Source organism: Lycium ferocissimum, chromosome 9 (assembly GCF_029784015.1).
Source record: "Lycium ferocissimum isolate CSIRO_LF1 chromosome 9, AGI_CSIRO_Lferr_CH_V1, whole genome shotgun sequence".
Taxonomy (NCBI): domain Eukaryota; kingdom Viridiplantae; phylum Streptophyta; class Magnoliopsida; order Solanales; family Solanaceae; genus Lycium; species Lycium ferocissimum.
In genome coordinates this window covers 42337822-42482000 of record NC_081350.1, presented here as the reverse complement: position 1 = coordinate 42482000, position 144179 = coordinate 42337822, and the positions used below count along the sequence as shown (strand labels likewise).

General features: G+C 33.4%; 9 protein-coding genes across 13 annotated transcripts; 5 read left to right on the top strand and 4 right to left on the bottom strand.

Annotated features, from left to right (window-relative positions):
• Window positions 1-6365: 6365 nt before the first annotated feature.
• On the bottom strand, window positions 6366-10041 carry LOC132030918 (cytokinin dehydrogenase 3-like). The gene is made up of 5 exons (XM_059420714.1): window positions 9395-10041; window positions 8520-8647; window positions 7884-8141; window positions 7319-7587; window positions 6366-6704 (listed from the first exon to the last, which is right to left on the bottom strand). Exons 1-5 carry the CDS (start codon window positions 10029-10031, stop codon window positions 6413-6415), a joined length of 1584 nt encoding a protein of 527 aa, XP_059276697.1. The 5' UTR covers window positions 10032-10041; the 3' UTR covers window positions 6366-6412.
• A 23667-nt stretch (window positions 10042-33708) lies between these two features.
• LOC132030917 (translation machinery-associated protein 22-like) lies at window positions 33709-136027 on the top strand. Of its 4 annotated transcripts, none has more exons than XM_059420711.1 (8): window positions 33709-33818; window positions 33856-34023; window positions 34617-34679; window positions 44231-44292; window positions 48009-48090; window positions 48199-48266; window positions 48340-48423; window positions 49422-49748. In XM_059420711.1, exons 2-8 carry the CDS (start codon window positions 33876-33878, stop codon window positions 49476-49478), a joined length of 564 nt encoding a protein of 187 aa, XP_059276694.1. In that variant the 5' UTR covers window positions 33709-33818; window positions 33856-33875; the 3' UTR covers window positions 49479-49748. The 4 variants fall into 4 exon arrangements, with proteins under 4 accessions (XP_059276694.1, XP_059276696.1, XP_059276695.1 ...); XM_059420713.1 differs by adding an exon at window positions 136018-136027 and having other exon boundaries at window positions 33738-34023; window positions 49422-49487; XM_059420712.1 differs by adding an exon at window positions 50116-50271 and having other exon boundaries at window positions 33738-34023; window positions 49422-49487.
• Window positions 61674-65597, top strand: LOC132030916 (cytokinin dehydrogenase 3-like). Its single transcript, XM_059420709.1, has 5 exons — window positions 61674-62401; window positions 63099-63226; window positions 63400-63657; window positions 64118-64386; window positions 65054-65597. Exons 1-5 carry the CDS (start codon window positions 61750-61752, stop codon window positions 65343-65345), a joined length of 1599 nt encoding a protein of 532 aa, XP_059276692.1. The 5' UTR covers window positions 61674-61749; the 3' UTR covers window positions 65346-65597.
• Window positions 72316-74876, top strand: LOC132029235 (putative transcription factor bHLH041). The gene is made up of 3 exons (XM_059418551.1): window positions 72316-72985; window positions 73500-73859; window positions 74514-74876. The coding sequence occupies exons 1-3, from the start codon at window positions 72377-72379 to the stop codon at window positions 74577-74579; spliced, it is 1035 nt and encodes a 344-aa protein (XP_059274534.1). The 5' UTR covers window positions 72316-72376; the 3' UTR covers window positions 74580-74876.
• On the bottom strand, window positions 78034-85070 carry LOC132030915 (nucleosome assembly protein 1;2-like). Of its 2 annotated transcripts, XM_059420706.1 has the most exons (12): window positions 84883-85068; window positions 82935-82978; window positions 82761-82856; window positions 82044-82136; window positions 81682-81766; window positions 81546-81607; window positions 80062-80246; window positions 79793-79970; window positions 79630-79673; window positions 78830-79031; window positions 78716-78736; window positions 78034-78377 (listed from the first exon to the last, which is right to left on the bottom strand). In XM_059420706.1, exons 1-12 carry the CDS (start codon window positions 84926-84928, stop codon window positions 78309-78311), a joined length of 1125 nt encoding a protein of 374 aa, XP_059276689.1. In that variant the 5' UTR covers window positions 84929-85068; the 3' UTR covers window positions 78034-78308. The 2 variants fall into 2 exon arrangements, with proteins under 2 accessions (XP_059276689.1, XP_059276691.1); XM_059420708.1 differs by lacking the exon at window positions 78716-78736 and having other exon boundaries at window positions 78034-78398; window positions 84883-85070.
• LOC132030914 (uncharacterized) lies at window positions 87184-92548 on the bottom strand. The gene is made up of 4 exons (XM_059420705.1): window positions 92306-92548; window positions 90218-90479; window positions 90070-90122; window positions 87184-87734 (listed from the first exon to the last, which is right to left on the bottom strand). The coding sequence occupies exons 1-4, from the start codon at window positions 92346-92348 to the stop codon at window positions 87511-87513; spliced, it is 582 nt and encodes a 193-aa protein (XP_059276688.1). The 5' UTR covers window positions 92349-92548; the 3' UTR covers window positions 87184-87510.
• Window positions 102446-106392, top strand: LOC132030913 (IQ domain-containing protein IQM1-like). The gene is made up of 8 exons (XM_059420704.1): window positions 102446-102866; window positions 103601-103992; window positions 104102-104282; window positions 104394-104482; window positions 104603-104690; window positions 104799-105029; window positions 105126-105227; window positions 105675-106392. Exons 2-8 carry the CDS (start codon window positions 103640-103642, stop codon window positions 106128-106130), a joined length of 1500 nt encoding a protein of 499 aa, XP_059276687.1. The 5' UTR covers window positions 102446-102866; window positions 103601-103639; the 3' UTR covers window positions 106131-106392.
• On the bottom strand, window positions 109656-120924 carry LOC132030911 (diacylglycerol O-acyltransferase 1). Its single transcript, XM_059420703.1, has 16 exons — window positions 120478-120924; window positions 117841-117921; window positions 116972-117045; window positions 116811-116886; window positions 116511-116578; window positions 115614-115737; window positions 115357-115443; window positions 114417-114518; window positions 114197-114333; window positions 112935-113016; window positions 112796-112816; window positions 111412-111474; window positions 110849-110896; window positions 110653-110715; window positions 110434-110487; window positions 109656-110317 (listed from the first exon to the last, which is right to left on the bottom strand). The coding sequence occupies exons 1-16, from the start codon at window positions 120778-120780 to the stop codon at window positions 110213-110215; spliced, it is 1488 nt and encodes a 495-aa protein (XP_059276686.1). The 5' UTR covers window positions 120781-120924; the 3' UTR covers window positions 109656-110212.
• LOC132030910 (lycopene epsilon cyclase, chloroplastic) lies at window positions 128692-134829 on the top strand. The gene is made up of 11 exons (XM_059420702.1): window positions 128692-129178; window positions 130739-130910; window positions 131738-131873; window positions 131970-132080; window positions 132173-132275; window positions 132682-132825; window positions 132898-133005; window positions 133092-133188; window positions 133275-133400; window positions 133491-133623; window positions 134422-134829. Exons 1-11 carry the CDS (start codon window positions 128903-128905, stop codon window positions 134585-134587), a joined length of 1572 nt encoding a protein of 523 aa, XP_059276685.1. The 5' UTR covers window positions 128692-128902; the 3' UTR covers window positions 134588-134829.
• Window positions 136028-144179: the final 8152 nt, after the last annotated feature.

The window sequence follows — 144179 nt, the reverse complement described above, 5'->3', positions numbered from 1 at the left end:
TTGATATTATTGTTTTTAAAAGTGGTAAAATTTTAGCTGAGGCATAAATAATAGTAGGTGATTTCTTCTTATCTATCAAATTTTGGTGAACATAATTAGTCGATATCTCTGCTGGTGCGAGGTAACAGATATCCTGTAAAATTAATCAAAATACGCAAGCTGCCCGGACACACAATTATTAACAAAAGAGCTGAAACTTGCACTTTCTATTTTCTTAGATTTTTACTTGTAACTTAAACAAATGTTTTAAAATTATGTATTGTGTTAAAAGTTTATTCCCTTTGTATATAAATTTTATACTAATTGTAGGAGTTACACGTGCGAGAAAATATAAGACATAAAATAAAAAGAGCGTGAATTCTATTAAGATAAGAGTACGAGCATTTATATTGTTGTTTCACTTGGTTAAGTGGGATAGGAAAACTTTGAGTTCTCACCTGTGATGAGTGAAACTTTTGATCCATATAATTCGCGTGAAATATTTATGGACGAACATGCTACCACATATAGTTTTTCTCAGGGTCTATTTGATTTCTTCGGCAAACAAATGATTGATATTTTTTAATTTTGCGTAATAGCAATTTTGAGCATAATGAAAATAAATAAAATATATGGTCACGAGCTCAATTCCTATTATATTGTTGAGTTATTTTAGTCATAACATGTTTTTCCACATAGGTAAAAACATAAAGGATATATACCAAAAATAATATTTTAATGAGAATTATTAAGTGGTTACGAACAAATACTATTTTAGAATCTTATAAAATAAATAATATGTAATTTCAAATAACGTCACCTAACTTTTGAGAGATCGACAGGGGATAACATGTGGGGCACGTGCATAGAGACTAGTCTATCTATTAAAAGCACGAAGGGACTTAGAAATGTCGATTGAATTTTTTGCCCTTCATTAAAAGACTTCGCGATAGACAAAACAGTAATTTAATAATTTTCTTATTAAATATATGTATAATTATGCATAAACATCAATAATATATATTTTTGAAAAAATAGAAAACAAGGCTGTAAAGGATTCTAACTTAAAAGTCCAGGTCCAATATTAGAAGTTGAATACCACCCTGCATATTCAAGAACCGCTCTTGAAGTTTATTATATCCACCACGTTCAGTTTTTCTATTTAGTTTTATTGTATAATGTTAAATTTTGTGCAACGATTTTCAATATTGAACGATTTAGTTTATTGCATCCGCCAACCTCAGTTTTTCTTATACCTTGGGATGCTTATTGAAGTGTGTTGCCTAGGTTTGTTGATTTCAAATAACTTTCACGTTGGATAAAATTATAATTTTCAGTAAATAAAATATTGGTTATTAAATATTTCCTTATTCGAATTATGTAAGAATTTCTAATATTTAAAACTTTAAATCAATTAGAATCTATCTAATATAAATAATAAATAATCAACACCGAATCATTTAATGATTAATATTTTAGTATAGGCTTTTCAATTATGTCCCTAAAATTTAGTACTTCTTTCCGTATCGTTTAGGTTTAGGAGTCCTTTTTTCTGTGACCATACCAAAAAAATTTGTTCCACTTTCAATTTCTTTTGAAACGTAGGAGTCCTTTTTATTCTTCCGAGTGGCTTTTGAAATTGTTAGAAAACAATCGAAGAGTCCTTTCTTAGGAATAAATAGTTATCCTAAAATTTTGGACTTTTTTCTATACCTTTTAGGTTTAAAAGTCCTACCACCGAGATACACAAAAATTTATAGACTTATGTGAGGACCCACCATGTCATCATGCCACATAGGTGCCACTTGGCACATATATTTGCCATGTGGAATGATTACATAAGAGGAAGAGTAGATATTATGGGAAGATTCTAGAGATATAGGAGGTTTCCTGGAAGACTAGAATTTCATGAATTTGCGTGGAAAGTTCTTAAAATTTCAGTTGTGTAGAGATTTCTAGAATAGGAGCTTATTAGTAAATATGTAGGGACTTATATAATAATTATTATTTACATATTAGTCCCTAGGTGAGTAGTATAAATAGAAAGGTCATTCATTTGTAAAATCATCAAGCAAAATCAATCAAGTCTTCTATAATAAAAAGTTTTCTTAGCAAATTTCTCTTGTCTTTCTCAATTACTATTCCCTTAGCGATCTTGAGTGTAATAAAGTAGGCTGACTTGGCATGGCAAGATTGTGAGCAAGTTGTGCAAGAACGTGAGCGAGTTGTCAAGTGCCGCATGTTCGCTTAGTTGAAGACTAAGGACGTGACAACGTGGCATCAGAGCGAAGGTTACGACTAAGGGAATTACAAACGACGGAGAAATCAACGCTGCTAAAACCCAAGCCAACGTCATCCAGGATACTGCTGGCAAGAAAGGCCATAACAAAAAGAGGATTGCTACCAACCAGAGCCAAGAGGTGCCACCAGAGGTTGTGTCAAATAAAGGGCTTACATCCCAAGAACCATCTACCACTAAGGTGAGCGAGGATGACGTGGAGGTCCTGTCTGAGGACGCCTCGCTAGGTAAAGAGTGGGTTAGAAAGGTTAATGTGGGGATGGACGCCATCGACATATTTGGCCAACGTTTGGGCAAGGTGGAGGGCACTCTTAGCGTTCTTGAGGGGCATACTCTTGAAGAAATTGAAAGCATCCGAAATGACTTGGAGGGCGTATGCGGCCGAGATGAGGTAAAGCAAACTATCACTGCCTTAGAGTGCAGACTCATGGAGGCGTTGAGTACTATCGATGCCATGAAGGCAAAGATAGTGGCACTTAAAGAGCAGGTCAACGTTGGTGTGACCGAGGCAGCCAACAATGTTGTCGTGACGAGGGAGGCTAAGATCGAGACTCCTAAGCCACCAGTGTTCAAAGGGGTTCGTGATGCACAAAAGGTGGAGAACTTTTTTTGGCACTTGGAGAACTATTTTAGGCATGGAAAAGTGAGGGACGATGAGGCCAAGATCAACATCGCTGTGTTGTACCTGACAGAGACTGCCATGCTATGGTGGAGAAGAAAGGTTGCCGATGCTGACACAGTTCTATGCACTCAGTTTAAGAACGACTTCAAGCGACAGTTCTTACCAAGTAATATCTTGTACTAGGCAAGGCGCAAACTTAGGGAGTTGAAGCAAACGGGGAGCACACGAGACTATGTCAAGGAGTTCACCACCCTTAGGCTTCAAATTCCCAACCTCACCGATGATGACTTATTGCTTCACTTTATAGACGGGTTGCAAAATTGGGCTAAGCAGGAGTTGCAACGCTGTCAAGTCGCAGACATAGACCAAGCCATAGTGGAGGCCGAGTCTTTGATGGACTTCAGGCATGACAAGCACGACAAAGTCCAAGGCAATAAGTCAAGGGGTAGCGATGCCAATGGTGGGGGAGACCATGGCGAGAGCAAGGAGTCGCAACAGCCATACTCTAAGACTCAAAATGCTAACAAGTTCGACAGTAAGAAGTCAAGTGGTCGTCAGGGCTATGCCGAAAAGAAGGCACAGAATGAGAAGAAGGGATGCTACTTATGCAGAGGACCGCACGGCTTCAAAAATTGCCCTGACCTGAAGAGCCTTAGCACTATGGTGCGTGACAGTCACGAGCAGATGCAAGAACAGAGTACGGGAATCGCACAATTGGGGACGATTAGACTATGTGGCGCTGTCACAAAGCAAGATAGTCAAACCACCAATAATAAAAACCAGTACGTGAATCTCACCATCAATAACAAGCCCGCTCGTGCACTAGTAGACACTGGGGTGACTCATAATTTTATGACCGAGGCCGTAGCAAAGAGACTAGAGTTGAAGCTCGCTCCAATTAACGCCCTCGTCAAGACTGTGAATGTTAAGCCGTAAAAATGCTCGTGGTGTAGCCAATGGAGTTGGTATCAAATTGGGCGATTGGAAAGGTACGACAAACTTTACCGCCACTACTATGGATATCTTTGACATTGTTTTGGGGCAAGAATTCTTTAGACATTGCCATGCGATGATCGATCCCTACCTCTAATGTCTCTTGGTCATGGAGCGAGAAGGCGCTTGCATGGTGCCTACAGTAACTATGTCGTATGGACAGGACCATGCATAACTTTTAGCTATGCAGCTTGTCAAGGGGCTCAAGAAAGAGGAGTCAACACTTATGGCAACCATTACAAGTTTGGAGGAAGATAATTTGCTCGAAGAAAACAAAGATGGTATTTCCAAAGAGCTACCTAAACGCTTGCGTCTTAGGCGTGAGCTGAATCACAGGATTGAGTTGGAGCATGAACCGGGAAAGGGTCAAGTCATGTACCGATTACCATCACTGCCTCACACAATAGGGTGATTGAGGCTATCATTGACTACTAAGCCAAGCGGAAACAAGGGCAAAAAGGCACTGCCATGTTACTCATCTATGGGAAGGGGAAATCACTGGAGGAGGCCACATGGGAGCGATACGAAGACTTGTGGCAGTTTAAAGACAAGATTCAAGAGTTTACACGGCGGTGCGCCGGATGTTGCACCATCGGGTGGGGGAGAGTGTGAGGACCCACCATGTCATCATGCCACATAGGTGCCACTTGGCACATATATTTGCCATGTGGAATGATTACATAAGAGGAAGAGTAGATATTATGGGAAGATTCTAGAGATATAGGGAGGTTTCCCTTGGAAGACCCTAGAATTTCATGGATTTGCAAGAAAAGTCCTTGAAATACTCTAGTTGTGTAGGGATTTCTAGAATAGGGGCATATTAGTAAATATGTAGGGACTTGTATAATAATTATTATTTACATATTAGTCCCTAGGTGAGTAGTATAAATAGGAGGGTCATTCATTTGTAAAATTATCAAGCAAAATCAATCAAGTCTTCTATAATAAAAAGTTTCCTTAGCAAATTTTTCTTGTCTTTCTCAATTACTATTCCCTTAGCGATCTTGAGTGTAGTAAAGTAGGCTGACCTAGCATAGCAAGATCGTGTGCAAGTTGTGCAAGAACGAGAGCGAGTTGTCAAGTGCCGCATGTGCGCTTAGTTGAAGACTAAGGACGTGACACACACTTCTTTTTACAATTAGGATTCCTTTCCCCGCTATATTTTGCCAAGTTTACAAATTCTTTTCTGCTATTAAATTTGGAGATATTACAAAAGCAGACCCATGTTCCAGAATTAAGTACGAAAAGAATTTGGAAGTATTGATTCATAAAAAATAGAAAAAGGTTTTACATTGTAATTTGTTCAATGAAATACTTTTAATGTTTTGTAATTAAAGGAGTGGTTATAACAAGATAATTTAGTCCGATCGTATTCTTTTTTTATTAATGTAAATAGATTAAAAGAATTATGATAAGAAAATAAAAATAAAGGAGGTCATTCGAGGGTATTTAGGTTCTTGTATTTTACACCTTATATACTTTGTAAATATATGCAAAAAATAATTAAATGACAATTTCAAAGGTTAAGAAAACTGATTAATACTTTGTACACATAAAGATAAGAAATAAGAAAATAAGGCATTTATGTAATTGGTTTGCGTGTAAATAAAGTACTTTCGGTAGGAAAAATAAGATAATAATCGAGCTCAGAATTTATAAGGATGGTTAACAATTATCGACTTCTGACGCCTATGTGATTACTAAGGCATTAAATTTCTTGTTATATGTTATTATCATTAGTGATAATATTTTAAAATTTATTGTAATATTACGTGACACAAAAAAAAAACACACAAAAGATTGATAATCTGCATTTTTTGAAAGAAGAAAATTTATTTGGAACTTTAGTATGTGAGAAAAATTGAGGAGAGATTTAATGGTAGGTGATTTTATAGTTTTGATAAGTTTAATCAAATGTTAGAAGTTTCAAATTTTTAGTAAGATTGATTGATTTTAACTAAATACATCATCTTTATGTGTTCAGAAAATAGTGAATCCATCTAATGTGTCATTGTAATAATATTCATTTTCATCATATAAATAAATGTTTATGGTGGCTTACTACTATCATCATTGTCGATTTAAATTTTCTCACAGAGTTATGATATTTCGATACACCCCACGAGTGGGTTTGAGTGGTTCTTAATTGATGACAGTAAAATGATTGTGAAGAAGATATGAGAATTTAAATAATTAGGATAAAAGGCGTTTTTATCTTGAATGGGAAAGAATAAGACTCATCTTCAAAAAGAGGACTTGAGTTCGACAACGGGATTTACTTGAGTCTGGTATAGATTATGGCGGCGTCATCATTCAGATAAGGTGAATCATTAAGTATGTTTGAAGAGGGAGGTCTACGGAATCTGACTAATGGGGCTTTGCGGTTGGTTATTGATGAGTACTACTTTATAATAATTTATTCTTCTTATATATATATTTTTATTCATTGACGCTATGCAAACATGCAATCGCATTGCCCACCACACCTATGCTTATCCTACTACATTATTGCTAAAGAACTAATTAAAAATTCTTTGTCCAGGTGATAGAATCATCTTTGGATCAAACTGATTTTTTCTTTGTTGAAAAGTGTTCCACTTTTTCCCAAAATGTTTTATCCAATCTTCCTTTGTTTTGTAATGTGGAAGATACTGCTTAATGTTGAGGCCTGCTTTGTCACAGAAGTTCAATATTTCATCATTTTGATCATCCAAAATCTTGCAGTCATCATATCCAGTAGAAGAATGCAATAGCCCCACACAGTAAAATGTCTCCTCCTCTGGTATCACTGCTGACATTCTCTCATCCCATCTGCATTTGAAGTTATACACACTGTTAGTGTAAAATAAAATAAAAATTATAAAAAGAAAAGGCGAAGCTAGAATTTGAAGCTTACTTTTAAGTTATTAGATTCTAAAGTTAGTAGATGATATATATATATAATGAATTTTTTAAGACAAACACAAGATTTTAACCATATCTCTTTTGAATTTTGCCGAACTCATAAGCTATATTCTACCTCACCCCTTCTTGAAAATAAGACCGCTAACCTGCAACAATAGGTAAACCTGACCTGATTGTGTAAATTATTTTAACTGACATGTATATAACTTAAAATCTGTAGAAAAAATTATTAATATAAGTTTTTAATTTATACATCAATAACGTAAAGCAATTTTGTATTATTAGGTCACACGAGAGATTTTACAAAACAATCTTTCATAAAGAGCGGAATTTGTAATCTTGAAAATAAGAGATAAATAAATATAATTTGATAGTGTAACTTTTATTTTATACTATATGTGTATATAAACTAAACTCTATATTTAACTCATTATCTCTATATAATAAGAGAAAGGGAGGGGTGTTAGTTGTGGTTTGTGGGGTGGGGTGGGGGGGGTGGGGAAGAAAGTTTTTAGGAGTACTTTTTCCTGCTTGTTGGGTAGACAAGGATGGGTCCAGTTGGCCTGTTTTGTCTGAGTATAATGTCCACAAAAACAGCAGCATTGAAATCCATGATAGATGACTTTGGCACAAACAGATTGAGCCATGGATGAGGAACATCCCACATTCCTTTTGATTGCAGCTCTAGTTCCCCTCTTCTTACTCTATTCAGAAAATCCACATAAGTGGCATCTTTCTTGAACATAAATCCAGGCAAATAGTTTAACCCTTTTACCAACTTCTTCAATTCCTGCACAAAAAGAGAAAATAAGAGTAAATCTAGTGTTTTAACATAGTAATATATATATATATAGTAAATAACATGTTATAATCAGTTAATATACATTGATAGTGTCAAAATCAATACATACTGATACTACTCCCCGACTTGTGATCTCAAACAAGACATAGATATTTGTGTGGCGATATAACATCTCATTAAGGGTAAACATAGGTGAAGAGGCACAATATAATGGTCAAAATCACATTGAAGTTTAAGACTTTCTTTGTTAAGTACAATTCCAATAGTAAATGCATGGTACATACCTCATCAATAGTATTAGCAGTGTGATCATCATAGTACTTGACCATTTCTAAGCAATAGATAATTCCATTTTGGGATAACAAGCTACTAATTTTGGTCTGATTGGAAGGTGAGAAAAATGAAGATCTCCAGTTATTTACAGGGCTTTGTTTCATCATTAGTGAGCCTTCAACATAGTCCAATCCATCTGTTGAAATAAGATGTTCTTGATCTTTTGTGAATTTTGAGAAATCATCGTACAACATTCTCACCCATTTCACCTACAAGAAAATAAAACAAAAACCATTATGGATCTGCAAAGAAATCAGATCACTTATAAAGTAATTACAGGCAAATCACTACAATAAACATAAATTCGGAAAAATAGTAATCCACTAGGGGCTGTTTAGTTACGGGGAATGCGGGTTATCCCAATAAAAATTTTGGGATTAAACTTGCTTGGTATTTGGTTGTGGGTATTAGCTAAAACTTGGATAAAATTTATACCAAAATCATAAGATTATCTATATCCCATATAGAAAGTGAATTATCTTTCCTGGGTATAATCATGGGAGAGCCTTTTTTCGAACCAAACAATCGCTTACTGTGCTATCACAAATTAAACTATATATATATATTAATTAAGAGTATATACTTACTCTTGTCGGTGCTTTATCCAAAACAATTCTTGCCCTGGTTATTATTCCAAACTGTCCCAAACCTCCTAAAACTGCAAAAAACAGTTCCGAATTCATGTGTTTGGAGCAAGTCACAAATTCCCCTTTACCTGAAACCAAACATGAGTTAGGTACAATCATTTAATTATGTTATCATGCAACAACAATACTATATCTCTAATTGTGTGAATATTTAAGGAATTTATAAACTACTGTAGTATGTTGGTCATGCACTGATATATATCAAATATAGTAACAAGTACCAACCTACCACTTCCAAATAATAAGTAAAGTTTTTTCTGACACATCTAGTAATATATGGTGAAATCTTACCTACAAGATCTTCCAGGTGGAAAAGGAGACATCACAACCTATCAAGGGATACTAGGCATATCCTTTTACATGTTAAAAGAATAAATCTACGAGTAGATCAGTATAAACTTTTTTCTAAAAGAATATTACATGGTTAGGCCCCAAACATGCATGTTTCTAGCCTTAACTAAATGTTGATAGTGACTATCTCCCCATCTTTTCTTTTGTACTTACAATACTTTTCATTAAAATACCCAAAAGATTAAATAAAAATAGAAAGACCTTTTATGTTTATGAGACCTTTATGAAATTAAAATATATGAAAAGTATATGGATAATGCTGGAAAAAAGAATATTGCTTAAAATAACTCATTTATGTACTTGTATAGATTTTTTTTAATTATATTGTAAGATCAGGATAGGAGAATGAAGGATGCATGGAAGTGAGAATTGAGACTTCCACTAGTACCACTAAGTTGTAAGCTTTGATATTCATCGTATAATTTGTATAGAGGACAATAATGTACGTACTTAGTAAAATTTACCTGTAATAACATCCATTTCATGAATATTATTGATTTGAGGACCATGTCGGAAAGTTTGGCCACTAATTCCGGCATTAGAGAGAGTACCACCAACGGTGAGGTACAAATAATCCGTCCAAGAGACGGGGGCTAGGCCATGCTCGAGGGTGGCATGAAGAACATCAATCCATAACTGCTCACCTCCAACGTCCGCATAAAACCCCAAAGAAGAATCCCTAGAAACCCTAATTCCATTATTTAAATTATTATTATTATTATTATTAGTTAAAGAATTCATTTCCATAACAACCCCATTTTGTGCCGTGGCTTGTCCCCTAATGGAATGGCCATGACCTCTGGCTGCTACATGAAAAGGGACAGAAAGTCCATAGGAAAATTGAATGAGGTCAATTATGTCATTAACACAAGAAGGATAAAGAACTGCAGCTGGGAATATTTCTTGAACAATTTTTCCAAAATCTTTGGAAGATGCTCTAATGGCATCTGAATTTGTACTAAGTTTAGATGAAATATTAAAGGATAGAATTTCATAAGGATTTGAAGGATTCCAAGGCCTTAACTTTCCTGTGATGGACATTAAACGACTGATAATGAAGAAAATAATGAGATTATAACCATGGGACAAAAGCGTAGTCATTTTAAAATATGAGGAAGTTAGAAGTAGGTGATTTTTGGTGAAGAGAAGAGAGAGTGATATGAGGGTATATATAGAGGGGAAATAATAATATTTGCATGCAAAAGAGTGAATAAAAAATTCTTGGATATAGTAGCAGTACAAGATTAGAAGATCTTGAAAAAAATAGATTACATATCAGACCCCGTACCTTTAATCTTTTCTTTGAGGGTGATCCGTACTTAGAAAACCCGATAAAGAATGTGGGAATTGAAAATTTCCTCTTCGGTTGTAAGATGGTGGTTTACGCCCATAAACAGGACCGTATTTCATTATACTTCCCCGTATTTCAAGTCGAAAACTGGTACCAAAGAAGCATTCGCAATTTGACACTTAGAGGTTACATCGTTACGGATATTTCAAAATATATATTTAAACGTATTTGGAATTTGGGAAAACTTCCTTATAGCTTTGAAATACCTTTCCAACGGTATATGGGGTCAAACGGACATCCGTACAAAGAGTTATGGCCATTTCCGAAGAGACGGTGCGAGTCCATACGGAATACGGACCGTATTTCAAAATACAGCCCGTCTTTCAAAATACGGCCAGTATTTTGCTGGACGTAAAGTTCAATTTTCCAGAACAGTATATATTGGTCCATATCAGTTCAAATCATTATTTTTCATTCCTTCAAGCCCTAGAACGACCTCCTACCCTCCTCCATCATCAAGAACACCAAGGTAAGCCTACTCTAATTATTCCAACTCAATTCTAACATATACTCTAATAATCTAAACAAGAAATCATCATTCTTAAACTAGGGTTTTCAAGAAAACCCATCTCAAGGTTCAAGATTCAAGATTTTGGAAATCTTCTTCAAAGTTCAAGTCTTTAATTCAAGTTTTGGAGCATTACCAAGTATGTAGAGTTATTATCTACGTATGCGAACATCATTGTTCTTCCCCAAGCCTCCTAATCCATAAAGTATGAAACTTTACAAAACTAGGGTTTCTATTCTATACTATGCTCACGATAACCCTGGTCCGTGTCTATGACTATATTATGTTTGAATTGCTATTATTCTATCATTGTGTTCTTGATACTCATTATGATTATTGAGAATCTGTCCGTAATCCATGAAAACCCATATTTTGTATTCCATGGGTTCTTGCATGCATGTTTTTGACTAAGAATGATTATTTCATGAATATCCTATATGTCTACAAGTTTTCATGCAATTAAATCATATAATTACTTTCATGCCATGATACAAGAAATATACATGCTAAATACAAGTTATGAAACCATTACAAGTTAAAATCATGTTATTTCTATGGCTTCTGAAATCATGATTACAAGTTACAAGTTATTTCACGAAAAATAACCAACTATATTATGTTCATGTTTTTGGGAGTTGCACGAATTACCGAGAAGGCTCAGATAGCCGGAAACTACGTAGCCACCGTAGGACAAGGATCGCTCCGCCCAAATAGGACGATACCTTAATCGAATGGATCCATCGTGCACGTTACCACCTTATACCGGCAAGGTATGATGGGTCCGGCGAGGTACCGGACTCACGTACCCACGTGGTGATATTATATTGTCGGTTATGAAATGCTCTCCCTACCTACCATGTTTTACTCATGCTTTATATTATATATGTATTCATGTTCATGCTGCTCAAGTCATTTCGGTTTCACGTTCGGTTCTTATCTTTGTTACTTTATGTCCCATGTTATTTTATTCGATTGCTTTACATACCAAGACATTCAATGCCGACGTCCCCTTTTATTGCCGGGGGCACTCGCATTTCACGATGCAGTGCTAATATACGGACGACACGTATCGCTCGTAGGACAGCATTCGTATTAGCTTATTGGTGAGCCCCATCTCATTCGGGGTTTAGTCAACTTTTGTTTTATGATTAGTTATGCATCTAAGGTATGCTGGGGGCCTTGTCCCAGTAAGTATGTTTTCCAGTCAGACTCATGATAGAGGTTTCATAGACTAGACAAATCAGTTATGTTATGTCAGACTTTCGGAGTCGTATAGCCATTTTGGCTCATTCATGTTATTTCCGCACTCATGTTTAAACAAGTATTTTTATTAAGTATTATGACTTATTACGTTTTATAAAGGCTCATCATGCATTCACGTTATATTCCGCTCATGTTATGCCTCATGATGATTCAGCAAGCCATGTGGTTCGCTCGGTCACATGCAGTAAGGCACCGAGTGCCGTGTTTCGCCCAGGCCATGGTTCGGGGCGTGACAAAGCTTGGTATCAAAGCCTAGGTTCAAGTGTCTTAGGGAGTCTATGAAATCGTGTCCGTGGGGTCACTTTTATATGTGTGTGTGTGCGCGCCACACATATAAACGATTGACCACCAAGACATTTAAGATTGTCTCACTTCTTTCAACTCTAGATCGTGTGTGCATAGAGCTATGTTCTCGAAATCACTAAAACTAACTCGATGTGTTGCTTTTAAATATATTTTCCCGTTCTACCGAATATGCCTCGTCTCAATGGATGAGAAAGATGTAAATCTAATCATTATCGATGTGTTGCTTTCGGATGGAGTCATCGAAATTATTCTAATTCGTGCCATGAAGCTTAAGCGAGTAAGTAACATTCTTTTCCATCGAATTGCCCCGAAACGTATCAAATGTGTAAGCAGTGTGTAGAAGTGTTAAATTCGAGACCCAAGACTTACCAAATAGTGCGTGGTGTGTTTATCGGTGTGTAATAGTACCTTTTAAAAGACAAGTTTCGATATGGTAGCACACATAGGTTATATAATTAAGTATGATAGTAAGTTTATTTGGACTTTTCCCTGTCACATAGGAGAGTTATAGTATATGTGATGGTTGATAGTTATTTAAGACCCCACGAGGTAACATGTTAGGAAGTTAGCAAACCTCCTAAACTGAGCATAAATTGTCCATGGTAGTTTTAAGCGAAATAGCCTAAGAGCCAACCACACGTAATACTAGAAAGTCTCACCTTTTTTTTTTTTCAATATATATATATATATATATATATATATATATATATATATATGATCTAACGTGACTAGGAAGGACCGATGCGATAAAAAAAATCACGACGAACGATATTGAATTTTTTTTTGTAGTTTTAAATTATTTAAGCTTATTTGACCTAGAGAGTATGATGTTAGTGAGTTACTAAAAGAAGCGGATATTACTATGAGATAAAAGATATGACAATTTCTCTCTTAGGTTATGTGATTAAGTATTTATCCCGATGTGTATAGTATGATATAATTTTGAAAGTGTATAGGGAGTTTGGGGTTAGTTGTTCCAATAGTATGATATAATTTTGAAAGCGTATTGTTTAGGGTTAGTTGTTCCAACTTGTTTAAAGGATGAAATTTCCCTAAGTGTGATCCATGTCTATAGTTCGTAAAGATAGTATACAACCAAGAATAGAGTCAGATAAGGAGGAAAAGTTAGAAATAACCTTATGCTTCACTTTAGTACTCAGAGAAGAATTAGATAATGTGATGCTAGCAAGTGGTTAACAGAAGCATAGTAAGTAAGTTTGAATAGATACAATGAATTAGAAATTTTCAGCAGAGTTAGTAGAAGTACGATTTGAGTACTTAGTCAAGTTAGCACTACTAAGTGGGTAACTGTCTGAATACACCGAAGGCGTGTTAGAACCCAAAGGGTTTAAGTTAAATTTGAGGTATAGAAATTGGTGAAAGAAGAAAACCATCTAAGCAATAAGAGAGCAAGCTACAGAAGAAGAGCCTTTAAGAGTTATCAGAAAAGAGTTTTCCCCAAGATTGACAAAGCTAGTATGCTAGTTATGTACATTAGAAACCCGTTCATTTAAGTAATCTAGTTTTTCCAGTAAGTAAGACTTGCTTGAAGTAAGCAGAAGAAATGAGTCGTCAGTATTTTAGAGAAAATTAGCAGAGCCACTAGATGACCACTTATCGCTAACTCGAGAGATCCACAAAGCTTTAAATGTCGTACGACTTTTGAACTAAAGGGGAGATCGTGCGATAAGGTGCCGATATAAACTATGTGTTTTGTAAGTTGATAGGTGTTAAGGAGATAATGTCAGAGGATCATAGTTTCATGTAGCCAAGATAAGGTGTGTTAGAATGTGATTTTTGTCATCTTTGTTGAGATCAAGTACTAGGTAATTATGTTATAAGATAAAGTTCTAGATCGAATAGCGGGTTTTAAGGGTATAACGGTTCCAATTCCAGAGTAATTCATGTACTATGTGGTACTAATGCCCAGACGTACTCTACTCGTGCCTTTCGTACCCATATCATGCCCATGTTAGAGATTGATACTCCGCGTTTAAGATACAAGAATTAAGACTTCATACGATAGTAAGCTATGCGGGGGAATGTTCTTTCATGTCCGGCATCGTGTGCTCATGTCTAAAGTTAAAAACCGCATTCAGGTCTCACGTATCTATCATGCTTTTATACTCATGTCCATGTTCTAGCATCTAAGTGCTTTTCAAATCTGATGATGATCTTGACCCCTATGATTATGTTATCCATGTTACCACATACTCGTTCCCCTAATTCATTTCGCTATGCATTCCACTTATAGCGGTATCGTAACAATGATTTTGTGAGATAATAATGAAGGTGAACCAAGATGGATGTCCTACCCATGATTCTATGTAATTCGTGCTTATGTTCCTTTAGCTAATGTTTTACGATCATGATGACATGATGCCTTTTTCCTTTTCGCTAAGTATCTAGGCCTCGTTATGTTCAAGGTGACTTTCTACCCATGTCTTAGATGCTCGAGGAACGAGTTATTCATGCCTATAATCCATTCTTTCATGTGCCTTATTTATAACAAGGCGTTTACTCACGGTGATAAGAGTAAGCTATGTTGAACCATGTCCTATTCTTTCGGTATATCTAAATCCTAAAGGTAATGTTTTATCCATGCCTTACGTCTCTGCGAGTATACTACGCAAGTCACACTTATGCCTTATTCTTACTTCAATACTCATGAACTCAAGTCCATACGCCATAGTATGATGTACTCATATAAACGCCATATTTTTCACGGTCCCATGCCCCATGTCATGCTATTCACGTTTCATGCCATATGAATCACGTTCCCATATACATATGAATCACGTTCCACGTTACGTCCTCCATTGTACAATGCACCATGTCATGTACATTCTCTAAAGCAAAGTATCTATATGAATAGTACCAATAATTCCTTTTCTCTCGGTCCTCTATAATGCTCACGAGAATGAGCAAGATGAGCTAAGGTATTCGTAAGCATGATTAACGACTAGCAAGATAATCGAAGTAAGGTGCATTCCTATATTCAAATAGATATCTTTTCATGTACCCTATGGTACTTATCTGGAGCATTCTACTCGGATTCGACGTATTCATGTCATGCCTATGCTAGAGATTTATGAACACCTATGTTAGGATTATATTCTTGCTATACGACTCAAGTTTGTCGCATTCACGTCGAGTTGCGCTTACATTCAAAGCCTAAGTCATACTCTTTTCTATCTCATATTACCATGGTGACATACGAACGTTTGTGATTAAGTCTCTAAGTATCCAAATCCTACCGCGCTTAGTATTCAACCCTCATGTTGTAACAATCATGTTTTCGACATCATCCCGTATGTTACGATATCCATTTTCACACGTATTCGTATCTCGCGAAAACGCTTAGCACTCATGTATTCATGTCATCCGTCTTCGTGTATTTATGTCCCACGTCATGCATCTCACGCCCAGGTAATCATGTCATGTTCATGCCTATAATGTCATTCGTGCCTACGCATTTTCTTCCAAACCCCATGTATAGTAATCATGTAATCATTCGCCAATATCATGTGTTCAAGCCCCACTCGGTATTTATGTTAGATACATTCAAGATTCGGTAATCACGTTATGTCACATCATGCGTATTAAGATGCTATGTGAGTTGTGTGTTGGTACTTTAGTTAGTTGAAGCGCATTTGAGAAATGTCGTGAGGGTCCGAATTATGAAGGAAGTCCGCCATAAATTTTGTAGATTCGAGTTAGTAGCGATTCTTAACCACTAGTCATAAATCGAGGACAAATGTTTCATGATTCTCATTCATGTAGCGCTACTCAATTTCATGTTCCCCATGTACATGTTTCCATGTAATCACGTATTCGATTCGATGATCCATGACCATGTTCCACGTAACCATGTCAAGCTCTTATGTTTTACGCATGTTTCCTTCATGTTCATGTATTCAAGCCATGTCCGACCACGTTCTTAACCATGACTCATCATTCGAGGAGAATGATCCCAAGGGGAGATATTGTAACACCCGTACCTTTAACCTAAGCTTTGACTATGATCCCAAGACTTAGAAAACCCGATAAAGAATGTGGGAATTGAAAATTTCCTCTTGTTGTAAGATGGTGGTTTACGCCCATGAAATGACCGTATTTCAGTATACGGCCGTATTTCAAGTCGTAACCGGTACCAAAGATTTCCGAGCATTACGGAATTTGACACTTAGAGGTTACATCGTTAAATACGACCGTATTTCAAAATACGGCCCGTATTTCAAAAGGTATTTGGAATTTGGGAAAACTTCCTTGATGAAAGTTGTAGAGCTTTGAAATACCTTTCCAACGGTATATTATGGGGTCAAACGGACATCTGTGCAAAGAGTTATGGCCATTTTACCGAAAGAGAAGTGCAGCCCATACGGAATACGGACCGTATTTCAAAATACGGCCGATCTTTCAAAATACGGCCGAATTTTGCTGGACGTAAAATTCAATTTTCCGAACAGTATATATTTGTCCATATCATTCAAATCATTATTTTTCATTCCTTCAAGCCCTAGAACGACCTCCTACCCTTCTCCATCATCAAGAACACCAAGGTAAGCCTACTCTAATTATTCCAACTCAATTCTAACATATACTCTAATAATCTAAACAAGAAATCATCATTCCTAAACTAGGGTTTTCAAGAAAACCCATCTCAAGGTTCAAGATTCAAGATTTTGGAAATCTTCTTCAAAGTTCAAGTCTTTAATTCAAGTTTTGGAGCGACTAAGGTATGTAGAGTTACTATCTACGTGTGGGAACATCATTGTTCTTCCCCAAGCCTCCTAATCCATAAAGTATGAAACTTTACAAAACTAGGGTTTCTATTCTATACTATGCTCATGATAACCCTAGGTCCATGTCTATGACTATATTATGTTTGAATTGCTATTATTCTATCATTGTGTTCTTGATACTCATTATGATTATTGAGAATCAAGTCCGTAATCCATGAAAACCCATATTTTGTATTCCATGGGTTCTTGCATGCATGTTTTTGACTAAGAATGATTATTTCATGAATATCCTATATGTCTACAAGTTTTCATGCAATTAAATCATATAATTACTTTCATGCCATGATACAAGAAATATACATGCTAAATACAAGTTATTTCATGAAAATGCTACAAGTTATCTCATGAAACCATGATATAAGCTATGTTACAAGTTCTTCGTGAAATCATGATTACAAGTTATTTACAAGTTATTTCACGAAAATCATGGGCTTAGCCAACTATATTATGTTCATGTTTTTGGGAGTTGTACGAATTACCGAGAAGGCTCGGATAGTCCGAAACTACGTAGCCACCGTAGGACAAGGATCGCTCCGCCCGAGATGGACGATACCTTAATTTTACATTGAACGGATCCATCGTGCACGTTACCACCTTATACCGGCAAGGTATGGAGACTCTCGCCGGGGTCGGCGAGGTACCAGACTCCACGTAGCCACGTGGTGATATTAAATTGTCGGTTATGAAATGCTCTCCTTACCTACCATGTTTTACTCATGCTTTATATTATATCTGTATTCATGTTCATGCTCATAACCAAGTTTCAGTTTCACGTTCAGTTCTTATCTTTATTACTTTATGTCCCATGTTATTTCATTCAGTTGCTTTACACACCAGTACATTCAATGTGCTGACGTCCTCTTTATTGCCGGGGGCTCGCATTTCACGACGCAGTACTAATATACATGACGATCGCAGGGACGGCATTCGTATCGGCTTATTGGTGAGCCCCATCTCATTCGGGGGTTTGGTCAACTTTTTGTTTTATGGTTAGTTATGCATCTAAGGTATCGGGGGCTTTGTCCCGCAAGTATGTTTTCCGGTCAGACTCATAGTAGAGGTTTCATAGACTAGACAAGTCAGTTATGTTATGTCAGACTTTCGAAGTCGTATAGCTATTTCGGCTCATTCATGTTATTTCCGTACTCATGTTTAAACAAGTATTTTTATTAAGTATTATGACTTATTACGTTTTATAAAGGCTCGTCATGCATTCACGTTATATTTCATCGCATTGATTGAAAGTCAATTTTATTTGCCATGGTTCGGGGCGTATAATAGGTTCAGTTGTCTTAGGGAGTCTATACAACTTTTATATGTGTGTGGCGCCCACACATATAAATAGTTGACCACCGAAGACATTTAAGATTGTCTCACTTATTGATTAGATCGTGCAATAGTAGCTATGTTCTGAAATCATGACTCGTGTGTTGTTTCCCGTTCTAAGAATACGCCTCACACTAATCATTATCGATGTGTTGTTAAGAGTCATCCGGAATTATTCTAATTCGTGCCATGAAGTTTCATAATAACATTCTTTTTCCATCATTGTATTGTATCAAATGTGTAAATGCAAGTTATAGGAAATTCGAGACCCAAGACTTGCCAAATAGTGCGTGGTGTGTTTATTGTGTTAGCACTAGTTGAAAGACACATTTCGGCATGGTAGCACACGTAGGTTATATACTCACATAGAGTAAATTTATTTGGACCCCGAATGTTTGCACGCGCGCAAACACACACGGTAAAGCGCCCCGCCGTAAGTCGGTACACACAAATTTTGTGCCATTAGTATCAACTTATTAATTAGACTAATATATATGTGTTTATTTATGCAAATAGTGTCACTTATTATCACATTTCGACTAGTATATATGCTTAGACATGAGATTCTTCTTCTTCTTCTTTTTTTTTTTTTTTTTTTTTTTGGCTATAGCTAGTTAACCGCGTTTCAGACTTTCAGCATTATACTTATGTTGAATATAAGAGTCTCGAGTTTACTTGGTCTTTGTTTTCAATATTAAGGAACAATATGGTCATAATTAGGTATGCACTTATGAAAAGTAATTTCTAAAACTATCAATTCAATATCTTATGCAATCTTGTCGAATCTTTGATTTAATTGGAGGAGCAATTAAATAGACATTTTACATTTGAAAAAAAAAAAAAAAATCTGCAAATTAACAGTTAAACACAGAGAAGGGAAATGTACTGGAAAGTTGAAGGAAACACATCAACAGGATTTTTCTTCTTCTTTTTCTAAGATCTTGTTGGTAGGTATCTGATTTGAGGTAACATATGAATGTGAAAAGTCAATTCCATGTTTAATGAATACGAATCGTCATGTCCATTTCAATAGAGATTTCATCACTTTCAACTGATCGTATCTTTTACTTTCATTTGAGGTTTTTTTCATGTGCATGCATTAATGTTCAAGATTAACCCTATTTGGGGTCTTTTTGTTTGTGGCAAGTTATGCTGGTATTATTAGCTATACTGGTATTAATTATTCTGATATTATTTTTTATTGACGGTTTGATTTGTTGTATTAAAGTTAACATGCATTACATAATTTCTTAGAAGAAGTTGTTTGTTTTCAAAATACCCTCCATTTTATTTAGTACAAAAATGGTATGAAGGACCTTATGGGTATCTTTGTGATTTTCATTGTCTTATCCAGGGATAACATTTTCTCTCCATTTCCACTCTCTGTTTTAGATATCTGATTTGATGAAACATATGAATTAATAATTAATGGTTAAGATCTAATTCCAAGTTTAACCATAGTTAGAATAACGAATATTTTCTTTATTTAAAAAATTTTGACAATCCCAAAATTCTAACTAAAACATTATCTCACCTATAAATTAATCCTTTTTTTTTTTCCTATTTATTACGTGCTCTTCCTTCTTCTTTTTTTTAATTTTTTTTTTTTGAACTTCTTTTTTTTTCTTGTACAGTTCTTCTTAATTCCCCACCCCCACCCCAACGTCCATCTGGATATATTCCTATATTTTTTGTTTGTATACTTTGTGCTTTAATTTTAATTCAAGAAAAGAAAATTTATAAGTCATTTATATGACATGTAATAAATAGGAAAGAAAGAAAAGTTTAGGATTAATTTATAGGCGAGATAATGTTTTAGCTAGAATTTTGGGATTGTCAAATTTTTTTAGAGTAAATAAAGAAAATATTTGTTATTCTAACTATGGTTAGGACCTTGATTTGGGTAATTAGATCTCAACCATTAATTATTAACTATGACATATGTCTTTCATCCAAATAGTAACTTGGGGAAAATGAAGAGAGTGGAAATGAAGAGGAGCCCCATCTCAGGGATAACTAGTCCTGATACTATTATTCCACCATCTGACAGAGATAACTATTCCCAAGGTTAATTAATAATCAAGCAAGGGATAAGACAATGCTAAATTTTTATCTCAAAACTATTTATACCTGTCCAACATACCAAACGGCCCCTTATAGAACAAATTAAACTCATAGTCCAAACGGCCCCTTATAGAACAAATTAAACTCATAGTAACACCAAATCTAGTCTTGTACAAGAATTGTAGCAAGCAAATAGAAGTGAACCGTTATTCCAATTACTTATTAGGCTGGAATTTTGAAGTGTCGTGTTTAAGATCCCATTAGTAGATCCGGGGGCAAATCCACGGCACTAGTTCATTTAAACGGGAGTATTTTCGGCATGTAACATAAATTTATGTATAGAAAATCACTAAATTTCAACAAATAGTATATTTAATTTCTTAATTTTAAAAGTACAATAAATTCAATGTTATAACCTTGAAAGTTTAATTCCACAGAGGTCATCTAGTTATTAAATTTGGGATTGCATTTATCCACTATTTGGTTATGGATTATAGTTAACACCGGTATAAATTATCTATTCCATTATAGGAGATGGAATTATAATTTCAGGATTATATAATCTTGGGATAACCTATTATTTTGAACCAAACGACCTCATAGAACTTAAATCCTGTATCCGCCTCTGAGTAGATCGAGACCAATAATTCACTGTGTAATTTACTTGTAGTTTTCCCTATATTAGTTCGTATATATATGTAGGAGCCGTTTGGACATGGTTTGAAATCATGGTTTCAAACCATGGTTTGAAATCATGTTTGGACATGCAATTTAGATATCTTAAGTTATATTTTCTTTTATAGACATAAAAACCTCACAAGTTGTGAAAACTATCAAAACATTCTCAATTCTTATACAATCTTACCAAATGAGCCAGTCATAGTTCATAAAAAAATTAATACGCTACTAGAAGGCCTTTCTAAAAAAATACAACACCAATATTTTTTTAGAAACGCTTCTAACATGAATAGTTACGAGGTTTGCATAAATAAATACGACATAAATAAAGGTTGGTGGAAGTTAATGAGGTTGGTAAATGGTTGGTGGGAGTAATTGTTAAAAATATCTACCTATTTATGAGTCTTTTTTTTTACAAAATATAAACTTATGGGTCACATTTTTTATTTAAAATTTTTGAAACCTTTTTGGATGATTTGGGGTTTGAAAACCATGAGATGAAATGCATGTCCAAATACTAATTTCATCTCATGATTTCAAACCGAATGTCCAAACGCCTACGTAGTATTGCCTGTGGTACATGAATAACGAGCAATGCCATAGTACGTAGTTCACACTTGCATGCCTCTCTCTGTCAGAAGTGAATCCAAATAAGATCCTAACATTGCGAATATGGTCTCAAGTTATATAAGTCCAGAGTCATTTAAGACTAGTTAGTCAAGCATCTAAGAATAAAGGTTCAAAATTTATACTCGATGAGTTTAATATTTAAGGTTTTTGACATCGAACTCAACGTATGTTTGGAGTTCCTGATTTCAAATAAACTATTTGTTAAAATTTCAGTAATTTATAAATATATATTTATCTTTGTGTCGAAAATGCTGGAATCAGTTGAACTCGTCGTTCTTGAATTTGGTTGGTTCTGGCATATTTTCACATCCTTGTTCACTGTCTTGGCTGAAAATATGAATTGCGAAGAGTTTCCCAACACGAAGTTAGAGAAAAACTGAAAGAAAAAAATTAAAGAAAAAAAACATAATTCCGTGTGATATATAGAATGGTCCTAAAAATGCTTTGGCGTAATACACAAATAAGACAGAAAAAATGTGAGACATGAGCTAAAACTTATTAAGCGTATGAATGGCGTGATATCCATTTGCTACCACATTACAATTTCACTTAAATATAATTTTTATGACAAATTAGGAGATTCACTCGACCACCTTTGGCCAACATGGCTCCGCCACCGAACGAACGAGGGCGGAGCTAGCTTGAAGGAAGGGGTTCAATTGAAAATTCCATTTGTTGAATAATTATCCCATGTAAATAATAGAGTAAAAATAAGTAGTGAATTGAATTCTCTATATATAAAATGTTGAATTTCCATGACATGAGGAAAATTTCTAGTAAAGTGACAAAAAGGATTCAAAATTGCTTTAGGTCACATATTCAAATTCCATGTATTATATTTTTTAATCCCCTTGTATAAAATTCTGGCTTAGCTACTAGACGAAGATATATGTTTAACACACACTGAGATCTTCATGATCTAGTTAGGAGAAACAAATTGATAAAGACAGAGAGATGTTTCTCGTTGGTCGTTGGGCATGCACTTCAATTCCCCCAATACAATCTGTGAGATTTAGATTTGAATATACTAGCATTATTGTTTTCAAGTGCTACAAGAAAACTATACTACGTATAATCTTTGACTATTTGACGTAAAGATCTAGCAGGTAGGAATCTCATCCAAACACTTATAGCCCCACATACCATACGGTCTATCTTTTCCTATATTTCGTGGTCCAAATATATATTTCAAAAGATACTAAGAATCACATCCATTAATTTTGCAATCTTGTACAAGTTGAATTATTTTGGAACCAATGAATAATGTGTTTCAACAGGAAACTATGAATCAACAGTAACATAACGTCATTTCTTTTCAAATATCAGAAAGGACAGATGTCGGCTAGTAATGTCTTCAATACATACAAAATTTTGGTGTACAACATGTTACCACCATTCCATTGTTCTGCATCTTTAAACAAACACATTCATAGAGTCTCTCTGGCATTTCTCTCTCATGGCGGTGAATCCACATTGTAACCTACGTGCTCATGTAAACTAAATAGCTTTTGCCCAAACCATATGTATGTATTAAATATTTTTTATAAATATTTCATTTGGAACTCAATTATTATTGTATATTAACTTGAGATTACTATAGAAACTCATAAACAGACAAACTATGTTGCTCAAACTTTTCAAAATTGTCATCGGCTGTGTGTCAGATTATTCAAAAATAGTACATCGTTAGAGAATTCGGTACGGATGCGACAAGATTTCTATAGAGTCTGAGCAATATAACAGACAAATCGGCCGTGCAATAGTGAAGTGGTGATGGGGTGGAATAGCCTCAAAGATATTGCATATCTTCATGGGGTTAACATGATCATGAGAGAGTGGTCTTATTTCTCTCTAATGAAAGGAAAAAGAAAAAACATAAGTACTCTGTACCAGCCTGGCTTTGGCCACGACCAAATTCGTCTTACTGTGCAATAATGGCTATGCATATATATATATATTGCATGGGAATTTTAGTGAACCCCAAAAGTACAATCAATCGCTTGCCACTAATTAATGTATAGTATCTATATATGGTCCAATCCCAAGTATATATGTCCATATGCCAGCCAATGCTTGGTACATTCACTAACAAGTACTATTGCTTACAATTATGAGTTATCTATAAATTGTTGAATTCCTGTTAACATAAAGAACTATCCTATTTTAACGATAAAAGGTGGCTCAAAATGTTTTAAATCACATATGCTATTTTAATGATTAAAGGTGGCTCAAAATGTTTTAAATCACATATTTGAACCTCATGAATGACTTTGTTTTAATATATCGTTGTTAGAGTTTCAAATTTCGCCGCTACCTTCTCTAGACCACTGGATCATGTCATTGTTTATAATTAACATTTACCACACTTTTACTAGAAAGAAAATTAAGTAGTATGAGCAAAAGTTTTATACTCAGAATGCTTGACAGTTTCCAAAATTTGGATGAATTAGGGGGCCACCCTCCCAAAAGAGAAAGGAGTTTATCAAAGAGCCAAAAAGGGTAAAGATCTTGCAAGATCGAACAATCAGACAAATCGGTCATTCATTATAATGTACCATGAAGATATACTTGGGTCCTTTAGATTCTTTGGTTCCTTCCTTATCCATAACTCCAACTTGGCTTTAGTACAATATAATTTATATATGTGTGGTGCTCTATTATCTCAGTTTTACTCTTGAAATTTATTATCACTCACCTAAGCATCAATGGTTCATTTTTGCATTTCCATGCCGTCAAAGATATAATTAGGTAAATAGAAGTGTGATTTGTTCAACGGATTAAGTTTTTAAATTGATGAGATCATCACACAATTGCACATGATATCAATCATTAGAACACATAGAAGTCCTAGATTCGAGTCATACCATCACCCATTTGAAGAAAAAAAATCACATGCTTAGTCGAAAAACAAAGAATCTGCCCGCACGGCAGTCGACCGGTGACATGTTAAAGATATTATTAAGTAATAAAAGTATTTTCTCTCTGACAATTTAAAGTATTAAATGTAACGATCAAAACATTTAATACCCTCTTAGATCTAGTTCCAGTACGTAATAGACATGACAATGGGTTCTCCAGTGTCAGAACATATATATGTGTGTGAAAAATAAGTGTATATTGGAGTTAGGTAAATATCTCTGAATCCACGATGTCTAAATTCTAAATATGCTACTATAGTGTCTCAATCATTTTTTTTTTTTCATTTGTTCTTTCTTCCTATTCTATTTTACTTATTATAGAAATTAGAATAGGCCATAGAAGCAAGGGCTGACGGCTACACGTTGTAATTTCCTCTTTTTCTTGAGCTTATTGTCAGTACTCCAAAACGTATTGTTTTTAAAATTTAATAACTGGCAAACATTATCATGATCATATGATGTAGTAGACATTTTGACGACAAAGAGAAAAATAGTCAATATGCACGTAAGAATACTTTAAACAACATGGTTCAGAGTATAAAAGAGGGTCAACTTGATATTACTCATAATATTTATTAAGCAAAAAACAAAAAACAAAAAAACTCCTAATATTTTGTACAGTACTATTTTTTAAAATATTGATGCTATTAGTATAGCTGTGTGACACCAAAAAGGGTGACCTAGTTATGCATAAATTAATAGCATAGCCACAGAAAAATCCTTAGTTATTACGGTATGTCTAGCTCTAATTACAGCCCTTCTCCAATAATGAGGCTATGTAAGAAACATCTTTGTCTGGCAAATTACTGTGCAAATCTCTGCTGATGGCAACACAAAGATTGAGAAATAATTATATCAGACAAAACTGTTCTATATTCTAGGAAGAGAAAAAGTACTATATATATGCACCATTGCAATTATGGGGCTAATTATCAATGATCATGCTGTATAGAGGTTATATATTTAGCCAAAATTATTATGTTCCCATCTCTTTAGTATTTTTTTCTCCGTGTGCACGCGTGCTTGGTTTGAGATCACAATTATCTTGGATTAAGGACTTCAATTATTTGCTTTATCATGGTAATCTCATAATGAAGGTTGAAGATTGCTATCTCAAGGAATTATTGAAGGGATAAAGTTTTATGCATAGGTGGTGTATACAATAGATTGTTTGCATTGATTAACAATCTGATAAAAATGGTGATAAACATACTATCACATGTTAAACAACATTGATTATGTTATATTTTCTTAAACTATGAGGGCGTACAATGGTAGAGCAACCCTTGTTAACTGAAAAATATATTGCAGTTTGTAAATAGGTCAAAAAATTACAGTATGTATATATACTACACGCTGAATTTCTTTGACTTTTTTGTGTATTTACTTTCTTATAATTAAATTAAACACCTCCTAATAAAAATCTTGACTCCGATACTATTAAGCGTATGTAGCTTAAATCCTAAAGTAATGTACTCAACTATTCTATTCTTTTGTCTTGTGGTGGGGTTAAGCATGGGGTGTAATCCTCTAAGTAGTAAAAATGCATTACTTTCTTGGGACAAAAAGGGGCTCCATGAAATATCTTGCTGTAGCATACTAGAAGCTTAATTGGGCAATCTAGAAGGCAGATTCACACTTCGGAATGTAATGAAAATTTTAATTAGGAATGTGAAACATAAAATCGGTGGGACTAAAATCTAAGCCTTTAAAAGCAAAGAGGGCACATATCTGATCTTTCGGTCCATTGGTGATTGGATGTGCTTTGGAATGTTAAACCTTAAGCCATTAGGTCAGATTTTATACTCCCTCCCGGATAAAAATAAAAAAGTGTTCACTTAGCCATTTGCATACCCCTTAAGAAGATACTAACTCCTAGATAAATAGGTAATTTGATTAAATTACCCCTAATTAAATAGGCATTGTGATTTGATCATATAACACTTAATTAATAGGGGCAATCCTGGAAAAATAAGATTAATTCTTGGCAATCCTGGAAAAATAAAATTAATTCTTTCTTGATTTGATAAGAGGGCACTCTTTTTGACTTAAGAAAAAAAGGCTAAGTGGACATTTTTTTTAATCCGGAGGGAGTATGTGTTAACAATTCACATAAGTATAAATAAGAGATTTCAAACTAGGAAATCAAATGGATTGTGGTAAATTCCAAACTCGAATGCCTCAATTTCAAACTCGAACCTATAAAGTGAGAATCTTGAATGCATGTCTCCACTGTTTCATGTCGCTCAATTTAACTCTGCCTATATGAGTGTGCTCGCATTACCAATCTCAATTCGAGATAAAGAAGGATGATTGTAGTACGTAGCTTAATAGTCAACGCAAGATTAGTCAATTTATGATGGATCCTCGTAGTGCTCTGGAATGTTTAACTAACTCTAAAAATTATAACAAGTTATGGATGATATATAAAACCACATCTTACTGCAAAATGCAGCCTTGTTTCTTTGCCTTTTTTTTTTTTTGGTTAGTTGTTGGAGAGCTGCACATCTTCTTTGTATGTATGGTTCTGATTTTTGTTCAAGTGAAGGCTGTGACTTATTTAGTCTAAAGACACATTACGAAGTATTTGGTTTGTGTAATAGTACTCTATGGTCTGGTACCTTGTAATACAGTTGCTTCTGCCTTAAGTAAATATCATGTTGCCTTTTTCACTAGAATCAACGTTCAATGGGTAAGGTTAAGTACTTGGGAAACAAACTAGCTGCTAAAATGTCTCACCTCTATATATTCCCCCATATTACCCTTCCTTTTCTTTAGTTTTCATTCATTTTGTCAAGTTTTATGTTAAAGCTAAGCATTAGAGGTGCAACTCCATTGCACGCGGTGACGAATCAAGAATTTAAAATTTGTATATTCTAGGAATTGAAAGTCTGAATTTCGAACTATATATCTAATGTTTTCTGTATTTGGTTTGACATTTATATATGTGTCTAAAAGTTTAGTCTGATAGTCGTAATTTCTGACAAACCCATAAAACTGACATCGGAGGTGACAAATCCATATATAGGTTTAAGGGTGATCAATTGAATCCTCTTTATTGAAACAATATAAATAAACGTATCAACATTGTAAAAATTAGAAACTGGACCAAGATCGCTATGAACCACATGGTTTAAAGGATAAGTCAAAGGACATAAGTCAAAGATTGAACAACCAATTGCACCAAAGTAGTGGATATATCTCGGAGGAATCCATTTTAAATATATACATTTTTTATGGTGTATATAGCTCAACTATATATAAATCAAGTTGAAACCAATGTTATTAGGCTTAATGGTCCTCTTTGTTGCTCATTATTATTACTCAATTAATACTCATTATGGGCAGGTAACTTAGGGGCAGTATAATATAAGTCATTACAAGGAATTGTAAAGACCGAAATTAAGTAAATATCATAATTGCTCATTTCTTAAATCTTTATTATTTTACAAGTGTTTAGTCACAAGTACTTGGAAAGGAACTAGTTGTAGATCAATGTCTAAGGCTATTCTCAACTTCACTTAGCTTTATTTCGTTACATTCGATTTATTTGCATAATATATTGATTTACTGGTCATTTTGATTCACGTGTTCTTGACCACGAACACAAATTCAACTTAACCGTTTTACCGGTAAACAAACATCTTTAGCGAAATTCTCAACTCCACTAATGAATTTAAAATTTGTATCATTTAGGTACCTTCAAGCCTGTGAGTGAATTTAAGGTAAAGCTTGTGTTTTGGGGGCCCCATTTTTTTTTTCAATAATAAGCTAAATGGTTAATTATTTTAGAGTAACGAGTATCTTTAAGTAGAAAAGTAAATTTTTATATACAATTAATTTTTAGATGTGTGACTAATTGGAGTGATAATGTGAGTAAAAATTTGAGAAATATGAATCTCTCGTTTCCAAATCTTTTACGTGTAAAAATATAGAATAAGAATCTTGACCAAATCTTTTTTGTGTGAATAAAAAATCGACAAGTGAAATTATTTTATATTTTACATTATTCACTCTCTAAAGTTAATCAAGAGTCTATCTCTCACATAACATTTATGCACTTCTATATTCTCTTTCTTGTCTTTTCCGAGTTCAAGTATGATAAGTTATAGTATAATTTTGTGAAAAATCACAAGTTAAGAGTACTATATTGACAAAATATATATATTGCGGTCTTTTTTATATATTTTTTCGCGCGTTTCAAGCATTCCAAAGAGTTATTGAAAAATATTTGGCAATCAACTCATCAATTTTTTGGATCATTCTATTATTCTAATTTTCAAGTTTTATTTTAGTTACATTTTTTTTTTTGTTGTTGTTGTTATTTTTGTTATTTTCACTTTATAATTATATTTTATCTTTTCAATCATTTATAATAATTTAAATATGTCGACAATATGATCCGGTTTTTCAAATGATTTAAAAATTTAAACTATAACACATGTCCTAAAAAGGTTGGAGAAATTGATTATAAAAGGTTGAAATAAATTTGCATTTCAAAACGTTAGGAAATAGATTTCAAATGTTCTAACATTTAGTTGTTTTAAACAAAATCTAAGGCCTCTCATCAATATTGATTTTAGGCTACAAATATTCTTGAGCCGCCCCTGAGTACCTTAAGATGCCAAGACTCCTGTTAAATGTTTGTACCAAATTTTCCTAGAAATTAAGCAAGCAAGAATATTGAGTGACATAAAGAGGCAAATGGGCTCCCCCTTTAGGACTTACTGGGTGAATTGTGTCTGAGAATATTCTATAATTAACTTTAAATAAGGTTTATATACAACTATTTCAATATTGTAAAGTAATATTAACACATTATCTATCCTAGGTCCTATTGATGCCAGAAAATTAAGTAAAAATTGTTGTATCTCACTAAGTATGTCTTTATGTTCTGAAGACGATGTAATTTTTTTTTTTTTTTGACATCTTTAATTAATTTGACCTATAATAACAAGTAACTATTCGTATCAAACCTGCTATATATGATAACTCAAAAAATGCAATAATAATCTGCAATAACCGACTGAATTGAATGTTAATAGTTTTTTTTTTTACACTATCAGTTGCTTATAACTTAAAACCATTATACTTATATATGCTCTTATTCTAGAACATGATCTAAAATGACTTACTACAAAACACCCGTAAAAAGTTGAAAAATTCTTAAACATATACTACTAAAATTCGAAAGAGGCACTATTAAATTCATATTAGTATTTGTTAATATCCTTTCAACTCGCTCTTTTTGAGATGCTTAAATTTCTATATTGATAAATCATATTTTCTCTCTCCCAATTTACATGAAAGTGTTCAATACAAGAGTTACAACACATAAATTTCAGCATAAATTCTTCAAATTTTCAAAAACAAAATTTGCATAATTAACAATTACATGAAAAATATTACTTGTAATTCTATGTAGTAGTTAATAGCTCAAAAAATTTAAAAGACTTGAGAAAATACTGTTAAAAAAAAAAAAACTATTTGAGTCTTCAAATAATCAAACTTCACGTAAAATACAACAAAGGGAATAAATTATTTAAAACATATTCCTTTATTCTTTCTTTTAAAGCTTTCGGGGGTCGTTTTGGTTGGTGTGATAAGAATAATAATTCTGGAATAAGATGCAAATTATTTATCCCACGTTTGGTAAAGGGAATTAATTAATTCTAGGATTATTTTGTCCCATCATTTGTACTAAAATAGTGGGATAACTATCCATATAGAAGGTGGGATAAAATAATCTCATGAATATCCCCATGAGAATTTTGATCTATCTCCATTGAAACTAACTAGGCAAAGTTGAGTGACTTTTGAAAAAGAAAATAAAGTTGAGTGACTATGATGGTCAATTACCAAAGTTGAGTGACTATGGTGGCCAATTACCCAAAGTATAGTGACCATCCAAGATTCTAACTCAACGTTGAATGACTTTTGAAAGATAAACCAAAGTTGAGTGACTATGGTGGTCAATTACCCAAAGTCGAGTGATGATCCAAGCTTTTAAGTTCTAACTCGATTATATATTTACCTTTTCATTTTTTACGGAAAAGGGCCTAAAATGCCCTCGAACTATGAGATTTGGTACACAAATGCCCTCCGTTTACCTTTACGCTTTAAAATGCCCCTATCGTCAACCTATTGGGCCTAAATTGCCCTTAATGAGGGGCATTTTTGGCCCAATAGATGGACGGAGACAATATTGTACTAAATCCCAAGGGGGGCATTTTAGGCCCTTTTTTCGAAAAATATTAATTTTTTTATTTATTACGTGGCAAGTTTTAATTGGTTCTTTTAAAATTAATCTAAACTAATTATATATTTGATCCACCTAACTTTTTGACTTAAAATGGTGATTGTAAAGTGAGCCACCATTAATCTCCAGCGTCCTTTCCTCTATTGAAACAACCCAAAACTTGCATTGGAACCACCATATTAATTGGTTAGTTTTAAAATTTAAAAAAATATTACACTTATTACGTGGCACGTTTTAATTGGTTAGTTTTAGAATTAACCTAGACTAATTATATCCCAACACAAACTTCTGATCTACCTAACTCGCCCCGAGTTAAAATGGTGACTGTAGCAACAACCGTTCCCACCGATGGGCCACCATTAATCTCCATCGCCCTTTCTCTATCAAATTACCGTAACCGGATAATAGTCAAAATACCCCCCAACGTTTGACCAAAATGCCAACCACACACCTAATGGTCCTATTACCCCCGGGCAATTTTTTAGATTAAAATGCCAGCGAATAATACGACAACCCCCAATTATTAAAGTCTTGTCCATTTTCCCGGCCCACGTGCCACATCTTTAATTTCTCCTCATTTTTTATTAATTTCCCCCTTCCTCCATCCATCTACTCTTCTTCTTCAAAAAAAAAAAAAATCTCAATTTTTTATTCCATTGAAGGATCCAAAACCCATACCCCATTCTCCTTCATCTTCATTACATCATCATCATCATCATCAATTGTGAGTTGAAAAAAAAAAATCACACCAACTTTCAAATTTGATCCAAAAAACCCAAATGTGAAAGGAAGCTTCCTAACACCAAATAGAACAAAGTAAAAATCTCAATTTTTCACACTCCATTTTCAGTATGAGGATCCAAAAACCCATACCCCATTCTCCTTCATCTTCATCAACATCATCATCATCTTCATTAGAGTTGAAAAAAAAAAAAATCACACCAACTTCCTCAAATTTGATCCAAAAAAACCCAAATGTGAAATAAGCTTCCTAAACAAATAGAACAAAGTTCATCCATTAATTTGATCAAACAATCAAGAATTTAAAGCCACCATTAAGCTTTCTCCCCTAAGAATGGAGTTTAATTTTCTTCCCAAATCAACTCAAAGAATTTGCTAAAACAACTCCAACCAAGCCAAGTAGCAACTCCAAACAAGCAACTTTCAACCATTTTCTTTAACAAGATTAGATTTTCAACTTTTTTTTTTTTTTTGCATTTTCGTTTTTTTTTTTATTTTTTTTTTAATTTGATTTGGGAAAAAAAATTGAAAGGAACTTATTACAAGTAGAACAAAGTTCATCCATTAATTTGATCAAACAATCAAGAATTTTAAAACTTGGTGTTCTTCATAGCTTTCTAAATTTCTAAACTAAGTTTAATATCTACCCAAATCACTCAAAAATTCTAAAACAATCCAACCAAGCAACAAGTAGCAACTCCAACCAAGCAACTTAAAATTTTCTTTAACAAGATTAGATTTTCAACTTTTTTTTTTTTTTCCGCATTTTCGTTTTTTTTTTCTTCGATTTTTTTTTTTGAATTTGACCAAGATTATAAGAATAATCACTATCCGTCTAAATTTATAATCTAAAAAGAATGGAGACGGGTATTAAATCATGAAGGAAAGAAGATAAAAACCTCCAAAAATGGAGGGAATTTAAATTTATCTACGTGGCATCTATGTGGCATCTACGCAAATTATCTGCTCTCCAAAACACCTCGATAATTTCGCCTCATGAAACCTCACGCTCTTGTCACATATAAGCCACCATTAAATAGCCGAAAAAAATTTATCCAGGGGGGTAATGTGGACAATGTGAATCGACATTTTCAAAGGTATTTTGACTATTATCTCGCCCAGAACCTCCATTAAAACCACCACCGTAACATCGCTCATCCAAACGGTCCATCGAGCCACCATTAAATAGCTAATATTCTTGACAGTGATATGGTGGTGGTTTTAATTACCCTTAATTTCACTTGAAACCCATTAACTATATAAGGGAAATTAATGAGAATGTTTACCCTTAATTTCGCTTGAAACCCAGTAACTATATAAGGAAAATTAATGAGAATGTTCATGTGGCAAAATTGATTACCTTTAATTTCACTTGAAACCCAGTAACTATATAAGGGAAATTAATTAGAATGTTCATGTGGTAGAAATGATTATCCGAAAATATTCATTTAAAAAAATATTACACTTCATAACTGCATTTTAAGGGCAATATTGCCTTCCGTCCATCTATTGAGCCAAAAATGCCCCTACCGTTAAAAATAAGGGCAATTTAGGCCCAATAAGTTGACGATAGGGGTATTTTAGAGCGCAAAGGTAAACGACATTTTTCTACCAAATCCCATAGTTCGAGGGCATTTTGGCTCTCTTTTACGTTGTTTTAAATTACTACTCCATTTTTTGCAATTTATGGGATATTTTCCGCTTCCTAGATTCAAATTATACAAACTTTGATCCACATTTTAATATGAATTTTTTCACCAAATTGATATGAGAAAAGTTACAACTTACAGTACTTTTCATCTAGTTTTCAAATATATAAATTTTAATATTAAAATACAAAATAAATCTAATACAATTTAGCTTTAAAATTTAATCAAACTAACTCTCAAAAAACCAAAAAAAATCACCTAAATTGAAACAGAGAAAGTAGTATTAATTAATTTGCTAAAAGCTAAGCTTCCTATTCCTTTTTTCCCTACTTCTCCCACATCAATAACCGATCGAACAACACCAACCCGGAAACGCCGTCGTTTTCGATACAATCGTCTTTTAATTTTCATAGTAACGAAAGAGAGAATTTGAGTTACCTTTCAGTAATGGCCGAAAAGCCCCAACCAATACAAGTTTTATACTGTGGAATTTGCGGGTTACCCGCTGAATACTGTGAATTCGGACCCGAATTCGAGAAATGTAAACCCTGGTTGATCCAATTCGCACCCGATCTCTACCCGGATCTTATTAAAGGTTATATAACCCTAACAAAAATCCTAAGAGCATGTTTTGAGATGTATATGTATATGATATTTGTATTTATTTATTTATCAATTTACTTGTTTTTTGTCGATTTCTGTTACTATCTGTTGTTTCTTGTACTTCAATTATATAGTAGGAGGATTCCTGTATAATTGAATTTATCATAACCATGGAATTTCCTGTAATAATAGGCAAATTAGCATATTTTGTGATGTGTATGTATATGATATTCTCGTTAACCTTAATTTTTATATTTATCATTTTTTTTTTTTTTGTGATTTGTTTAGTACTTTTTCATTTTAATAGGAGTATTCAGTTATTGCATAGTGACTTATTCTTCGATGTGTATTACTAGCTATTGTTGCATTTGTTTTGTATCTTGCTATTTTTGTTGTCTATTTTCTTACAATCCTGCGTCGAATACCTTTTTTTTTTTTTTTTTTGCCGAGGGTTTATTGCGAACAGACTCTCTGCGTCGCAAAGGTAGGGGGTAAGGTCTGCATACATCCTACCTTCCCCAGGCCCGACTTGTGTGATTACACTTGGTATATTGTTGTTGTTTATGTATTTGTTTGTTTTTGCAGATTCCAATTCAAAAGAAGCTGATAAAGTCTGTGATCAGCTGCAGTCAACTTCAATCTCAGAAGGTAAACTTTTTTTTTTTTTTTTTTTTGGGCTATTGCTCTCTAGGAGAGATAGGATTAGGAATGAAGACATCCGCGACAAGGTGGGAGTGACATCGGTGGAGGATAAGATGCGGGAAGCGAGGCTGAGATGGTTTGGACATGTGAAGAGGAGAGACACAGATGCCCGCATGCGGAGGTGTGAGAGGTTGGCTATGGACAGTTTTAGGAAAGGTAGAGGTAGGCCAAAGAAGTATTGGCAGAGGCGGATCTAGGATTTGAAGGCGGCGGGTGCCACAATTTTTTCAATGTACATCTTGTTAGGAACGTGTACTGAGATCGGGTCCATCTCTTTTTAGTTTATTCGAGTCAACTTAATAGGTTTTTTTTTTTATTTGCAAATATGAAATTACATCTCAAAAATCAAGAAACGAACATAATTAGCATCTTAAACAAGGAATTGCACCCATTAACAACAGAATTAAAATCAACATTTTCACCAAGGGACTTGCATCTCTTATGTATATTAAAAAATGAATTTGCACAAGTAAAATAACATCTTCAATAAGGGAATTATACCAATCAAAATAAGAAAAAAAAAAAAAAACTCTTCAATAGGTAAATACACCCCATAAGTAAATTGGAATTAGATAAACTACAAGTTCTCAAAAATAAATCATAAATTTCATTTTTTTTCTAAGCAGTGCTTACGAAATTTTCATCACAATTTAAGTAGCAAAGTGATTTAAATTGAATTTAACAATTATAGAATAGCATAAATATTTATAATACACTCCTCCGTCCATTTTATTTGTCCATTAGACTAAAAATATATGTCCACTTTTACTTGTAAGTTATATAGTTTGAAAAATCAAGACATAATTTACCATTTTATACCTATTTTACCCTTATTATTAAGTATTCCAATTCATTTCTCATTTTATTTATTGCTTATTAAGAGTGTCCCAAGTCATATATAGACAAGTAAACATGGACGGAGGAGTAATAAACAATAGAAATAATAATTAAAAAAAAAAATTGAATTTTGATCTCAATCCAAAATTCCATTGAGACCCAAGTTTTTCAATTTAAATACTCACTGATTTAGATTAAGAGAAATGCTTAATTTAAGGGATTTTGAAGTTTTTATTTGTGTGTTCTCGTAGATATAACGAGATAAAATAATAAAAAAAGAGGAAAGGCAATATAAATAATAAAGATAAATAGAAAATTAGGAGAGCCGAAAAGTGAATTATCGGGTACAAAGGAAGTAAAAAGCGCAAAGAAAAACGAGAGTCAAAAAATGTTTAAGATAGATTCAAACTTGTGTCTACCAGCCGTGGCACCTTTGTCTAATTTAATACTGAGGGTGGCGGGATCAAATAATTAACCTAATTTAAGCAAATTACAACATAAGTATATAAAAAAATTATTAATTTAGGGGGTGCCATGCCACCCCACCCCCAAAGGGTGGATCCGCCCCTGAGTATTGGGGAGAGGTGATTTAGCAAGATATGGCGTAGTTTCAGATTACCGAGGACATGACCTCAGATAGGAGGTTGTGGAGGACTCAGATTAGGATAGAAGGCTAGTAGGTAGTCTCGCTTTTCTTTCGCACTAGTAGTCGTAGTTTTGCTCTATCGTTTATTGCCCTTTGATTCCAGGCTGTTTTATCATGACTTCTTCGCTCTTGTTATTTCTCATTTTCGCATTGCTTTGATATGCTTGTGCTTATCTGACTCTTTTGCCTTGTTCTCCCTTGTTTTCTTTTGAGCCGAGGGTCTTTCGGACACAGCCTCCCTACCTTCCAAGGTGGGGTAAGATCTGCGTACACTTTACCCTCCCCAGACCCCACATTGTGGGATTCCACTGGGTATGTTGTTGTTGTTGTTGTTGCTGCTGTTATTGCTCTCTTGTCCTGAAGGAGTATGTAAGGATATTAGTAGAAGTATTTGTTTTTCCTATAAAAAATTTTTGGAACCCCTGGGGAAACCCGCAGCCGCTGTCCTCGAGTGCGCACTGGGTAACCTGCTCACTGTGCAATAGCTCGCAAACCACACTAGGCAAGCCCGGTGCAACGAGCTCTGACTGAGAAGGCTGTTGGTGAGGGGAATTAATCTCAAGTCTCCCAGGCAGAAACCACTCATTCAACCAACTCAGCCAATCCTTGCGGGTTGTTCCTTGTAAATTGGAACATGAGTTTTTTGACTTTAATGAAGAAAAGCACTATCTTTTTTCTGGTATAATGTAAATGTTTTAAATTGTTGGCAACAACCCTGGTATACAAGTAATATATCAAGAAGTAGAGGACCTAAAAATAGATGTACTCCCTCCATCCTATTTTATGTGAATGTGTTTGACTGAACATGAAGTTTAAGAAAGATACAAAGGCTTTTGAAACTTGTTGTCCTAAACAAGCCATGGCACTTTTGTGGCTATTAAATCACGTTATTAAGGATATAATGCGGATTCCAAGATTAAATTGTTTCCAAAGAAATATGTCATTCTTTTTTAGTTGATTAAAAGGAAAGACTGTCACATAAAATGGGACTTAGGGAGTAGTTTTTTTGAAAGACACCCTACCTTTTCCACAATTCGGGACATCATTAGTGTTTTAAGAGGAAACTAGAAATAAGAGGTTATTCCTCAAGTTAACAAAGTTATTTGCATCCCATCAAAAACTCTACTTTGATGTACGCACCAAGTGTTTCCATTCGTGCTCATCAGAGTACATCGTGATTTAGGACTTGGACGTCGTGAGCACGAACGGAAACACCGCACGTCCTAAATATTCTCTCTTTTTTTTTTGTTTTTTTGTTTTTTTTTTTTTTCCCATAATTCCAACTAAATAGTGCCTCCTTTCCAGTGGTTGGTGTTGTCCATTTTGTCCTGAAAACCTCTAACCACTGACGTGTGCTAGCTAACAATACAAAAAGAGGTGGTCCACATCCTCGGTCGACCTCTTTACGCATATAGCACCAAATAACATATGTGATCCTTCTCCTGCTCAAGTTTTCGACTATTAGGATTGTTACGATCGTTGCTAATCAAGTGAAGAAGTGGCGCTATAGTTTTCCGAATGGTGCAGGGAGCTCAACTCGTCCCCGCTTAAAGGCTTATTGTAATAGGACTTTATTAGGAACAATCTACTGCTGCTTCCCCCTCCACCTCTATGAGTCTTTGTTTAGCGATGTACTCTGATTATAAGGCATTTCAGTCAGGCTTGGAAGTTCTGCTACCTCCAAATCCCAAAGTTTCCTCCTATATTGTAGGTCCAAAGAACACCACACTCTTGTAGCCTTCATATATGTTGGATTGCATTCCTTTTGGCTCGTGCTTCTTTAGATGCTTGGGAATGTGAGCCTCAAAGTGTTATCTCTAAATATGTGTGCTTTCAAACATGCGTGCTTCCAAAAGATAATCTCGTCCTTGTTCCCTACCTTGAATGTTACGCTGCTGCTCTTTCTGTTCCTTCACAACTAGTATCCGTACCCGCGCATTGCGCGCAGAATATTAAATATAATATATCATAAGATAATGTTGAAAAATATGGCGGACATGAAGGAGCATAAAAGAATTTTGGTTTTGTTATATGCATTAGCTCGTTCTATATATAGTATTCTTTTTGCACTTCCATAATATTTATGTATGTAATCGACACTCATTGTATGTTTCAGACAAAGACAATAGAATTTATCAAGTATGAGTATAGCAGAATGATTGTTCCTTGAACTCAATTAGGGGATAAGTTCTTTAGATGCTGATGCAAGTAAATCAATATTGTCCTTTCAATCTTCCCATCAATGATCCAACATTCATATTCAAACACCTTGTACTGATAATGGAAAAGGCATAAACTAAAGGGAAAATTAGATATCAAGGGTAGAAGATAAAAACATTAAGAAAAAGTAATGACAGATAGACAGTAACATATTTGTTTTTGCACTTTAAATTAATTGAATTCAATCTCTACATGCTACCGATGCTTTCCTTTTGCTTAATTTTTTTTCCCCCCATGAATCAAAAGAAGCACAACGATGACTCTCGGTGTTCAGAATTCTCTTTTTTGCACTAATCTTCATTAAAGATATAAATTGCCAGATCGAGTCGTTCTTCTTTCAAAAATTTCTTCATAAACTGTTTTTGCCCAAACATAAGTAACCTTCTCATTCCGAGGGCTCAACTTCATACACTTTTTTTTTGACGAAAAATCTCATACACTGTTCTTTTGAGCGATCAATCCAACTGATTGCATCTTGACTTGGTGTACTGCAACTGTACAGTTTCAACTGTCTGAATAGGTTTATACATTATAACAACATTAATATCTTCAAAAATCGATCCAAAGACACGGTTAATGGGGGTATAACCTTTTTGAAAAAATTTACCAAGAAATCTGCATGCAGTGGCTCTGTTCAAAGTTGGAAGTATCTTAAAATATATGCCCTGTAAAAAACGCTGGACATGATACAGATACACTACTTTTAAAGATAATAGAGCACAAGTGCACAACCACCAAACTCTCCCTCTACTACCTTATCACAAGCAGGAAACCACTTCAGCAATTAAAATAATACTCTAGTAAAGTATTGTGAATGGTGAGTGGTGACTGAATGTTTCATTATACTCTTTTAAAATCGATCATATTACATGGATGAAATAATACACGGTTTTAAAAAGGGCACTTCTCCTCTCAAGTGTAATAAATCCGAGCAAATAACGTGTATTCTGTCCTTATGGATTTAACAAAATACGGAGTTATCATTTCTGAATGAAAATAATTAAGCTTTATTTCATACAGTGTTAAGATGAGCTGAAACTTGATGGTAATTACCTTCATTAAATTAATAAATTACCCCACCCAAATGAGCATGAAATTGTAATAAAATTCTCGTATCATCCACCAAAAATATGCAGCAGGTTAGTCCAAAAATTTAATAACTGGAGAAAATGCTTGCTTTTTGAGCCAAGATTTAGCCACCTATGCTAAAACTACAAATCATAAAATAAATCTTATATGCCACATAACATTCAAAAGGAGGGATCACTTAACTTTTGCAGTTCTGCTACTACTACTACTTTGTATTATGGACGTTCTTGAAAGTGTTATCTTCCTTGCTCATAATTTTGACTTGCAGAATCCATTGAATCTTATCCTCTAACAAAGTAAAGTAATAGACCTCGACTACAAGATTTTTTTAGGTCTGTGGAACGAGAATAAAAGATTAAATGAAACTTTAGCTAATCTTATTCTAATAATTGCATTTAAATAGATATATAATTATAATTCATTGTTGTATCTATTTCTGCTTAAATTTAATATTTAAGCGAGTAATTTGAAAGATTTTTCTACAGTAAAGGCTAGTATCCTTTTCATATCTACATGCTCGAGAAATATGCTAAGTTAATTACTCATACATCAACTCATCAATGGGTGAGAAATGCAAAATAGATCGGATAGATTACCTTGAATAACGGAGAGCAATATATATATATATATATATATATATATATTACAACAACAACAACAACCCAGTGAAATCCGACAACGTGGGGTCTGGGGAGGGTAGAGTGTACGCAGACCTTACTCCTACCAAGGTAGGACGGCTGTTTCCGAAAGACCCTCGGCTCAATAAAATCATAAAAAGAGGTAAGATAAGGCTAAGAGATTCAAAGCGATATGGAAATGCAAATAACGAAAGCGACACAGATAAAATAGGATAATCAAAGCACCGGAAATAACAGATAATAGCAGAAATCAGAGCACAAGAAATTATACTGCAATAATGCGACTACTAATAAGGAAGGATAACGAGACTATCTACTAGCCTTCTACCCGAATCTGGAGAGCAATATATATATATATGTGTGTGTGTATGTGTGTGTGTGTGGTTCCCACCATTATCTCTAAGTCTATATATCCACCAACTTTGTTCCAAACTCCTCTATCGCATTCCTGTAACGTAGAGCCTGATAATTTGCTCTACAGGTAAACTTTGAATTTAGGAGAAACTGTCAGTTTACCTACAAAGAAATCCGCCGAACTCGAGAAGCGCTTATTACCATAACGATATATGTCATCATCAGGGAGTGGTCGAGATGACGTGGTGAGGGTATAAAGGACTATTCGCACTACTGCAATTGTTATATTGAAAAAACAAACAGTACACAACATGAAGTTATCTAATCATCAAGACAATACCATTCATACAGAATACTTAAAGGAAACAAAAATCTAAGCGAGTAGATGTGCCATAAAATAATCCATCGGCACTTTTAAGCTAATGGTGGAACATTTTGATGAGCGAAAGAACCTCCAATAGTTCATCCACAAATTAAAATCATTATTTCCATGGCAGAACTTCAAAAACTACAAATATCTATCAAACTCAAGATCATAGCAGCAGGCTAAGGTGACATTGACTACATTTAGATATACGAATAATAGAAACTGTGCAAATATTATGTGCGTCCCTCAAACATTGAATTAACTCATCACACTATTTGTGTATCAGAATGACCAACATCAACAAACACTATTGACTCGTCACACTATTTGTGTATAATAATGTCCATTATCCATGCAATGTCATTGTTTTTATACATCTACCTAAGCAGCTTTTATCGAGCGATCATAATTTAGAGTAATTAAAACCATAGTGTAATTAGAAGTAAGAGTAAAAGTCAATGTTGATTAACGTTTTTGTCCTGCAGAATCAACTCAAATTCCACTACATCTTATTGATGGTGATTTCGCTAATAAGAAGGTAGATTACGCAAACAAAAACGTTAAAGAACAAACACATTAAAAAGCCTTTGTTTGCTGATAAAAATCCTCTGTTTGCTGATTTTCTAGTCTCCAGATTGAAGTGAAGATCTTGTGCTTCTTGACTTCTTATTCATGTTAAACAGAAATACATTTGGATGAGATTGAACTTACTGAAATTCCAAAAAGCACTATTCTACGATTTAGCGAATACTTCCTGTATTTTCCGATGCCGGATTCTTCTCGGTGGCCTTCTTTTCTGCCTGAGGAGCCATGGAATAATGTAGAAATTTAGCAAAGATTTGAGAAAGATTTTTGAATTAAGAAGTAAAACAATTTATTCTATGATGAACTATACCTTAAAACAAAGCAAAAAATGAAAAATTGCTGCACGCCTAATTGAAACACAAGTTAGCTACAAGTTTCTATTATAAACGTTAAGATAAGTGCAAGTCCCCCAACACTCTTCATCTTACTCACAGTTTAAAAAATAACTGCAATAACACAAATTAAAACCGACCACAATTTTTTTTTTTTTTTAATAGCAGAAACTGCAAGCACACTGAAACAGTATTTCAACTCAAATGGATAAATTGATAGTTCAACACTATCGGTTGAATGCTTGTAACCTTCCATTCAGTGTTATCAAAGGCGCGCTTTAAGCGCGCTTAAGCCCTGAAGCGGGACTCAAAACATGTTGAGCGCTTCGCCTCGCTTTATGTGCTCTTCAGTGCCATCATCGAGGCTTTAAGACATACTTTTCCTTGCCAATGAGCCTCTCTTGGAGGATGACACTAGATGATTGATATTTCACTTTAACGTAATATTTTTGCAATTTCTTTGTCCATATATTTTTTATTCATGCTTATTATTATCAATCTTGGACTGAACATATATATATATATATATTTGTATTTTTTTGCACCATTGCGCTTTTTTTCATTAAAGCCCACACTTTATTTGCGCTTAAAGCCCCAGCTGACCTTAAAGCTTTTTTGCGCTTTTCACTTTTGGTAACACTGCTTCCATTACATTGGTATCCTTTAAAATTGCCTTAATTGGTGGAACCGGTCCACTATTTCTGCAAACATGTGAATTCAACGTTATTTTTTTGTTCAATGCGAGTGTTTTAAAGACTTTATCTGATTTGCATTAGCAGTTTCAACAATTTTTACTTAAGCAATTTCTTTTTTGTATTTTTAAATTCCGATTTTTGTGGTGATGACACTTGTCATCCTATTATTCTTTTGCCTCTCCTATTCTATATAGATAGATGTTCCTCAAAAGCCGCACCTAAATTGGACAGTCACGCTTTTAGTCCGCCAACCCCTTTCTATGATTCCATATTTATCCGCTATCACCTTTCTTCATAGTGTATACGCCTCTATCCCCAATCTGCAAATCTACTTCTCTAACAGAGCTATGTTATAAACACACACAACTTTCATCCTAAGCTCTCTCCATCTCTTTAAGAAACCTACTGATTCAGTTGACTTATTTGTCAACAACCTTATGGAACAACTCCTATTTGATCTAGCGCCACATCCGGATGCTGATGTGATCGGGTTAACTTCTTTGCCCACACTCGTCCATTTTATCCACACTCGTCCTGTATACGGGAACCCTTCTTGTAGTCTTCACACCCAGGCGAAGATGTTGTGGAACGTTTTACCCATTTAGCGCTACATCCAGGCAGTGAATAACGTGTGCCTTGACGTCCCAACAAGTTTAATCCTTATTGAACTTGCATGCGGAATTTGTACTCCTGGATGAAAAGGAAGTTAGTTATGAATTTGCATGATATGCTGGACTTGTTAGAATATATGTAATGTAAAACAAGTCCTGCCTTTCGTATTTGCTGAAGTACTACCTTGGTACTGTTTCTTAATAAAACTTTAACTTATCAAAGACGTCCCAGCAGGCTCATTCATGAGTATTCATAAATTTGTTACTACTTTATTGGTCATTAACATATCTCACTCTCTTCCTTTATATGGAGTTAAGATTGGGCATGCTCTGCAAACATTGGTGAAGTAAAAAAAAAAAAAAAACTGTGAGTGGACTGTACTCTTTTTGTTGCTAACGATATCCGCTTGACCAACCTCTGTCAATTTCTTTCTGCAACACTTTGCCAGAGCATTGCATTGCGTTGCGTTAATGACCAGGAATGAGAGAGGAGGACTTTTGTCTGAGCTCTCTATCAAATTGGAACAATCCTCCCGAACTCCCACAATCGAAGGAAGTGAAGATGGAAGAAGCGTCACATTATTGCGTAGCTCATATGTGCTAAAGGAGGAGTAATTATAAAAAAATTAAAAGAGATGTCGAGTTTCTTTTTGGTCAATTCAACTTTTCATTTCATATCTTTGACTTCTTCTATGAACATGTATCAAGTACTTTGGGTTTGATGTTGAAATTAATTTAATCTACCTTCCCACAAATTGAATTATGTTCTTAACCTATTTCGATTTGGCAACTGTTTTAGAACACTGGCTTGGTATTTGGTTTGATTTTCCCTCGCATTTCATCTACCTTCTCACAAATTGAATTATGGTCTTAACCTTCCTCTTTCCATCTGCATTTCTGGGCTTTTTGTCTGTTTTTGGAAGAACAATATTTATTTGATGTTTTAAACCCTGTCTTCCTTCCCTGTGGGGCCAATAGTTTTAGAGAAAAGTTTGAACTAAGAACTGTAGCAGCTGATTTTGGATCTTCTTTGTTTTTTCGGATTTCATTTTATCTACTTCCCCCCTTAGCATGTTCAAATTAAATTCTGTTCTGAACCATTCTGCTCCCTTTGTTGGGTCAGGTTCTTCTACATCTAAGAAAGAAGAAGTCAAGCGCCTTCCTGGTGGAAAGATAAAAAAGAAAGTAAGAAATTTCAAGCATTTATCTTTTTGTCTAATGTATATTAATCCTTCTTTCAAAATGGCATGGCTCTGTGCCATCCATGTGATTTATTAGCACTTAGAAATTTCGATTCAGTGAAGTTCTTGTAATTCTTTCTTTGAATTCCTTTGCCTGTAAAACTTTTCATTGTTGTTCCCTGTCAGCTATCTTCATAAGGTTTTAGTTTGACCAACATATTATGAAATGGATCATTCTAACTGAAAAGTTTTCAGTCTTTTGCATTAAGATTTTATGTTACAAATCTTGCTTTTATCATTTATATTCAAATTTTGGATGGATGCTATTTCACCTAGTTGAACTATCTTGAACTAACTTGAAGCTAATTATGCTTCGGAATGGGTTTTCCTTGCAATGTGAATATGCAAGCATCCTTAGTTATTTCTCCTTAGCTGTTCTTTCTCAACAGAAGAGGCTGTAGGTAGAGACTACAGAAATAAAAAGAGCTCAATCCAATCAGTTTACCAACCAGAAAAAAATCAGTGAATTGGTATTAACTTCCAAAGTTACTACATCTTTGTTTTTGGAAATTTTACACTGTTAGATACTTACGTTAATCAATTCAGTTGAAGGTTTTCTGTGTACTATTTCATGCAGCGATGAATCTTAAATGCCTAGTCTGTGATATAATTGAAATATTTGAACTAATTCTTTTAATCTCTTTTGTTCTGCCAAATCAAAGGTTTGCTTCTGTGGACCAATGTAACTAAACCTGACCTAGACTAATCCTCGGAGGTTGTAAAATGACCTCTTTTCTACAGCCGTCTGTTAAGATGTCATGCCCCCAACCATGGCCTGGGCATAACACGGCACTCTGTGCCTGACTGCATGTGACCTAGCGAACCACATGGATTGCTAAATCAACATAGGACATGTACTAATGCAGAATATGAGTTAAATCATGAAAGTCTGAATGAGCATAAGATTAAGTAATCATAAGTTTGAAAATAACGTTTTAACCATGAGTGCGGAAATAGTATGAAAAACATGATAATGTAGCCGACAAGGCTAAAACACAATTGAGTATTTGACATGACATGCTAGACTAGTCTATGAAACCTCTGAACATGAATCTGGATGCTAAACTGTTTACCGGGATAAGGCCCTAGGCATACCTCTACTGCATGACATGACATAAACATGAAATAAAGATGACACCCTGGATGAATTGGGCTTACCAATAGCTGATACGAGGAATCCCAGCGAGCAGATCCGTCATCCTGTAAATTGATGCCTGCATTTCACGGCAAAAGAGACGTAAGTACATTGGAATTGTACTTGTATGTAAAGCAACTGAATGAAAGAATAGTAAGTGTGGTGCTCGGGGAATGGGTAGTAAGTGGGGTAGTGGGCAACCCAAATCAATAACATGGATATATTAAGTTATACGAAATTGAAACTGCAAGCTAAGCATGAACATGAATAACATTTGACATGAATATAATATAACCTAAGTAAAACATTTTTAAGAGTGTGTGTGTGTGTGTGTGTGTGTGTGTATGGGAGAGCCCTAGTATAACCGACAACATGAAATCACCACGTTGAGTCTGGTACCTGGCCCGACCAACAGAGCAATCCCATACTTTGCCGGGGTATGAGACATGAACATGACATGAAAGGATCTCATCAGTAATCTGAAGGTATCGTCCTAACTAGGCGGAGCGATCCTTACCCTACGTTGACATATGTAGTTTCAGATAGTCTGCACCTTCTCGGTAAACCTATGCTACTCCCAAAAGTATGAACATGAATATAGGTGGCATCTGAGCCCATGGTTTTTATAACATGACTTGTGACTTGTAAGTATAATATTACATGTATATAGATATATATAACTTGTGTAAAGCATGAAAACATGTAATATTCATGAAGTAGAGTAATATTGGTTCATGACTTGTAATTGAGAACCCATGGAATTCAAAACATGAGTATTCGTGGATTACAGACAGATTCATGGTAATCGAAATGATATTCATGAACACAATTAATGGAAACATGATTGAGCACAATAACACACACACACACACATATATATAGGATTTATCATGAACTGAGACATAATTTTCCAGCTCTAAGGAGAAGGAAGTGTTGTCATGGATTAAACGTGGCGTGGGGAAGAACAATGATGTTCCCACATGTGGATAGAAGCCCTACATACTTGTAAACGCTCTAATCCAACGAATTATCTTGCTTCTCTGACTAAGAACACCCAAACCCTAGCTTTGAATCGTTGGAGAAGGATTACTTGTTAATCCTATATTTTTGTTTAAGAATCATGTTAGGAATCATGTATTTAGCGCTAGGATTGATTAGGAATCGTAGAGATGTTCTTACCTTGATGTGTAGGTTGAGAGGAGAGAAAAATCGTCCTTCAGGTGTTTTCTACGAAGTTGGAATATCTGACAAATGAATTTTCGAGTTAAGTGTTGAATTTATTGGATGGGGAATTTTGGACCCTACACCTCGCTGAGCGAGGTCTATAGCATGACTCTAGCTCGCTTTGAACTTAGCTCAGCGAGCTCCTAGGTCCATTCTGGAATTTTTCATTTTGGGACTCTACACCTCGCTGAGCGAGGTCTATAGCATGACCATATCTCGCTTTGAGCTTAGCTCAGCGAGCTCCTTGATCCATTTCACACTTGGGTCAAAATTTCGCGTTTTTCAACTTTGTCGACAGCGTTCAGTAAAATGGTCATAACTCCTAGCATAGATCTCCGTTTGAGCTCCAACTTATATGGATGGAAAAGTATTTCCAAGGGCTACAACTTTCAATTTTAAGTTTTCTCAAATTCCAACGGATTTTCACGAAATCAGGCTTGAAGGCAGACCTATCGTAACTTAATCGATTCTATCGAATCTTATGCATTTCACTATTTCCACCCAAGTTCATCCCGATGGGACTTCGTATGGCTAAAATGTCACACTAATACTCATTTAACACATTCACACCTAACCCGGATGGCCGGATTTACAGTGTTACATAAGATGCTTGCAGTTCAGATATACATTCATTCATTGTTGTGAATACACTATAGGAGGTATGGTGATGAAACTTGATTTCTGTGAGGCGTGGTGCTATGGAGGAAAGAAAGGTTTTAATTGGAAAAAGTAAATGGTTCATGACCTTGAGAATGATCTCCCCCATAGGATATCCATTTGGAGAAACTCAAGAAAATAGCTTCTCGAAACAAATTTCTAGTGTACTTACTAAAAACAACTAGCATAACTAACTAGAATGTATTTAAAATGTTTGCTAGTGAATTTGGTTGAAATGAGTCCATTTTATTGAGGTAAACTGAGATGAAGATCCCAAATCTGTTGGCATGATCTGGTTTCCATGTTGGCATGGTTAAGCAGCAAATGAGGCTTATCTACTAGCACATTTCAATCCTTTGTCTTTTTAGCTCTTATATCAAGCTGGTGCATTCTTCTGCTCCTTCCTTCTCTCCCTCAGGAGAGCCTGATAGGCATTGGTAACTAAAACTATCATCTTGCGTAATGCTAACCCGAGTCCTCACTGTATATGAGCAAATTTTCATATAATGGGTGTCATTTATTCGGCGTAGTATGGAGTCCTATCCATTTGTTTAGCAGTGGCGTCATGATCCAAAAAATAATGCTGTGAAAATGGACTTATAAGTAAGTATACAAGTTATAAAACTTGCTTGCTTATTTTGTAGGATAAGCAGGAGATTATTATTGAAAAGGTCACCAGAAACAGACGAAAGAGTATCACTACCATCAAGGGCCTCGAAATCTTTGGTGAGCAATATCTGTAGTTGCATACTATCTTGCATTGTCTTGCTTTTCTATCTTTTCTGTCTTCCAAGTTGCTACAGTATTTAGCTTCACTAACTTTTGACATTTTAGGTGTTAAACTAAGTGATGCTTCAAAAAAGCTTGGAAAAAAGTTTGCTACTGGAGCTTCTGTGGTTAAGGTGTGTTGAAGTTGTGGTTCATAATTTTCTCTGATATGAGGTAGATGGATACTGACCTGGTTTGATGCTTCAGGGCCCAACTGAAAAGGAGCAGATTGATGTTCAAGGGGACATATCCTATGACATTGTGGACTTCATTACAGAAACCTGGCCAGATGTATGTTGTTTTACCTTCTGATTATTGTCTTTATATGTGTCTCAGTCTGGTTACACTTCCAACAGAAACTTTCCGTTGATGTTGCGGCTGGATTTTCTACCATAATGATCAATATCAACCTTTAAGATTATAAATTTCATCCTGTTATATCTCTGACTATAAGAAGAAACTAAGTTTACAGTTGTACTCCATCGTGCCTGGTATGTTGGTCATAAAATACTTCACTAATCTTAATCAAACCATCCACATCTGTAGGATGCATGCAGGATTTTCATTCAGGTAAAGAAGTTTGTGAACACATCTTGGTCGCTAGACTCGATACTACATATGATCAGACAAAATTGAGACTGATGTACTGTGGCATTATAACATAAAAACAGAGATTTTTCAGCTTTAATTTAGCATAATAATATTTTTTTTTTTTGGTTGTTATTGTTGTCTTAAAATTCTCATCATCTGAATAGCTTGGGGCCATTGTCCTCTATGTTGGCATTGGCAGCTTTTATTGCAATTCACGTTGCAAGTAATGCATTTAAAGAAATGATAATCTTATACTTCACAAATGCAACAAACAAAAGGGTCTGACCAGCATTTCCCTATCTCTAGATGGGTTTTTCCTTTTTTCTGCCTCATCTCAACATAAGAATCTTTTTTTTCCATTGCCATTTTCTATTTCTGTTGGAGATTATCCATGTTATCATATCAAGATCATGGTTGCTGTTTTATCCATGTTATCATTTCAATATTTTTATCTTTCACTTAGCATACCATTTTCTACTTTCTAGTAATTTGATCTGGCTTTAGAAAACCCTTAAATTTGTCTTAAAAGACATTTATGAGTGTTGGAATAAAACGACCCAAAAAGAGGGGGAATGAATAAAGAGTATCCATATACTAATTGGGAATACCGGTGTAGCAGTACTTGTTGGCCTTATACCATCTTCAATTGTCCAATTTCATAAAATGTCAGCTAAAGTTTTTTGCTTGGCGGTTTTCAGGTTCCAGAGACTTCAATATTCTTTATAGAAGACGGAAAAAAGGTTCCAGCTGCATAAACTTGGAAGGTGACCCGGAACGAATGCTCGTAGCACTGTCTTGGTTGAAAATTGGGGGTGAGAATATGTATTGGCTCTATAGATGTGGCTACCATTCCACCCTCTATAGAGCAAATATAATAAGAAAAAGCAAAGAAACAAGGCTGCATTTTGCAGTTTGATATGGTTTTATTTGCAGTATCTCTTCTTGTACAGTTGCTGCGATGCATAAATATTGTTTATGGATCTGGTATGATGAATGAAATTTTGAACTAGTCCTTATTATGGCAATGGCTTCTTGAAGTTGTGATTTAGATGTTAACTTCTTCCTGCAAGGATGAATAGTTCTGCATTGAAAGTGAGGTTAAAGATTATTTTGAAACAAATCTTTGCTTTGTCTAAACAAGATTGCAGATTGTTGCGAGCATTTGAGGTTCGTCGTAGTTCGGAAGTGTATCCTACCAGATTACTATTACAAATCAGTACTATTCGTTTCGAAATAGTTCCTAGAATGTCTATCCAAATCATTTTCATTTGAAAATGTTGGAGGAATTATTAAAATTCTGATATGATCAAAATATATTTTCTAGCTCCTTCCTTGATGAGGAGCCGCCATTAGATCTGCTACCTTGTTCTGCTCCCTATGTCTTATCTCCAGATTTTCGGATCTTTGCAGCAATGACCTCATTCAAATATAATAGAATTGGAAGGAATATGCTCATGTTTTAACATTTTGATTACCTCTGTAAAATCTATGGCAATCGTTTCTGACAAGTTTGTTCTGTTTGCAAAGAAGTTTTATGAAGTGGTGCAAGTTGTTAAAGTTTTTTTTCTTCTTACCTTCTTTTTTTCCTTGTGTCCAAACAAGCACTAGAAACCTTTCCATAGAAGGCTTGTCAAATTAGGTCTCTATCTTTGGTGAAATCCCACTAGCTAAAATTAAAGGAAAATATATAATCCATAACTTGTTATACTTACAAATTAATCAAACATTTCGGATTCTTTATAAATTGATTTACTTTGGTTGTGAAGTTACTGCAGTCTTCCGCCTTTATCTCAGCTGGAGACTGAAGTCTTCCGCCTTTATCTCAACTTGAGACTGACAAAGTGAGCATACTCTTGTAGGCACATGGACAGTGCAGATTATACATGGATCTAAGATTTGCAGTCTGAGTTTGATATTCTACCACACCCAATTCTGAGTTTGAGATTCTATCACATTCAATTTGATTTGTTGTGTTCGAAATTTATTATTTATACTTATGTAATGATTTTTTAACACATATACGAGGTCTGACTCAAAGTATCGAACTCGAATTAACACATATACGAGATGCCACGTCCACCTTGGTGAAGGTTCACGTGACCGACCCATAGAGGCATGATTGTGTCTTTAGCATTGCGAGCACATTCAATCACCAATGGCTTTTTGATGTGGAGTCAATTTTATTGGACCCAAAGATCACATTTCTGCCCTCCTTTTTAAAAGAAAATATTAATTTTTAAGGCTTAGATTAGCCCACCTATGTTACGTTTCACATGCCTAATAAAAAAAAAAAATACAACCCAAAGTGTGAATCTGCCTTCTAGATTTAAGTTTCAAATATACTACAGCAAGATGTTTCATAAAGCTCCCTTTTGTCCCAATATGACGTTCTTACGGAGTATGAGGATTACACCCCATTCTAAACCCCGCCACAAGAAAACAAGAATAGAGTAATTGAGTATGTCCCTTTAGGATTTTAGCCATATATGCTTATGGAGTCAAAATTTTCACTAGAAGCAAAAGGAGTTAATTATAAAGAAGTAAATATTCGAAAAAAGTCAAAGAAAATTCAGCGTGTAGGATATATACTGTAATTTCTTTTTATCAATTTACAAACTGTAAATTTTTAGCGAAGGAGTGTCAATTGACACTCTTTTAACAAGGGTGGCTCTACCACTGTAACCCGATAGTTTAAGGAATTTTTATATTATCAGTGTTGTTTAACATGTGATAACATCTTTTGTTATCATTTTCATCAGGTTGCTAATTAACATTAAACATGTAATGGCAATCTTCAACCTTCATAATGAGATTACCTTGATAAAGCAAATAATTTACTCTTTAATCCAAGATAATTATGATCTCAAACCAAGCATGCGTGCACACGAAGACAAAAAGACTTTTAAGAGATGGGAACATAATTATTTTGGCTAAATTTGTTACCTATATATGCAATGATCTTTGATAAAATAGCCTCATAATTGCAATCGTGTATATACAAACCTTTTCTCTTCCTAGAATATAAGAACTATTTTGTCTAAATGTTAATTACCTATATATGCAATGATCTTTGATAAAATAGCCTCATAATTGCAATCGTGTATATACAAACCTTTTCTCTTCCTAGAATATAAGAACTATTTTGTCTAAATGTTAATGATTTCGCAATCTTTGTGGTTACCATCAGCTGGGATTTGCAAGACAAAGTGATTATAAATGTTTCTTGCATAGCCTCATATTGGAGAAGGGACTATAATTAGAGCTAGACATACCATAATAACTAAGGATTTTTCTGTGGCTATACTATTAATTTATGAATAATTAACGCACCCTTTTTGGCACCGAACCACGTTTAAAGTTATATTACAGGTTGACTATTTTGCTCTTTATGCTTGACGTACATGTCTACTACATCATGATAATGCTTGGCAATCAATTCAAATTTAAAATCAATAAATATTTGGAGTAATGATAATAAAATCTCAAGAAAAAGTGGAAAACATGTAGCCGTCCCAACCTAGCTTCTGTGGTCTGTATTCCAATTTCTACAATAATAGAATAGGAAGAAAGAAACAAATGAGAAAAATGATTGTGACACTATGTTGTAGCAGATCCATACTTTAGACGTTCTAGCTAGGTTCTGAATTGTTTATCTAACTCTATATCCATGGTTGGACGCCTAAATACTAGGTTCTGCCTAACTCGTGAATCCATTGTTTTGGTCTATTATTGACACTGTGAGGGTGTTGAATTTTATAACTATGATATCTAATTTTAAGTTGTTAGAGATAGCACGCTTTTATTACTTAATAATATCTTCAACACTCTCTCGACGTGCAAGCATGATTCTCTGTGTATGGGCCAAATTAGTATGTGAAATTAATTTTTGACAATAGGTGAAGATGAAACTCGAATCTAAAATCTCTATATGCTCTAATACATGTTAAGTTATGTGATCATTTCATTTAAGAAATTAAGTTATTGAAGGAAGTTCACTTTTATTTACTAAATTATATCTTCCATTCAGGCGTGTAGAAACCTTGACATTTTGTCGATTTTCCATTAGGTGTCCGGGATTCGCATTGGGGTCGACTAAACTCAAATTCGTATCGGGAAGTCCCACATTGAACGGTAAGACGCTTCCTATCAAAGGCGACTCCATACGCAGGGAGGACTCAAACCCGAAATCTCTAGTTAAGAATGAAGGAGTACTTACCACTCCATCACATTTAGGCGCATGCATAAATAAAATGTAAATTAGAAGTGAATTAACGGAGCACCACATATAAATTGTAAAGCCAAGCTGGGGTTATGGCTAAGGAAGGAAAGAAGAATCCATGTGTTAAAAAGATGGGGGACCCAAGTATATCTGCATGGTACAATTCTCATGAGCGACCCTTTTGTCTCATTGTTCGATCTTCCAAGATCTTGACCCTTTTGTCTCATTTTTCGATCTTCCAAGATCTTTACTGTTTTGTCTCATGGTACAATACTTAATCATAACTCAACATTTCACCTACTTTTGGGTGAGTTATATGCATTGACGGTATAAAAAATTACACCATTAGGTCACTTAAAAGGCAACTGCATATACTTATCTATACAAACATGCATTAATTGGTAACCTCAAAAAATGGAAAGCAATCTTCCTTAATAGGTCACTTCAATCTTTATATTATCCATACATATAACTTAAACTCATTACTGTAAGCAGTAGTACATCTTAGAATGTACATAACATTGGTTGGCATATATACTAGGGATTGGACCATTGATGCTATTCTAGTGGCAAGTGATTGATTGTACCTTAAAAGATGGAAAGCAATCTTCTTTAATAGGTCACTTCAGATCTTTACATTATCCATACATTTAACTTAAAACTCATAACTATAAGCAGTAATACTTCTTAGAATGTACATAGCATTGGTTGGCGTATGGATATAAATTTGGGATTGGACCATTGATGTTATTCTAGTGGCAAGTAATAGACTGTACTTTTGGGGTTCACTAAAATTCTGATGTAATACATGCTTAGTCATGAGTGCACAGTAGGACAAATTTGGTCGTGGACAAAAACAGGCTGGTATAGAGTACTGTTATTATTTTGTATTCAATTAGAGACGTATATGAGAGCACCCTGTCATGATATTGTCATCCCCGGCCATGAAGATATGCAGTATCTTAAGTGTAGTACACACCACCACCGGTTCACTATCAGGCCCCAATAATCCCTTTCGATCGGTGTCTAATTCAGAATTTAAACGTTATAAGTTTTGAATTACGAAATTGAGATTCGAAACATTTTTTAACTTTATTTATATAATATATAATAATTAGGCTTCGACCCTACCCCTGTTTGGATGGTGGTTTTCCGCGGTTCATTAATGTATGGTTTTCTATGAAACCATGTTTATTTCCATTGTTCTTAAAATTATGTGGTATGGTGTGGTAAACCCGTGGTTCATTCCATGGTTATATAACCATGAAAAGCCCCAATTTTTGAAACCACGGATTTGGTGGTTTTTCCGTGGTTACGTATTTCATTTCTCCATTATACCCCACCCTCCACCATCCACCCCACTCCACCCCCCCCCCCCCCCCCCCCCCACGCCCGCCCCACCCTACCACTCCCCCCAACCCCACCCCCGCCACTCACCCCCACCCGACCCCCACCCCAACTACCCCACTCCTCTGCCACCAACCCCCACCACCCACTACCCCTCACCACCGCCCAACCCCACTCCACAACAACTCACCCCCACGCTCATCCCACACCACCCACCTCACACCACCCACCCCTACCCACTACCCCCTCACCACCACCCAACCCCACCCCACAACCACTCACCCCCACCCTTCCACCCACTACCCTCACTTTCATGCCACAGCCACCCACCTCACACCACCCACCCCTCCACCACCCCCACCCACTACCTACTTATTTTTTAAAGTTCCTATTTTATTCTTTACTTGAGTTTTATTAATATATATAAATTAATTTCTAATTAAGAGTTAAGGATATTTTAATAAACTTACAAGTTATTATACAGTATATACAGTGAACCGAACTACACAAATGTTATTAAACCACAACAAATGATATAGTCTATCCAAATATTGTGTTTATTAATACAGTACAATACAATACAACACCATATTGTACCATACCATACTGTACATTAATGAACCGCGGGAAACAACCACCCAAACAGAGGGTAAAAGACTGGATTCAACTGAACCCGCAGAACCTTAGTTGATTAGGGCCCAATTCTTATCTATATAATCTCTCTCATCTTTAATTAGTGGTAAATTCAAGATTTAGATGTTACCGATTTTGAATTTGGGTTTTGAAAGGTATATCTAGCTATTTGACTCTATCTTTTTTTTTTCTTTTTTTCTTTTTTAATTTAAAATATGAAAATATACATAATCTGAGTCCAAGTCTTGGATTTCGCTGAATTTGCAATAAAATCTTTTACATGTGCGACTGCTGCCTCTCCTCCCGTTCTAGTAATATCTCATTCTTTTTACGACGTTAATAGGAACTATAAGAAGCCTTCAATATAGTATAAGTAGTATCATCTCGAGCCAGGTTAGCTATCTCAAAGGATATAGCTCATCTCGATCATAAAGATGTTGTTACACTATCAGTGAATTTCAACACGCGATATCATGTTAGTCATCATTTTAAACTAATATATTTAGCTATTAAAGTTTATCAAAAATTTACTTGTAATTACCTTATAAGTGATTTGATTGTATAAATATGTGCATGTATGTGTGGAGAAATGAGAGGATTTTTGTGAGTTGGTGATTTGCCATTTGTTATTAACTGCCACAATTTTCACGTTTCCTCCCGTGACACAATATACTAATTCCACTAGCTAGAGAGGACTCCCAAAAGAGGGAAAAGAAAAGAAAAGAGAGAACAAAGGAAATCTTCTTATACTACTTCCAGTTTTCTAACAGTAGAGCATTACTATATTATAAATTCCGAGAGAGAAGAAAATGTGTGTGTATGTGAGTGTGTTAGAGAGAGAAATATTAGCGAGCTAGACTTTGTGTGTATTGTTTTTTTTTTTTTTTTTTTTTTTTTTTAATCTTTTATATATCGTTCCAATTTTATCGGATGTTCCTAAAGGACGTGTGTGTGTTTAAAGATCGATGCAGAATAATGAAATGATAGTAGCATGCATGTGTGTAACATGACTTTGTATGTATGGAAGACATTGTTCTATCCTTTCAAATGTTTGTAATTAATCATGTTATGTTACTTTTCATTCATAATTTACTCTTATGTTACTATTTTTTGTGAAATCTTTTGTAACACATTATTCAATGTTCCAAAATAATTCAAACTGGACAAGACTGCATGCAAAACAAAATTCGTTCTGATTCTTAGTATATGTTAAAATACATATTTGGACCACGAAATATAGGAAAAGATAGACCGTATGGTACGTGAGGCTATAAATGTTTTGATAAAAATTCCTACCTGCTAGATCTTTAGGTCAAATAGTCAAAGATTATAAGTTGAATGGTTGTTTGTTTTGGCATCTTAAAAATAATACTCCTTCCGTTCACTTTTACTTGTCCACTATACTAAAATAAATTTTTATTTTTACTTGTCCACTTTAGTATATCAAGAGAAAGACAATTTTATTTTTCCTCTTTTGCCCTTAATATTAACTACTCATTCCTCAAATCATTTCCCAAGTTCATTGAATATATACATCATTAATATGGATATTATGGTCAAATATGTACTTTATTTACTGTTATTTAAGGGACGTACAAAGTCCACTGTGGACGAGTAAAAGTGAACGGAGGGAATACTGTAGTATAGACAAAGCTAAATATTTGCTTGGACCTCACACAATATATTGGGAGTATTACACTTATCTCCTTATACAATTAACTTATTTAATATATAGAATTGAAGTGCATGCCCAACAGCAACACCTCTCGTGTCTCTATCAACTTATTTCTCCTAACTAACTAGATCATGAAAATCTATGTGTGTGTTAAACATGTACCTTTATTTAATGTCGAGTAAACAATTTATATAAAGAAATTTAAGAATGTGATACATGAGATTTGAGTTTGTGATCTAAAGCAAATTTTGATCCATTTTTGTCATACCACAAGATATTTTCCTCATGTCAAGAAAATTCAATATAATAACATATGTATAACTAAAAAAGACTAGTTCTTACTTTATTTACACGGTAAATATATTTAACGAATGGGATTATCAATTGAACCCCTCCCTTCAACCTAGCTTTGCCCATGTTCATTCGGTGGCAGAGTCACATTGATCCAACGTGGTCGAGTGAACCTCCTTTAATTTGCTAGAAAAATAATACTATGTATAGGTGATATATTTTCTTTTATATATATACACATTAATTATTTGATCCCAACAAGGGAAGTTTTTATCGTAACGATAAAGGGATTCAAAAAGGGAGATTGACCTATGTAAACATAACAAGAAAAGTATTTACAAAATATAACAAAATTTTTCAGTTTACAAAACATAACAATATATTGAAATAATATATATATATATATATATATATATATATATATATATATATATATATTTAAAGTTAATTTTTGTAAAAAAAATTGTTTTTTCCCGCTCATAGCTAAAACAAGATCGCTTAAAATTTGGTGTATGAAAATGGTATGAAATGTGTATATCTTGTTCCAAGCTTAAAAAGTTTGCCTAAAATTTTGTGTATGAAAATGTATCAAATGTGTATATCTAGTTCAAGGCTTAAAAAAATTGCTCAAAATTGTGTATGAAAACGGTTATATCTCTCTCGAGGCTTATAATTTCGATCACATCTTTCGTGTATAAAGTTCAACTTATGTTTCCGGAAAATTAATGCAGCTACAATAACATTGTTACAACTTTTATACAATATTTAAGGCTAAAAAGAATCCGCTCAAAATTTTGTGTATGAAATGTGTATATTTCGCTCAAGGCTTAAAAAGTTTGCTCAAAATTTTGTGTTGTGTTAAACATTTTGCTCACATTTCATACATTTTCCATACACAAAAGTTTGAGTGAATTTTTTAGACCTTAAGCAAAAAATATTATAATAAAATAAATGAAAAAGTATGAAAATCCGTTATATTTTGAAAATTTATTGTTATGTTTTGTAAATAAGAAAAATTATCGTAATTTTTGTAATAAAATGTCTTAAGTAGGTACTTTATATCATTTTTTCATTTAAAAATTGTTTTAGGGTATAGACTCAACTGTGGCCTTTTAAGTAGCATTTTTTGAATCCGCGTTTCTTCAATATTGCTTTCTCCTCTGTCTCTGTCGATTTAATTAATGTTGCATGGACTATTCATACGGCTATTAAGTTTTAAGTCAAACTCTCACATCTTTCTGTCTTATTAGTGTAGTATTTTCAAAACTATTCCACAGGATCACATGGAATTCTACGTGTTTATTTTGTTTCTTTCAGTTTTACTTGGTTGTTGAGACACTCCTCGCAAATCACATTGTTAGACAAGACATTCAACTGCCTGGATGTGAAAATATGCAAGAACCAACCAAATACAAGAGTTAATATTTTCAACACACACATATATATAGATGTGTGCGTAGGAATTACTAAAATTTTGACTAAATAATTATTTGGAACACGTACTTTTAAATAGGGGGAATTTCAGTAATGTACAATTTAACACACAAAATTATAGTTGCGTAGCCATATTTTTAAATTACAAACCTATGACCCAACAAATTATGGCCGCAGCTTGTATATACAGCATTATACAACAATGTACAACTTTATACAATAATATACAACTTTATACACCTACTGTAGACAATGTATAAACCTTGTATAAAAATGTATAATAACGTATAAGAGTTGTTTATACACACTTCTACAGTGTTATGCAGTGTTATACAGTGTTAAAAGTGTAACATAATGTATGTGTTTTATACACATTTTACCCTTAAAAAAACACCAACATTAGAAAGAGATTTGGAAGGACAAATAGCATCTTGGAGTTCGATATGGGGGAGAAGGGGGGTGGCTATCTCGGGTAATTATTTTTTTTTAAAAAAAATGGGATGAAGGCTACAAAATGTAAAAAATCAAAAAACTATGGCCATTTCGGGTAAATACTTTACCCAAAATGCCATAGAGTGTTATTTTCCCTTTTAAATATGCGATGAGGTCGACGCTTAAATATTGAACATGTCAAATATAAATTTTGAATATGCCAGATCACATCAATTCTTAGATGCTTGACTAGCTAGTCTTAAAATTAAAGACTCTTGACTTGTACACCAAAAGATCATTTAAATTAGTTAGGATATTAAATGCAATGAACCAATGCTGCAACGCTCGATACGCCTCTCAATCTACTATGAGTGGGATTGAATTAAAATTCCAGCCTAGCTAATTGTTAGGATCTTTTTAAAAGATGCAAGCAGAAGGTTAAAAACGTGATTGAAATTTTTTGTCTAAATTTTATTAGTCATAGGACTTTAAATAGCCACATAATTAAATAAAGTACTAAACTTCTCCAATAATTAAAATATTAGACATTTACTATAACTAGAAACTAAATATTCTAGTAAATCAAATGTTAAATTTCTCACAACTAATTATTCTAAAGTGCGTATGTGACAGTAACAGCTGCAACATCAAACGCTGGCAAGCAATTGTACACAACTAGACTTGGTGTTACTATGAGTCTGTTCTGTAATGGTGTGAAATTAATCGAGAAAATGCATGCACATGAAAAATCAAACTCAGAAGGAAAGTAAAAGATACGATCAGTTGAAAGTGATGAAATCTATATTGAAATTGACAAGAAGATTCGTGGTAATTATATACCTGCATGGAATTTGACTTTTAAGATTCATATGTTACCTCAAATACCTACAAACAAGATCTTTGAATCAAGAAGAAGAAAATTCATGTTGAAGTTTCCTTTAACTTTCCAGTACATTTCCCTTCTGAACAGTTATTATGCAGATTAATCTTTTTCTTAAATGTAAAAAATGCATATTTAATTTGCTTATCCAATTACATCAAAGATTCATGAAGATTGCATAAGATATTGAACAGATAGTTTTAGAAATTACTTTTCAATGTGGAATTGTGGGTACCGAATTGGGACCAAATCGTTCCTTAATATGGGAAACGAATTAAATTAAGACCAAAGTAAACTCTAGACCAAGAAAAATTTCCCCAGTTCGAATATTTAATTCTAAGCACAAAATTAGTCATTTTTTCTTAGTTTTAGAGCAATCACTAGTTAGAACGGTAATTTTGAGTTATTTGGCTAGTTGGAGAGCATTTTTGAGCTAGTCGACTAACGACAAGAACATGTTTGAGCCAAAAGCATAACGGTTGGTAAAGTTAACCTATTTCAAATATTTCAGAAGTTTTTTTGGCCCTTTTTCCTTTCGGATAAGAAAATTTTAATCTCACTCGGGGGTGATCTCTCTATAACTTTTACCAACATAATGAACTATGTGGATATCCCATGTAAAAGTTAAACTTTTGGATAGATCGAAATACCTTTTAATGTAATTACAACTAGTTATATTAATTAAGTCTCAACAAATTGCTAACAGCACTAAAAGACTCCTAATGAATGACTATATCTTGATCTACATCACTCCTTTAACACATTCATCTATCATAATCTCACACCTACAAATGAATGCATATACACACACACACATATATATACACACACACACACATATATATATATATACACACACACACACACACACACACATATATATATATATATGTGTGTGTGTGTGTGTGTATTCAATGAGTTCAATTTAATCAAGTACTTTTTTAATCTACCATGAAAATCACAAAGCATCAACAAATATTAAGGTTTGAGTCCATAGTTTCAAAAGTGCAACAAATTTAGTTACGAAAACATAGAATTTGATTCCACCAAATTTAAATCAAAAACCTTCCTCTAACTAATTGCTTTCTAGTTTCTAGAAGTAGTGGCATAACCACATGTAGTGAAGGATGGTTCAGTGGAACAAATTTCATAAGAAAATTATATTATGTATAATTAAACAAGTATATACCTTAACTTATTTTTATGTATCTACATTAATTTTGGACACTCTTACGAATTTTCTGATTTTACCATTGTTTAGATGTCTTGCTGAATTAACACATCGAGCACACACAAAGCCCACAAGAAAGAGGAGATCGCAAGTGGGGGAATATAATCTTGGTTGATCATGAAATGACAATATACTAACATATGAAAGAGATGAATTAATTTGATCTAATCTAATCCCATGAGAAAGTTATGACATTTTGAACATAAAAAGCAAAAGAGCAATGAGAACAATCTTTGTCCTTTCGTATCTTTTATAGAATTTTCTCCCTCCTTATAAAATGTTCCAAGATTTTCTGAATCTTGTACCTTGTACTACGTACTATGTTCAAGATTTAGGGTGTGTCTTATATGGAGAAAGACATTTTCTGAAACATTTTCCAAAAAATATTATCTATTTTTTTAAAAAAAATTTGATTGATCAAATTTTGAAAATTATTTTTCTTATATTTAAAAACAGTTTCTTAAAACCAGGAAAATGACTTTTCTGCTAGAAGTAAAGAAAGCAAGTTATAGAAGAGGTATTTCACACCAATAATTAGTTCCCCCACCCACCCCCTCACCCCAGTCCTGGCGCACCCTATCCTTGCCCCATAATGTTTTTCTATATCATATATAAATATTTTTGGAATAATAATTTATACTTATGTACAATTACCAGCAAATAAGTAAGAAAACCACTTAATTTTTAGGAGTAATTTTTTTTCAGAAAACATTGTTTCCTTCATAGCAACTCACCCTTAGTTTCTTACTTATTTCCATGCAAATTACTTCCCCCCTCTCTATATATAGCCTCATACCACTGTCTCTTTCCTTCACCAAAATATAATCACCTACTCCTTTTTATTCTTCTTTCCTTCCCATTCTTCTTTCCCTAAATAGTAAAATATGGCTAAGTTTTTTTCCCCTGCTGGTTATAATCTCATTATTTTCTTCATTATGATCAGTCGTTTAATCTCCATTATAGGAAAGTCAAGCCCTTGGAATCCTTCAATTCCTTATGATATTCTTTCCCTTAATATTTCATCTAAACTTAGCATAAATTCAGATGCCATTAAAGCATCTTCGAAAGATTTTGGAAAAATTGTTCAAGAAATATTACCAGCTGCAGTTCTTTATCCTTCTTCTGTTAATGACATAATTGACCTCATTCAATTTTCCTATGGACTTTCTGTCCCTTTTCCTGTAGCAGCCAGAGGTCATGGCCATTCCATTAGGGGACAAGCCATGGCTCCAAATGGGGTTATTGTGGACATGAAATCTTTAAATAATAATAATAATAATAATGATAGAAATAATGGGAATTGTGGAATTAGGGTTTCTTGGGATTCTTCTTTAGGGTTTTATGCGGATGTCGGAGGTGAGCAGTTATGGATTGATGTTCTTCATGCCACCCTCAAGCATGGCCTAGCACCCGTCTCGTGGACGGATTATTTGTACCTCACCGTTGGTGGTACGCTCTCTAACGCCGGAATTAGTGGACAAATTTTCCGGCATGGTCCTCAAATCAGTAATGTTCATGAAATGGATGTTATTACAGGTAAATCAGTAATATCAAAACTTACAGTTTAGTGGTACCAGTCGAAGTCTCAGTTCTCATTATCATCTTTCTCCCTTTTTGATCTCCCAATACAATAGAAAATTCTATTCAAGTAATTACATAAATGCTTAATTTTAAGCAATATTCTTTTTTTTTTTCCAACATTATAATTGATATTTCATATTTTTCATAAAGTTCACATAAAGATAAAAGGTCTTTCTACTTTTTTTTTTTTTCATGGCTTATATTGTAAGTACAAGAAAAAAGAAGATGGGAAGATAGATAGTCATTATCAAAACTTAGTTAAGGTTTGAAACATGTCATGTCATGTTTGGGGACTAACCATATAAGATTCTTTTAGAAGTTTATACTGATCTAGTCATAGATTTATTCTTTTAACATGTAAAAGGATGTGCCTAGTATCCATTGATAGGTTGTAATGTCTCTTTTTCCACCTGGAAGATCTTGTAGGTAAGATTCAACTGACACTAAAATATGTCAGAAAAATCTATTCTTAATTGCAAGTGGCAGCTTGATACTGGCCAATTTACCAGTGCATGCATGACCAACACACTAGTTTATATATTAATTTCCCTACACAATTAATTTGGGGAATAATATACTTTTGCATGATGTTAATGATAATATAATTAAATGAGTGTGTACTTAATTTATTTTGTCTCATGTTTGGTTTCAGGTAAAGGGGAATTGGTGACTTGCTCCAAACACATGAATTCAGAATTGTTCTTTTCAGTTTTAGGAGGTTTAGGGCAGTTTGGAATAATAACCAGGGCAAGAATTGTCTTAGATAAAGCCCCAACAAGAGTAAGTATATAATCCTCAGCTTTATTTTATATGGCGATATTCGACTGAGCACAAAGTTCCAGATATTTTTTTTTTTTTTTTTAGAATTTGTGATTTAAATATGCCAGATGATCAGAGTTAAATTGTACCAAATATATAGATCTATAATGATTTTGCATTTATTTTTCTTGTAGGTGAAATGGGTGAGAATGTTGTATGATGATTTCTCAAAATTCACAAAAGATCAAGAACATCTTATTTCAATTGATGGATTGGACTATGTTGAAGGCTCACTAATGATGGAACAAAGCTCTGTAAATAACTGGAGATCTTCATTTTTCTCACCTTCCAATCAGACCAAAATTAGTCGCTTATTATCCCAAAATGGAATTATCTATTGCTTAGAAATGGTCAAGTACTATGATGATCACACAGCTAATACTATTGATGAGGTATACACCATGCACATTTACTATTGGAATATTACTTAATAGACAGATACCTTAAACTGCAATGTTATTTTTTAACATTGTCCCTACTCACCTGCTTTTACAAGGACGTCACTTATATTCCCACTATTTTGATTTATGTGATGCATTTTAATTACTTTTTAATTTATTTTAAAAGAATGATATCTTTCTAATTTTAGAAATAATTTAACTTTAAACTTTTCATTTTATCCTAAGCGAGATAATATATAGTCAAACAAATATCTATGGCTTGTTATGAACTACAAGCTTTAATAGTCACTTTTTCTTACTTAAATACTGTGCTTGTTCAAAGTGGATCACATAAACCGGAACAGAAAGAGTAGTATACATTAAAAGAGTAGTATTTTAACTGGGTATAGAATATTTACAATACTATGTTACAACACTAGATTTGTTCTTATTTTGTTTAATATTTGTGCAGGACTTGAAGAAGTTGGCAAAAGGGTTGAACTATTTGCCTGGATTTATGTTCAAGAAAGATGCCACTTTTGTGGAATTTCTGAATAGAGTAAGAAGTGGGGAACTAGAGCTGCAATCAAAAGGAATGTGGGATGTTCCTCATCCATGGCTCAATCTGTTTGTACCAAAGTCATCTATCATGGATTTCAATGCTGCTGTTTTTGTAGACATCATTCTCAGACAAAACAAACCAACAGGGCCCATCCTTGTCTACCCAACAAGCAGGAAAAAGTACTCACAACTTTCTTTTCACCGTCTTTGCAACCCCCCTCAAGAGATATTGAATTATAATTTACATATACAGATATTTTTCTAGAAAAAAGTTACACTATCAAATCATTTTATCTACCTTATGTTTAAGATTATAAAGTTCGCTTTTTATAAAAACTAAATTACTTATAGATATCTTTCGGTCGACTGATGATATAAAAAACTTACATTCTTGACGTATGTAACCTAAACTCTAATATTAATAATGTTTTTTAAGGAGTTTAAGCTAAATACAGTGTCAATTTTACACAATCGGATTAGATGTACTGTTGTAGCATGTAAACTGTCTTATTTCCAAACGGGTGCGGAGTTAGAGTATAACTTATGGAATTGGTCTAATGCAGTAGCTTTTGATCAACCCTTGTATTTGTCTTTAGAAAAAAACACTAAATATACACAAATTATTAATTTAGAATCCGGTAACCTAAAAGGACTAAAATTCCGATCCCATAAGCTTCAAAGCCGCGCCTTACTCCACCTCTATTTTCAAGATTACAAAATTTACTTTTATGGAAACTTACCTATAAATATTCACTTTTATGGAAATTTACCTACAAATATTCTTTACGTGGCCTAATTTTTTTTAAAAAATTAATTACACTAATAATATATGCAACTTAAAATGCAGATGGGATGATAGGATGTCAGCAGTGATACCAGAGGAGGAGACATTTTACTGTGTGGGGCTATTGCATTCTGCAAGTGGATATGATGAGTGCAAGATTTTGGATGACCAAAATGAAGAAATCTTGAACTACTGTGATAAAGCTGGCCTAAACATAAAGCAGTATCTTCCACATTACAAAACAAAGGAAGATTGGACAAAACATTTTGGGAGAAAGTGGAACATTTTTCAACAAAGGAAAACTCAGTTTGATCCAAAGATGATTCTATCACCTGGACAAAGAATTTTTAATTAGCTTTTCACCAATAAGAGGTAGGATAAAGCATAGGGGCTGGGGCATGTATTTAATTAGTTGTATTGAGCTACAAATAGATTAAAGTAGAGTCAAGTTATTACTGTTTTAGTTGATATTTGTTTCAGCTGGTATTATACTGGAAGATGAACTGAATGATGTAGTGTTTTTACTTGATTATAATATATCCAGTCTTTTGCACCAAAAAAGAAGGAAAAAATATATAAACTATATAAAAGTCTAAATTCTTTTGTGTGTCACACGCTTAAATCATCTAGGAGAAGATATTCCAGTACCATAATTAGCGCATTCTCCAACATTACCAAAACAAATTCGTGCATTGTCATTCACCAGAAAATCTGCTTAGTGGTTCGCCCCTCCAAATATGTTTAACAAGGCCTTGTTTTTTTTCCAGTAAATATTTACAATCTTCAATTATAGTCCTAAGAGATTGGTACCGTATGTCCACTTTGATAAGCTTGACAGCAAGCAGACAGTTCTTTATATACCACTTTCGTTGATATCATCTCCAAAAATTTATCCAAAACAGCATCTCCAATTTGTGTCTCAATGTTGTCAATAGTATATATATTCAATTTAATCTTTTATGCACAAGGGGAAGACTAGACTATTCAGTTTAATCTTGAACTCCTTCTGGATGGATAGACAATTGTATAGAATTTATAACTTTGATGTACCTTAATAGGTACTCCTTTTGTATAGGAGAGAACAGTATTAGTCTCTCATCTCCGAATGTATTTTTGTAAGCTTATATGAAATCCTACTTGCTTGAAAGAATGGAGCTTGTACTTCAATGATATATATAAATATGTTGTCATCCATTGAGATGGGAAAAAAAAAATAGGGAAATTATGCTTCAACAATTTCTCTAGTATAATCACTAATATATTTGCATCCGCTATTTCAAAATATACCACGCATTAATACGTATAAATGTAACACTATATTACTTTTAATATCATCTAGTCATCAATCAAGCAATAACTTGGTATTCACAGCTTCAATCTTATTAGATGAGATGAACTTGCTCCATATTAATTTTTTTTGACTTTGGTTGAGTATAAGATAATAATATTGTCTTAGCTTTTTGGTTGCATTTAATCTTTCAAACGAAACATTTTCTCTCAAGTGTAATGGTCACTTTCTGCAGAAAAATCGACAATGATGACAAGTAGATCTTTCACACGAGGCAACTATGATGAATATAATGCTTTTCTTTTTCTCTGAACTTTATGATTGTTCCATTTTTTTTCCCTTTATTTTGATGGAGAAGATGAAGAAAATAAAAAGAAAAAGATGGAATGAGGCCAATTTGGAAATAAAGAATGCAATTTTATCCTCTATTATTCTTTTTTGAATTATCTGAAATAATCTTTTCACCGAATTGAAAAAAATCTTCCTCTATAGCATCAATCACATGTAACAGAGTACCCTTTGAGATTTTTGAGCAAAAAATTGTAAAAGTAAAAAGTGACCTTGTAATGAACTCTTATAAAAAAGAAAAAAAAAACAACAATCTTTGATTAAGAAAGGATTAAACAAATGTGAGTTTAGATTAATGATTATGCTGGGAATCTACAGTGCAGAATGTTGGATTGTATATGTAGGGAAAATTACGTGTGGTCACTACTCTAGGGCAAATATTACTACTATTACTCGTATTATTAAGTAATTACAAACATTATCATTAATTTACCAATTTTACTTGAATTTCGCCCATTCCCACCTTTTTAGCCTGATTTCAAGGTAAAATATTCTTACAACCATTTTAATTATATTTACTCCATTAGTTATGTTACACACAAGTAGTTATCGCAACCGGCTTCTACCCAATCTTTATCAAATGCTCATTTTGAAACTTCCCTCAAATTTTTGTGATTTCCACCCTTAGAACAATCCCGTTCTCACTATACATGTCACACCCTAGAAAGAGCTCTCGTCTTGAGGGTCGCGCCATATGTGAGGGTGGTCCATGTTTTATTTGATTTTTTTTTTTTTTTTTTTTTTGAAAACCCGTTCAAACTCGTATACACATATCATGATTCTTTCAGGTGAGTACATCAAGTTAACAATGTGAACTAATGAAGCACATAGGTTGACCAAGGAAAATAAATCCAAAACGGAAAAATTGATTGAAGCAGCTAACCATCAAAGTCTCATGATTGTACTAACGAGGACCAAGAAATGAAATTTATTATTGACTTAATCTGCTCAAGGATTGTTTATCATAAAAAAATTATACTATCAATTAGCTACCAAGATAATGTAAATGAAACTAAATTAGTCTCACATACACAGACTATACACAGTTCATAAATTAAAAAAAAAACACAAATCATATAATTAATTAGTCTCACATACACAGATCACACAGTTCATACAAAAAAATATACAAATCACACATTGTATATACACAATTCATACAATTACGTCTCACATACACATTTCATATTAAAAAAAATACACAAATCATACAATATATATACACAACTCATACAATAATTAGTTATGGAAGAATTTCGTGGACAGAAGAATTTGTTATGGAAGGAGATTATGGGGGATTGTATCCATAAAGAATGGCGAAACCTTTTTTTGGGGATTCTATTCGGAAAAAAAAAAAAAGCAAAAATGCATATCCCTTACAATAATGCGTTATTAGGGGGAATTATATTTAGGTAAACTTGTATTTTACAGGGACTTATCATATTTTGTATGATTTGGTAACCAAACAACCGGTATTTTTCGTAAAATTGATTTTTCTGGTACTATGGGTAAATAGTAATACAATATTACATGCACATGTAATTTTCCCTTGTATGGAAAGGCAAAAGGCTGCTAAAATCTAAATAAACAGTTTAAGAAATAGCCATATCTTTGTCCCTTTTACCTTTGTGGTTGCCTTTCTTTATCCTGTCTTGATTTCCTAGATTCGCAGGTTTTTTTTTTTTTTCTTTCATTCGATGTCCGGTACACATATTAGGACTCGACTAAATACATATTTGCACCTAAAAGTCCCACATTGTTGGGCAAAGCGCTCCCTAAAAAAGATACTATGTACCCAGAGGGATTCGAACCTGAAACCTCTGGTTAAGGATGAAAATAGATAGACCTCTGATTTCTTAAGTTTTTTTTTTTTTTTTTTTAATATACAAATTTCCTGTCTGTATTATTGTTTTAAAAAAAAATTGCATCCTTCAAAATGATAACGAATAGCCTTACCCATAAGGATATTTATCTCTCTTTTATCTGTCTCGATTGCTTAATTAGCACTCCATCAATTGAAGCAATAACGATAGATTCAGAAAGAAAAAAATGTTAGATGTTTTGAAACAAATTTGGTTGACCAAAATGACCAATATTATACCCCTATATGCTAAAGCAATAACACGTGCTCTTCGTTCAAAAAGGACGACATAATTCAAAACATGAGAATCAAATCATCAAAATTTTGAAGAAGATATAAAAAGAACTATAAATCACAATCCCTTACGATTAAAAACACTTAATAAAGTGTTTGAAAATTATCATAAAAAACAACATACCCAGTGTAATCCCATTATTTGAAATCATCATACCATAAAAATTCTCAAATGGCCAAACCTTAATCGAAGAAATCTTTATTTTTACTGAGTTTAATATATTTAGTCCATTTTACTCAATAATTGTGTTACTGGGCCGAGGGCCCTCTGATATTGGGCAGATTTCAGGGAGTCGCCTGCTAGTTTAGCTCAGTTAGAATTTTGCTCAAAGTACGAGTCCATAATAGATCTTGCAAATCATTGGGCAATTTGCACAATTGTCCTCATTCGGGGGTGGTCTTTAATTTTTGTTCCCCAAATTGTTGGTCTTTAATTTTTGCACCCTTCAAGAAAAATCAAAAAAATGCCTAAAAAGCATGGATTGCTCGGGTTCGAATTCGAGGAGTGCCGCTCGAATGGATATTAGAATTCCCAAAAATTTAAAAAATATTTGCAAGGCAGAATTTGCCAGCAAAACTCTACCTAGGCAGAGTTTTCTACCTTATAACGTTGAGTTTACCTTAAGGCTGCAAACTCTCCCTTATAAGGCAAAGTTTGCCTTCAGGCATAAGGCAAACTCAGAGTTTGAATTCAAAACTCTGTCTTGCGAATTTTTTTTAAAGTTTTGACTTAGCAGGGGTTCGATTCCGGAACCCATGAGTTTTTAGGCGAAGGCCAAAAATTAAAGACAAACAATTTGAGGGTAAAAATTAAAGACCAATGCCTTTGAAGGGAAATCCGCGCAAAATACAAATGCAAATCATTGAGGTAGAAATTCCATTTGCAAGAACCAAAGACAAGCTTAGTTGATGGCTCCAAAATGTTAAAATAGGCCCAATGTGCCTCATGCGAATTTCGCATAATTGATCTAGAAGTGAAAGATTGTTGTAGATTGAGGATCAATGTTCCGAAGCAAAATTTTGAATTCTCTTTGTGAAAATTTTGGATCCTCCACTGATTAGTGGAGTGAAATGAGCTCGAATAAAGCGATACAGAACTCGGAATATATTCGAATATCAATTATATGCTAAGTTTTGTATAGAAAAAAACGGAAGAATAAAATGTCGAAACTGACCGAAATCAAATTAATTAGTCCGACTGATCTGTATATAAACAATACTCCAATAGATATGTGGGATGTGTATATGTATTACAAATCTTAACTATGTATATTAAACAAAGGATAGTTAATGTAAAATCATTTGTTCGAAAGAGAGTAGAACGTCCAAAGACCACTCATCAAGAAGATCGCTCATCAATAATAGCCGTCATTCTTTTATCTCCAATAAGTGAGCATCATTAAATTGACTTTACCAAAAACCTTACAATAAGAACTTTCTAACTTATCCGCGGGCAAATAAGTGGATCAGAGTGTACTTGTAATATGAACAGAATCTTGCATGTTCAATAAGGTCCATTGAAAAAACCAAAGGAAGTTGTAAGATTTAATTTGTCACAATTCATGCTATCTTTTCTTAGGATCACACAATTTGGGAAAACAAAAGAAAATAATGAGAAATATGAAGACCATAAGAAGACTACTATTATTATTATATTAGTAAAAATAAAAGCACATCACATAAAATTAAAATCAGAATCATACTGTTACATTGTGGACTTTGACCGCTATTTTTCCACACTATTGGCTGGCTCATATCTGTCCCCTACTCTAGTGCTACTCTTTTCCTTTAGAAAAATTCCATATTCTACTTTTTCTACTTTTCTTCACAATCTTCATATATTGATGTAATCATTTGTATCCAGCATTCGTTGACCGACTAATCTTTAATCATGTTGCATAGGATTCATTCAAGAAGGAAACGCTGCCTGCAAAAGATTTAATTATTTTTAAAACTCAAATTCAAAACTTCTGATTAAGGACATAAGAATGACACCCATCCTACCAAACCCTTCCGTGATATTTAAGATCCTTTACCCCTCTTAAGATTTCTTGCCCCATATCACTCTCTTCTTTTGGTAGGGACATTTTTGTTTCCTTTTCATAGTACTGTGGATCCTCCCTAGGTAGATCCGAAATTTGCAATAATGGGTACGTTGATTTGTTCAATAGAGACATTACGAAAAGGAACCACCTAACAACATTTTCCTAACATGCATTTTATCCACTTTGAGGTGATTTGTTCTTTTGTTTCATTTTCCTTAGTTATCAGTAATGCATGTCTGATTTCATAGTTTTTTAATGTCTCTGGATGGCATCTACCAATGAGACAATGGTGTTGTCTATAGGCTTTCTGAAGAGTACTATAGGCGTTAATTGATTCTTATACGTAATAATGTGGAAGTGATTAATCAAATTGTGCTAGAAATGTATATTTACAAGCAACAATTTTATTAGAGAATTAATTATTCTAAATCAAGATGGTTAATCACTTTCAGCCATGTTCCAGGCTGCAGTTGGCATATTAATTTATACACTAACAATGTAAGTGTAGTTTAACTTCTTGTAGCATATAATTAGCCTAATTTTCCAAGTTACAACTCCCACTTTTTTTTATTGAAGGTTACCTATAGTTTCTTTTTAGGTGATCTGATAACATAAAAAATAAAAATTCGTTTATATTGTCAATATATTGATGTTAAACTCACAGTAAAAAGAAAATCACATTTTGTTATGCTTTTCGCTAATGTCTAGCCTAACTTCTTGTTTTCTGTTTGATGGTTACTATAGGAACCTGGAATTCATCTATGTTGTGCACAGAAGAACTTGAAATTGGATTGTCTTTTGCCCTCAAGTATGACCATAAAAGCAGAGTTGCATTAAAGTCATATACACTGTTATAAATAATGTTTTTACACTATCCGTGAATTTTAATCTGCTATCAGATTACCAATGAATGTTTTTCAAAAGTTTACTTGTATTTGTTGGGATCAAAATAACATGCCGTCATGCGGAAGCTAACAATTGCAAAACTTGAACGACGATAAATCAGACAAAAAAGAAAATATACTAAAAAGTATAATGTTATAATATGATTTGGTCAAGTGACCTACATATTAAAAAACTAATATAAAAAGAAAATATTAAAACTATGAGAGAATAATCTCCCCCTAAACGAGACCCTTTAGTGACTACATTATGGATGCTATTGTGCGTTTTTTGTTTGAGAGGGATTCCTCAATTTATAGACATCTAAAACCTTTTTCTCCACGAAAAAGATATATGTGGTAGAATCCTTTTTCACCGAGAAAACATTTTTGATTTAAAGACAATTATGAATAAGGTAGAAAATTCAGGACAAAGCCTAACAATATTTACCTAATGAGTAATCTCATTGTGTAAACAAAATTTAGCGTCGGTACATAGAACTTAAACATTAATACTACTACTTAATAATCTTTTAGGGCTTTAACAAATATCCATTCAACTACCAAGTCTATTATATTAGTCAACTGAAAAAAAGCAATTCTTTATTTCTTAAGTTCCTAATATAAGAAATCCCACTTGTAAATCAATAGATTAACTTAGGAACAGAGATGAACAACTTCTTTCCTGAAAATGTTCCAAAACAAACAACAACAACAAGAGGATTTCCTCAACCAATGTCAACTGATCAAAATTTGCACTCATCTTCTTCATCATCAAGTGAATATTCATCCCTTATTTTCAATACTGCAAACACATGTTATGTAACAGAGCAACAAGAAACAGAAGAAATTCAAACTTTAACTCAATTCCAAGGCCTACAACTCCCAAAAATCAAAGGCGAAGACGATGCAATAACAAGAGCATATCTTGCTGTCATATCATCGTCGCCTTCTTCTTCTTCTTCTTCGTCTCGTGCACAAATTCAAGAGAATTTTACACAAGATCATCGATTAGCAACACGAAAAGTGAGTGCATTCAGTAGGTTTAAATCATTAGGCCTTAATGCCTCAATAGCTACAAGAAATTGTAGACATAACATGTTGAAGAGATCCATGACATTTTTCAAGAACTTATATCTGATGAAGAGGCAAGAAGGGATTCAGGTGAATCCCCCGACTAGGACACAGGTTCATCACATGATCTCAGAGAGAAGAAGACGCGAAAAGATTAACGAGAACTTTCAACAGCTGAGATCTTTGCTCCCTCCTGGAACTAAGGTATGGTTTTGGTGAAAGTATAGATAAATAGTGTTAATCGTTGAATTGTGTGAACTATTCTCTAGCCTACTGATCTCATTGGTCGTATAACTAGAAGGTGTCATATCGGATGTGAATAATCACCACGACAAGGCTGATCCCTCTTTTAGTAGACTCGGCTATATGCATATACATCAATCATACACTCACTCTGATGTACGGACTTTGATTCTTGAAAAAGTCAAGCACATGAAAAGAAGAGAATTGAATTCACGAATTGTACGACCATCTCATTTAAAAACTTAAGTTATTAGAGAAAACACATGTTTATCTACTTAACTATATTTTGATGAATCCACTTACATGAAGACATGATTCTTTTTCATGAGCCACACACATGAAAAGTAGAGAATTGAACTCATGACTTATGTCTGCTCTAGTAACATGTTTAATTGTGTGACATTCTCGTCTAAAAGCTTAAGTTATGAGATAGAACACGCGTTTATTTACTTAATTATATTTTTTAACACTGCAGAAGGACAAAGTATCAGTTCTTGTTAGTACAACAGAATACTTAAGTTCACTGAAAGATCAAGTGGAAGAACAATGTAAAAGGAATGAAATGTTGGAAGCACAACTTTTGACCAAGAAAGAAGCCTATGAGTTTCAACAACATGGAAATGGAAGAGTAGCTGTTTACATAACAAATATAGAAGCAAGAGTTGTGGACTTGCAAGTTATAGTAAGGGGAAAATGCAGCATGTTGGATTTGGTTATTCGTTTGCTGGAATTCTTGAAAATGGCTAATAATGTAAGCTTAGTGTCAGAAGAAGCAAACACTATGATGGTTCATTCATGTCCAGTTACTTTCATAACCTTAAGACTGAGAATCCAGGTATATTATGTTTTTCAATCATCTTAATTATTAGCACAAAGATTTAAGTTGTATACACTGATAATATCTTCTTTTTTTTTTTTTTTTTTTTTTTTTTTTTTTTACATAAGCAATGAATTTTGACATGTAATAGTAGGTCAGATACCATTTTATCAATGCAAGTAGCACATTTTATCATATAAATTTGATTACCTTTATTTGCGATATAATTATGTAAAATATTTTTCTTGTTAGTGTAAAGAAATTAATCTCCTCATTCAAATATGATGCATATAGATGGAGTGCAACTAATCTTAACTATTTTGTAGTAATGATTAACTTGTATAGTAAATTAGTTACCTTTTATATCAATATATTACCTATTAATACGTATGGTATAAATTTATCCGTAATTATCTTTAAATTGATATAATTATGTAAATATTTTGACAGCATCAGTGCATAAAATTTAAACTTGATCTTCGCAAAATATTTAGTAGGCACGTATCTTCAGCTTCTATGAACTGATCCTTTAGGAACTTTGTTTGTCATTGCAGGATTAACTTTTTGTCCATTTTTAATTCACTATTTGGCCTAAAGAATTGCTTAATTTTTTTCTACTGCCAGCTTCTTTATTTATTTATTTATTATTTTTGTGGTTTTCTCTTGCTATAGGGAGATGAATGGTACGAGTCTGCTTTCCTGGAATCAGCAAAAAGAGTTGTTGGAGACATGACATAACTTTTTATAGTTTCATAAAAGTTTCACAACAATCTTAGACAAAGTAAAGGCGAATTTAGAATTTTTAGTTCGTAAATCAAAAGGAATATTGTCATACTAGCTATTATACAATAACATATCCAGTGAAATCCCACAATGTGGGGTCTGGGGAGGGTAAAGTGTACGCAGAATTTACCCCTGTCTCGGAAGATAGGAAGGCTGTTTCCAAAAGACCCTCGGCTCAAGAGAAGTCATCCTAGCTATTATATGTATATACAATTCAAATGAAAGCAGTGAATTTAGTTGAACTCACAAAAATCATCCTAAATCCGTCTCTATCATGTAGTCGTTGAGGTGACATAGGCCATTGATAATTGTAGGATTACAATTTCTGTTTCTAGTGGTAACATTTACATAAATTTTGATTTATTCATGTGTTGCCGTTCTTGACTAAAAAGCAAACTTGTGGACCAAAATAAATTAAATTAATTTATTTTGATCTTATATCTTCAAATGCTTAAGCCACCTAATCCACCTTTATTCATGTAGGGCTATTTGGTTGGGAAACAAATTATAAGGAGATTATAATAAAAGGATTAAATAATAACGGGATTATTTGGTGGATGAATTTTTATTGATAAATATTTGCTTTATTGAACTAAATATAATATGTGCTAGGTTTAAACTGGATAAATTAAGATAAACTTTTATTCTTAATTTGAACCTTATATTCAGATAAAAACTTTGAGAGAAGAGCCTGAGAGAGAAACAGATAAATATACTCCATTTTTTTGCGCGGATTGCCCTTCTTTTGGGGTGGTCTTTAAATTTTGCCCCTCATATTTGTGATCTTTAAATTATCCTCATGTACTCGGTCTTTAATTTTGCCCTTCGCGTTGCAACCGCGAGCGTTCGCGTGTAAATCATGAGGTTCGGGGTTCGAACCCCGCCCGACATAAATTAAAAAAAAATTGCAAGGCAAGGTTTGGGCGCGTGTATACCGCATACACTATTAAGGAATTACTAAAGTTATGCGGACCGGCATACCTATGCCTTGTAAAGTGCGAACATAAGTATGCCCGGGTCGGCATAACTTTACAAATCATAACAAGTTTATGCGGGTCAAGATCTTATGAGTTAAACTTTTAGTTAAGCCTTAACTAAAAGTCTTTTCCTAGTTATGCCTTATAGGCCGAAAGACAACTAAAAGTATGCCCAATAAAAAATATGCCCGTATAGGCGGAACTTTTCCATAAAAAGCGCATAACTAAAAATTTGTCTTATAAGACAAAGTCTATGTCTTAAGGAAAAGTTATGTTTATGGGGCATATTTTAGTTATGGCATAACTAAAAGTATGCCCCATAAGGCATGACTAGGAAAAGACTTTTAGTTAAGGCTTAACTAAAAGTTTGCCCATAAGTATGCCGGACCCGGCATAAACTTGTTATGGATTTGCCAAAGTTATGCCGGACCCGGCATACTTATGCCCAGTCTGCCCATAAGGCATGAGTATGCCGGGTCCGGCATAACTTTAGTAATTCCTTAATAAGTGTATGCCGGTGGGGGCATAGCAAAATTTAAACTCTGTCTTGCGAATTTTTTTAAAATTTTTCTTGAGTGGGGTTCGAACCTGGAACACATGGGTTTTAGCCGAAGGGCAAAATTTAAAGATTCCAACTATGAGGAGCAAAATTTAAAGACCACCCCAAAAGAAGGGCAATTCTGCGGATTGCCATCTTTTAAGTTTAAATTAAAGTCATCCTTGTGGCTTGTTCTTCTTATGAATCACTAATAGTCCTCCATCTTTACAAATATCGATGCACTTTTGGTCATCTCTCAAACTTCATTATCTTTTTTTAACGTTGAGAGTGTACATAACTTTTTTTCAAGGCAAAATCCTTGCAATGTCATTTGTCTACAATAATTGGTATGTAATTTAGAGGTGTAGGAAACATATTATAAACCTCTTTAAAATTTTATTAAATTTTAAGACGGCCCCACAGAAGGAAAAAAACAAAAAGAAGACAAATTCTAATCGAATAAAACTGTGAAAGAAACAGTTTATGCAACATTAAACTGTTGATTTGACTTAAATCTTCTTAAATAATTCAGCAACCATGACTTCAATCTATGCGACCATGATAATTAATTCTATTAATTTGAAGCATCCAATGTTGTTACGTATTTTCAGTTCTTTTGTTTTTTCTTCATGGAATTCAAAGAAGTAGAGACGACGGTTTTGACTGATATTAAAAAGTAATTAAATGCTCTATGTCTATCTATCACCTTTACTCTACCTAATGTGTGTGGATGAAGCAAGTAAACCATGATAAATTGATGCAATTTTAGTTTGATTAAGTGCAAGTGTGCAAATAATTTACAACCTTGCAGAAAAGCAAATAAAAGAAAAAGAAGCGCAAACAATTTTACAAAATTTCTGCATACGCCACAATTAGAAAATAATTTAAACAAAACTAATTAAAAGAATAGTTTAAATTTGTTTAAGAAAATAAAATGCTTTAAAAGAGAATTTGTCCTTCAATGAAAGGATGTATTCTTCCATTATTTTGTAATCATCCCAGCAGTACATGACTACGAATGGTCTTGTTTCAGAATTCACCTTCTCTTCCTAACATTAACTTTCATATTTGCAAAAAGTTCCTTCCTTCCCTTTCATGACTACAAATGGTCTTGTTTCAGATCAAATCAATGGTTTTTGCTTTTCTAAAATAGTTCTCCACTGTTTGCATTGTATAGAAACTTAAAGCTCTGTCATATATCCACTAAAGATTTTTGCATTAATCTCATAAAAAGATGGAGCACATATAGCTTTTTAAGAAAATATTTTGAACATGTTTCAAACCTTCATCCGTTGTGCTTTCTGTTCATACTTTCCAACCACCACAAGCCTCAACAATAACAAGAAAAAATAGGAGGCAAGGGTGGAGCCAGGGACGCAATAAATCCCCCGCCAAAAGATTACCCTGTATATACTAGATCAAAGTTATTTTTTATGTACGTATTTTTTTGATCAAGCATCTTCTTTTTGTATATATATATATAATAGATGTCCAATCCTGTCACTTTTTCTCCTAGTAAAAATTCAAACTTCGCCGCCGAGGGATGGTTCAGAGATGCTTGCATGCGTCCCAGAAACATTGTCACTATTTAGATGAAGTAACCATAGAAGAAGAATATACTATATCCGGTTTATGATAATGACAGTGTAAAGTCTTTTAAAACAAATTATACTTATCTGAAAGATTGATGGAAGCTGATACTAGATGGATTGCCTAACTCTCTGCATGGCATCATTGAACAACAAGAGGTAAATCACATGCCAAACTGTTTTGACAGACCATATACAACTTTAAAAATGACTTGAATTTTCCAGATTTCTGAGACAGTAGCTAGAAAATGTTAAAGAGACATAAGGAAAGAATGAAGGCATCTTACTCTGATAACAGACAAATATCTTAAAACTAAAGCTATACTTGAGATTTCTGAATTACCAAACAGTTCAATAAGAGTACACAACAACATTCATCACACTTCCTATCTACTACCCCAAGAATATAAACGCGCAAACCGACAAAAGTGAAAGAATATAAACCAGAAAATATAGTAAAAATGACTAAAAGATTGTTCTAACATTACTGGAACAATAACAAGCAAACAAAATTGCAGGATCTCTTCTCTGCCATCCATCTTTTCAAGAAAAATATAACATAGCCAGCTCCAACGAACGTCTACTGTTGCTTGCACTCTGGTGGCCTCTCACCAGCTGGACCATCTGCTCCAAGTGCTCTACCACTCCTCTGCGGTATAAATATAAACAACTCAGTATGTCTAGTTTTACAAGAGAGAAATGCTTCATACATCGACACTAAAACTATGGCTTGTTTCAATTGAAAACACGTGATAAAGTGTTCCTAATAGACACTTTCGGTTCAAGTTATGACAATAGGAACTGAAAGTGTCTTATAAGGAACATTTTATCACGTGTTCAGGTTCTCAACTTAGACGAGCCATAGTTCGAGTGTCTAAATAAAATTTACTTGCAAGTTTAAGGGGTAAGGGATTGTTGATGCATCAAGTCAAAGAGAAAGCATATGAAAGAACTTTCAAATGAGAAAAATGAGTCTGTCGTTCATACCTTGCGCGCAGCAGATGACGACTGCAGTGACGTTTAAAAAAAAGGGGGGAAAAGGTTAGTATTCATGGCCAACTCGAAATATAAAATTTAGACACTAAACAAAGAACTAAGTACCTTTTTCTTGGTACTGCTATCCTCCTCATCCTCATCATCTTCATCGTCCTCATCATCCTCCTCGTCCTCATCATCTTCATCATCATCATCCTCGTCATCATCTTCATCCTCGTCATCTTCCAAGTCAGCAAAATCATCTTCGGCAGCTTCCCCAGTGAACCAAGAAACCGCATGCGGAATAATCTTATCTCGAATAGTGGATCTGCATAGACAATCAGGGTATGAATCTCAGCAACTACATGGGCAGACTGAAAATTGAGCAAATATAGATATCATCAGCATCATCTTCCTTTAGTACATTTTTACATCTTCCTTCAGTAATTTATATTCTGGATGCTACAATATTCACTTCAAATGGAAATTATAATCATGGTTAGGTGCGGCAAACGGTCTGGTCGGATTGCATATGGGCGGGTCGAAAACGGGTTAAACAAAAATCGATAAAATATCCGACCCACCCATATTGAAAACAGATTAAAAATGACTTAACTGACGGATAATATGGACATCCATGGTTTCAGGAATCTAAAAGCCAAAACAAGCTTAGACTCACAAAAAGCCAGAACTCATCAAAACTAACAAGCTAACAAATGGCTACTGATAATATAGATATCCATATTATCCATCTGCATATCCATTTTTTGTGGATAATAAGGATAACATCCATATTTGATCCGTTTTTAAAGAGTCAGTTATCTGACACATCTCTACAGGGGCGGATTGGATGGTTACTTGATTTTTAAACCATTTTGCCAGTCCTAATCATGGTCATGCAAATTGATATTTTCATATCAACTTACCCAATATCATAGTCTTGTTCCATCAGACTTTGAAGTTCTTCAGCCTGTCCAAGAAGTAGAGAGGATGTTATTCAAATTGAACCTCAAAAGAAAATAAAACGCTAGCAGCATCTTCATCAATAACCTCAAGATACTTAACAAGCGAAGAAAATAAAATACTTACAGCATCTTCATCAATATCCTCTTCATCCTCTGGAACTTGAGGTGGACTAAAGAAGTTGAAGAAACTTTCGCATTGTTCTGTTTTAGTAATAGGCTTGGCATTCTTTGAGCCCTTCTTTGGCTTCTTCTTTAGAATCTTTTGTGTCAAACATTTTCCTGGATACCATTCTATCTCGGTCCTATAGATTGTCAGCAGTTAGAAGCCATATGGGAAAAAAAAGGCTAATAAATCAAATCAAAAAACTTGGCTATAAATTAAATGTCACATACCCTAAGGCCTTCTCAAGTATAGGCTCGTCTTCATCAATCATGTGATATGTTTTAGTCAGCACAGTATTCTTGAAGTACGGATTAGTATCAAAGAAAAATTCAAGCTTAAATCCCTTGGGATTATCAATTCTGGTCCACTTTATATCCTTGAGAAATTTGAGTGCTCCTTCATCTCGCTCTGTGATCTGTAAATAAAAGAATTTGATCAGGTTAAGATAGGTCAACTTGCTAGATAAAAAAATTAAGGGAAAAGGTAATATATTTATCACATCTATCTTCTGTTATACTATGTGACAAAAATTACCCCCGCTGTTGAGAAAGTTTTCAAATATGCGTACACTATACCCTCCCCAGACCCCACTTGTGGGATTACACTGGCTATGTTGTTGTTGTACCCATTAACCCATAACCAGTAACCTACATAACCAATACCAAATCCCTTATCCGAAAGAATATGTGATTTAGATCCACTATGTAAAGATTTAATTTGTATCCGTTAATAGTGTTAAATTTTTTTACATATTCAGCACATGTTGATTGATTTCAATAGGTTATCTAAGAACTTTTTCAGATTATACACTTAATTTCGGACAGAAAATTACCTACAAGTGGCCTTTTAGTTTAATATATAAAAACCATACACTCGCTGTCATTGCTAGATAAATATTTAACTCATCCAAAAGTCGCAGCTTTACATCATAAATTAAGAGCCCGTTTGGCCATAAGAATTATTCACTTTATTCCGGAAATTTTTTTCACTTTTTCCCGGAATCAGCGTTTGGCCATGAAAATTCCAAATACAACTTGAAGTTGTATTCCGGAATTCCAAAAACAAGAAAAACTTGTTTTTCAAAAAAAAAAATCACTTTTTTCACAACCAAAACAACTTCATTTCAACAAAAAATACAATTTCAAAAACTATGGCCAAACACAACTCCAACTTCAAAATTCCAAAAAAAAGTGAAATTTGTTCTGGTGTTTCTATGGCCAAACGCCTACTAATACTATGGAACTGCAGCCTTTCATTTTCCTTATAAGTATTGCCACCAAATGATTGCCATAAAAACCAGCAATAAACTACCCATAATGCAATTAGAGACAATAAAGGGCATAAAAAGTAGTCTTATTAACAGTGGAATAAAGAAAAGCGTTATTCACAAAATGATGGGGAAAAAAAAATGTGAGGTCAGCGATGGAGCAGAGGGAATCCAAAATTAAGGTAGGAAATTGAAAAAAAAAAAAAAACATAGAATGCAAGTAAAACCTGGAATTGCTTAGGTGGGTAACGGGTTACAGGTCACTAGTAAACGGGTAATCAAGTGAAACTGAGGGGATTCCGTTAATTTGAGGGTGTATTTGAAAATTCTCTTAACGGTGGAGGTAATTTTTGCCATAGTATAAAGGAGGACATATGTGAGAGGGATAAATTTGGCCGTTTTCCCAAAAAATTAGCAACATGAAGTGCTTGATGATATACAACTAACCTCCTCAGCTAGAACATCATTATTCTTCATTGCAGTGAACCAGAAATCAGGGACTCCTTTCTCTATCAAAAGCCAAATGTCAAGAATACTGATCACAAAAGAAACAAACATAAACCCAACTTGATATTTAACATACCCACTGCCTCTTCTTTCTGGTCCGCTGCTGCGGCCTCAGTCACACTGCCATCAACTTCAACAACTCCATTCACAATATCAAATCTCTACATATGTTCAGTTTTTGCTAACATTAATTCGAGATAAAGGGTGCATATAATCAAGAGAAATTGACATAAATAGCTGCCACCAAAATAATAGCCAGCAAATGTACATTGATGTATATTATATATCAATAATATATATTCTTGATACATAATAATGTAGATTTGTTTGTATATTTGGCTAGTGAATGTAACTATTTTTGGCCAAGCGGCCAAACTTGAACTTGCCCTATAATCAATAGATGCAAGGTACAAAAGTAAATGCAGCGGCATCACAAACCTTAGTATATAAAGGCTGATACAACTTTTGGTATTTGGCTTCAAGCGCAGCTCTCTCCTCAAAAAATTTTGCCTCCAATTCGTCATGTTGAGACTGAATTTAAGAGAAAGAGAGAGAATTCAACATTCAAGGTTGCAAAGATAAACAATCAGATTAAACGACAAAGAACCTGTAAAAGAAAGACAAAGGCAAACTACCCAGATGCTAAAATTTACTCAAAAAAAGTGAAGCTAATTTGGAAACTAGTGGAAATAATATTTTGCGAATCAAGGAGATAATTTCCTAAATAACTCAAAATGACGTGACTACCCAACAATATAATAGAAGATACTTAAAAGACGCAAAATAATCACGTTAAGAGGCAAAAGTTATGTTTCACTCACAACTCAAAGAACAAAGGGATATGTTGGAATATATAACATCACGAACAGAATCAGACAAATTGAAAGATGGAAGGACAAAAATCTTGAGAAAATACAAGATGTTCCATATTATCAACTTGTTCTGGAATAGAAACGTAGTTTCACTTGTATTGACCGTTGTTTGGATACAGATGAATCATGAATCCGAAGTGTATAGTAAGAGATAACTTCTTAGAAACGATAAATGAAAGAAATGACACATAAATCCAACTAGATGGTATACAAATATCAGATGAATAGCCAAAAGATACCAATGACCATATACAAACAATAGTAGTGTATAGAATGCACATGCCTGAATCTCTCTTAGAACTTCAACACGCTTTCTAACATTGGGCGTCAAATTTTCAAGCAAGTTTGTGTGCTTCCCAGTAAGGTCCTGAAGTTTATTCTGCAAAACAATCAAGAAAATCACTACTTAAATTAAACAAAACAACCACACAAACATGTAAGAAACAAACAAACTCACCTTGAGAACATTAACAAGGTCTGCTCTGTCCCCAGCATTTAGAGCTACAAAATGGAATTAAATTAGAGAAAATCATATGCATAACACCAAAAAAATGAAAACCAACAAAAGACAAAAATCAACACTACTAAATAGTGTCTGCTTTTAAAGAACCTATTTTTACACACAGAAGTAATTATATGAAGTTAAGTTTCCATCTGTTAAAGAAACCCACAACTTTTCACTAGCAAAACACACATATAAGTAAGTTAATAAAGTGTTTTAAGGATAGGGTTTAACACTAACCCCCATCAAAAATTTCTTTTTTTAATATTTACTTGCAAATATACAAAGATAACTTCTTAAAACCCATCAAAAGATGTTCTTTTGGATAACGTTCAACACCTTGTGTATTCCGGGTTTAAACTCCATTAAAAGTTACATCTTTTAGACAAAACCAGAACTTTTCACTAGCAAAATACACATAAAAGTAAGTTTATAAAGTGTTTTGTGGATAGATCTTAACTCTTACCCCATCAAAAGTTCTTCTTTTGAAGAAACCCATAAATTTTTACTTGCAAATGTACATATTAGAGTAAAAACCCATCAAAAATTTCTTCTTTTCAAGAAACCCCGAAAATTTACACCAGCAAATATACATAAAACTAAATAAACAAAGTTTAATTCTTTGTGTATTCAGGGTTTAAACCCCACTAAAAGTTACATCTTTTAAACAAACCCACAACTTTTCACTAGCAAAATACACATAAAAGTAAGCTATAAAGTCTTTATACATAAATTTTAACTCTTACCCCATCAAAAGTTTCTTCTTTTGAAGAACCGCACAAATTTTTACTTGCAAATTTACATATTACAGTAAAAACAAGTCAAAAATCTCATCTTTTCAAGAAACCCTGAAAACTTTACACTAGCAAATATACATAAAACTAAAAAAAAATTAAGTCTTACTTAGAGTTTAGCTTATAAGGTGTTTTGTGGATAGGTTTTAACACTTAACCCCTATCAAAAATCTTATCTTTTGAAGAAACCCACTAATTGATTTACATAATACAGGAAAAACCAGTCAAAAATCTCAACTTTTCAAGAAACCCATAAAATTTAACACTTGCAAATATACATAAAAACTAAAAAGATAAAGTCCCATCAAAATTTTCTTCTTTTGAAGAACCCCACAAATTTTTACTTGCAAATTTACATAATACAGTAAAAAACAGTCAAAAATCTCATCTTTTCAACAAACCCTGAAAATTTTACACTAGCAAATATACATAAAACTAAAAAGATACAAGTCTTTTGGGGGTAAAATTTAGTGGATAGGGTTTAACACTTACCCCATCAATATTTTCTTATTTAGAAGAAACCCACAAATTTTTACTTGCAAATTTACATAATACAGTAAAAAAAACAGTCAAAAACCTCATCTTTTCAACAAACCCTGAAAATTTTACACTAGCAAATATATATAAAACTAAAAAGATACAAGTCTTTTGGGGGTAAAATTTAGTGGATAGGGTTTAACACTTACCCCATCAATATTTTCTTATTTAGAAGAACCCCACAATTTTTTGCTTGCATATGTACATATTACAGTAAAAACAAGTCAAAAATCTCATCTTTTCAAGAAACCCATAAATTTTACACTTGCAAATATACATAAAACTAAAAAAATAATTGAAGTCTTAATTAAAGTTTAGCTTACAAGGTGTTTTCTGGATAGGTTTTAACACTTACCCCTATCAAAAATCTTACCTCAAAAAAAAAAAAAAAATTACCCCTATCAAAAATCTCATCTTTTGAAGAAACCCACAATTTTTTGCTTGCATATGTACATATTACAGTAAAAAGGCATCAAAAATCTCATCTTTTCAAGAATCCTATAAAATTTTACACTAGCAAATATACATAAAAAACTAAAAAGATAAAGTCTTTAAATAGATAGAGGTTATACCAGCACTGAGATCAGCAACATTGAAGTTGTCTTTAGTGTTGCTCATTTTTATGTATTGGAGAAATTTGGAGAAGGCAAAACAAAAACCCTAAAAGAGAGATGAATAATAAGTGAAGAGATATATAAAGAGAGAGAGAAAAGGGTTTTTGGTGCCTTTATTTCAATTTAAGTAAGGTTTACTACTTCCCCCCTTTTCTTTTAAGAGAAAACCTAGCTAGCTGTACTTTACTAGATATCCAACTGTCAGCAAGACAGTGTTTGGATGAGGGATTCTTGAAAGGCTTAAAAAGATTCATTTAATTTGAAGAGTCGAGGTAAGTATGTGTTCATCCTTAATTAGATGTTTGAAATTTTAGTTTTGAGAGTGAAGTGTCTGTATTAAAAAATATTTTAGGGATAAGACATTAGTATCCCTCTGAACTTTGGCTAAAATTATTGCGACGTATCTTATCTTTACAAGAGTTTTGTTATCTAGCTAAACTTTTTTCTTCTGTATTTTTTTGTAGCTTATGTGCTGACGTGGAGGAGGGCGTGAGAACACCTCCTTCAAGCGTGTGGGAACTTAAAAAAAAGGTTCTAACCTATACCAAATGGCCACGTGTCAATTCCAATGCTGATTTTCAAGAACGTTTCATCCCCATTTTTAAGAGCTCAAAATCTAATTTTTGTCTCGAAATTCAACAAAAACTCAGCTAAATCAGCACCAATCAAGCTCAAATTTCAACTACAACTTCACAATAACATCATCACCAAACCCAATAATCAATTTGGCCAACAACCAAGAATTTTGACAAACCCCTTTTTTTATTCTTCAAGCTTTTTTAAAGTTCAACAATGGTGAATTCGAAATTTTTTTCTTCATTTTCGAATCTCATGAACAACTAAGGATCTAGAATGAGTTTAGCACTTGAATCTCAACTTTAAAACTTCAACTACCTTCGAATATGCTCAACACCTCTAATTCTTTTTCAAGCTCATACAAAAATAATAACAATAACAATTGTCCTTTTCATTTTTCTAAATATAAAATAATATCTCCATTACATTTTGGAATTAAAAAGAAAACAAAAAAGAAGAAAATGAAATAGATTTTAAAAAAAAATTGTGAAATACATGTGGCAGCGCAGGTATTTCACTGCCTGCCAAATGTTTGATTTTCTATGCCATTTCAACACTTAGGGTGACATTTAATTTATTTGGGGGTGGGGGGGGGGGGGGGGGGAATAATAAGACCCTAGTAAAGGTGTGTCGCAACAACCTTGACCAAAGTTCAGGGTTACTAGTGCCTTATCCCAATATTTTACTTTCAAAGTAGAAATTTCCAGTGTGAATCTCAACAATCGTGTTTCAAAACGAATATTGAATGATGTAAGATAATACAAGGTTAAAGTCGAAAAGAATAGTTAAAGTTCGAGTTTTAAAAGTATAGTGATTTTGAACACAAGCTTCACTTTATTAAAAAAAAATTACATGTAAAAGTTATGACTTATAATATTATCTTACTTCTAAATAATTTTTTGATATGGTGTTTGGTACTTTTTTGACCTTTTACTTTTATGGATCTACCAACTAAAAATGAGAACGGAAAAAATTCAAATAAGTTCTAAAAGTATTTGAAATTAAGTAAATATACTCTTTGCTAATAGCTTAATACATATACATCTTGACCATTCAATTGTCGGTACAAATATGCCCTTAATTTAATTTAATTAATTAATCTAATTAGCTGATTCATAAGTTAAAAAAGTCAAAGATGCTCTTAAAAAGTATACAAATTTGAGCACATACGCCTTCTAACAAGTTGTTTTCTTTATAACCATCAATTATCTCATTTGCTAAATTATATGTTTAAAAAGGCAAATATGCCCTTAAAAGTAGACAAAATTAAGCACATATGCCTTCTAACAAGTTGTTTTCTTTATAAGCGCAAGGGTGGTTGAGTTGGTGATCTCCCACATTGGGGGTCTCAGGTTTGAAACCAAATGCAAACTTTCTCGGCGGAGCTTGTCGCACAGAACTTGCTAAGTGCGGTTTACGCCTCCTGTTTGATTCGCAGTCTGTTAAGTAGAATTTCACTTGTGCGCACACGAAGGGTAGTGACTACGGTCCCCTTATCAACAAAAAAATAAGGTTGGTTCACACTTACGCATATAATCAAATGCACAACACAAAAAATGAAAAGAATAACAATCTTTCCTACTGCAACAATATCAGTGGTTGGATCAATATATAGGAATCAAATTGTCTCACAAGAGTAGTGAGAATTACTAATTTTGCATGCACAAACACCTCACATCTATATTTTTGGGATGAAAGTCGCAAAATAAGGCATTACATCATGAAACTTTGTACGGATACACATCCACTGATAAAACATACAACCAAGCAAATATGGAAATAAGAGAAAAATTTCAGAAAAAAGATTAAGAAGCAGGAAAAATTGGGTATCTCAACACAAATTTATATACAACAGAAGTAACTCATTGTGAATCAAAGAGTAAAAACAATTAAAACTCCACCAAAACCAATCTCTCTTGTGATCTTGAGGTAAGATTTTTTTTTTTTTTTTGCCAAGCTTTCAAGATCAATGTCCAAATCCATTTTCCTTCTTTGAATAGCACTGCTAGATTATTTCTTTGGATGAATTGAGCGAAATAGTGCCTCGATTTCTTCCTTGGCTCGTTCGAATATATTTGGACCTTTAACTTCACTAATTGGTGTATTTTCATCAATATCATCACTCCTTCCGTGAGTTTCTTTGTGATGAAGATGTGGAGATTTTTGTCCGGGCAAATGTGCTCCTGTCGTTTCCTCAACCCTTTCATTGTGATTATACACCTTTTCTTTGTTCTCTGCTTAAACAGAACCACAGTTTGATCAGAGGATGAAGATGGACTTGAACCTCTAGCCGAAAGTGTGATGTGAAAAATGACCTTTGCGTTATTGGTAAAGCATGCACAAATAAATATAGAGTTCGGTCCAAAAAGACGGAAAAAAACTAACAGTTATTGTCACATGTTGCATATAAGGAACAAACACAGTGGAAGTTCTTCCCATTCTAAATTGTTTCTGATAAGCAAAAAAAATTAACAATACCAGATAGTGTATAATAATATGACACCACAAACCAGTCATTTTCAAATAAATCAAAAGCTTCATTTGGTTGAATATAAACTGTTTTATGCCCCAAAAAATGGTTGTTGTAGGAGATGTTCTACGTGAAAGAGGAAGCAAGTTAGGTTTGATGTTCATGGTATTTGATGGAAGTGAAAGAACTTCCCATCACTCAACCACGGGGAGTAAAACAGCTCTGCCTTCGCAATTGCTATAGTGTTTCCCTTGCCTACGGACATTGTCCTACTTAATTGTCCCCGTGTTCATAACCACCTTTAAAACTTTTTGCCAGCAGAAGACTTATGTAAGCATTTAAATTAAAGGTGTGTTTGGTATGGAGGAAAACATAAGTGCATTCTATGCTAATTGTCTCCCCAACACTCCTCTCCCCGTACCCCCACCCCCCAGCATCACACATCTCCCCGCCCCACCCCTACCCCCAACACCTCCATTCCCTCCCTCCCCCCCCCCCCCCCCGGAACTCAAAGCCCAGCTCACCCCCTCCATTGCCATAGTGTTTGCCTAAATTATATATAAATGTTTGTGGGACAATATTTTCTGCAAACATACCAAACATCAGAAAATTAGTGGTACCGGTAAAACATTTTCCTTCATGCCAAACACTCCCTGAAGCCAAAACTCAATCTTCTATGAATTTTATGTCTAACGCAAAATTCACACACTTTCGACCAGATTGTATGGGTTTGTATGAGCATCGATTCAAATTCAAAATGATTTAGACGTATAACACTACTAGCTACTTCTAAAACATCAAATGTTATCAGTCTAAAGGCTCTTACCGACAACGGATTTAGCAAATAATGTTTAAGGACACAAGGGGGCGGATTCACTATATTTGGACTTTGATACAAGATCCAACAGAAGTCTACCGAATGGAAGCTGAAATAGACAGTGCCAGCACCAAGATTGCATAACCTGACCTTGCTTTATAAGAGGTTCATCTCCCACTTCAAAAATCAAGGGAAGTTCCCCATTTGAGGGTCTGTGGCAGTTAACTTAAATTAAAGTTTCAGCATTTATAGTTCAGAACTTGAAGGAAACTATACTCTTCATATAGAAGAGTTTTGAAAGTAAACTATTTCTCTCCTTGAGAGGAAATAGTTCTCCCCTATTTCTATAATGTAAGGTCAACAAACACCAGAAGTTAGACAAAATGTTCCACAGAACATTTTCCACCGAAGCAGATGAAGCCTAAAAGGAAATGGAACTTTTACAGAGCTATCTCACAATGGTGCTAGTGTTCTTGATCAGTCTGTTGCAAATTTTCATCTAGTTCCCTAAGGGGTCGTTTGATTACCGGGATTAGGATAATTTGGGATTGTGTTTATCCACCACTTGGTTATTGGTACTCCCTCTGTCCCAAAATAGTTGTCACGTTTCGCTTCTCGAGGGTCAATTTGACTAATCTTCGGAGTTAAATTAGATTAGATTACTTTAATATTTTTGAAACAAAATTACTTTTAATATTTTAATATTAACATTTAGATAATCGGAAACTTATACGAAAAGGTCTATCGGAAACAACCTCTCTACCTTTCACAAGGTAGGGGTAAGGTCTGCGTACACCCCACCCTCTCCAAACCCCATTTGTGGGACACACTGGGTATGATGTTGTTGGAAACTATACGACAAAGTACTATAAGTTGCAATTCTTCTCATATCAATATGACGAAATATACATCTTAAAATTTTGGTCAAAGTTTATATACTTTGACTCTCGAAAAGTGAAACGTGACAAGTATTTTGGGTCAGAGGAAGTATTACCAAAATCTTGAAATGATCTTATCCCGTATAAGAGGTGGGATTATAATCTCTAGATTATAATTCTGGGATGACCTCGTTTCGAACCAAACGACCCTAATTGTAATAGAAAAGTTTAATCATTTTAAAGAACGGGGCAAAAGCAGTACACAAAAACACACACGAGTCACTACTTAAATGTATAAGGTGACATGAGTCACAACACTGTTTATTAATTACTTGTTAAGTGATTATAATCATGAATCTTGGGAGTTAAAACAATCCGTCGAAGATGAATCATAGGGTTCAAACCTGAAAGAGAATCTGGCTTATGTGTCTTCAACTCAGCCGTCGTCCCATTAGTCCTGCAGATCATCAACAAATTAGTGCAAAATTAACTACTTAACATCCTCAGTAACATTTGTTCTCTATCTTTTATAGGAAAACCCGTTCTTGAAACCTTTTGTCGATGTCCGAAGTTGAACCATGACAATGATCTTCCTTTTTAGGATGAATTGCCTGAACAAGAGCCTCGATTTCCTCCTTGGCTCTTTCAAAGACATTAGGTGCTTTCACATCAGTAATTGGTGTGTTCTTATCAATATCCTTACGCAGCCCGTGAGTTTCCTTGTGATGGTGATGTGAGTGTTTTTCACTATGCAACACTGCCTCAAATTCTTCTTTAACTCTCTCAAACACATTAGGTGCCTTTACATCCTTATCTGCCAATGTTAGAGTATCAAAAATCAGTCCGTTATCCAATGCAAATGTAAAACTCCAACCACCTATACTATACTCTCGAATGAGGGAGTTGTGGAAGAATCTGAGCATTCAGTGCTAAATCTTAAGACACTTAGTGGGGTGGCCAAGATGGAATTAGTTTGGCTCGTGAAAGAATAAAAAACATATGACAATGGGTAGAGCAATTCAATTTATAAGCTCTTGTTTTTTCATGCGGTTTATACCCTATGTGGGATATTATGAGCCGAGTTGGCTTAACTGGTTGAAAGTAACCGATAAGCTTATCAAAAGCTGAAGCTAATTTTATCAATAACAGTTTAAGTGTTTGGCTAGCAGTAGCGGAACCACAATAGAAGTTACGGATTCGGCAGACCTCAATAGTTTTGGCCCAAACCTTGTATTTGTAGTAAGAAACTCACCTAATATGTATGAACCCAGTAAACGAAAAAAGTTAGTGCAGAAACCATAAACTTAGGGCCTAGTGCTGAAACCATAAACTTAGGGCCTGTTAGGACAAATGTTTTTTGCTTTTCTCAAGTTCTTTTTTTCAAAAACCTGTTTGGTTACACATTGAGTCAGTTTTTCACTCCAAACATGAAATAAAAGTTTTTCAAGTAAAAAGAATTCCTCACAAAACTTCAATTGTTTTTCAAGTGAAATGCATGTCCAAACACAAGTTCAAACTTCCAAATACCCTTTTTCAACTTAACTTCAAATACAACAGCTTTTCAAATATTACTCAATTCATGTCCAAACACCTCCTTAAAATCCTGGATCCGCCTCTTTTGACTAGAAATGTTGAAACTAATAAGAAGCAGTTGATATGTTTTGTACCAGCGTGTTTCTGCAACAACAACAACAACATACCCAGTGGAATCCCACAATGTGGGGTCTGGGAGGGTAGAGTGTACACAGACCTTACCCCCACCTTGAAAGGTAAGGAGGCTGTTTTCGAAAGACCCTTGGCTCAAGAGAGAACAAGATAAAAAGGTACCAGCGTGTTTCTATTCTGTTAAAATGGTTGAAAACTGAAATGCCCTTAGAGATGTTTACCCTCAAAATAAGTTCATTATTGCAAAATTTTGAATCCTAACCTGATTCAAATACAAATTAATTTAGTCTCATGAATTACAGAAAAAGATTAGTAACAAAAGTAATAAAAACTCCAAACTTTTGGCTGAATTTAACCTACTAATAGAACTCCAAATCACTGAAGATGCATGAATAATTGATTGCTTAAAATAAAAGGGTTAAACTAAAATTCACTGAACTGGGCTTCCAAAGTTAATGTTAATCAAATTATAAAAAGCTGTTTACAAAACTAAAAATTTGCTCATTCTTGCTAAATTTTCAATCCTAAACTGATTCAAATACAAATTAATTTCAGGGACTACAGAGAAGACTAGTACTCCCTCCAGCCCAGTTTAAGTGTCTTATTCTCCTTTTTTGTCTGTCCCAGAAAATGTGTTTCTTTCAATATTTAGTAAGTTGACAATTCACATCCTTCACGACAACTTTATGCCAAGTTCATACACATCTTTAATTTAGGATCATTCTCTTTATTTCTTAAATTCCGTGCTAATCAAACGAAGACACTTAAATTGGGACGGAGGATTAACAAAAATAATAAGAACTCCAACTTTTGGCAGAATTTAACCTAATAATACAACTCCAATCACTGAATATGCAGAAATAATTGATCCCTTAAAATGAAAGGGTTAAATTAAAGTTTACATAACAGGGGTTCTTAAGTTAACTGAAATCAAGAAAATAAAATTAGAAGTACTGAGAAATATTTTTTTTTTACCTGATGATGAGATTGAATTTGGTTTAGATTTTTCTTCAGACATAATTAATGGGAGAAATTTTTTCTGGAGTTGGTGTAAAATCAAGACTACTTATTGATGATTCTTGATTCAGGTAATTTGAGATATGGTTTTAATGATCACAAGTGGATTTGTATCTGATGCAAGTCCAACGTGGAGAGAATATAGGAATCAGACAAAACATATGCTTGGTCGGTTTTTGTCTTTGGATTTTCCTTTTTTGGTTCTTGGTAAAGTTAAACAAAGGAAAGTTTGTTTAGTTTGTTTAGTAACTTGAACTCCCACATAATTCGGAATTTCAAAGTACGATATTTTATAGGGAGAATCATGTCAAATTCATATAAAGAGTCATTAATTCCTTAAATCGGGATATTTTAGCAATTTTACAGAAAAAGATAAAAATGGTAACTTATGCTTTACTCCCTCGTTTATTTTTACTTGTCATATGTACTAAAAATAAATCATCTGAACTAAAAATAAATGTTTGTTTTTACTTATTCAGTTTGAAAATTAAGAGATAATTTATCATTTCATACATGTTTTACCCTTACTATTGATTATGTTGGAAACTTCGATGAATTGTTAGTGGTACGTATAATTTTTAAAGTATGTTTGATTGATTTGACTTAATAATAACTAGAGGTGATATAGTAAAATTATCATTTTATTTATGTGTTCCTAAAGGGTGTGCTAAGCCTAATCAGAACAAGTAAAAATGGACGAAATGAGTAGTATTTAATAAGCAAAAAGATTCAAATGTGTTATTGAACTATGCGAAATGATTCCGTAGTAATTGAGATTAAATTTATTGTTAATTTTATAAGTAGGCTAGATTTGCTCTCATTGACTAACTTAGTCAACTATTAAGACTAATTCTTACTAGCAATGCACAATTCAGAGTAAATTTAATGAAAATAGGTTAGATTTACTCTCATTGACTAACAGGTTAACTATTTAGACTACTTTTTATTATCAACCCATAGTTAAAGAGTGAATTTAAATTATCTTATATATAGAAAATGGACCAGTCAGCACGGATCAAGATTTTATGAATTTCGATAGGTATTTGAGATAGATACGATTAGAAGTGAATCTGTTGGGAGAGAATAAGGAATCAGACATAAAATATATGCTTGGTCGGTTTATTGTTTTTGGGACCAACTCGGTTTGCGTTTTTTTGTTCTTGGAAGAAAAAGATTAAAGACTGGAAAGTTGGTTTTAGAGAAAATGACAGACATGATAAGTAGATTTAGTAAGGGAAAAAGATTTAATTTGTCCTTGAATTATGTGAAATATTTCGCTTTCTATAAAATAGGTTGAATTTGACCATATTGACTAATGGTCAATTATTAAGACTAATCATCACTATCAACGCGTAGTTTTGTAAAATTTTGAACCATTTCAAATGGCTTGATCAATGACGAGCTGACTCCCCTCTTCTCCCTTATATATATTTGTATCGTGCACCAAATATCTATGTTATATGATTTAATTGTAGATAGTTTTTTAATTTTATTTTAACATCAAACGCTTACATTTCTTAATTTTTATATGGAAATTGCGGTGTAGAGATTTCATCCTATCACGCCGTTGGTAATATCTTTTTCTTTTTATTGCAAAATACTAGGTAATTTTTTTTATCTGTCAAGTCTTGATCGATGAGTCTTGATGGATGAAGTTACGCATTAATGAAAATTGTATGAGGTGAAAGGTCCTATCCCATAGTCAAGAATCTTGAGAAAGTTACGCAATATATGATGCGGAAGAAAAAGAAATTAGTACAAGTTAACGGCGTAGTTAATCCGGATCCCATTAGTTATTAAAAAAAATAGTTCTTCTTTCTGAAATTGGAGTAACTAATTTAGTGTCGCTCGGTGAGTACAATCATCATGATTTTGGTTGAGACAAGTCGAGACTTTGATAGCAAACAAATATTCTAGTTGAAGGCATATTTGGGCTTGGGCCATACCATACTGAATTTGGGCTTGGGCCATACCATACTGCTATTGGTCTTTGTTATAAAATGGACATGTCCAGCCTCCTTACTGCAACTTAATTAGAACTGGAAAGTGACCAAAGATAATGTTCACAACTCAGACACACAGCAAAGCTTTTGCTGTATAGTTGCAATCAGAAAATTAGGATTTCGAATGCTCATTAGAAAAATGTTTTACTTGGAGAGTTACCACGATATATCCACATCATAGGCCAGCCCATGATATGTATTGTTCTCTTTGCTCAACAAGCCTCACCAATTTATTTTATATTACGATTGGGGTATCATAAATGAATTTCGATAGGTATTTGAGATTAGATATTGATTAGAAGTGAATATTTTGGAGAGAATAAGGAATCAGACATAAAATATATGCTTGGTCATCAACTGTTGCGTTTTTTTTGCTCTTGGAAGAAAAACATTAAAGCCTCACCATGATAAGTAATTTACTTGCTTGAATTATGTTATGCTATTGACTAATGGTCAATTATTAAGTCACTATGGTAAAACTTGAACCATTTAAAGCTTTCACGTTCCTCTCGCATTTCGATGTGGGATTCGTTTAAGCTATCACGTGTACCCCTCTTCAGAAGCTTTAAATGGGCGTCACATATAACCCAATCCCCCCCTTAGGAACTTCACATCCTCGTTGAGGTTACGCAATATATGCCCCACCGCCACGATCCCATAGTTATTAAAAAAATAGTTCTTTCTAAAAGGAGCTGATTTGTGTTCGATACCATATTTGTCACAACCGAAGTCCATGACACATATTGTCCGCTTTGACCAAAAAGGCCACACGAAGTTGTACCTCGGGCTACACCATCATCAAGTAGCGTACTTACCGAAAGAACTGCCTTATTTTAAGTGATTCGCTTAAAGTATCATGCGCAATCCCCTCGAAAACGCTCATGTGTCGACATATCCACATCATTGCCATTGCCCTGCCTCACCAATTTAGCTACATCATCGAGTTGTCAATCGTTTTCGCGATCCGTCCGTTTCGCCCACATTCCATTATAAACGTCACACTCCACTAGCGTATGCAGGGCCGGCTCAAGGCTAAAACCACAGGCAATGACTTTGGGCCCCCAAATTTTTGGGGCCCTATTTTTTATTAAGTTTTATGGGTAATTTCTTTAAAAAATTATTGTGACTTATAATACTTTTATGTAGTTTTTAAATTTGTAAATTATTTTTCAAAAAACTTAAAGATTGTAAATCCGAATTCACGATAAAAATAAGGAAGTTTGACTCTTGAAATCCAAATTGTGTAACATAAATTGAGATGGAGGGATTACACAATTTTTATAAATAAAATTTAAAAAAAAACAAGAATTTTTTTTAGTCACGTGATTGATTAGCTATATTGTCAGTTGAATTTTTTTCAGAATAGATTGATTTGAAAAAATGTTAACAATTTTGGATTGTTCTTGATGATGATAAAACAATAGTTAATGAATTTGCATCAAAAAAAGCTAGAAATTACCCTCCCTCTGGACTTTAAATTAGGGCCTCTCTCTGAAGTTTGGTTTTAAGCCACTAATCTTTTTGAGACGTCTTTGAGCGTACGCGTGATCTTGTGTAACTGATGTCGACTTATTATGGTCTATTTTATATATATACATATTATTTATTACAAAATATATTATTTACATATTTGTGATTCTTTTTGGCGAAACAATGTTGGCAGTTGGATAACAAACGCTTGTAGAATGGTGTCATTGTCGATGGGCATAGCATTAGACGTGTGTTTAGACGCGGAGAAAATCATATGTTTCAAACTTTAATTTGCTTGAATTTCTTTTACTGAAAAAATCTTCATATAAAGAAATAATCGCAAATTATAAAGTAAAGTCAATATATGTCATTTTACATATTTAAAATTGCATAAAATATCATATAAATCACCTGCTTTTGCCCTCACAACAACGTCAGCCTATCAACCACTTCACCATCTACGTTGGCCCTCCAATTATACAGTCCTTGGCTGGCACATACACAATTATATGAATTAAATTTCTATTATCTCAAATAATATTTGGAATATTAAAAAAGAAACTTAAATAAGCTTTTCTTTTACATCTTAGTCCATTATTTTACTCCAATTTGATATAAATAATTTGAAGTTTGAAAACTTGTTTAAAGACTAAAGAGGCCCCAGTGATTGGAGATAGTTTATAAGAGGGGGATCAAAATGCATTCTTCTCTATTTCTGATAAGAACTTTAAATTCAATGTTAATAATTTGTATAGTTGAGGTAATTAAATCATCTAATATCAATGGGAAATACATCGATAAATTTTATCACTTTATATTATTGACTTTTAAGAGACAAAAATAACATTTTATTTAAAAGTCTAACCCAAGAGGGTGTCTGACAAAGAACAAGCTTTTATTATGATTTAAATATAAAAATAGGCATTCAGCTAAATATAGGGTCAGAGAAGCTACTGAGAAATCAAAGACTATCAGATTCAAAGGTGGCTAACATGTATAGTCCACAGGACCACTTTTAGCTGTAAAGAGATGGCTAACATGGATTACCAAAAACTAAGGTGCGTGGTGTTAATTAAATATTTATTCATCATTAAATAGAGGACTCGGGTTTGAACTTTGTAAATAAAGTCTCTCTATGGTAAAGAACGCTTAATTTAACCAAAAGTAGGACTTTTCAAGGAGCAAAACTGAATTAATTAATCAGATTTCAAAGCGGATATTAAAAACCAGACAAGAAACAAAAAAAAGTAGGAGTACTATATAACTAACCAGGGGAGATATATAGAAGCCCAGCTACGAGTTCAGGTGAACCCGATAGTTTTTGCTCAGACCCTATAGGCTATATATATAAAAAGAACTACGAAATACCTATATAATTTTTTACTGCGAATTCAATTATTGTTATCGTTATAAAAACTCATAAACTTAAAATCTTGAATCCTCCTCTTAGCTAACAAGAAGTAATCCATTTGTCCGGTATACGTGGATTAATATACTTAATTAAGAGAAATCATTTCCTCTTTTCTTTCATTTTAACTACAAAAATCGATATAATTTCTATCTTACATGATCGTTAATTACTAAGAATAAGGAGTATATATTCGTTTGCTAGAAAGTGAATGTACATTCATTTGATCTTGATTCTTGTGGATCAAAAAGTAGATTAAACTGGATTTGCACTGCCACCCAAATAATATTACATTCTTTTGCAACAGATGAACATTATTATCGTGCGTAAATCCCAATGCATGATAATTTTTCAAAATTCTATTTTGAAAAATCATAGTCAAATAGGTTATTTGAAGAGAAATTATTATAGTAGCCGACGATTGAACCAAATTGACGCAAATGGCTGCTGATATTATATTCTCTTCCATATAATTTTTCCAAACCCTTTAATTAAATAAAGTTTAACAGTCTGACTTGATAATTAGATTTATTATAAATTAACTGTTTCAAGTGGTCAATTTGATCCAAATATATTGAAAATCCAGAATGGCATTTGTCCTCATTCTTGACCAACATCTGTTGATTTTGACCATTAATTTTCAAAGTCTAGATTTTACGTTTGGCAGCCTATCCATTTTATTTTTCATTTATATTAATCAACCAATAATGTGATTATCGTCCAATTATGTGATTAAACAACCATTTACATAAAAAAGTTCAGACATTATATAAATTAAGCATGTCACCAGCCATCAAGTTCGCATGCGTAATATTAGTTTGTACTCATAATCAATATTATGATTCATTACTACAATCTTTATTTATTTCTCTGATAAGTATTATGTAAAATTTGTAAGACTCAATTAAACCACTATAAACATCCATAGTTCAAATTTTAAATAAATGATAATTAACGAAGTGCAAATGTTTTTATACTAAACCTGCATCCTTCTCAGTGTCTTTTACAACATGCATTTTGTAAATAATTACAAAAGACAGGAGAGAAAAAAGGTTGGATTAATCAAAAGAAGTACTATGAGATTATCATCAATCATTAATTTATTATGTATACATGTGTATAAAAGTCGGAATTGAGACTAAAACTAATCTACTTATTTACTTTAATTTCTTAAATAATTTTTATTAGTCGGATTTTGAATGTTGGGAATGCAAAAAACCATCGATAGAGAGCACTCTCTCCTTAAATATGCTCTTTGAGGCGGATATTTAAAGTAATCGGGCCATTAGATTTCAAATACCATATGCAATGGCGTATCTAGGTCGGGTCTCTAGTTTCACATGTATCCATGCTATATTCTTTCAAGACTACTTAAATGGGCGGCCAAGCTCAAATTGTTATATGGTGGAAATATGATTATTGAGTGCACCTCTCTAAGTGAGATCGGAGGTTTCAAATCCTATGTTTATCTTGTTATTTTTTCTCTTTGTTTTTTTAAATTGACGCCCCACCCCACATGAGGATGAGCATATTTGGGGTCCCTTAGCTTCTTGCATTCTAATTAAGTACTTTTTTAGTTCTCTTTCTATTTTCTAAGTCAGGCACATTGAAATTTCTATCATATTTTGTCCCTATAAAGATTCATATAAATTAAAGTAAATGTATATTTTAAAACAAGTAGCATTAAAGAATGTAGCATATAGTCAATATGTTCAATTAATCTCAGTATTTTGGACATTGGACAGCAAATATTGAAATAGATGTGAACATTTACGTTTCCAAAAAACAATTTGTACTTATATAATTTCAAAAGCTAATGATATCACTTGTAAAAAGTTAATTACTGAATCGGTTAAATTTATATTCTTAATCTACCTCTTTATAATAATGGACTCATTTCTATGATTAGCCAAAAAAGTCCAAAGCAAAAAATCCACTTGCCATCGCGGCTCACGGAAAAAGGAAATTGCATGAGAACATAACAAAACACGTAAACATTTGTCATTCAAGTCAAGAACAACTTGAATTTTCCACCAAACAGTACTATAAGTACTTGAATCCACTTCATTTATTTTGCAACAACCAACCACCCAAATTGCATATTAAATGAACACTAAAAGAAATATCTTTTTGAATTAAAGTTCATTCAACTACTACTACCTTAGTATTCCCTCATTGCCTTCGGTTTAAAAAGAGTGTCCACTTAGCTACTTGCACATTCTTTAGAAACATATATTAACTCTTAGAAAAAATAAGTAATTTGACTAAATTATCCTTAATTAAATAAGTATTGAGACTTAGTAATTTGACACTTATTAAGGACAAATCTGGAAAAATAAAGTTAATTTTTTCTTGATTTGATAAATGGACACTTTTTTGTACAAAAAAATAAGACTAAGGGTGTGTTTGGTATGACCGAAATGTTTTCCATAAAATTTTGAGGAAAAAAACATTTTTCGGATTAGTAAAAACACACCAACTCATTCCCCAACCCACCCTCACCACCAACCCCACCTCCACCCCAAACCCAACCCCACAGAGAGACCCAGAACCCCACACCCCTCCCCCAACCCCCACACCTAATTTTTTTTCTAAAAAAGTTTTTATTTTTTTTTTGCCAACCCAAGGAGATCCAACCTCTCCCCCCCCCACTCCACCACCAAAACCCAAAACCACCCATTTTCTTGAAAAACATTTTCCACGTTAAAACTTTCTTTTGAAAGTTATGTTTCATATAAATAAAAATAAGTCAAATGTAGCAAGGGTAAATCGGTCATTTCCATCATTATGGACATGGAAAAATTTAGATAGAAGACAAATGGAGCTAACAAATCTCAACATCAGCATACTCGATAACGTGTTGGCGCGTTTCATCATCAAGACCGCAGAAGTAGTTGAACTTTTTTATTATGTTTTTTATTTTTCAATTTGATTTTTTTTTTATTACTACTATATATAAGGGAAAACTTAGGGACTTTTGTAGTCCTCACAAGAATTTTCAAATTTTTTTAAAATTTTTTAATTAATTAATTTTAGGTCCTAATCTTATATTTAAGTCAAATTTATTTTAAAAAAATCTCTTTTTACTTCAACACGCATTTTCTATTCTTTGCGTTTTCTATTTGGTGCTCACCAACCCCAATACATAATTCTGCAAAACGGGGGAAGCTCCCCAAGAAAATTTTTTCCATATTAAAAAAAAAAAAAAGGTGTTTTTAAATTATGTATTTGTCTTAAAAGTTCATTAACTATGTATAGATTATTTATTTAGAGGTAAATAACTTTAGAAAATTAGGATACATAACTTATAAACACCATTTGAAGTAAATAACCATCAAAATGGAAGTTAAAATATTAAATAGTGGGCAAAATACATCAAATTTAAACACACAAAATGTCGATATCAACCTACCCTACCTACCCAACTGTTAAAAAATGAAATTTTCACTAGCAATACCACATTTAAGTAAGTTAACAAAGTGGCGCCACGATAGGAAATAAAATTCAAAAATTTCTTTTTTCTTTTTTCTTTTTTTTAATTTACATTATTTTCTTTTTCCTTAATTTCTATACTCATCACAAAAGCTCCATTGTACTGTTGGATCATCAATTCCATCATCACCATCAAATTTTCCTATAAACAAAGATGCATCACCACCAATTTAGGGCCCACCATTAAAAAAAAAAATTTGCCACGAAATCCGGCCAAGATCTTGGGACAATTCTCTCTAAAAATTCAATCTTTTATTTCTTGGACCGTTCTGGAATACATTTTCTCTTGATTTTCATACGATGGTTTTGGTGGAAACACATTTCGGTGGTGGCGGTCTTCTTGCTATGGTATTTGGTGATGGGTGTTGAAATAGGTGATGGTGGTGTTGTGACTTTTGATAGTGGAAGGTTTGGTAGTGGTGAAATTGGTATGAAATAAAAATAAGTGAAATCCATGGTGGGTGTGTACGGATTTGATTGTGGATAGTGAAAAAGATTAAGTTGGTGAAGTTGATGTAACATGGTGAATTTCTTCTCTATGGATTGATGAAGAATCGATCATTTTGAATTGATGAAATATTGATTAAAAAAAAAATGAAGTAGAAAGAATGGAGGGTGGGGCGTAGAAGAAGAAAGAGGAAGTGGTGGACAAATGGAGTGCAGAAAATGGAGAAGAAGAGTTGAAAAAAAAACAGCTTTTATTAAATTAAAAATCATTTTTACTACTTTAACATCAGCATAAGGTGCAAATAAATTCGGTTTTAGATGTTCGGGTGTGCGTATAGTTTCATGATATCGACATTTTAGGTATAGTTTAAGGGTGATTTGATGTATTTTGCCTAAAAGAGTGCAATTAAAGTTTTGCTTTCATATATTGAAAATATATTTATATGAAATTTAATTATTACTAACGTAATTTTTGGGGCTATATATGATTGTTATTTATTTATACTAACACAAATTTAATTTATTTTTATATTTTTTTTTTTATATATATATATATATATAAAACAAACCTCACAAATAATTAACCACCTTTCTGCTCATATAATTGGAAAAAAAAATCATTATTCTGGAGTTGTAAATTTCATAAGTGAAACTTCAGAATAATGTATAGTAATTTTACTCGTAAACTTTGGAACTCTTGAATAGTGGCTATTTTTTAAAAAAAATAGGCCAATATATGTTATTTCTGTGATTACATCTTGTCACGTTAGTCCAACGAGCTAAAATTCACCTTTAAAAGTAATATGATGAACTTTTTGGGAGACAAACTTAGTGCATTAACAGGGAAAAAATTTAACTAGATGCATAAGAAAATGCCGTTTGCGCAAATCTCCAAATTATCCATTAACCCCACTAATTTGGATTTACATTAGATAAATTCGCTAAAGGAATAGAATACTTTGTTTCGATCCCAATAATTGAAACTCAAGTCTTCTGGTTAAAAGCGAAGGAGTCCCGTCCATTCAACTATACCGTGAGATATAGTAGTTGACTTTTGAAGTTCTTAACTAGACTAAAAGTAAATTTCAAGACTAGAAAAAAGAAGGAAAAAAAAAAAAGTTACTACTACAAGAAAACCATATTTTCTCAAGGTGATTTTCCATGTAAGAAGCCACATAGAAAGCTTACTTTCTTTGACCATTTAAAATTCTAACTTTATATATATTCTCATTTTCTTGTAGTACAAAAGAAGGACAAAAATCAAAAAGCTTTCTTGTTTTTGTTTTTCGTCAAAACAAAAAGTATAGTTTTAAAATTTCCATAACTTTGAATTGATCAACTATTAGTTCAAACTTGAAACTCACGTAAGTTATAAAAATCAACTCACAAATTCCAACTTTTTTCTTTTCCATTTTTTCCATTCACATTTCAAGAAAATTCTCAGTAAACTTAGATAGCTGTCTGCTATTTACTATACAATTTCCATTCCACGTGCTACACCAAAGTTAGACGAACTCTTTGACTCAATCTTTTTAAATTCTTTTTTTCTGCAAATCCACGCTTTAAGCTTTTTTTCATTTTTATATATAAGTACACAAAGGGGTAGTTAGTCATATTCATAGACATCTTTGTGGTGCAGTTGACAAAAAACAAACAAAGAAGTTGAGATTTTTCTCTTTACAACTTTTAGATATTTGAGGTAATTTTCTTTTTCCAGTCTTTCTTTGTTAGTTTGATATTATTTCAGGACATTTTTTTTTTTTTTTTTGGTTTTGGCTTTGTGTTCGAGTTTAAGGTTCTTAGCACTGAACACATTGTGTTTCTTGAAATTATCGGTTCATAATTTAATACTTGTTGAGATTCTAGAGTTTCTTTACACAGATATACTTATGTTTCGTGTCGAAAATACTGGGTTTTTTGCCTTTTGTTTGGATGAACATTAGTTCAATTTTGTATAGCATGCTAAGTTTTGACCAAAAGTTTGATAATTTAGCCCAGGAAATTAAAATAGTAGAGGTTTTTGCTTCTCAGTAGAGTTAGGAAGAGAAAGTTTTTAATAGTTTTCCAAATATATGTGTAAAGATTACTAAAGGTTCAAGAGATATTAGATTTGAACTCATAATTTTAATTGTACAATAAGTTCAGTGCTAAAAACTCAAAGGTCGAACCTGTTACAATCCCGGATCTGTCTTAGATGATAGGCTTTAGTTCAATTTTGTATACAAGGCTACTTTTTTTTTTTTGACAAAAAAGTTTGATAATTTAGCTCAAGAACTTGAAATAATGGAAGTTTCTGTTTCTAAGTAGAGTTAGTAAGAGAAAATATGTAGATGATGACTAGTATATTTGCTAGTAGTAATAGTTTTCTATTTTTAGTTCTTTCTTTTAGATAACTTTGGCTTAATGAATTTCATTTGTCATACAAATTTGCAGGTTAAAAGGCTTTTTAGTATCTTGCTAAAAACTTGGGAGATGACTGTGCGATCGAATAGTTTTAAAGGAACACATGTGGAAACTATAATCCAATCGAATGATGTCGATAAGATGACAAGGAAGAATTCGATAATCTTAAGTAACTGTGAACCAAAAAAACTGAAGTTAGCGACAACTCTATCATTCAAAAATTTGGTTCAAGACTTAAATTTATCAGAATGGAATGAACCAAAGAAAAGAGAAACAGCTTCATTACCTGAGCCTGCGATTCTGTTTTCTCCACGACCTGTTAGCGAGCTCAATGCTGCTGCTGTTAAGCTTCAAAAAGTGTATAAGAGTTATAGGACAAGAAGAAATCTTGCAGATTGTGCTGTTGTAGTTGAAGAACTATGGTATGTGGTCTGAACTATTTTTAATAAATTGAATCTTGATTTAAATATAATGTCACTGTTATATTGTTCGGTTTATTGAAGTGGTTGTGTTGTATATATATGTGTGTAGGTGGAAGGCTTTGGATTTTGCAGCTCTCAAAAGGAGTTCTGTTTCTTTCTTCAATGTGGAGAAACCGGAAACTGCTGTATCCCGGTGGGCTAGAGCGCGTACAAGAGCGGCCAAAGTTGGTAAAGGATTGTCAAAAGATGAAAAGGCTCAAAAACTTGCTCTGCAGCATTGGCTAGAAGCTGTAAGTTCTTGATTATTTTTTTCGAAATCTTGAATTATAATTAGTCATTTTATTCTTGAAGAGTTCCAATGATCATGAAACTGATTGTTTATTTATTCTAATGATGTGTAGATTGATCCACGACACCGGTATGGGCACAACTTACACTTCTACTATGATATATGGTTTGAAAGTGAAAGCTCTCAACCTTTCTTCTACTGGTGAGTGTTCATTCGAAGATTTTGAACCTGTATTATATGAATAAATACCTTTAGTAAATGTACCTGTAAGTGGAAATATGTTGTAGCTGACATTTTACATTATCAATTTTTGCCTTGAAGGTTGGATGTTGGAGACGGAAAAGAAATAAATCTCGAGAAGTGTCCAAGGACCAATCTGCAACATCAATGCATCAAATATCTTGGACCGGTAAGTCCAGATTTTGCAAATGTTACCACAAAAATGTTTTATGTTAACTGAACAAATGGATCCATTTAGTTCTTATTAACTAAATTGATTCTCTTTTTACTATTTCAGAACGAACGCGAATCATATGAAGTAGTTATTCAGGACGGTAAACTCGTCTATAAACAAAGCGGTGTCTTTGTTGAGACAGTAGAAGGTTCAAAGTGGATTTTTGTTCTTAGCACAACAAGAACACTGTATGTTGGAAAAAAGAAAAAAGGTGTGTTTCAACATTCGAGTTTTCTATCGGGTGGTGCCACCACTGCTGCTGGAAGACTCGTTGCTCATGGTGGTATTTTGAAGGTAATTATCGGTCTACTATATAAATACACAATGGATCTCTGCATATCTATGGATTTTCGAGATTTGTTTACTTATCTTCTCCTTTGTTTTCTGCAGGCTATTTGGCCATACAGTGGCCACTATCACCCTACAGAAGAGAATTTCAGGGAATTCATCAGTTTCCTCGAGGAGCACAACGTAGATCTTACAAATGTTAAGGTAATTGTTCAAATTTGTGTCTTGTAGCCTGTTTGGCCAAACTTCTGGGAAGCAAAAACTGCTTATTTTAGATAGTTGATGTGTTTGACCAAGCTTTTAGGGAAAAAAAGTGTTTTGAGTAGTAGCAGAAGTTGTTTTTCAAAACATGAAAATAGCATCTTTTTCCTGGAAGCAGTTTTGGAACTTTGGCCAAGCACGAATTTGCTGTTCTAATATTGGCAAAAGTGTTTTTCCAATTGATTAGCTAAATACAAGCTGCACCTCTCCAAAAACACTTTTTTTCGAAGATTACTTCTGACAAAAAACACTTTTCAAAATAAACAGATTTTGGAAGGCCAATTGGCAAACATGCTATTGAACATGCATCCTCATGGCTTAAAATGTTATAGTGAAATGTCCAAGAGAAATACATTGCTAACAAAATTCTTTTTTTCCTTTTCTTTTCAGAGATGTTCTGTTGACGACGATGAGCATTCGTATAGAGTTAACAATGAGGGCTCGAATCTTTCTGTTGCTAAAAAATCACCAAAGAGAAGCACTTCTGATGCAAATGATCAAACAGAGGAGAAAGGAGTCACAACTACCGATGCTGATCGCGAAGACAAGAAACAAGAAGATACTGTCAATAACAAGACACAATCATCCTTTAGCTTTGCTAAACGTTTGTCTCGTAAATGGTCAACAGGACACGGACCTCGCATTGGCTGTGTTAGGGAGTACCCAGCAGAACTACAATTCCGAGCACTCGAACAAGTTAAATTGTCACCACGGGTGGCTAATGGAGGTTCCAACATGTATGGCCCGATCCCCTCACCAAGGCCCAGCCCGAAGATTCATCTTTCTCCTAGGATTGCATATATGGGAATACCTAGTCCAAGGACACCTATTTCAGCAGCTAACTAAAGCAACATTTCACATTTGCACCAGCTGACTTTGGACTACAGACAGAAGAAGTAGATGCAACAAACTAACTAGAAATCTTTATTTATTCTTTCCTTCGTATTTGATTAATTTTTACAAGATGCATGGCTTCATTGAGCCTAATCATCGATCTTTTTCAAAGTTTAGCCTCATTTGTAAATTGAAGGATGGCTTTGATTAACATTTATCAAATTTTTTTTCATATTTTTTGCTCAAATGAATTGAAGTTGAGTTGATAGCTTTCTATTAGTAGCAAAGTTTCAATGTCCAATCTTGTAATTCTCTGCCTCAAGCATAAATAAGAAACAAAACAAATTACTCCATTTAGTTTCAACTAAAGGCGGAAGGAGGATATATCAGACCTGGAGGTCCGTTAACAGGATAAGGGTATAATTAAACCTGTTTGTTAACAGCAAGGGTAAATATGCACCAAAAAACCAACAGAGGGAATTTTATCCTATTTCCATTAGTCCAGGGGCAGTTTTAGCCCTTTCATGTTTTCTTTCCGGTCACTTTGTTGAGTTTCATTGACTCTAAAAATGTAAGGAACCAAAAGTTGGACTGTTGAATTATCTTTCTTCCTGGTCGAGCTAAACACCATGGAATGTACCAGAAATGAAAGTGTCCTTTTCTTGTTTTTTTCCTTTTTTCCCTTCATTTTATGAGTTGCATAGTTTGTGCCAATCAGCCAACCTAAAAATCAATTATATATGTTCAATTTCAAGTTAGTTGGGGTCGATTATATGAATTCTTTTTCTATTTTAATTCAGCGTTGTTCAGGTGCATATCATTTTAATACTCAATTCTACCTCTTAAATTCTCGACAACTATCATTCAAAACTTATAACATTTCTCTTTCCCTAACTTTTCAACACCAGACAAGTGTTATCACTAAGCAGAGTCCTGTGTTTTTATTAAGCAATTAATATTCTGGCTTTAAATTCTTGAGTCCTTACCAGTTACCATGATTCCTATCTACCCTGGACAACACTTTCTATGTTTCGTCTTCCTAGGACAAATCCAGTCAAAAAGTGGACCTATCTAGTCAAGTTCTTTTTTTTTTTTTTTTTGTGTGTACGCGTATTCAGTTCAGCGTTGTCTAGGTCATTTCAATACTCAATTCAACCTCTTAAATTCTCGTCAAGTAATTTCGCTACCCTAAAGACAGTTAGAGTTATGCCGCCGTTTACCAGAACTTTCATTCAAAACTTACCACACTTTCTCGTTCTGACTTTTTAACACCGGACAAGTTTTACGCTTAGCAAATTCCCGTGTTTTTCATTAAACAATGGCTTATGTGCCGCGAACTTCTTCTCATACATTTAACATTCTCAGTCAATTCCTCCTTTTCCTAGATTGCTTTGATTTGCTTTTCTTTGAGCCGAGGGTCTATTGGACATAACCTCTCTACCTCCCACGGTAGAGGTAACGTCTGCGTATACTCTATCCTTCCCACACCTCACTTTGTGAGATTACTCTGAGTATGTTATTGTTGTTGTTATTCAGTTCCGCCTTAAAAATTCTTCAGTCCTTACCAATTAGCATGATTCGTACCTACCTGGACAACACTTTCTATTTCTTGTCTTCCTAGGACAAATCCAGTCAAAAAGTGGACCAATCTAGTCAAGAATTTTTTGGTGTGCTCGCATTCTATTTTGACTTAAATAACTTTGAATGAGATTAATGTCAGGCATCAAATTCTCCTCAAACTGCTCTGCACGATATATATAGAGGTATTTAATATGTACGTATATCTGAGTTTCCTATTCTTGAACAAGAACAATAATTAATGGCTCTTAATTTTCATTACCTTGTTGGATTATTTAAGGAACTAAATCAGCAAATTGTGAGCAAATATGTCAAATCTCACTCAACCACACTCATCAAAGTCATCAAGTCAATGGCACCCAGAAGCCACTAGTAAATTTGTAAATACTCCTTCCATAGCAAATTAGGTGTCATGCTATGTAATCCTGAACTTTCATCTTGCTGTGAGGGTTTGAATCCCCACGTTATAATCCTCTTCCTCATCTCTCCTTTCCCTACCCCTCTATGTATTAAAGATTTTTTTTTTTATTTTAAAAAAGTTGTCATGCTTTGCGTCTCGAAGGTCAAACTATGTGAATTTTGACTGATATTTCAAAATATGTTTTTTCATCAAATTGAAATGAGAAAAATTGCAACTTCTAGTATTTTTGATATAGTTTGTACAGATTTTTGCAAAATGTTAAATTGATTTAATTCAATTTAGTTTCGAAGATTAATTAAATTGACTCTTAAAAAACGAAATATAACAACTTATTTGGAAGGAGGGAGTAATAGTTTAGCTATGAGTTCGAAAAAGAATGGTTTGGCTAAGAGTATTTGCAATTACTAAACTTGAATATTTGAGCTTAAATTGAAATATCGAAATACTCTTTACGTTTAACTTCCACACACTTTATTCATCCCAAATGAACTGCTATCAAATCCAAAACACAATTTTCACAAATAGTTTATTCAACTTCAACTACAATTTTTTTTTCCCAGTATCAATTCATCTATTGTATGAACACTTACTAAATTCTGGACATGTCTCACCTCCAGCGATATATTAATTGTGTACACTTCTCTTTAATCCAACGAAAGCTCTTTTTTACCTTTCCTTCAACTGTGTAAACTTTATAACTAGCAACTCTCTTTTTCCTTTGCAACTCTGGGTCAATATTGAAGCTCCAGTTCTTCGAAGTTGACACATTTGTTGACTTTGATTTCTTGAATTTGACTTCTTTGAACATCTCCATATTCTGGTTATTGTTAGACACATATGAAATAGTACTGTTGCATCTGAGTTTGTGAATTCCACTTTGGTTGACATGAGTTCCACTAGCAACATAAGTGAAATTTTCTAGTTGGAGTCTTGACTCGTTATATGAATTGGATCTCAAGTCTTCCATATTGCAGAAGCATAAATTTTTTGAATTTCTTCGACCTATTGTTTAAATGTGGACTTAGTTTTGAGTTCTCTAGGAGTTATTATCCAGTCAATTACCATTGGTTTTATCTATTTTTGGTCACGTCAACTGTAATGATGGTATTTCCAAGGTGGAGGAAGAAGTTAAATGAGAAAATTATTTCGTGCCTCTATAACTGAAACGTCGTGAGACGAGACTTTTTTTTATTTCATAAAAAGGAGCAAGACCCTGATAACCTTGATAAACACTTCTGTTAATTTGAACTTTGATAGAACACATTTTATTGTTTTTCCTTACAGTCGAAACTTTGCAGTGTAATATCTAATCTCATAAAAACATTAACAAACAAAACATGATAAATTTGAATACTCATGTTCTCCTGTCGTTTTATAAGTCTTCATAAGCAGCTACATTAATCAATTTATGATGCAAAAGAGTAGTAGCAATAATACGTACGCCCGTGTAATAAACATGTACGACAAGAAGTGTGTGTAAACCATATATCGACCATTGTGCATGTGACATAAGAAAGGGAAATTTCGAAGACTAACAGCAAGGTTTACCGTTGCGAGACTTTCTATCTTGAGCTATTACATTTACCTCAACCAAGAATGATATACATACAGATAAAAAATTAAATTAAGGAAAGGATAAGCTGGTTAAGCAGATCTAGAATGGCAAGAAAGTGTTCATACTTGATATGGAAGCTTTGTCATTAGGCTGTTGGTTTTTTCTTGAGGTCTAGAGGCTGAAATAACCTTCATAGAAGGTGGTTAAGGTCCTGGATGCTTTTAGGTTGTACTTCATTTCGTTGGTATGGTAATACTACACAGTTTATTGCCAAAACAGAATGATATACATTTCTGTAATATTAATAGAAAGATACAACACAACTATACAAAGCAAAAATTCTGTTCAATTCCCCCGTGTTACATTCAAAGCAGAATTTTCTCCTTTTCAGCATGATAAGTAAACCATCAGGAATTCCTTGTCAATAGGAATTGAAGCAGTTGTTACTGATGTCCGTCTAGGAGACTAGCTTAGCACTTAAGACGGTTCAAATTAAAGATGGAACACTCTTTCGTCCAACAAAATAGTCTGCGATGAAGCTTAACTTGCACTACCATTTCTGTTCATCACATCGTGGTAATACAAAAGCACGCACATTGGTTGACCAACAATGCAGAAAATGCACCAGAATGTCATGTTGCCCACCTGAAACAGTTCCCATATTATAAATGTCGTATCTTTGATCGATTTTTTACACAAATATACCAGTAAAAAGAGAATAAATCATATTAAGGTCATGACATCAAGGCGGAAAGACATACATTTGAGTTTTTGAACTTGTTTTGCAAGAAGTTCGTGAATATGACCAAGGGAACCTGCTCAGAGAAAAACATCACAACATGTCAATACTTGTACCGTCAATGAAGACACAAGTCCCTCGCTCGAGTGTTACTATTTTATGACTAGAGCTCCTTTCTAATTTTATCTATCTATATATATATATATATATATTATACACACACACATGTTAAAACCGTTACCTGAAACATGATTCCTAGGAACGCCCAAAACTTGAATAGCCGACAAGGAACAGCAATACACAGCTGTAGATAACAAAACAAGTCATCTAAAGCCAGTCATTTTATTGAGGCATAATTGTAGTTGTTTGTTTTTATAGGCTGTATATAACCACACTTGGTGTAAAATATAAGATGGATGGGAACAGAAACCATATACCTCGTGGAAAACAGCAGATATAAAGAAAGAAATCACCATTGCAACTCCCTGCACCAAGAATCAAGTGGCAATTAAGCTATCATTAAAATAAGGTCTAGTATACAAATTGTAAGGTCAAAACTTCTTAAAAGTATAAAATGGAAAAAGCATCCGAAGCAGCAAACCGGTGCTTTTATACTTAAAATCAAACTATCTGACAGATGAAAATAATGACATGAAAGATATGAAGCAAAATGTCGACCCAAAAAAGAACTTCATCAGGTCGAATCTCAAATGTAATCTTCCGGGTTTTAAATTAGAAATTGGGTAATTAGAGAAACCATCTAGGATGAGAGGTTAAAGCACTATTAGTATTCATGTTTTGTGACAAAGAGCAGTGTAAATACACAATCAAGTAAGTGCATACAGATTGCTGCACAGCCAGATAATGAATATTAACGTGTCAACTTCCATATTGACTATATTTTAAGATACTAATTGCGCACAAAAGATGAGAAATTAAGCAGACAGAAGATAATTCCAAATCAAATTAGAATCTAGAATGAAGAGAACTCCGAAAGTACCTTAGGTATGCCATTCCTTAAGCATGGGAAATAAATGTGACGAACCATCCACTTATGTACAGGCTGCAATTGTCACCGACGCTTGTGTTACTAATGTCCAAAAAAATGTTTCACAAAGACCAAACCAAACCGAAACAAGTGCATACAAAGACAATTTATCCCTCTATACCAGTTTCCCCTGGATAAGAATTGCATCTACCAACAGTGGAGCATCTAGACATAGTAATATTATGTGTCCAGAAAATACCAGGTTAAGGTTATTCACTTATCTGGAGATTTGAACAATCTCTATTGTCCCATTTCAATCTTGTGCTTAAGTGTTTGGTTTACCTTTCAGCTTTGAAATATAATCTTAAAGTTCACTTTTGAAACTGTTTACATTTGTTTTGAAAATCATAGAGAATATCTAGGACTTGAATCAGCTGTTTAATTTATAAAATCCAGACCTTTTTACTAAATACTCTTCAATTTATAGTGAACAGTAATGCTATCTAACAATTTCCACACTTATCAATGTGACTGTTATCCCTCCTCTACTATCTTTTTTCATGTATCCTACATTTATTTATTACATATCACACCAATTTTCAACAACTTTTTCTAGCTACATGCAGAAATTAGACAAGGATACAAATTTATGTCATCTTCATAGTTAAACGGCAGATCATTCTGCTAAAGCTTATATTAAGTAACTCACTACGGCCATGAAAGTAATTCCTATTGGCCTGAGGCTTATAAGGAATCACATTTTATCAGGAAAGGTAAAAGTGAGAAAAAGGACCAGAGAGCTGGAAAAGCAAACATTTTCCAATCATCACATTTACTGAAAGAACCACTCTCAAGCAAGAAAAGACCATTTTCGTCCTGCCTCAGCAGACATGGTACGCACACAAGCAAGTATTCTTAATGTGCTCACGGGCCACATATGTGCATAGCCATATATGGAAACACTCTTTTACCAACATACTCGGTGGCCAAATAAGTGCATAACCCAACACAACACCCCACCCCCACCCTGCCTCGGGTTCTCGTCTTGCAAGATTATTCCGGACTACCACTTTCATCCTTCATTGGTGTCCAACCGTTCAAGTCTTCTCAAGAGCAGACAACTGGAAACAGGGAAGACGTCTCTTATAATAGGTTCACATATGCCCAAAATCAAGCTAGACACTATGACATCCACTTGTCCTACGCAAAATTTACCCAATGCCAACCTGAGCAATCCGAACATGACGAAAATAGAAGCTGTAACGCCATTTATCACAAGACTGAAACATCAATAGCCTTCTGAAAGTTCCAGTTCTAGGTAACGAAGACAAACGCATACTTTTTGCACGCATAAAAAAATTAGGCTATGACATAAAAAACAGGTAAAATTACTCACCATATTCCAGAGTCTCCAATACTGATATCAGCAGCCACAATGGTGCAACCCCAAAAAAGAAATAAATGAGAAACCAGCTCTGAAATTGTTGGGATGCAGAAGCAAAAAAGAAACAAGGCAGTGTGATATTCTAATCTACCTCATCAATAGTTTTTGCATTCCACCAATCTTTGTAGAACTCCCGATCCCCAAATCGCAGAAGTTCCGCAAGTATATTTAGCCTACAAAGAGATGTACAATGTAAATAGAGCTCATTCTGTTGCAGTAAGTTCTGCAAGCCTATTTCGCTTAGAAAGAGATGTATTATGTAAATAAAACTCATTATGTAGCAATGCTCGAACACATAATCCATAAATGAAATGATCCATAATTTAGTAGTTATTCAGATATAACAGAATAACTCCTGGTGTTTCCTCCTGAAATGCGAAGCTTCTCATAATCTAACACGAGATTCATTACTAGGAGTACAGAAAACAGATAAACTCTTGTCCCAATGAAGTCTTTATGGACTTCATAGATTCGATCTTGATCCAAAATGGGCTCTATAGATTCACCATGGTGATATCATGAACTGGACTGGATGGATGGATTACTTTTATTTTACTACAACAACAACAACATACCCAGTTGAATCCCACAATGTGGGGTCTGAGGAGGGTAAAGTGTACGCAGACCTTGCCCCCAACTTGGAAGGTAGGGAGGTTGTTTCAAAACCTTGATAGAAGATGAAATAATAACCTTGAATCTCATAAAAGCAGTTACATCACTAACATAAAAACACAAAAGTTAGTGCAAACATTTTGGCCTTTGACGAAGAAAACATAATTCCAAAACCCGATTGGGTATGAGTTCTAATGCGAATCAACAATCTTAATAATTAGCATTATTCACAACTTAAATGCACACTCATCTTTTGCAGGAAATTTTTTCTCCAGTCTTATAGTATACCTATTCAAACTTCAGCTTTGGCATTTAACAGGCAGCTACCGATGTGTTGGTCTTTGGTTAGATCTCAAGGAGGAAGATAACGTTACTGAATAAAAATCATCCAGGCCCATTAAGCACCTCCCATCCCATTTTGCACCTTCTGGTCTCCAGTTTTTCTCCCCTTCTACAGCTCTACTCGGTACTCGTAGCAGTTACATAATCCAGTTCAAGTATAATGTGATTTGCTCTTAAAATGGTTAATAAGTGACACAGAATATTTTAGATAAATATATTTTAAATGAAAAACTGGAAAGCATGATGACGAATACAGAGCAAAAATATTCCTAACACTTGTTTTACTATAAAATATAAATACCTCGCAAATAAGATTGGAACATCCAAAATATGGCAAGAAAGCCACTACAAATAAATTTCATAAGCATACTAAACTTGTATCAAATTTAGAGGACATACCAAAGATGGAAAAGGCAGTAGAACATGCAGAGCCAGACATATAAAGTTGGAACCGAAAGCCTCAATACCCTCTCGATCGCATATAAAAGGTCCCCTTTCAACGGGTGTTGTGAGCTTTGCACAATTGGGTTAATATACTGCATTAAGATGCAAAGGTTAATATAATTTACTTTGCCAGGGAGTGAAGGCACATTGAACTATCAAGCTAAAAAGAAGTTACCTGTTCAATCATAAATCCCATGAGTCCTGTAAAAATTACCAGCTTGATGAGTTGGCGCGCCAGCCAACCCTTCCGAATGCATTCGGAGCGAGGATAGCTAAGCTTCAGAAACAGAATAAACATAACCAAAAACTAATGAGTTGATGAAACAAACAGTTGAGAGAGTTGGTAAAAAAGTTAATAAATTTTTCGTTCTAAATTACTGATGATAATTGATTTGCAATTACTATGAAAGGAATGGGACTACAATCCACTGGGAAAATACTGGAGGGGCCTCAATTGTAGTATTCACGAACTGTAGCCCCATTGCATCTTTGCAGACTACATTCAATTATTACACAGTATGAAATACAAGTACTTGCAAACATAAGCAGATCTGTTATCTGTATATAAAAAAAAAGTATACTGATCTGCTTACGTTCGCTTGTAGTGTATTTCATACACCTCCATAAGAAAATCTGCACGTGACTGGAAAATGTCCAAAGACCATAGCAATATTTGATGCTCCAATTTAATCTTTCTAGTAAAATTTGAAGTTTTAACATCCAATTGCTTCACCATTTAACGTGCATGAGAATACTTAAGGGCAGGACATGCTTCAGAGTACAAACTTGAAGAGGAAAAATGGTCTAAAGCATAGTCTCCCTAATTATTAGCAGAGAGACAATTCTGGAAACAGTTCTACATGCCACTAAAATCACATGGAAGGTAGTAGTATCAAAATACCTACAATCTCTTTAAAATTCGTGCAGACTCGGCAGAAAACAGAACATAATTGAATTTTTCAAACATCGAACTAAATTGCTTGACAGAGTTATCTATATGAAATCTTGGTGAATCTAGAGAAACAAACATGCTGATCTGTAATGCACTTGTAGTGAGTACTCTTCCAGGGGATGAAATCACTGACAACAACTTCGGAAGGGTCAACTGATCCTACCTGATAACATAATGTAGGAGCAACCATGAAGTAAGCCAAACTCTTGAAACTAACATTGTAAGAGTAGTTGATTTCTGACTTTTCACCCTGAAAACAATTAAAATTTTATATTTGAGACATCATCTCAGATGAGCAAAATACCGGCAAGAGTACCAGAGTTCAAATAGAAAAGTTGGTTTGTCTAGAAAATTTTCCGGAGAGGCCTTAATCAAGATCAGATTTTCTGGATCCACAACAAAGAAATAAACTAGTCATACCTTATCCACAGACTTCGCAAGCTGTCTCATATCATAACTTGTATGTGCATAAGAAACCAGTTTCATCCACACAATGCAAACAAACAGCATCAGTGTGTTACCCGATAGGAAAGCAGAATCACACCTGTGAAAGTTAAAAATCCTTTGACTCAGTAATTTTTTAATGTATATTAGCAAGAAAATAGAGTTTGGAAACATATTTAAGATTCTCTCCTCATTATTTAAATTTCAACTGAGTTTACTAGCGGCTCTCATACCCAGTGTAATCAAAGGCAAGAGATTAGAAAAGCACCAAGCTCCTATCAGACGTTAGGCAATCGCTAGCTATAGTGTAGAAAAGAGCAATGAAGAAAAAATAAAATTATGTACATGTAACGGACAATTCATATTTCTACGCACAATCATGTCAATTAAATGGACGAAAGAGTTAAAAAGCTGCAATTCGTCGAAATATATGAAGTAAAACCATGTCAATTTAAGTTCAACAATGAAATCTCTGAATTGGCAATGATTCACTTGTGCCCTTGTCCATATGGACATCGTGGCATGCAACATATTTCTAGTTCAGATCAATGATTAATTTTCTTTTACTACCTTCCTAATTTTCTAGTCTAATTCATCTATAAAGTTTCGTTCACAATCCACATACGCAACAGGTTAATATTTAAAATGGATCTCTTAACCGAAAATCCAACTTAGAAATCAAATTAGTTCACAAGCAACAACTTATAAAACTCAGATAATAGTGGCATCTAACATTCACCATTTCTACCATAACAATGCCTAAATGTTACAACACATACACACATACCGCCAGTGAAGTCTGGCTTAGCACCTTCTTAGGATGATGTATTTATCAAAGTTTCGTGACGACAGCATTAGAAGTTGAGAACAAACCTGAGGATGACCAAAACCGGATACAGAATGGCAGCTGTTGTTATAATTATGTGAAGAGTGACAACTGCCTGCAAGATCAGTTAGAAAAGTTACTTGCTAAACTTAAAGTCAAACAACAATAAAAGGTAACATCAGTTCAAAGAGTGCGAACACCAGACAAGTCACAAGAGCCAGAATTATTCCGGTGTAAACCTTCTTGACGACTGTGACTATTCAGTCCATGTCTGAGCAGTCACTTTTCATGATATGAAGGATTAACATAAGAGGAAGGGAAGAAAATAAGAGGTTACTCTGACTTACATGTTCAGTCATATACTTCTTCTGTGCCAGCTTCTCAACAAGAAAAGCAGCGAGAGGGAAAATTGGGAGACTAAGACTGCAAGCACGTCAAAAAAATTTAATATTTTATTTCGGCACAGTCAGCATAAAATCCAGATAGGAAAAGACCTTAAGAACACTACCAGCACAACAGAAGTGGCCAATCTCTTACGGACGTTGAACTACTCCAGAAGCCTGACCCAATTAACCAGCCATACTGCAACAGTAGTCAAGAGACTGTCATGTACAACATGAATACTGAGAATCCTCTGAATATAGTCATATCTTATAGCGCTATTGCTGCTAAAACGTCACAGGGATTAGCGACAGCAATTAGGCAAGTTGGGCAGGTTCAAACGGGATGAAGCTTCCACCTTTTAGGCCCGTTACGCCCCACTTGCTTTTTTCCCATGATAATATGTCTTCTCACGTTGTCCCTCTCCACCTTCCCCCGCCAACTTTTCTGACATTTTTCTATTTTTAAAAATCCCTAAAATTCATGATTCTGATTGCAAGTGACAAGTTCTCATTCCATCAGATTCTTCCAAAACCCATTCTCCCCACTTCCCTTTCCAGATTTTCATAGTAACTAGTTGGATTTTGACACCACAATCGTCCAGCAACAGCATAGCACTTTGGGAAGAAGGTGAAGCTGATATTTTATCAAATTTCATTTTTCCCAGTAGATCTAAGGGTGGAAATTCTCCAAGACTTCCACGAACATAGCATCCTGAAATCGTGATATGGGTTCCTCACTAAATGTTTAATCAAATATGTATTCATCAACATGCAATGAAAACACGTAGGGCCTCAGAGAACATACGCTATGATTTCTTTCAATTGTTTTTTAATAAAAACATTAAAATTCTAAGCTATTTCACTTTGTTCGTCCAGTCACATTGCCACCCCTAAGAGGGATAGTTTGATGCACTAAATATGAACCATACATTGGGAAGGTTTCCACTGCCTAGCCAAATGGAACAGAGGACTGACATTAGAGAAAGAAATGTACCTTCATCAAATTTTCGATAATCAGCCTGCCGTTTACAGCAATAAGCACCACTATACAGAGATTGAGTAGGCCAGCATGACTCTACAACAAGATGCACAAACTAAATTAGAAAAAAGAGATCTAAAACCACTTATTTATAGAAAACTCAGACTAACTATGCTAAATATCACTCGCAAGACACCTGAAATGCAACTCCAAATAACACAAATTTAAGATTCTACACCAGAAGTTAACTTCCACTGTCTTGGTTAGTTTATGAAATATTAGTAAACACTTATAATGTAATAAGACAGTATATGCCAACTCTATTCACGCCAAGTCACCTACTGTTTTTCCACCCATAAATTAAGCACAGTACATAGGCATACAACATTATAAATTCAACTGCCAGCAAAAGCTCCTGTTTGTAATCAAACCAAATGTCGCATCAACTAATCATCTATTCCACATATCTTGTCCTCAAAATCATAGCTACTGGGCTTCAATTTAAATGACATCTTCCTCCATCATGCAGGGTCGTTACCCACCCTTTTAACAAAATTTCTTTGCTCTCTGATAACGGTAACAATAGCTGTTATTAAGATGCTCATTGGCAGCGACTGGCGTACCTTTTGGGTAATCCTAGAGTAATCGTTTTGACACCCAAAAGAACTTGGACAAAGAAACGAGAACAAAATATAGGTTTCTGAGATTTTGATTTAAAGGCCTTGCTTCATGAGATCAAATTGAGTACACTCAAGGTAGTTTGCAGCTCCCAGCAATAGCAAGCCTGCTGACACCACTATAAATTTCCAACTAATATGGAGGTAGTTATTGCTTGAAGTACATATGTAAAAAAAAAAAAAAAAAAAAAATTAAAAAAAAACAAAATATTTCCATTGGTGCACACTTTATCCTTTCTAGTAGAAAATTTCATCCTTGCAAAAGTTTTCTCTGAACAAGTTGGCTTCTGTCGCACACCCAACTGCGACTCATAATACCATATTACTCCTTTTTCACCTGATTACTCAGCATTATGGTACTCCGATACTTACTAGAACCTAACACATATTTTATTTAAAATGTGGGAAGATATTCTTAAGAATTTTGGAGCTAGAGGTTAGAAGACAACAGGAGTCTGCTGAACGGAACCACTATCTTTTTCTGAATCCCAAATCAACAACCAATCACATAGCTAAAAGATTTCAATCCTTGCTTAGCGAGTGGTGTAATGAACAAAACGATCAGAAAGTACCTCATATTCAGAACTTACATCCCATTCTAACTTTGACTTTTCCCTATTTACTCCTTCCATTTCACTTTGTTTGACAGTAGTTCCTTGTTAGTTCATTCCAAAAAGAGAACCACATACCTATATTTCCTTGATGAGAAGCTTTTACAACCACATAAATGCAATGACATGTTTTAGACCATAAGTTTCAAAAATCTTTCTTATATAGTAAACTGTGTCAAATAAATTATGACAAAGAAAGTGAAACAAAGGGAGTACTACCTTTTAATGGCCTTCCTTTAGTTGAATTCAACCAAAAAAAAAAGAGTTAATGGTCAAAACACACCTGAATATCACTTTTTTGCAAGTTTCACACCCCAATTATGAGTTGTTCCCTTTTCCTATCTTACCTATCACCATCTATATATTAAAACAAACCTCGAAGCTGATGAGGCTAACTACCGGTTGTTCCCTTTTCCTACATGAACTATCACCATCTACTCAACCTAGGTGTTTTTTAATACATAGATGATGATAGTTCAAGCAGGAAAAGGGAGGAAAAGGGAACAACTGATACTTAGGGTGTGAAACTCGCGAAAAAGTGCTAGTTTCAAGTGTGTTAGTTCAGGTAGGAAAAGGGAACAATGGATAGTTCGCTTAATCTGCTTCGAGGTGTGTTTTAATACAAAGATGGTGATAGTTCAGGTCGAAAAAAGGAATAGTTGATAATTAAGGTGTAAATCTCGCGAAAAAGAGATAGTGCATACTTTTGACCATTATCTCTAAAAATAACCTCATATTCAAAACATACATGCCATTATAACTTTGATTTTATCCTATTGTACTCCTTTCGTCCCACATTACTTATCCACTTTTCTTTTACAAGCCTTTTAAGAAATAATAAATAAAAGAGTACTTTTACAACATTACCCTTATCTCTATCCAATAAATTATTCTCTAATCAATATTGATTACTTTAGAAAACAATTAATGTTAAGGGCAAAGTAGAAAAAACTTAATTAATTCTATCTAGATTTTATAAATGGATAAAGTATTCTAGGACGGATATTTATAGTAAGGGAAAAGGGTAAAAAATGCCCCTCTACTTTGGGAAAAAAGCTAAAAATATCCCCATTACAAATTTGTGGCTCCAGATGTAGACTTGGGAATAAGTTGGTAGCATATGCATTTTTTATTTAGTTGAGTTGGATTTAAATAGAGCGGGTTTAAAAATAAAATTGGGTTATGTTGAAGACTTTCGTTAAGACAGGGGTATATTTGAAACCTTTAATGTTTTATCCAAATTTGTAATGGAATATATTTTAGTTCTTTTCCGAAAGTACAGCGGCATTTTTGACCCTTTATGTTATAGTAATATGGACAACTAATACGGGACGAAGGGAGTAATTAAGAAGACGAGCATATACCTGTTTAAAAATAGCAGCAGAGCTAAGAGGACTTTCTTTATTTCTCCGATGAGCTGGCGCTGACGCTCTATAAGCATACTTCAACGGCGTCGTTTCATTTGCTTTTTCAACCTTCTCCTTTCCATCACTAGGCATCGTATCCAATCCTACGCTTCCACGTGGATCATTGACGTCACTAGTTACATCATCCGAGCTACTAGAAGCTTCCTCTACAGCTTTAGCATCACTGCCACGTCGTCTTCGGAGATTGTTGTTATCGTCGCTTGATGACGTAAGACTCTCCGGCAATCCATTGATCGCCATCAATCGATCGCTTTACCAAATCACTAGAAAGTAATGAAACTTTCCACAAATTAATTAATTCTCGTGAAAAAATTACTCTACTCCGAAATAGAATCGAATTAAACTTGAAATGAGAAAAAGAAAAGAAACAATAGCGATTTTTTCTTTTTCCTCAATTGGAGGTATAAAAGGCTGAATCTCAATGGATCGTGTCAGCAAGGCCACCCTGCAACTTACAATAAGTAACGAATTATTGTGTCAAGAGGATATGGAGATAATTAACGTGTGCTGAAAAAGGCGGTTTTCTAGATATGAATATTCTACTTCTGGTTGTACGTACGCGTTTTGTTAATATATACTGTTAAAAGGCATATACGGCGGGATGGGTATGTGGAGCCACTTCACGCGAGAGCCGTTGGAAGTTTCACATGGGCAACTCCAGAACAAAGTCACAAACCCCTCCTGGAAGGCTTTTTTTGCGCGGAGTGCCCTTCTTTTGGGTGGTCTTTAAATTTCTCCTTTCCATCTTTAAATTACGCCTCACATCACTTTAATTTTTCTTATCCAATTTTACGCTTCCACGTAAAATCATGACGGTCGAAGTTAACTCAAGCATAAATTAAAAAAAATCGCAAGATAAGGTTTGGGTCGCGAGCTGGACCGCAGATACTTTTGTTAAGGAATTACAAATTTTAGCATCACATGCCTTATGGGTAGATTTAGTATAAGTATCGGATAACTTTGATAATTCCTTCACAAATATGTCGCTACTGATGACGTAAAGACATTTCCGGCGGCTCCGAATTATCAAGCCATCAATCGATCGCTTTACGAAATCACATAAGGATAAGTAATGAAACTTTCCACAAATTAATTAATTCTCGTGAAAAAATTACTCTAAGAGATAAATAGAATAAATTAAACTTGCGAATTTTTTTTTTAAAATTTTGATTTGCGCGTGGGTTCGAACACGGAACCTATGAAGTTTTAGCCGAAGGGTAAAATTTAAAAATTTCAAATATGAGGGGCAAAATTTAAAAGCAAGGCTACTCTGCCACTTAAGAATCGCGGGTCGCTTTTGTCAATTAACTAGATGTCAATGCAGGATAAATGATTATAACGTATTATATAATCAAATATCTTGTGCTGAAAAATGGTCATTTTGCCACTCGTCAATAGTTTCATTTATGCCATCGAACTGGTTGTAAAACCATGTACGCCATTTTTCAATAAAGTCGATTTTACAATACCAGATATGACACGTGGCCTTCAATTAGAGGTCCGTCTCATTTAATTAAACCAACACAAATTAAATCCTAAATTAAACTAAAACCCGACCCACCTGTTGGTGTTTGGTTTAATTAAACGCATGGACCTCTAATCGGAGGTCAAGTGTCATATCCGGTATTCGTAAAAACCCCGTTAATGAAAAATGGCATGGATGAACCATTTCGATAGTTCGATGGCATAAATGAGTCAAACTATTGACGCTAGATAAATGAGCCATTTCCGATAGTTCGATGGCATATTTGAGCCTCTTCCTTATATATATGTAGTTGTATTTGGATAGTGATAATATATATATATATATATATATATATATATATATATATACACGAAGTATGAGTTTTGTGCTTCATATCTAAAATTTTATTATATTCATGTTTGCTACAAAAATTCATTAATACTTTTTAAAAGAGAAGACTTGTTTAAAAAAAAATTATTTTCTTCTCTTTGAAATAAAAAAATAGCAATATTTAAGCATCAATTGATACTTTCAATTTTAATTCGATTAATTTAAAGGTGTAAAATACTTATTATTTTTTATCAAATTTTGATTTGGATAATTCTAGTTCAAATTATTAAATTAATTTTACATGTTTAAAATGAAACAAAGTAGAAATTGATTTTCTATTTAAACGAAGAAATGTATTTTTTAATTTTTGGTAAATATTTTCGGTTTAGTTCATTTTACTTGTCATGTTGTCTTTTGCATGGTTTTTTAAGGAAACGTGAATTAGAATTATAATTTGACTAATTTACCTTATTCATTATTTGATCTCCATTTGATATTAATCTCTTTTCACATTTATTAGAGTAAGAATAAAAATGAAAAAGTAATTAAATTCTATCTTATTTTAAAATATAAATATTTTAAGTATATTTATTTTAGTAATCATAACAAATAAATATTTTAAGTATATTTATTTTAATAATTATAACAAATAAATGACATGGCGGAATAAAGAAATACAAAGCAATTAAATATCTAAATTAGATCTCAAAGCTAATATAAGAAAAGAAAGGAAATTGTATGTATTTGCCTACTAAACCTTTTGAAGAAAAACAATAATATGTCCATGTTTTTTGTTGTGCAATAATTTCGTTTCTTTCATTACAATGGGTTAATACGTACGTAAAGAATGAATCTACTATTATTAACTTGATGGGGATACTTTAATTACATGAGTATTGTTTGATTTTTTAATATATGGGGTTTTTTTTTTTTTTTTTTTTTTAATATGGAGTCCACTTTTTTTTTCGTAGTTTGGAGAGGGTGGGGTCCACCTTTTTTTTAATGAGTTTGGAGAGGGGTGGGTCCACTTTTTCCTTTTTTTTTTTTTTAACTATATGTAAGCATTTTTTTTAAGAGGATCGACGATTAACGGTAAACCGATGCTTCTATATAGTAGAAAAATAGAAATATAATAAAGTATTTCTATCTACTTTTTAAAAGAGTTGGTAATATAAAGTATAAAATGTCATTTTTTCTCTTAAATAAAAAAGTTGACCAAAAGGACGGATGACGATCTTGCTTATAAACCGCTCTTCTATATATAGTAGTAAAGTAATATATATATTGTTCAAAACACGATTAATATAACATTATAGTTTGTCGTCCGTATCCAAAACTTTATTATATTAGTGTTTGCTACGAATACAAAGTTGGCAAAAATTTATTAATAGACTTATTTAAAAGTTTAGAAACCATTTTCCTCTCTCCGTATAAAACAATAAAGAATATTTAAGATCGTATTTGATACTTTGAATTTTAATTCGATTAATTTAAAGGTATAAAATATTCTATTGTTAATGTATGTAGATTGGGCCTAAACAATACCTATTATTTTTTATCAAATTTTGATTTGGATAATTCTAATTCAAATTATTATATTAATTTTACATGTTTAAAATGAAACAAAATAGAAATTTGATTTTCTATTTAAATGAAGAACTACTATTTTTTAATTTTTGGTAAATATTTTTGGTTTAACTCATTTTAATTGTCATGTTTTCTTTTGCACGATTTTTTAAGGAAACGTCAATTAGAATTATAATTTCACTAATTTACCTTATTAATTATTTGATCTCCATTTAATATTATTTTTTCTTTTATGACATTAATCTCTTTTCACATCTATTAGAGTAAGGAAAAATGAAAAAGTAATTAAATTCTATCTTATTTTAATATATAAGTATTTTAAGTCTATTTCATAATAATTTTATTCTTCCGCATTAATGGATTGATCTGCATTGCAAGCAATGAATCCATCATTATTGATTTAATGATATACTTTGAAAATTACATAAATATTGTTTGATTTTTTAATATGGGCTGCACTTTTTTTTTTTTGACATTGTTTGTTTTTTTATTATGGGATTCATTTTTTTTATATCGCTTTCGATTTTGTTAATATTTAGCCCACTTTTTTTTCGTGAGTTTGGTGATGGTGGGTTCCATTTTTTTTTTTTTTTTTAATATTGGTTAGTGTTTAGTTGGGGCCCACACTTTTTTAAAAAAAAAAATATTGGTTGATGTTTAATTGGCGCCCACACCGTTTTTTTTTTTTTTTTTTTAGTGGAAAACGGACGACGAAGCATGGGTGCAAACCCATGCTTCTATATAGTTTCAATTAAATAAGAATGCATAAAATGTAGTACTCCCTCTGTCCTTAGTAGGCGTTTAGAAAAAAAAAAATTACTTTTTTTTTGGAATTTTCAAAGTTGGAGTTGTGTTTGGTCATAGTTTTTGTAAATAATATTTAGTTGTTGATATGTATTTTTTCTAAAAAACATGAAAATATGTATTTTTTCTAAAAAACATGAAATATGATTTATACCTTCAATATCTAAAAACAATTAATAAACATAACCAGTGCGAAAAATATAATAATTATACTTGAGATCAGCTTATAAAGTGCTCAAAACTTATGGTTTATTTCCATCAAAATGCTGCTACTGGGAGGCTTACTGGTGTACACAAAAAATATAGCATCTCTAAATATGATTTTATTGCAAAATTCCCACCTACTTCTTTTCTTTCAGAGGCTTTTTAGCGCATGATGTTCAATATTGTTGGAGTGGAGAGCAACTGAGATTTTTATGGCCAAACACAATAAAGTGAAAAAAATGAAAAAAAAAAAAAGGTTCTGGAAAAAAGTGAATAATTCTCATGGCCAAACGGGTTTTTAAAGATGTATTTTTTCGCCAAATTAATATGAGAAATGTAGTTTTTAAATATATAAATTTTTATATTTAATTATGGAGTTAATCTAATTCCCTATAGCTTCAAAGTTTTTACTTTCAAAAAGCAAAAGATATCACATAAATTTGGATAAGGGGATTAAAGCGTTTGGTCCGTCCTTTGTTGTATAAGGAAAGAATAATGGCATAACAACTCCTTAAATTTGTCAATAAATTTTATTTAGACACTTAAATTATGATTTATTTCAATTGAGTACATGAACACATCATAAAGTATATGTCTATTAGATATTTTCGGTAGCAATTTTGAGAAAATCTTTCTGTGTGTTCTCAAGTGTCCATTACGTAGATAAATTAACCACTTAAAATGTGTCACCTTCTTTATATCAACATAGAATTGTTTGTATAACTAATTGGAGGTTTGGTTTGCCATATTGGCCCTGTAAGGAAATATTTAATGTCAGAATTAAGTTGCGCGTACAACTAAATAGGGTGTTAACTGATCAATAACCCAACCGTAAAATATGTCTGTTGATTTGTTAGTATCGATTTATCGGATTAACGGTTGGGGAATAGTTTAAATTTTCTAGTAAAGGCTTAACGACCCGGGGTGTGGTTTACTCATTTTCCTTATCTTTTTAGCCGTTAACCTGTTAAGAATTATAACATTAATATCGGAAAAGGGCCTAAAATACCCTTGAACTACTGAATTTGGTGCAAAAATACCCTCCATCCACCTTTGGGGCCTAAAATACCCTTGATGTTAAACTTTGGGTCCTAAAATACCCCTAACGTTAACCTTTGGGGCCTAAAATACTCTTATTTTTAATGGACCCATTTCATTTATTACGTGGCACCCTTTGATTGGTTGACAATTTAGTTAACTTAAACTAATTAATCTCCCCATCTAACCCGATCCAACAAATAAAACCCGACCCGCCCCAATTAAATCCCCATTCCACCATATTAAAAAAAACATACAAACCCAGGTCATTACAAACCATATAAAAAAAAAACCACGAACCCATTCCATTACAAATCGTGAATTATGGTGCTTCAATTATGATGGTTCATTTTTTATCTAAATTATTTATAATTTTCGGCATTTCACTCTGCATATCAACTGTATTCTTGGCCGGCTTTGTTATTTATGTGACTCTGATATATATATATTTTTGCTGATGATACCGCATCACCCAAAATTATGTGAATTTCCAGTTCCATGACTTTTATCTTCATCTTCTGTTACTGCTTATGATGAGTTGTGATATTATGAAGCCAATTACCATACCTGTGTACCATATGAAGTAAGGTTTTAGTAAACGTTATGAATACGGACATTACTGAGCTTAACATGTCAAAATTTGAGTAGAAATTATGGTTTGTTCTCTTTGAGTTCACGATTTGTAATGAAATGGGTTCGTGAATTTTTTTGATATGGTTTATAATGACCTGGGTTCGTATGTTTTTTTTGATACGGTGAAATGGGGATTTAATTGGGGCGGGTCGAGTTTTATTTGTTGGATCGGGTTAAATGGGGGGATTAATTAGTTTAAGTTAATTAAATTGTCAACCAATCAAAGGGTGCCACGTAATAAATGAAATGAGTCCGTTAAAAATAAGGGTATTTTAGGCCCCAAAGGTTAACATCGGGGGTATTTTAGGCCCCGAAGGTTAACGTCAAGGGTATTTTAGGCCCCAAAGGTGGATGGAGGGTATTTTTACGAAATTCAATAGTTCAAGGGTATTTTATGCCCTTTTCCGCATTAATATTTATACCAGTATGTTTCTAAACTTCTAGTTGTATTCTGGTTTCTAGACTGGAAATATATGGTTGTTTTAAAGAAAGTGCAAAGGGTATGTGCTCGATGTCTAAGATTTTGTCAACTTTGATCTATGTTGCTTGATGCTCTAATACGCTCCACGAACTATTGACTTGCATCAAATTTTATTAATCAAGTATTGCAACATGTGTAAAGTTGATCAAATTGAAAATTTCTAGCGATTGATGTTCAAGTGTTCTTCTTGCTGCATATGCTTGCATGCACTATTACCTTTTTCTTACTCTCTTGTGAGACAAAATTTGATTACAGTTTTTAACGTTCCATTTCAGGTTAGAAGTATGTTGATATACTTTGTTGATTAACAAATAAATCAGTGCTGACCGATCGATAACCGCTAAACCCAACCGATACCTTATTGGAGTTGGAGGTTAGTGGATTAGTATATTTAAAATCGTTAAGTCCAAATATCTAAAGGCAAACGAAATATTCATGAGTAAGTAATTCACGTAAAATTATTTTTCATTAATAATTTTCACATAATAATCATCTCATTACTAAAGAAGATACACTTATGAATTAATATATATAAATTCCCTTCATTATAAATTCATACGTAGAGCGGATTTAGAGTGTTAGGTGGGGGTTTGCGGGAACCCACCGACTTTTACGGGAATTTTGTATTTGTATTGAGAAATATAGTAATAAGTACATCTATATAAATTGTGATTTGGAAACCCATTATGTACCGATATATTCTAACACTTACTTCGATTTTCATATACGTAAATATATATATATTTTTTATAAAAAAAAATTTTTTTAAAAAATATTTTTTATATATATTTTTTAAATAAAGTGTCAATGGTTGATCGAGTAATAGAAATGAACTACTCCTATTAATTTTTTAATTTGAGATGGATACGAACCTACAAACTTCACATCCTGATCTGTCTCCGACTCAGCTAACATGCCAACCAATCACCCAAGGATTAAAAGTGACGGTCAACAATTGAACAACGTGCATTTAATGCAGCAAGTTTATGACAGATATTTATGTAGGTCCCTCGATGTACGCAAATGTACTCATTTATTATAGAAAAAAAATTAAAAAATTAAATATGTCCTTGAAGTATTTAATTGACTAAATATTTTCTTAGTTAATAATTTAGTTTACATTATTTTTAATTTAATTGGAGCTTCCAATTAACCCTGTTAGCTAATTAATAAATGAAGAAGAACTAAATATGCGAAATTGAACACATATGCTATTAGAAAGAGTTTTTTATTTTTATTTTTTATATATATATCGACATAACTTATGAAAGAACTGGGCCTTATATTTTGGAACAATATTTCAAACTTACCAAAAAATTTCCAACTATTTGGTTAAAAATATTTAAAACTGAATTAAAAAAATTTAAAAAGCACTTTTTTTTTTTTAAACAAACGCCACTGTTGACAAATTTGAATTTTTTCCTAGAGATCTTCAAAAAATCAGACACAAAAATTGGGAGTAACAAAAAAATAATTCAAAAAAAGTGTCTGAACTATTGTCTAAACGAAATAACTCTAGCAAATCACATCCATCCACGTGTCCTTTTGAGAAATGACAGTTGAACACATCATCAAAAAACTTCCCTCCTTCCTATCCATAACTTATTCTCTTTGTTTTCTACTCTTGTCCATCCAAAAAACAAGCAAAACTCACAAAATCCACTTTAAATTTAGTTTCAATTCTTGCAAAATTTCTTCAAGATTTTTCAATTTTCAAACACCCTTTAAACCAAAAGAATGAATGAAAATCTCATATTTTGAACAATCTTGAAAAAAAAAGGAGCTAGAGAAAGATTTTATATATACACTAATACTAAAAAATGGAGTGTGTTGGAGCTAGAAATTTTGCAGCAATGGCGGTTTATACGTGTCCGAGATTCAAGTCATTAGGAAGGAGGAGAATTATGCCAAGAAAAAAACAAAATTTATGGCCTATAAATATGCAAGTGAAGTGTAGCAGTAGTAGTGGAAGTGTAGTTGTTAAAGAAGATTTTGCTGATGAAGAGGATTATATAAAAGGTGGTGGTTCACAACTTGTTTTTGTACAAATGCAGCAGAAAAAAGACATGGATCAGCAGTCTAAGCTTTCTGATAAGGTGATTTTCTTGATCTCCATATGTAAATAATTTTAAGTTATATACACTGACACTAACAGTGTACATCATTTTGTTAATTGTGACATGTGATAGGAGGTTATTTAAAATTTTGACTAGGTTTATACTCCATCCATCCCATAATAAGTATCACCTTAGCCAAAAACACGCATATTAACAAATTAATAATGCAATATGAAGTTTACTAAATTACCCCTATACACTTTTTTCTCTTGATTAGAGCATGCACAAGTAGTAATACTTTGATATTGAGAATCCAAAAATACCAAGTTACTGTGTGGTTTTTCGAATCATCATTTAGATGTTATTTAACTTGTTAGTTTTTGTCTAAGGGTAGAGTTGGAAAAAACTAGCCAATTTATGTCTTGATTTTCTAAGGTGACACTTATTATGGGATAATTTTTTTGGGTAAGATGACACTTATTATGGGACCAAGGGAGTAATTACTGCCTGCCTATTATATACTATATTTTTAGGTCTAATTAGCTTATAAGTGGTCTGATTGTGTAAATATTTTTTTATATTGACAGTACATATCTTAAGCTCTATTTAAAAATGGATTCAACTAGTATACATTGACAGTATTTTAAAATATCAGTGTATTTTAACCTGGTTTAGCAGGGTACCAGTCTTATTCTCAAGGTTATCAATCATACATATTTCACACTGTTACTGTAGTTATCTTTTAGTGTACCCGATTTTGTGAAGATTCCTTCTTTTAGACTGTCAGTATATATATAGAAGTTAAAATCTTTAAGGAATGATTTAACATATATAATGACAGTGTAAAATGAATCATCTTTCATTAAAATAATTCATCTTTTCTTTTAATCCATATTTGGCATTTTAATGTACTATTACTGCTGATACAAGTCCTGGATTATAACAAAAATCAACGATGCGGTTTGGGTGGGAATAAAAAATTTGATAACAAGCTTTTGAAGGCCTCCAACAAATATATGACCATATCATGTTGCTAGATAGAATATGAAGTTTATTTTTTACCAGGATCATAGTATAACTAACTTATAAGACTTATGGTCTTATGGAGAATAGGCGGTAAAGTGTTGAACAAATGACAGGCTTCTAACTAAAGGGATAGGTGTTAGGACTTAAATTAAAGAGTTGGTAATAGTCTTGGCTTTACTATTTTTATGACTTTTGTTTATGCTCTATGTAAGTTGATGAAGATTCTATTATAACTTTTGTGGAGAATTCAAAAAGAAGTGCTGAACTTCTTAAACCTTCAGACATGTTCTAAAACTAGGACTTGTGAAGAGAGAAGTTAATGGAAGTGTTCTTGCAGATAATTAATGTTAAAAAGCTTCCATATAGCGAAGATTGCAGCTGATCACTAAACGATTTCCAAATTACCACACATTGAAGTCCATGTGAGTTAGAGTTCTATAATAATATGAAAGAAATGAAGAAGCTGGAAAGTTATCATGTTGCAGCAACTATGTAGCAATTTGCTTTTACCTCTCATGCTGTGGCAAACTATACTGCAATGTGCTTTGTTCATCATACTATCTCAGCTTGCAGTTGCGACAAATATCAGCTGGAAAAACTGTACTGGACTTGGTGGTTATTGGCTGCGGTCCTGCTGGTCTTGCTCTTGCCGCAGAGTCAGCTAAATTAGGGTTGAACGTGGGGCTCGTTGGGCCTGATCTTCCTTTCACAAATAACTATGGTGTTTGGGAGGATGAGTTCAAAGGTATTAATCCTTATTTTGTTTTTTATGAATAATCTTTTCGTCTACCTCCTTTCAAGAAACAGGGCATGTTATTTTCTGGACCTTAATAAGACTTTGCATATTGGATTATTATTGGCTTATTACTAAGGGGTTTCTTTCAAATTTATTAATATTTCATGTACCGTTTCTTGAACGCCTGTTATGGTAGAATATTCATGTGGGACTTTTGGATTTTACACATATGATACGTGTTCCTTCTATTTCTCCACATAAAGATCTTTGCATCGTAATGCCTATTATGTCGACTTGGCCTTTCATAAGTGAAGCAAAACAAAGCATCCATAATAAAGGCGTTTACTGAGAAGCGCGTTGAGATACATAGGACTTGTTTCATTCTTCCTCCAGCAATTTTTCAACTTGAGATTCCTAGAGATTGTTTATTATCAGACATAATTTGATCCTTTATCTTAATCTGATTTAAAATGATAGACCCTCACGTTTAACTATCGTTAATAGTAAATATTAAAAAGGGTTATAGAAAACAAAGTATGATTATAATCACAAGAAAATGTGTACACAAGTGAAATTTGGATATTTGTGATTTATTTTAGTAGTTCAGAGAGTGGAAAACATTATCATTGTTCCCGAGGTATCTCAAAACAAGTCACAGGGTATCAATTGTTCAAGGACAGGAAGATTTGATATTTGAGGAATCAATTTAAACTAATTATATGCATGAGCATTGGATCTGTCATTATCGGTTTTGAGGTTTATGATACTCAACTTAGTCTTCCACTGCGAAATTGATGTTTAGGATATATACTTATATTGCCTTTTTTTTCTTCCAGATCTTGGGCTTCAAGCCTGCATTGAACATGTTTGGAGGGATACAATTGTATATCTTGACGATGCTGATCCTATTCTTATTGGCCGTGCTTATGGAAGAGTTAGTCGCCATTTACTGCACGAGGAGTTACTCAAAAGGTTAAATTCACTTAACTTTTTCCATCAATTTATTAATTTACAATTGTTTCATCATTTTATTTTCTTTAAAGGTGTAATTCACATTAATCTTCCTAGGTGTGTGGAGGCAGGTGTTTTATATCTCAACTCGAAAGTGGATAGGATTGTTGAGGGCACAAGTGGCCAGAGTCTTGTAGAGTGCGAGGGTGACATTGTGATTCCATGCAGGTATAGTTTGTTTGCTTGTACAAATTGTCACTTTTCAGACTTGAAATTTATAACTAGTTCCTTGTTTTGAAGTTTCTAACTTATGATAACAGGTTTGTCACTGTCGCGTCTGGAGCAGCCTCGGGGAAATTCTTGCAATATGAGTTGGGAGGTCCAAGAGTTTCTGTTCAAACAGCTTATGGAGTGGAGGTTGAGGTAGAGAAATATCATCTAAGCTAGAGCATTTCTGAAGTTTTTCATGTTATGCACCAGAAGAACATTAAATGGTACTATTAGTGTATTGCATTGTGTAACCATATCATCTAAAAACTCAAGTGTTGGAGAGATTGCACATTTATTTACTTAATAATGTTTCAGCACGCCCCCTCACAAGTTCATGTGAACAAATTGTGTCTGCTTATTTTTTTGGCCTCCCCTCACAAATTTTTGCGATCTAACAAATTGGTGCTCGTCTCGGATATATGCATTCAATTTGACTATTTCGTTTCTGTTGTAAACTTAGAATCAGATTTCCTATTCATTGGATAAAAAAAAAAAAATCACATTCAAGAAACAACTTTCTGCATTTCCCAATTATCATTTTCTGTTTTCCAAATTTTAGGTCGATAACAATCCATATGACCCCAGCCTGATGGTTTTCATGGATTATAGAGACTATGTCACACACGACGCTCAATCTTTAGAAGCTAAATATCCAACGTTTCTCTATGCCATGCCCATGTCTCCAACACGAGTCTTTTTCGAGGTTAGTTTATGATATCATGCTCCACACTTTACTACTTGGCGATGTGTAATTAATAAAAGTATCTATCTGCAGGAAACTTGTTTGGCTTCAAAAGATGCAATGCCATTTGATCTGTTAAAGAAAAAACTGATGTTACGATTGAACACACTGGGCGTAAGAATTAAAGAAATTTACGAGGAGGTAATCCAATCTATCTTTTAGTAGACGCAGTTATTGTTTTAAGTCTGGAGAATGACAGCCAATGACGTTAGTGAAATTATATGCAGGAATGGTCTTACATACCGGTTGGTGGATCCTTGCCAAATACAGAACAAAAAACACTTGCATTTGGTGCTGCTGCTAGCATGGTTCATCCAGCCACAGGTAATAAGAGAACAAAAGTACATTACTCTTAATGTGCTGTTCTTTAAATGCAATGCTTTTGAAACTTCCTCTACTGCATTAAACAGGTTATTCAGTTGTTAGATCACTGTCCGAAGCTCCAAAATGCGCCTCCGTACTTGCAAATATTTTACGACAAAATAATATCAAGGACATGCTTACCAGTCCAAGTACTCCAAGTATTTCAACTCAAGGTACATGATATCCAACTTTAATGTTGTTGATTGCATCAATAGTATCTTAAACCTTTATGGACTCAGCAAGTAGCTCATCTTATTTTTCAGCTTGGAACACCCTTTGGCCACAAGAACGAAAACGACAAAGATCATTTTTCCTATTTGGATTAGCACTCATATTACAGCTGGATATTGAGGGAATAAGGTCATTTTTCCGCGCATTCTTCCGTGTGCCAAAATGGTATGGCTTGATCTTTGCTCCATCGCCCCGTTATCTTCGACTATGTTGCTCAGCTCTTCAAAATGCGACCTGGTGCATGCTGGATCCTCCAAAGTGCATTTTTGGAGGATCCGACACAGGTGCGGTAACATTTTTGGAGAGTCTGAGCAGCATAGATCTTCGATGATATGTTCAAGAATGAGTTTAAATTCTATACGCTAATAACTAATATACAAACCTGATAAGCTAATAGATAACTATATGTAACTGTTCAAGTTATGCCTCTTCCTGCTCCATCGAGAAACAGAAGTAACTAATACTAAGTCAAATGGTTGAGAAACTCAACGCCACTATTCTTGAACAACTTGGAGCTGGGCCTCCTTTTCGCACTATTACGGTTATGAAAATAATGGTCAAAAATTGAATTAATAGTCAGCTGCATTACACATTTCCACGCTAATAAGTTGGATCATCTGTAACATAGAAAATAAGGAAGGCAACATCCTACAACAGTTTAAAATGCACTAATAGCGTAAAAGTTCTTTAGACTGTTAGTGTATATAAGTTAAATCTTTTCGAATATGACACTTCCGGTTTGAATAGTGAGAATGTTGTAATTTCACTACTAATGAGAAATCAGATCACTTGAAAGATAATTAAGGTAACCATTCATAACAAGTTGGATCACTAACATAGCAAATAAGGAACGCAACATCCTACTAGCAGATTAAAATACACTAATAGCATAAAAATTCTTTAAACTATCAGTGTATGTAAGTCGCATCTTTCAGTACTTAACGAGAAGTGTTATTCTTTCAGGATGTGGCAGGGATTTCTTGGTTCAAGTCTTTCCTCAGCAGACCTCATGTTATTTGCCTTCTACATGTTTATCATTGCACCAAATGACATGAGAAAAGGCCTAATCAGACATCTTTTATCTGATCCAACTGGTGCAACAATGATAAGAACTTATCTTACATTTTAAAGTAATTCTTCCAACAATAGTTCTTGAATCTGTTCTCTTTCAGAACAGAGGCCCCTCATCACTTGAGATTCAGAAGAGAAATCGCGACGAGGCCTTGTATATAACACTTTCACTAGGTTAAAATGCTTAAATAAGTTGCACAGTTTCAATTTTATATCTGCTTCTTTTTGTCCAGATGTATCGATCCATTGAACTCTATTTAGCATCAATAAATGAGTGATGGTTTTACTGATTGTGGATAAGTTTATATGTAACTCATAGACACATGTCTTGCATTCATTGCGCTTCCTATAAGCATTGAGTGTGGATAAGTTTTTTGTCAACGTCGACTCTACAAGACTACTTATATTCCCTCAATCACTAACTTCTTTAAGTTTGACCATTATACTGATGTTGAATATTCTAATTCTAGAAGGAGAGTGACATGTTCTAAACTACCATTTATATCAACTTTAAACATCAAACTTTAAATATCTAACTTATGGAGAAAAAAAAAATATTCTAGAGCTACATTGTATTGACGCACCAATTAATTTGTGTGCATGAAGATGCCAATCATTGAATATTATATTACGGGATGCTTGCATTCTCGTAAATATTTGTAACCTTTTGGATAACCTTATTTTAAGTTTAGTTGCATTCCCGGAATAAAATCTAGCAACAACCCAATAGCAAGAGGCGGATGTAGCCTTCATTACCAGATTCATATGAACTCAGTACTTTTGCGTATGTATAAAAATTTATTAAAATTGCAACAAATACTAGATATAAACGTATAACTTTTAAGATATAATGGGTTCAATATTAAGAACGTTAAATGTTGAACTCATAAAATGTAAATTCTGGATTCGCTAGTACTGTAATGTGGGTGAATGTTGTAAAGGCATATGAGGTCATAGTAATAATGCTCTCCAGTAGGTTAATATATGCTCAGATTTAATGGTTCTTGTAAATATAGTTTTGTTTAATGTTATGCTAGCATATATGCTTTCTGATTAATTTACTGCAAATATTTGAGCTTTTGGAACATAATACTGCTATCTGTCGATATTAGTGAACTTACCCGCGCTTCGCACGATAATGAAAGACCTCATTAAACTTATGATTTAATTTTGGTGATACACAATACTATAAGTCCGAAAGTAATCATGAATTATATTTAAATTAAATTTAAAGTCTTCTTTAATTTTTCCTTCATTAGATAGATTAAACAAAGAAGTTTATAAATTAAACCGGCCATATATATCTTGAGAAACTAAAATTTTCAAAAACTAAATTAAAAGACAACACAAATCAAAACATCACTACCATTTTTAGTGAAACCAAAATAGAAGTAAGGCCGACAGCACAACAACAAAAGCTTAAAATAGAAGTCTTGAAATATCTCCCTATCAACAAAACATATATATATTAAAATTGAATGATAAGTATAACCCTGATAACTATAACCCTCGTTTAATTTATGTTAGTATATTTAACTAAAATAATAATATGAATAACTAATAAGCTAATTAATTATAAAATGTATATCACATTAATTGAAATATAATTTACTTTTTAAAATATTCTATTTTTGTCTCTAATTTGTTTCCCATAATTCGAGGGCTGAAGTAGTGTATTTCTCGAATGTATGATGATGTGGACTTCCTTGTGATTTACTTGACCGTTACGAAAAGTTCAAAAAATACCGGATTTCCTTTAAGATACGGCGCCGAATCTCTTTCTAAAAGGCTTACTGACGCAACTATATATGAATAATGAAACTCCATCGCAAAATAATTAAAGAAGTCTGAAACAATACCATAAATTTAAAGCAAAAAGGGAAATAAAAAATCTCTTTGTGAGACCAATGATTCCACCCTTCTCCCCCTGACAAGGAAGCTAATTAGACATTTATAAAGCTTATGAAACAAATTCGTCTTGTCAACATGCGTATTCTTTTAATTAATCAAAACCTCAAATTTTCACACAAAATAACAAACAAAATGTACCTTTCCCTAGCATGCAATGAATATTTTAACACTTCTCGGCATTCTGCATCAACCTTTATACTTTTTTTTATCCTGGCAAGAAACCATAAAGATAGTTATCTCGTTCGAAATTGTTCTAAACGTCTTCTCAGTAATCTCCCCCCCAAATACCATGCCTCTTCCTCAATTATTAAATGTACATATGAACTTGAATAAAAGAATATAATAGTTTATTTTATTTATACTTTCCAATTTCAACATATATGAATTTGAATAAGAGGTACACATTACAATTATAATTGTTTTGCGAGAATATAATTTATCTTACTCATATGATTTAGTTTCTTGATGAATAAACAATCTATTGCAATACTACTGAATTAAATAATCAGACCCATCTCAAATAGTACGAAATTAAGGATATATTAAGAAATCTATAGTGTTTATACAATCTTTTTGGGGGTCCATAAGTGTTTACATATTATGAATTAGAAAAATATACTGATAAGAAAAATAAAACTTATCTTTGTTCGGCTGATAAACGAACTTTCGATGTTAGGATAAATAGTTTCACTATCGATTCTTTGCTTGTAAATCTTCGCTATGAAAACAACAAAATGACAAATAATTTTATACCATATTATTGTCACAAAGCAAATGCTATATATTTCTAATGTCAATGCAAATAAGCAACCAAAAAATGGGGAAAAACAAAATACAACTCGTAATAGTACAAAAACTTATATAACAGAAGAAGCTGAAAGTGGAAGATCACTTCTTCTTTTCAATCTATATATAATATAAAGCTAGGCATAGACAAGGTGATGAGGCACCTCTCTATGGCCACCAATGGTATTTATCATTTTTTCTCCCTTTTTTTGGATTTTTCTTCCTATTTCTTCCATTTACAAGCTTTATTAAAAAATTCAACGAACACTTCTTAAATATTGTTAAATAGTAATCAATTTTATCCTATTGATTGGATCACTAATTAAAGGCTATAATTTTAGGTCCGTTACAGATCATTTCACCTCCCCTATCTTAACCTTTTCCAATATATTCACATAATTTCTTATACATGTTCCATATCTCCATTTCTAAGGAGTTATAATCGTTGCAATTGGTTTTGCATTATAGATATAGTTGTGGCTTCCCAGAGTATGAAATAGCAGTGTTCTTGCAGTTCTCTGGCTTTCACTTATTGTTTAGGTACATCAATTATAGTTAGTTAGTGTACATTTTATTATAAAATAATAATTTATATTCTCGATGTAATTCTCTTCATCTATGTCTCTATCATTTTATCCGGAATGTCATTCAAAGTTTGCTATGCTTTTATATTGTTTTTCACATAGGGTATCATCTGAATAAAGAAGTGTTTTCATATATGCCTTGACTAAATTTGATTTAGTGTGAGAAAAGCTAGGTATTATTCTCTTTGATTTCTCAAAGAGACTGAAGCTTGAAATAATTCTCCTATGAACTTTTGTGGATACTCTTTGCAACTTCTTTTGTGTGTTCAATTTATAGGATAAGCTTCCAACTGAATTTTATATATTTTGATATTTTGAGAAGTTTGAGTACAAGTATATAATTTGAGGATGAAAAGAAATTATTTTAGAGTGGAAGGATAAGTATTATGGAAGGTGATAAGACGATAGAGAAAAATGAAAAGAAGAAGGGAAGATAAGACATTTTCATTAAAAAAAAAAAAAAAGAATAAGTAGGGAATAAGCATTGTAAATGAGTTAAGGGTAAATGGAAGGAAAAGGGATGAAAAAATAAGGGGAGAATTATAAAACAAGATACATACAATTTAATTTTGAGGATTAATTTGGTGCAATTTGATTTTATCCTTCTTTATTTTATAGCTGAGTTAGATTTTAATAAATATTTCTAATTAGAGGGAAATATTTCTCCTCTGAACTTTTGTGGATTATTCTCTTTGCAACTTCTTTCGTGTGTTCCATTTATAGATAAGCTTCCAAATGTTGTATATTTTGACATTTTGAGAAGTTTGAGTATAATTATATGATTTGAGAATGAAAAGAAATTATTTTAAAGTGGAAGGATAAGCATCATGAAAGGTGATAAGTCGATAGAGAAAAATGAAAGGAATGGAAGATAAGTCATTTCTTTGAAAAAAAAAATTGAAATAAGTAGGGAAATAAGCATGGAGAATGGAGTGTTAAGGGTAAACAGAAGGAAGAGTGACGGAAAAAGAAAGGCGAGAATTATAAAAAAAGATGCATACAATTTCATTTTGAGGATTTGGTGCAATTTGATTTTGTCCTTCATTTTATATTCTTATTTAGATTTTAAAAATTACTTTTAATTAGAGGGAAAAATAAATGGGTATCAATGACTTTATTATTGGAAGCATAACAGAAGCAAACGGCTTAATGGTTTAATTGGGGGGGGGGGGGATGGGCAGAGAAGCATTCTTCTACTATATTAATTAGGAAAAAGGAAAAATGAATGGTTACCATTTTATTATTGGAAGCATAACAGAAGAAAACGACTCAATGGTTTAACTAGGGGAAAAGTAGTGGGTGACTTTTAGGCTTTACATTGTATTACTGCACATAAAGATTCATCTCTTCTACTTTGTGAACATGGTAAAATATCATAAATTTACATATTTAATTTTTAGGAGTATGGACATGTAATGCACGGAAGTTATGGGAATTTAAAGTGTGTGTTAGGAAGATATGTGAGTTATGGAGAAAGTGAAATTTTTAATATAAGATAAATGATGGAAAAGTTCAAAAAAAGGATAAAAAAAATAAATACAAATGAAGGCCATAGAGAGGTACCACATCACCTTGTCTATGTCTAGCTTTATATTATATATAGATTTATTGGTGGTCTTTCATAGGTCGATCTCTCGAACTTTTACTGGTTGTCTTCCATATATTAAGGATAAGAACTTCCTTCTAATTAATAAGGAGTTTTACCGCGTCAGGTCACCAAAGAATATTTATAAGTAGCACTCTTTAAAATATAGAATTTGTATTCTTAAAAATAGGATGCTACCTACTACAACATGTAAATGTGATCTAATTAATAACGTAAAATTTCCTTAGTACTCAAACATGTTTTCTTGAGGCAATTGAGCCAACCATTAGGGAAGCAGGGGTGTTTAAATTCTTGAAAGGACTTAAACACATATATACTGACATGCAAATAATTTTTACATATTAGTGTAATTTAACATGTTACGTAGCATATGATTTACTTTATTTTTCATCACTAAATATGCAGATATATTCAGGAGACTGAATAGCATAAAAATTTGTTTACATAATATCAATTTATAGAAATGAAACTCTCATGAAATGAGTGAATCTGTAATCACTAAATGAAAACATTTTGAATTAATCACTATAAATTAACATTTTTTTAAATGAGTTTGGTCATAGTCTTTAAATTCCTCATATTGCTGGTCTTTAATTTTTGCCCTTCGCATTGCAACTTTGAGCTTTCGCGCCGAAATAATGAGGTTTCAGTTCGAACCCCGCTCAAGCATAAATTAAAAAAAAAAACTGAAGCATGTTTTTGATACTTTTTGTTAATGAAACAATTTTAAAAAGGGCCGGGTCCTGAGATAAAAGGGCATACTTTTAACGGGCAAACTTTTATGCCGTATTCAAGGAATTATGGTTTATACTTATGCTGCCAAGTTATAAATTTGTAATTCCCCTCCATCAAACTTTTTGGGATCCCATAAAATTTGCCTTATGCCTCGCCCATAAGGCATAAGTATGCCGGTCCGCATAACTTTGTATTCCTTCACAAGTGTATGCCGTGATAGGAATTTGATTTTTTTTAAAAATTCGAACCCTGAACCTATGGGTTTTAGCCGAAGGGCAAAATTTAAAGATTTCAAATATGAGGGGCAAAATTTAAAGACCACCCCAAACGAAGTGCGAATTGCCCATAAATTAACACTTAAATGAGTTTGGTAAGTCTTCCCACCGTGCAATAAACTGAAGCATGCCCCTGAACAATTTTAAAAAGGGCAAAGGGTCAAATTTACCCTTCAATTATGGTTTATAGTTTAAATTTGCCCTCCATCAAAGTTTGGGATCAAATTTGCCCTCTCCGTTAGGATATTTGATAAATTTACCCTTATATGGATGGAAGTATGACTTTGACTCCACAACACAAATAAATTGGCTACGTCAAATCCACGTAAGCTCCCAACCCCAATTATTTTAACCCATAACCCGTTTCCCAATTATTTTTACTTGTAAACTCCCACGTAAGCTCTTTGAGTGGGAATTTAATTTTTATTTTTATTTTTAACAATGTGTGCAAACTGTGAATTAGAAAATGATTTGCGATGCTTGAATCAATTAGGCGTCACATACTTGAAGACTCAGAAATTTCATTAACTAGCTCCAACAACTCATCAACCTTAGATATTAGCCGAAGCAACAACATTGAATCCAACATGTTTCCTAATTGCTAGTCAAATGATTTATTACTTGGAGGGTAAATTTGACCCTTTGCCCTTTTAAAAAAATTAAATTTATTCCTAAACAATTTGAAAAGGTCCAAATATATTATATACTCCTATGTGTGACTTCCATCGTATCAGCAAAATCTGTAACCGATAGGTAAACGAAGAATATGTTTAAATTTTATTAGTGAAATTCCTAATTGGCCAGCAGCCGCATTTGAAAGGGAATTAAACCTAATCAAGTGATTCCAAAGTCGTTAGTGCTGTTAAAAGGAGAAGGGATAAAAAGATTTAAAAAAAATTACTTTAGCATTAGTGATGTGGTCAGTAAACAATGCTGAAGAATTAATCTAGTTCGTCATTACTGGTTAATTCCCTTATTCTGGACTAGTATGACTGGAGAATAAACAAATAAAAAGGTTACGGAAGAATTAGACATATACGTACACAAGTCGAATAACTAAAATCAATGCATATATTCTCTTAATTGACTGTTTAACAGTACATGTTATTATTGGGATCGAAATAATCAGGGCGTCATGCGAAAGCTAATAATTTGCAAACCTTGAATGATGATAAATTGGACAACAAAGAAAATATACTAAAACGCATAAATTATAATATGGTTTGGTTAAGTGACTTACATATTAAAAAACCTAATTTAAAAGAAAGCATTAAAACTGTGGAGAGAATAATCTCCCCATAAACAAGACTCTCTAAACGACTATATTGTGGATGCTATTATGTTCTGTTGTATGAGAAGGATTCTTTAATTTATAGAGGTCCAAATCTTTTCTTCCAAGACAAGGATTAGTTAAATATGAAAGAGAATTATATTTTTCTTTCAGGAAAAGTAAAAGCAATTATGGTAATACTTTGACTTTCCTTCAACGGAAAAGTAAAACTCAAATTTGGTAAGAAAATCAGGGCAAAACCCCTGACAGTTATATATTGTATACAACGTTAGTGTAAGATTTCTTACACCAATTAAAGAGGTCACCTTGTCATTAAGCTGTCCTATTTTAAAATTACAAATTCCACATTTTAAAGAGATTTACCTATAGATAGCTTAGGATGACGCTAATGGGATTTATACTTTATACTATTTAATTAATCCACTACTGAAAAATAAGGAGGGAAAAGGAATATGAAAAGTAACAGAGGGAGCACCAATTTTAGCCTTCTATAAATTAAAGCTCAGCTCCAAGCTGGAACACATCATTCATCATATTTAGAAGCAAAAAATAGCTTAGTGTCCAGCCAGAGCCCCAATAGGTTGCAAGGAAAGAAGAATAGCTTTGACACAACAGTAAAAGTTATCATAGTAAGATTTGAATCATAGGTTCAATTGTCAAAATAGTCCTTTAACTTGTAGAAATAAAAGTTAAAACTATGGTCGGGCTGGCTTTTTTCAGACCTGAACATAACGGAAGCTTAGTGCGTCCAGTCCATCTTTGTGGTTTCCATCTTGTTTACAGGTAACAAAACAAGTTCACTTCACTTAGTGGGAAGGTAGCTAGTGACAGAAGAGAGTGAGCACACAGGGTTCTTGCATGGAAATTCCAGGTTCGAAGCCCTGCGTGCTCGCCCTCTATCTGTCACACGACAACCCCTCCTCCCCAAAAAAAATAAAATAAAAAAATACTAAGCCCACACATCTATCTTTTGTGTTCTACATACATCTTGTAACTTATATATACTGACAATGCAAATAAGTGTTACAGTTAGTATAAGTATTTTTAACCAGTAACAGGTAACTAACTGCCTTATTTTTAATATTGATGTTTTCCACTTATTATGAATTGATGTTACTTGTAATTCTCTTTTAGATAACATGCTAGGGTAAAAATTCTTTTACATCGTCGGTACTATATAGAATTTAATTAGTAGTGCATACATGTGAAGTTGCAACTCTTATATTTAAACTCCAATCTATTTAATCACTTGCTGTGAATTATGATCACGGATAATGAGATATATTAGTTATCTTCACATATAGCTACCACAAGAGAGATGTGTCATGTATGTGAGCTGTTCAAGCTTGAAACATTCTTTTCAGCTTCTTTTTAATTTAATTAAAACATTTAAGAGAAGCATTTTCCATGTCTTTGCAATATTTTCATCAATCCAGTATTATATTGCTATTGTATGTGGGATACTAATAGGATATCTTCTCTTTGCTTTGATGATTATTCATTGGCTTAATACCTAGATAGCCCCCTAAATTTGGCATGTTTTGTAAGATAAACATATATATTTATGAAGTGACCAGATAGACACTTAAACTTATTCAAAATGTATTTTTTAAACACATTTGCTATCCTGGCAATTCAAGTGTCTTGTATTTTGTAATGAGCACGTGAAACTTTTGCAAAATTGGTGAGTCAGCAAAATAACAGTAATTTTTTTTGGCGTTTTTTTTTTTTTTTTTTTTTTTGGGCGTAATTGTTTCCTTAGTTTCTAACCTTTACACATAAGGTAAGATCTCATCCAGTATAATGATATACTTTCTACACTATTAACTCAACTTGATTAGATTTTGGTAAAATAAAATGTAATTTAATATAATAGCTTATTTTAACTTTTTCTAAATTTTCTCAAATTTTTTTATAGTATTTCGTCTTTAAAAGGTACTCACGTAGGAAATAGAAGTTCAAAATATTTTTGATTTTCTTAGGAATAGAATTTAAATATGATGTTGAAAAGAGTGAAAAGTTGCTCTTTTTTTCTTTTTCTTAGATGCTTGAATTTTTTGCTTTTTCTTAGACGTTTGATGTTATTATTAATGAATAAAGCAGATATGTCATATGTGCACCACTCGAAAAAAATATCAATATACTTTGTCTTCAAATATCATGATTTTCTCTCGATTTTGTTGAAGTTTTGATGAGTTTTGACTTTACATTTAGAGGGATGTGGTTAAAACTCAAGGAATTTGATAATGAAAAGGAAGAGGAATGCAGCAGTTCACTGTTCGAGAGAATGAAGAAATCGTGGGAATGAACAAATTAGGTGTACAATGGCTTTCGACTATTATTTGCCTACATGGAAATAAATTACACATGGTTAGCCTATATTTTCTTACATGAACTATTATTTATTTATTTGCTACATAAATGGAACTTGAACCTCACACACAGGGTCTTCAATATAAATG

What these genes read in the sequence shown, in the direction of transcription:
- LOC132030913 (XM_059420704.1), top strand. Translation starts at nt 103,640, where the DNA reads ATGACTGTGCGATCGAATAGTTTTAAAGGAACACATGTGGAAACTATA. An exon ending in GTTGTAGTTGAAGAACTATG is followed by an intron (nt 103,993 to 104,101) that starts GTATGTGGTCTG and finishes ATATGTGTGTAG; the next exon opens with GTGGAAGGCTTTGGATTTTG. An exon ending in TGCAGCATTGGCTAGAAGCT is followed by an intron (nt 104,283 to 104,393) that starts GTAAGTTCTTGA and finishes AATGATGTGTAG; the next exon opens with ATTGATCCACGACACCGGTA.
- LOC132030915 (XM_059420708.1), bottom strand. Translation starts at nt 84,928, where the DNA reads ATGAGCAACACTAAAGACAACTTCAATGTTGCTGATCTCAGTGCTG. An exon ending in ACCTTGTTAATGTTCTCAAG is followed by an intron (nt 82,857 to 82,934) that starts GTGAGTTTGTTT and finishes ATTGTTTTGCAG; the next exon opens with AATAAACTTCAGGACCTTAC. An exon ending in GAACAAGACTATGATATTGG is followed by an intron (nt 79,032 to 79,629) that starts GTAAGTTGATAT and finishes TTGTCTATGCAG; the next exon opens with ATCCACTATTCGAGATAAGA.
- LOC132030917 (XM_059420713.1), top strand. Translation starts at nt 33,876, where the DNA reads ATGGCCGAAAAGCCCCAACCAATACAAGTTTTATACTGTGGAATTTGC. An exon ending in CAAGGGCCTCGAAATCTTTG is followed by an intron (nt 48,091 to 48,198) that starts GTGAGCAATATC and finishes TTGACATTTTAG; the next exon opens with GTGTTAAACTAAGTGATGCT. An exon ending in CTGGAGCTTCTGTGGTTAAG is followed by an intron (nt 48,267 to 48,339) that starts GTGTGTTGAAGT and finishes TTGATGCTTCAG; the next exon opens with GGCCCAACTGAAAAGGAGCA.
- LOC132030916 (XM_059420709.1), top strand. Translation starts at nt 61,750, where the DNA reads ATGGCTAAGTTTTTTTCCCCTGCTGGTTATAATCTCATTATTTTCTTC. An exon ending in TGAAATGGATGTTATTACAG is followed by an intron (nt 62,402 to 63,098) that starts GTAAATCAGTAA and finishes GTTTGGTTTCAG; the next exon opens with GTAAAGGGGAATTGGTGACT. An exon ending in TACCCAACAAGCAGGAAAAA is followed by an intron (nt 64,387 to 65,053) that starts GTACTCACAACT and finishes CTTAAAATGCAG; the next exon opens with ATGGGATGATAGGATGTCAG.
- LOC132030910 (XM_059420702.1), top strand. Translation starts at nt 128,903, where the DNA reads ATGGAGTGTGTTGGAGCTAGAAATTTTGCAGCAATGGCGGTTTATACG. An exon ending in CACGAGGAGTTACTCAAAAG is followed by an intron (nt 131,874 to 131,969) that starts GTTAAATTCACT and finishes TAATCTTCCTAG; the next exon opens with GTGTGTGGAGGCAGGTGTTT. An exon ending in CTTATGGAGTGGAGGTTGAG is followed by an intron (nt 132,276 to 132,681) that starts GTAGAGAAATAT and finishes TCCAAATTTTAG; the next exon opens with GTCGATAACAATCCATATGA.
- LOC132030911 (XM_059420703.1), bottom strand. Translation starts at nt 120,780, where the DNA reads ATGGCGATCAATGGATTGCCGGAGAGTCTTACGTCATCAAGCGACGAT. An exon ending in TTATCGAAAATTTGATGAAG is followed by an intron (nt 117,046 to 117,840) that starts GTACATTTCTTT and finishes CTACTGTTGCAG; the next exon opens with TATGGCTGGTTAATTGGGTC. An exon ending in CTCCTACATTATGTTATCAG is followed by an intron (nt 114,519 to 115,356) that starts GTAGGATCAGTT and finishes CTGTTTCTGAAG; the next exon opens with CTTAGCTATCCTCGCTCCGA.
- LOC132030914 (XM_059420705.1), bottom strand. Translation starts at nt 92,348, where the DNA reads ATGTCTGAAGAAAAATCTAAACCAAATTCAATCTCATCATCAG. An exon ending in ACTTCGGACATCGACAAAAG is followed by an intron (nt 90,123 to 90,217) that starts GTTTCAAGAACG and finishes GATGATCTGCAG; the next exon opens with GACTAATGGGACGACGGCTG. An exon ending in TAAGCCAGATTCTCTTTCAG is followed by an intron (nt 87,735 to 90,069) that starts GTTTGAACCCTA and finishes CTGTTTAAGCAG; the next exon opens with AGAACAAAGAAAAGGTGTAT.
- LOC132030918 (XM_059420714.1), bottom strand. Translation starts at nt 10,031, where the DNA reads ATGACTACGCTTTTGTCCCATGGTTATAATCTCATTATTTTCTTCATT. An exon ending in TGAAATGGATGTTATTACAG is followed by an intron (nt 8,648 to 9,394) that starts GTAAATTTTACT and finishes GTTTGGTTTCAG; the next exon opens with GTAAAGGGGAATTTGTGACT. An exon ending in TACCCAACAAGCAGGAAAAA is followed by an intron (nt 6,705 to 7,318) that starts GTACTCCTAAAA and finishes CTTCAAATGCAG; the next exon opens with ATGGGATGAGAGAATGTCAG.
- LOC132029235 (XM_059418551.1), top strand. Translation starts at nt 72,377, where the DNA reads ATGAACAACTTCTTTCCTGAAAATGTTCCAAAACAAACAACAACAACA. An exon ending in TGCTCCCTCCTGGAACTAAG is followed by an intron (nt 72,986 to 73,499) that starts GTATGGTTTTGG and finishes TTAACACTGCAG; the next exon opens with AAGGACAAAGTATCAGTTCT. An exon ending in CCTTAAGACTGAGAATCCAG is followed by an intron (nt 73,860 to 74,513) that starts GTATATTATGTT and finishes CTCTTGCTATAG; the next exon opens with GGAGATGAATGGTACGAGTC.